Source organism: Maylandia zebra, linkage group LG23, assembly GCF_041146795.1.
Source record: "Maylandia zebra isolate NMK-2024a linkage group LG23, Mzebra_GT3a, whole genome shotgun sequence".
Classification (NCBI taxonomy): Eukaryota; Metazoa; Chordata; class Actinopteri; order Cichliformes; family Cichlidae; genus Maylandia; species Maylandia zebra.
This window is the reverse complement of record NC_135188.1, coordinates 20626179-20748958: the sequence shown is the minus strand read 5'-3', so window position 1 is coordinate 20748958 and position 122780 is coordinate 20626179. Positions and strand designations below refer to the sequence as shown.

The 122780-nt window shown below is 40.7% G+C and overlaps 7 protein-coding genes across 14 annotated transcripts; 4 read left to right on the top strand and 3 right to left on the bottom strand.

The window, feature by feature from the left end:
* Positions 1-20783: 20783 nt before the first annotated feature.
* On the top strand, positions 20784-29586 carry bco1l (beta-carotene oxygenase 1, like). Its single transcript, XM_004565611.4, has 11 exons — positions 20784-20909; positions 22010-22138; positions 22237-22366; positions 22994-23141; positions 23339-23486; positions 23921-24141; positions 26644-26910; positions 26990-27095; positions 27167-27261; positions 28501-28612; positions 28722-29586. The coding sequence occupies exons 1-11, from the start codon at positions 20846-20848 to the stop codon at positions 28880-28882; spliced, it is 1581 nt and encodes a 526-aa protein (XP_004565668.2). The 5' UTR covers positions 20784-20845; the 3' UTR covers positions 28883-29586.
* A 2378-nt stretch (positions 29587-31964) lies between these two features.
* eif5b (eukaryotic translation initiation factor 5B) lies at positions 31965-46430 on the bottom strand. 2 transcript variants are annotated; one of them, XM_012923087.5, is made up of 27 exons: positions 46275-46430; positions 44353-44460; positions 44204-44267; positions 43941-44108; positions 43344-43851; positions 43134-43270; positions 42972-43049; positions 42717-42867; positions 42506-42601; positions 42329-42415; positions 42176-42235; positions 41877-41915; positions 39121-39404; positions 38928-39035; positions 38724-38834; positions 38579-38646; positions 38360-38501; positions 38128-38259; positions 37426-37608; positions 37179-37340; positions 34908-35039; positions 34678-34809; positions 34498-34574; positions 34068-34232; positions 33451-33589; positions 33206-33367; positions 31965-32700 (listed from the first exon to the last, which is right to left on the bottom strand). In XM_012923087.5, the coding sequence occupies exons 1-27, from the start codon at positions 46307-46309 to the stop codon at positions 32593-32595; spliced, it is 3636 nt and encodes a 1211-aa protein (XP_012778541.2). In that variant the 5' UTR covers positions 46310-46430; the 3' UTR covers positions 31965-32592. The 2 variants fall into 2 exon arrangements, with proteins under 2 accessions (XP_012778541.2, XP_004565667.2); XM_004565610.5 differs by lacking the exon at positions 41877-41915.
* A 1368-nt stretch (positions 46431-47798) lies between these two features.
* Positions 47799-72199, bottom strand: lipt1 (lipoyltransferase 1). 5 transcript variants are annotated; one of them, XM_076880735.1, is made up of 5 exons: positions 72077-72199; positions 62593-62698; positions 49244-49778; positions 48466-48687; positions 47799-48384 (listed from the first exon to the last, which is right to left on the bottom strand). In XM_076880735.1, the coding sequence occupies exons 3-5, from the start codon at positions 49749-49751 to the stop codon at positions 47972-47974; spliced, it is 1143 nt and encodes a 380-aa protein (XP_076736850.1). In that variant the 5' UTR covers positions 49752-49778; positions 62593-62698; positions 72077-72199; the 3' UTR covers positions 47799-47971. The 5 variants fall into 5 exon arrangements, with proteins under 5 accessions (XP_076736850.1, XP_076736851.1, XP_004565666.3 ...); XM_076880736.1 differs by lacking the exon at positions 62593-62698 and having other exon boundaries at positions 72077-72183; XM_004565609.3 differs by lacking the exons at positions 62593-62698; positions 72077-72199 and adding an exon at positions 50351-50436.
* On the top strand, positions 51859-62568 carry LOC101484636 (uncharacterized). 2 transcript variants are annotated; one of them, XM_004565604.3, is made up of 14 exons: positions 51859-52020; positions 54733-54963; positions 55079-55495; positions 55580-56317; positions 56588-56625; positions 56720-56822; positions 57091-57439; positions 57639-57714; positions 57800-57939; positions 58031-58134; positions 58983-59040; positions 59133-59218; positions 59358-59471; positions 62136-62568. In XM_004565604.3, exons 2-14 carry the CDS (start codon positions 54838-54840, stop codon positions 62169-62171), a joined length of 2385 nt encoding a protein of 794 aa, XP_004565661.1. In that variant the 5' UTR covers positions 51859-52020; positions 54733-54837; the 3' UTR covers positions 62172-62568. The 2 variants fall into 2 exon arrangements, with proteins under 2 accessions (XP_004565661.1, XP_004565660.1); XM_004565603.3 differs by lacking the exon at positions 51859-52020 and having other exon boundaries at positions 54645-54963.
* lg23h1orf115 (linkage group 23 C1orf115 homolog) lies at positions 64287-71432 on the top strand. The gene is made up of 3 exons (XM_004565602.4): positions 64287-64303; positions 65750-66013; positions 70400-71432. Exons 2-3 carry the CDS (start codon positions 65801-65803, stop codon positions 70538-70540), a joined length of 354 nt encoding a protein of 117 aa, XP_004565659.1. The 5' UTR covers positions 64287-64303; positions 65750-65800; the 3' UTR covers positions 70541-71432.
* Positions 72200-72362: 163 nt separating the features above from the next.
* si:dkey-190l8.2 (solute carrier family 22 member 13) lies at positions 72363-86546 on the top strand. 2 transcript variants are annotated; one of them, XM_004565601.6, is made up of 10 exons: positions 72363-72659; positions 76712-76809; positions 77847-78001; positions 79302-79470; positions 79553-79655; positions 82504-82649; positions 84304-84515; positions 84892-85000; positions 85931-86182; positions 86411-86546. In XM_004565601.6, exons 1-10 carry the CDS (start codon positions 72363-72365, stop codon positions 86490-86492), a joined length of 1623 nt encoding a protein of 540 aa, XP_004565658.1. In that variant the 3' UTR covers positions 86493-86546. The 2 variants fall into 2 exon arrangements, with proteins under 2 accessions (XP_004565658.1, XP_012778548.1); XM_012923094.4 differs by having other exon boundaries at positions 72538-72659; positions 76716-76809.
* Positions 86547-88075: 1529 nt separating this feature from the next.
* Positions 88076-100395, bottom strand: sh3yl1 (SH3 and SYLF domain containing 1). The gene is made up of 11 exons (XM_012923099.5): positions 100170-100395; positions 96415-96525; positions 96154-96267; positions 94344-94408; positions 93993-94105; positions 92647-92775; positions 92398-92542; positions 91896-91977; positions 91724-91789; positions 90502-90534; positions 88076-89394 (listed from the first exon to the last, which is right to left on the bottom strand). Coding segments are annotated over exons 1-11 (1068 nt in total). The 5' UTR covers positions 100171-100395; the 3' UTR covers positions 88076-89185.
* Between the last annotated feature and the right edge of the window lie 22385 nt (positions 100396-122780).

Here is a 122780-nt window from a genome sequence, read left to right as displayed (position 1 = left end):
CCTGGAAGCAACATGAGCAGCTCGTGTATCGATGTTACCAAACAAAGGCGTCTAGGCAAGGCAAGGCAAGTTTATTTGTATAGCACAATTCAACAACAAGGTGGTTCAAAGTGGTTTACAGAGACATTGGAAACAAAAACAAATAAAAAGCATGATTTAAAATTGATTAAAACAAGCAAACAAACAAACTAAATAACAAACAAGCAAACAAACAAACATAACAGTATGTAAAAAAAAAAAAAAATCAAAACAGATAAAATCAGAACAGTAGATAAAATCAGTAGTTAAATGTAAGTTTTGAAATTTAAGCTTAAAGTGTGGATTTGGTGCTTTATTCAAATGCAGCTGAGAACAGGTGAGTCTTCAACCTGGATTTAAATAAACTGAGTGTTTCAGCTGATCTGAGGCTTTCTGGGAGTTTGTTCCAGATATAAGGAGCATAAAAGCTGAATGCAGCTTCTCCGTGTCTGGTTCTGACTCTAGGAACTGATAAAAGACCGGATCCAGATGACCTGAGGGATCTGGAAGGTTCATACTGGGTCAGGAGGTCACTGATGTATTTTGGTCCTAAACCATTCAGAGCTTTATAGACCAGCATCAGAACTTTAAAGTCTATCCTCTGACGGACAGGCAGCCAGTGTAAAGACCTCAGAGCTGGACTGATGTGGTCCACTTTTTTGATCTTAGTGAGGACTCGAGCAGCAGAGTTCTGAATGAGCTGTAGTTGTCTGACTGATTTTTTTTTTTAGGTAGACCTGTAAAGATGCTGTTACAGTAATCAAGCCTACTAAAGATGAATGCATGGACTAGTTTTTCCAGGTCCTGTTGAGACATCAGATCTTTTATCCTCGAAATATTTTTGAGGTGATAGTAAGCTGACTTTGTTATTGTCTTAATGTGTTTTTCTAAGTTTAGGTCTGCATCCATCACTACACCCAAATTTCTCGCCTGGTTTGTGGTTTTTAGATGTATAGATTGAAGTTCTCTGGTGACCTGTAATCGTTTTTCTTTGGCGCCAAAGACTATTACCTCAGTTTTGTTTTTGTTTAGCTGGAGAAAATTGTGGCACAACCAGTCATTGATTTCCTCAATGCATTTACCAAGAGCCTGTACAGGGCCTTGGTCTCCTGGTGACATTGTGATATATATTTGTGTGTCATCTGCATAGCTATGATAGTTTATTTTGTTGTTCTTTATAATCTGTGCCAGTGGGAGCATGTAGATGTTAAACAGAGGGGGTCCCAAGATGGAACCTTGGGGAACTCCACATGTGATACTTGTCTGCTCGGATGTGAAGTTACCTATTGATACAAAGTATTTCCTGTTTTCTAAGTATGTTTTGAACCAGTTTAGTACAGTTCCTGAAAGACCTGCCCAGTTCTCCAGTCGTTTGAGTAATATGTTGTGGTCAACTGTATCAAATGCTGCACTGAGATCCAGTAAAACTAAGACTGACATTTTTCCACTGTCTGTATTCAGACATATGTCATTGAACACTTTGGTCAGAGCAGTTTCAGTGCTGTGGTTCTGTCTACAACCTGACTGGAAGGCATCGTAGCAGTTATTCTGTTTTAAGAAGTAATTGAGCTGTTGAGAAACTGCTTTTTCAATGATCTTACCTGTAGTTGTTCATTTGTGTCTTGTCAAGATTGTCCTTGTTCAGTATAGGTTTTATTACAGCAGTTTTTAGTGATTCTGGAAACACACTTGACATTAAAGAAAAGTTGACGATCTGTAACAGGTCTGACTCCAAAGTCTTTGAGACCTTTTTGAAAAAACTTGTTGGCAGGACATCTAAACAGCAGGAGGAGGAGTTCAGTTGACCTAAGATGTCATCCAGGTCTTTGCTGTTAATAGGGTGAAACTGTTTTATGGTGTTTAAACTGTTTTTCGGTGGACACAGTACATATCCTGGATCTGCTGTTGATGTACCAATTGCTTGTCTAATCTTTTGGATTTTTTCTGTGAAGAATTTGGCAAAGTCATTGCAGGCCATGGTTGAATGAAGTTCAGCTGGCACTGGCACAGGAGGGTTTGTTAGCCTGTCAACTGTAGAAAATAAGACCCGAGCATTATGGCTGTTTTTAGTGATGATGTCAGAGAAGTAGGACCTCCTTGCACTCCTCAGTTGTAAATTATAATTGTGAAGTTTCTCTTTATAGATGTCATAGTGAACCTGGAGGTTTGTTTTTCTCCATCTGCGCTCAGCTTTCCTACACTCTCTTTTTTCATTTTAAACTAGTGTGGAGTTTCTCCATGGAGACTTTTTCCTTCCAGAGATAACCTTCACCTTAATGGGGGCAATAGTATCCATTACATTTAACATTTTTGCATTAAAGCTATTGACGAGCTCATTGACTGAACCTTTGGACAGGTCAGGTGTTAATGGGAAGACCTGGTTAAAGATCTCACTACTGTCTTCAGTTATACACCGTTTTGTGATCACTGCTGTTGATATATTTGTGTGGGCTGAGATTTTACTTTCAAAGAAAACACAGTAATGATCAGACAGGCCCACATCAGACACAGTAACCTTTGAAATGCTCAGGCCTTTGGAGATCAGTAGGTCAAGAGTGTGTCCTCTATTATGTATGGCCTCTGTTACATGCTGAGTCAGCCCAAAGTTGCCCAGAGTGTTACTCAGGTCTTTAGTCCCTTTGTCCTGAGGGTTGTCCACATGGATGTTAAAATCCCCAACAATAATTACACAGTCGAAATCAACACAGATCACAGACAGCAGTTCACTGAGGTCATTAAAAAAGTCTGTGCAGTATTTGGGAGGCCTGTAAACATTAAGAAACAACTTTGGATGGGGCCTTCAGCTGTAAAGCCACATATTCAAAAGACTGAAAACTTCCAGGGGATAGCTGCTTACATTGAAATGATTCATTAAATAGGACAGCAACCCCTCCTCCTCTCCTGCTCACCCTGGCCTCACTGATAAAACTGTAGTTAGGAGGGGTCGTCTCGATGAGAACAGCTCCACTGTTACTTTGGTCCAACCAAGTTTCAGTTAAAAACATAAACTCAAGGCTGTGCTCAGTGATTAAATCATTAATTAAAAATGTTTTCCCAGCTAAAGATCTAACGTTTAATAAAGCCAACTTAAGTGTTTTAGAGGCATTACTTGTCCCCTCGTGTTTGGGAGCAGTCTGTGGCACACAAGGTATGTTTACTATATTTAAAGATCTTTTAGAGTGCAGCTCTCTGTGTTTTGACCAGGCCACATGTCTCCTTCTGTCACCTAAAAGTACAGAAATTTTAAAACCTTCTAGTAAACAGGGTCCCAGCTTCTCCTGGGAAAAGTCACCACTGCCATAATCCTCGCAGCCCGGACCCTCCACACATCACACATCACACATCAGACTTCGGAGACAGAGCATGAAGGTGGTAAGGAGGAACTAAGGGGGGCGAGGCTGAGCAATGTGACTTCGATTGCCCTGTTGAGGGTGGGGCTTGTGTTGTCTTCGTATAGCTTTGAATAATTACACAGTATCCACTTGTGTTTTGCGAGCGTCTGCTCCAAACATTTTTATTATCTCATTCACAAATCAGTCTTCTTTTATAGAGGCATTCATGAGCCCTCTCAAATACAGCGCCCCCTACTGGCAAAACCCCATTAGCACATGAACACCCACACATCACCACATCCCCTTTTCTCTGACAACATAGGTCCCACGAATCAACATATACACATAATTGTTTTACATCAATATATTTTTTTTTCAATACCATCAGAATATAAGATAAAAACAAATCCAGTCGTAGCTTTACAGATTAAGCCTAACTGGTCTTTTGACCTTACGCTCTGACCTCCTCAATACAGGTTCTGAAACAACTGCACTTTTCTCCACATGCTCATGTCCATCCAGTGGTTTTAAACCAGACACTATCTCTGCATGTGACACATCAACATTTTCATCTTCCTCACCATATTGTTCCTCCTGAAATGTCTCTTTAGTCTTCAGCAAGTTACGACGGTTCCTTCTGAACACATGACCTTCTTCAGTTCTTACGTCATATGATCTCGGACCTGCTTCCTGAAGAACAATGGCTTTCCTGCTCCATGCATTCTGATCTTGGATTCTCACTACATCATCCTTTGCAAGCAATCCAAGTGCTCTTGTTCCCTTGTCATATTGCAGTTTTTGCTTCCATTTCAGATGCTCCTGCTTTTTTATAATTTCTTCACTCTGCTTGCTTTCTGCATAGCAGGGCAAAGTTGTGTGTAGCTTACGATTCATCAGCAATTCTGCAGGGGATAAACCACAGTCAAGAGGAGCAGTCCTGTAGCTCAGCATAGCTAAATAAGGATCTGATCGACTGTCTGTAGCCTTCTTCAGAAGCTGCTTGATGATATGCACTCCTTTTTCAGCCTTGCCATTTGCCTGTGGATGTTGAGGACTTGATGTGACATGTTTAAAGCCGTATTCTCTTGCGAAATTCTGCCATTCTTTGCAATTATAGCAAGGACCATTGTCACTAATGACAGTTTCAGGTATTCCGTGCCTGGAAAAGATAGACTTCACATGTGTGATCACATTATTAGCAGTTGTACTTGTAAGCAGAGCAATCTCAGGAAAGTTAGAGTAATAATCTATCACCAACAGATAGTCTTTCCCATTAAAATGAAATAAATCTGTTCCGACTTTCATCCAAGGCGCTGTAGGAAGTTCAGGAATCATCATGGGTTCTCTTGCCTGTCCGCTCTGAAACTTGTTACATGTTTCACACTTTCCGACCATGGTCTCAATGTCTTTATTAATGCCAGGCCAGTACACAGTGTCTCTAGCTCTCCTTTTACACTTTTCTATTCCCAGATGTCCCTCATGTATTCTTTGAAGTATCAGCTGTCTCAGACTATGTGGTATCACAATCCTATTGCCTCTCAACAGCAGTCCATCTACCACATTGAGCTCCGATCTAACATGATAATACTTTGAACAAGACCCTTTGGGCCAGTCTCCTTGGATATTTTCCATCACCGTTTGCAGCTCCCTGTCTGCAGCTGTCTCCTCGCATATTTGTTTTATCTTTGCGTCAGACACTGGCAGAGACTCCACTATCATATTAACATGATCGTCTACTTCTTTCTCAGTGGAGCTTGCGTGACACACCTCTGATGCTCGCGACAGTGCATCCGCTAAAGCTAAATGCTTTCCTGGTGTGTATATCAAGTCAAAGCTGTACCTTTGCAGTTTCATCATGAGACGTTGAATCCTCGGCGACATCTCGTTCAGATGTTTCTTAATGATTGACACCAAAGGACGATGATCTGTCTCAACTGTAAAGGTAGGAAGACCATAAACATAACAGTGAAAAATATCAAGTCCATATGCCAGTCCGAGACATTCTTTCTCAATCTGAGCATATCTGGTTTCAGACTTAGTCATGGATCTAGAAGCATAAGCAACTGGTTTCCAACTCCCCTCTTCAGCTTGAAGTAAAACAGCTCCAAGCCCATCCTTTGGGCATCTGTTGAGATTTTCAGACTCTTAGTTGGATCATAATATGCAAGCACTGGGCGCGTTGTCAGTGTGGTTTTTAAATCATTCCATTCTTGTTCATGCCTCGCTGACCATTTAAATTCTATGGAATCACGAAGTAACTCCCTTAGTGCTGATGTTCTCACTGACAAGTTAGGTATGAATTTTCCTACAAAGTTTATCATTCCCATCACTCTGAGCACACCTCTCTTATCTGTCGGGCGTGGCATTGTTGCGATGGCTTTCACTTTTCTTTCATCTGGCTCAATACCTCCAGCAGAGAATTTGTCTCCCAGAAATGTTATTTCCTTCACACCAAAATGACACTTGTCACGATTTAACTTTAATCCATTCTCCCTCATCCGCTGCAGCACCTTCACCAGTCTTTCATTATGTTCCTGTAGGGTGGAGCCCCATATAACCACATCATCAACATAACAGCGAACACCTTGTAAACCCTCTAACATGTTGTCCATGGCACGATGAAAAATCTCAGATGCTGAGATTATGCCAAATGGCATTCTGAGGAATCTATACCTGCCAAAAGGTGTATTGAAAGTACAGTATTTTGAACTTTTCTCATCCAGCTTTATTTGCCAAAAACCCTGTGCTGCATCTAGCTTTGAAAAGTATTTGGCGCCTGCCATTTCACTTGCAACCTCTTCACGCTTTGGTATCTGGTAGTGCTCACGTTTTATGGCTTGATTTAAATCGCCAGGGTCCATGCATATTCTCAAATCATTGTTTTTATTCCTTTTATCCACACACACCATTGAGTTTACCCACGCAGTCGGTTCTTCCACTTTTGTAATGACCTGCAACTGTAACATCCTGTTAAGTTCTTTCTTTAAACGGTCCTTCAGTGGAGCTGGGACTCTACGTGGTGCATGGATCACTGGCTTTGCATCCTCTTTCAGCTGGATACTGTAATTGCATGGTAGACATCCCAAACCTTTGAAGATATCCTCATAATGCTGTACAATGGAGTCAACTGCTCCTCGCTGTCCACTTTCTGTTTCTGGACAGCTGATGTGATACACTCTTTCTACTAGGTTCAATCTTTTGGATGTCACGCCACCCAGCAGTGATTCACGACCTTCTGGAACAACATTAAACAATACATCATAATCTTTATGTTTTATTGTCACTTTAAGCCTGCATTGACCACTGCTCTCAATATACTTTCCATTGTAGTCTTTTAGAGGTACTCTTTTCTTTATTATTTTGGGCTTTGGTTTCATGGCATGGATCTCTGTCATGCTGATTAGGTTCGCCTGCGCACCTGTATCAATCCTTAGTGCCACCAAAGCTCCTTGTATTGGGAGTGAAACAATCCATGTGTCTTCATAATCTGAGCATCGCTCACTGCCCTCTGCTTCATTATGCTCACTTTTTACATCCTCAAGTGACACTATGCCCACAAAGAAAGTCTCGCTTAAGTCAGTCTCTTCAACTACATGCACTGATTTGGGTTTGGCTTTCGACAGACAATGTTTGGCAAAATGATTTTTTCCATCGCATTTCAAACATCTTTTGCCATAAGCTGGACACTGTCTAGGTTCATGTCTGCTACCACATCGCTTACAGGAGTACACTGTATCCTCTTTGCTGGGCTTCTGTGACATATTCGTCCTCATTTTCTTCTTAACCACAGCTATTCTTGCACTATCATGTACTGCAGCGACGCTCGTCTCATTAAATGTCTTTGCATGCTGCAGGGCTAACTCACTTGCATGACACAGTCTTTCTGCTTCATCCAGAGTTAACTTGGAATCTCTGAGCAGCCGTTCTCTAGTCAGTTTATCATGGATCCCATACACAATTTGATCACGAACCATAGAATCTTTCAGCTCTCCAAAATCACATGACTGTGCCTTCAGCTTCAAATCAGTCACAAAGCAATCAAAAGTCTCTTCTGGTTGCTGCATCCGAGATCGGAAAACATACCTTTCATATACTGTGTTCTTCTGTGGTGAACAGTGGGCATCAAACTTTTCAATCACTCTGTCATACTTATTCCTGTCACCAACTTCCTCAAACTCAAACGTGTTGAAGACTTCAATGGCTTGAGGACCAGCTACCGTGAGCAGCAATGCAATTTTCCTGGCATCGGGTTAGAGTCCAGTCCCATGGCAGCCATGTACAGCTCAAACTGCTGCTTAAAACACCGCCAGTTGCTGTCCACATTCCCCACCAGTTTCAGTCCTTCCGGAGGCTTCAAACTTTCCATCTCAAACAGAACTTTGAGCTACTATCGCTTCCGCTCTCCCACTTTTACTCCTGGTACCATGTGTTGTCTTCGTATAGCTTTGAATAATTACACAGTATCCACTTGTGTTTTGCGAGCGTCTGCTCCAAACATTTTTATTATCTCATTCACAAATCAGTCTTCTTTTATAGAGGCATTCATGAGCCCTCTCAAATACAGCGCCCCCTACTGGCAAAACCCCATTAGCACATGAACACCCACACATCACCACAGGGCTCGATGGCGAACCTTTGGCCGCTCTGGTGGGGGGTTTATGGGGGACAAAAAGGGATTGGGCCGGGGGGTAGATCTGAGCCCAGCATTGAGTCTGGATAGCAGCTGTGAGACGAGCTGATATCCAGTTCTCTTCCATCTCCAGATATCTGTTGGTGCTCCAGACATTTTCATTCCGGTAAGTTCTAAATATGTTCATATCACTCTTTATAGCCTATTAGTTTTATTTTCTATGCGCTCTGAGGTCATAGCAAATTAGAACAAACATCCTACTGAGTAATTTTGCAGAACTACCTTCTATTTATAGAGTTGCTAATTATTTGGCATTATTGCAGTAAACCAGCCTATGAAATGGATGAAACATCGTGACTGGGTTCCAGCGCTACACAAGGGACCTGCTTCAAACATACCACCATGCCAATCAGATTACTTCTTCCATGTGAGGGTGAAGAGGTGACCCTCCTGGATAAGATGGTGAAGGTTTGCTGCGTTTGGTGAACAGTGTGATAATAAAACCAGGGAAAAATGAAACCTGCTCCTGTTAAATATTCTTAAGTCTTGTGCTGTTAAAATTGCTGTATTTTTTCAAAAGATACAGTAAATAAAGTAATGTTAGTAGTGGGTGAACACTGTCATGATTTTATGTAAACATTTTGTCATTTGTAAACTATAAATGATATGGATTCTACACTGTAACTGATGTGATGTTCTATAAGGTGGTTTTAATAAAAAATAAATTTAAAAAAAAGAGGCAAAAATTAGTTTGTTTCTTTATTCAACTTTTGAACAGTGGGACTCAGTCAGTACATATTCAGTAAATGCAAATTATTTACACAGCAGTGCACTACAGGCATAAATCTAGACCCCTAGATAAAACATTATGGGTCATTCCCACGACCCACAGCTTTACTGTGTTCCAGCAAAGTATCCAATAGCAGTGACAACTCCTCCACAGTAGCAGGTGGGAGTTTTCTGTTTTGAGGACGGCTCCTTTTCCCTGTCACTACAGATGGTCTGTTTATGTTTTGATTGAGAGCCTTTTTTTGGGCAGCTGAAGAGGAGAAGTCTATCTTATGGCCAACCTCTGGCTGTATCTTGGTCAACACCGTTTGTTTGCTTTTATCCAGTTTATTTTCTCATCCTTTGTCTTCTGAATGAACTCGGGACACTTACTAATGTGGTGTTCAGGTGAGCGGCAATATGCACATGTTGCCTTAGTTATGATCGGTTGTGCTGCCTGCACAGGATCATCAGTGTGATGGACCGAGTTGAAAAACAGGAGGAGCCCAGGAATTATTAGAAAAATATAATTTCCATTTATTTAACCCCCAAAAATTATATTTACAAGACAAATAAATGTTGAGCTCATAAAAGAGGTCAAAGAAACAAAACTGAACTCAGGCAACGACTGCAACCTTAACAAACCAAATGACTGCCCAAACGTACATAATTGACCTAAACATGAAATGACATACAAGGGTATATATAATGGCTGATCAGACCATTGTGACACATGAGGGGTAACAAACAAAACACAATCATAAATCACAAACGATGCAGTACAATCTAGTTTGTTAATAAACTAAACACTAAAGAAGAAAATCAAAAACCCCATTAAACCCTAAACTCAAATATTTAATTAAATACAAATACTTTGTTTTTAAAGTAAAGAAAACACACATTCCCCCCCTTCAGCAGGAAGTGGTGGTGTGGTCCAATTATCTTCCCTTGTATTTAATGGTTTCAAACCCTGGCTACCATCTTTTGTCCAGCAACTCCCAGTGATGATGGCAGGTAAGAAAATAAAAAGACAAAGGTTAGTCAGAAAGCAAAGAAATGAAGTAGTATGAATACATAAGTAAACTTAATGTGCGCGCTTACAAATAGAACAAATGTATCCAAACCAATCAATAAAGTTATTGGAAACTAAAATGTATTACTATGTTCAAAATGAAGAATGAAAATACAAAAGTTACCGACTTTAGAGTGTGGCCATGGGTTTGGCCATCACACACCCCCCCACTTCTGGATCTTCCATCAGGCAGCGAGAGAGGTAATCAGCAATGGTGTTGTCTTTACCAGGGATATAGTGAATCTTAAACCGGTATGGCTGCATAGCCAGATACCACCTGGTGATTCTCCCATTAGTGTCTTTCATTCTCTCCAGCCACTGCAGGGCTTTGTGGTCAGTTTGAAGGATGAATTCTCTTCCCAGCAAATAATACTTGAAAGAGTCAAGTGCCCATTTAATGGCCAAGGCTTCCTTCTCAACCGTTGCGTAGCGGCTCTCCCTTGGTAGCAGCTTACGGCTGATGTAGGCGACAGGATGTCGATCCTCTGGTGGTCCCTGCAGAAGCACTGCTCCCAAACCTCTTTCAGAAGCATCAGTCTGCAATGTAAAGTCTTTTGTGAAATCTGGTGAGTGCAGAACGGGGTCCTTACTCAGGGACTGGCGAAGGTCTTTGAAAGCTGCAACGGCTTCAGCTGTCCACCGAATCTTATTGGGACATCTTGAGCCAATCCTGTCCGTCAGTGGGGCTGCTCTAGCTGAGAAGTTGGGAATGAATCTGTTGTAGAACGCAGCCATGCCGAGGAAGGATCGCAGCTGTTTCCTGGTTTGTGGAAGAGGACATGATGCAATTGCATTAATTTTGTCAACCTGTGGTTTAATTGTCCCACCTCCAACAGTAAACCCGAGGTACTGGACTTCAGTCCTAGCAAGAGCACACTTTGCTGGATTGATGCAAGCCCTGCGGAACACAGCCGATCCAGCACGATTCTTAGGTGATCCACATGCTCTTCCCAAGTTCCACTGAAAACAACAACATCATCAAGGTACGCACAAGTGAATGCTGAGAGCCCACAGAGTACCTTATCCATTAGCCTTTGAAATGTTGCTGGGGCCCCATGCAGACCAAATGGTAAGACTGTGAACTCGAACAATCCCCACGGAGTACGGAATGCTGTCAACTCTTGAGACCGTTTAGTGAGAGGTACTTGCCAGTATCCCTTGGAGAGATCAATGGTCGTTAGATATTTTGCCTTCCCCAAACGCTCAATGAGATCGTCAATGCGTGGCATCGGGTAAGAGTCAAATTTTGATATGGAATTGAGATACCTGAAGTCGATGCAAAAACGTATCGAGCTATCCTTTTTCGGAGCCAACACAACAGGGTTGCACCACTCACTTGTTGAAGGTTGGATGATTCCCAGAGACAGCATGAGGTCCACCTCCTCCTTTAACTCCACCAGGAAGCGTTCCGGTATCCTGTAACTCATACGCTTCACAGCTGCATCAGGTTTTAAAACAATGTCATGCTCCACCAGACTCGTGCGACCTGGGTACTTTTGAAATATGTCTGAATTAATCAGAGGTGTTACCTGAGACTGTTGCTCACTGGTGAGATGGCTCAGGTCCAGGACAGAGACTGTTACTGAAGGCAAGTAGTCATTAACTTCTTCCTCCTCATCCACGCTGTGAATAAGCAAACCCTCTGTTTTATTCTCAGTGCGTGGAATCCATTCCTTAAGAAGGTTAACATGGAGCACTCTATTCCCTCGCTGAAGACCTGGTGTAGAAACTTTGTAGGTAGTAGGTCCAAGTTTCTTCTGTACTTCAAAGGGTCCCTGCCACTTTGCCAGCAACTTGCTGTCAGAAGTTGGCAACATTACCAAAACCTTCTGGCCAGGGACAAAACTCCTGTGGCGAGCTTTTTTATCAAACAAAGTCTTTTGTTGCCTCTGAGCAGCTTCCATATGACTCTGAGCCAGTTCACTCATCTGCTGAAGCTTTTCTCTCATATGAATGACATATGAAATAACATTGACCGATTCCTCTTTACCTTGCTCTCCCTCCCATGAGTCCTTTAGCAGGGTCAATGGGCCTCTCACCTCATGGCCATAAAGAAGCTCAAACGGGGAGAAGCCAGTGGAGGCTTGAGGAACTTCCCTGTAGGCAAAAAGGAGGTATGGCAGCCACTGGTCCCAATCAGACCCTGTATCATTGACAAACTTTCGGAGCATTTGTTTGAGAGTTTGGTTGAAGCGCTCCGTCAGTCCATCTGTCTGTGGGTGATAAGGGGTTGTCCGCATACTCCTGATACCTAACAGCTTATAGACCTCTTTCAACAGTGTGGACATAAAATTAGTGCCCTGGTCAGTTAAAATCTCCTGTGGGAATCCAACCCTTGAGAACAGTTGAATCAATGAGGAAGCTACAGTTTTTGCTTTAACAGTTTTTAATGGAAAGACTTCAGGATACCTCGTAGCATAGTCTGTAATGACTAGCATAAAGCGATTTCCAGATTTACTTTTTTCTACAGGACCAACTACGTCCATGCCAAGACGCTGAAATGGTATACCAATGATTGGGAGAGGTTGGAGTGGTGCTTTGGTGGGGACTCTAATTGAAGTCTTCTGACATTGAGGACAACTCCTGCAAAACATAGCAACATCTGAGCGTAAACCAGGCCAGAAAAAGTATCGCTTGATGCGAGCGGTGGTCTTATGCTTCCCCAGGTGGCCAGCCCAGGGAATGGAGTGCCCCAAAGTAAGCACTGTTTCACGGGCTACTTTAGGGACCACTAACTGTTTAACCTGGCCGTGCTGGTGGTATAAAATGCCATCTTGCAGAATGTACAGCTCTTTATTTGTGTCAGATTCAACAGAGTCCTTTTCCTTAGCCCTCAGCAACATGGCAGACAAAGTTGGATCAGCCTGCTGCATTTGTCTGATGTTCGTAGGTACTGAAAAACCTAAAGGCATATCTGGAGCAGCCTGAACTGATGTCTTTCCAACAGTGTGTTGAAATTTTTCACGTCTTCTTTGACTGCGTGGCTTCCGAGACTTCCCGGGATCTGTCTCTAGTTCAGCCTCAAAGAAGGGTAAAGCACTGAGGGTTGCATAATGCTCGTCCTGATTTTTAGTTTGAGCCCTTGTTATAACAACATTGCACTCACGTACTTCCCTCAACAGATCATAGATGACTGGCAGATCCTCCCCAAGAACTACAGGATAGGGCAGCTTATCAGCTACACCAACCTTTAACAGATAGGGTGTCCCCTGCACTACAATAAACAGATCAGCAGTAGGGTATGGTCTTTCATCACCATGTATACAGCAAACTGATATGGTTTCAGAGGGGCATGTGTAATCGTTTGACACATATTTCCTGTGTACCAGAGTCTGTGTGCTGCCAGTATCTATTAAAGCATTAATTTCTTGTCCATTAATCTTAACTGTGGTGATTTTATTTGACTGCTTTCTCTCAGATTTAATATCCACATTCTGATGAGGCACGAAACACATCTGAGATAATTTTCTTTGATTATTAGGACACATGGGCTTAGTGTGACCTTCCTGTCCACAAAGGTAGCACACTGGTGGCCTTTTACCTGGCTTCGAGCTATTCAGGGGCTGCTTTTCCCTTGTAAAGGGCTTACCCACACCCGTCGCTGACCTCTGAGGATGCTGAGGGGGTTGCGACCGACGTGAATCTCTGGCAGCCTTCCATGCACTGTTGCTCCATGGCTGACTCTTACTTCGGGCAGCTACAAACACATCAGCCAGGGTGGCGGCCTCTGCAGCAGACTTTGGATTATGCTCCTTAATCCAGACCTGAAGCTCAGGACACAGCATTCTTAAAAACTGCTCCAAGATGATAATTTCACCAACTTCTTTTACAGTTCTGTTTTTCGGCTGAATCCATTTTTCATAAAGTTCTTTCAGTCTCGCATACAGTTCCTTGGGACTCTCATCAAAAACTTCAAGACAGCGAAATCTTTGCCTGTATGTTTCTGGGTTTATATCGTATTTTTGCAAAATGGCAGCTTTTACCTTCTCATATTGCAGTGAATCGTCCACATCCATATTAACATAGGCACTTCGAGCCTTACCAGTGAGAAGAGGAATGAGGTGAAAAATCCAGTCTGACTCTGGCCAACGACAAGCAGCTGCAATTCTCTCAAAAGTGGTCAGAAAATGTTCAACATCATCTTCAACAGCTAGTTTCTCCAGTTTAGGATGATGAATATGCACAGACTGACCTGTTAATATGGAGGCTGAGCCAGAACCCTCATGCTGAGATGTTGCTTGTGTCTGATAATCAGCTGGAGTTTCAACAGACTCTGGATCAGTTGATGTGGGCTCTGGAAGTGGGGTGGTTCTGGCCTGCACTTCCATTTGCAAAAGCCGAAACTGGTGTTGCAAACTCTTAAAACGCTGTTCTTGCAGTATAGCATCCTCTCTCTGCTTTTTATCTCGAACTTCCTGTTGTCCCATGAAAGCCTGAAGAATCCCAGCAATATCAAGGAGAGTTGGCTCCCTGGTATCCTCTCCTTCAGTGTCTCCAGCCACAACTGAAATTCCTTCTTCCATCTCCTTCTCCCTCTCTGGCTGCTGCAAGGCCTCTCTGGCCTCCATTTTATTTCCTCTCTTTGGGCGCACAGCATTCTGCATGGCTCAAAAAGTTTGTCAGGGGAGGAAAAAGGGCAGAAAAATGCAAAAAAAAATCCTGTCTCCTCGACTGAAGGATCCCACTTCTGACACCACATGTGATGGACCGAGTTGAAAAACAGGAGGAGCCCAGGAATTATTAGAAAAATATAATTTCCATTTATTTAACCCCCAAAAATTATATTTACAAGACAAATAAATGTTGAGCTCATAAAAGAGGTCAAAGAAACAAAACTGAACTCAGGCAACGACTGCAAACTTAACAAACCAAATGACTGCCCAAACGTACATAATTGACCTAAACATGAAATGACATACAAGGGTATATATAATGGCTGATCAGACCATTGTGACACATGAGGGGTAACAAACAAAACACAATCATAAATCACAAACGATGCAGTACAATCTAGTTTGTTAATAAACTAAACACTAAAGAAGAAAATCAAAAACCCCATTAAACCCTAAACTCAAATATTTAATTAAATACAAATACTTTGTTTTTAAAGTAAAGAAAACACACATTCCCCCCCTTCAGCAGGAAGTGGTGGTGTGGTCCAATTATCTTCCCTTGTATTTAATGGTTTCAAACCCTGGCTACCATCTTTTGTCCAGCAACTCCCAGTGATGATGGCAGGTAAGAAAATAAAAAGACAAAGGTTAGTCAGAAAGCAAAGAAATGAAGTAGTATGAATACATAAGTAAACTTAATGTGCGCGCTTACAAATAGAACAAATGTATCCAAACCAATCAATAAAGTTATTGGAAACTAAAATGTATTACTATGTTCAAAATGAAGAATGAAAATACAAAAGTTACCGACTTTAGAGTGTGGCCATGGGTTTGGCCATCACAATCAGATGTATTTGCCCCATGTAATATTGTTGTAAGTGGAGAGGTGTACTTACGGGCAGGTCGTGGCTGGTTGAAGGATGAAACAGGACTGGCCTTCCTTGGTTGACACTTGGATTCCATTTGCAACCAGGATGAGAACAAAGGTAAGGTATACGTCATTTCTCCCTGTTCCCTGTAAACATGCCGTTTGAAGCGACTGAAATGCTCTGCAGGCAACTTCGCTAACAAGCGATCGACATGGGAGCCACAATCTAGTTCTGCACGTCCTTGTTCTCCCATAGTGCTAAGCAACCCAACTAAAGCCTGTACACGAAGAGCAAAATTATCAAGACTCTGACCATCACCTGCTCTGATAGGAGGCAGTTCCAGTATATTCTTTAGCTTTTTCAATGCCAGCTGTCTTGGTTGCCCATAACGCTCATCAAGGGCTTTGATGGCTTGAGTGTATGGGTCAGGAGTGTAGGAAAAGGCAAGAGCTAATCGTTTAGCTTGGTCTACTTTGAGGTGATCAAGAAGGACATGATATTTGAAGTGCTCTGTCTCATGAGGATCAAGAAGGTTTGTAAGGGCCATCCGTAACATCCTGTATTGCATTTCGTCTTCTCTACTAAGGTCTGGAAACGAAGGACCTTCAAGCTTATATACATGTGTTCTCGTGCTAGAGGAGTGACCTGAGCTAGCAGTACCGGGTATCAAAGGTTTCTGTTCATATGAGGCATTGGATGTAGCTGGTTGCTGCTCTAGAGGAGGGCAATGCTTGTGGTCAGATATGCGGATGAGAGGTTGAACAGGGTCTTCAGCTAAAGGAGCAGCAGGTTGAACACATGAGATCTGGTGGGGATCCTGCCGTGATAAGGCCAGGAAATCAAAGGGAGTCTCATCTTCTGTAGCAAGGACTGGTCTAGGCAAACCAGTTGAAGGGATAGCAGCATCTAGTATTGTTGAATTAGGTAAAGGAGGGCTGGCAGCTGTAACTATGCCAGACTGACGGCTAATCTGCGGGGGCTGGAAGGGTGATTGACAGGTTGCTGTATCAATCACTGGGAGCTGCTCATGTTGTTGATGTGTTTGAGGACTGGCTCGTAAACTGCATACAGAAGATTTGATTCCATCAGATGAGACTGTGCGAATTGAAGATCTGGAGCTACGAGAATGGGAAGGAGATGATTGAACCATAAATTGCCTAATCTCCCTCATTGTCGTCAGGAGTTCCTTCATGACCTCATCTTGGTTGGTGGGTAAAGGAACAGGGGATGTCTCTGGTTGTCTTTCTGACTCTCCGACAGGATCCTGCGGCCCATGTGTGTCTTTGTCACTATGCTGGCATTCGGTTTGGCTCTCTGTCTCACATGTAGCTCTTCTATCTCCAGGATACTGAACGTCATACTGCTGCAGGTAGGCAGGAGGTCGACTATCACGACTGGATCTTCTCAAACCTTCAGTCAATGGCTGCTTTGAATCCATGACGCTAACACTGCTCCAGCTCGGAGGACCATGTTTTGAAGGAAGGAAGATTCAGGGCTTAAGCAATCAGCATCATGGGCTCATCCGGTTAGAATAAGAAAAAGCAGCCATCTAATTCAGAATTATTCTCAGGGTTCTCCTTTTATTCTCAAATAAATAAGGCAAAGAATGAAGGAAACAAAGACACACATGGACTGCCACAGCTCAGCTGCCGCCCCGTGTGGAAGTGAAGAAAGAGTGAGCCAAAAGTGAATGCAGTCCTTATATAATGTGTGACATATAATGTGTGACAGGTGAGTGCAATCGAGGACAAGCACCACACCCAATCAAAGGTGAGAGAACTAAACAAGGTGCATCTGGTGAAGTGAGTGGGTGTGCTGGGATGTGCCAAAGGGTGGGTCTCTACAACAACTAAATAATTATTAACAATTGTTAGGCTGCTGGTGTAAATTGATTCATTAGTGTTTGTTTGACAAAGAATCTGAATTGACACGTCTCACTTTTTATATGGCACGAATCAATGTGTTATTTTATCATGTGGCAATATGTCCTAGTGCAGTCAGAGGGGAAGAGCCAGGGCCAAAGGTGAGGCACATCAAGCACATAGTAATAATTTTAATCTGAGGATAAAACGCATGTACTGATGCTGGAAGAAGCTTCAGTGCTCTCAGAAGACTAAAAACATGGGTAAGGTCAACAGTGACTCAAATGAGACTAAACAATGCCGCTGTATGTCCACCAGGAGACACTGGACAGTATAGATGTAAAACCAATATGCCAGCAGTTTATCTCAGTTAGTGAGAGGAGCAGGCATGTGTTTGGCTCCTTCACATAGCGGACATTGAGTTGACACCAATAGTCCGTGTCTGTTGCTGTAACAGTAGTTCATGTTTAGAATAAAAAATCCCAGCTCACTGAGTTGATAGGAGCAATAGTGCCTAAAATGTTGCATAATTTTGCTGAGAGATCTTTTACTTTGTGGTAATCTTAGATGAGTAGTTTTATGGACAAAAACCACCAGGTCATTCAGTGTTCCCTTAGTGCTAATGTATAAGAGATGTTGGTGTACTGTAACTGAACTAATGTTGTTAATTTCTTAAGTCATATTCTTTTATTGTCATGACTCTATTTTTATTTTTGTATGATACCTGATTTATATGGAATATGGCTGAAGTAAACTAAAGTCTAAAATACTTAAGCAATTTAACATTATACAATTCACATATAAAACTATGAATTGTAATTTTTTTTTTAAATTAATTAAAAAAAAAAAAAGAATTGTAATTTTAAATGGTTTAAAAGCATGTAGAATAGCATATGTAGGCAAGTATATTTCTCCTTTTTTTTATTATCAAGAAGCAAAGACAAAAAAAAAAGGGGGGGGGAAACAGGGCAGGGTTCGGTGGTTGAATCATCCGTCCCCACCAATGCCAAAACCAAATCTACGCCCTTGCCCGCAAGTAATTTTATAAATAGAATAGAATATGGCCGCGCTTCAACTTTTGCTGGAGTGTATTGCACTTCTTAGTTTTAACACCAGGGGGAGCTTGTGTTGATCAAGGCAGGTGCTCCACCAAAAAGGACAATCACAGAAGAAATTTACCCCCAAGTTACTAAACATAGCAGAACCAAAGAAGCGAAAGGTAGAAAGTGAATGCAGAAAATTTCAGACACGGTGGGAGAGTGAATATTTCTTCAAAGAATTCAAGGGGACGTGTGTCTGTTTGATCTGAAACTGTGGCAGTTATGAAAGAGTATAATGTACGAGCTCATTATGAAACCAAACATCAGGCCTATGCATCCGACACTGGAGAGAGCAGAAATTAAAGCAAAGGGTAGCTCTCCTGCAGGGTCAGCAACAGTATCTTTTTCGTGCTCAAATTGTCCAGGAAAAGGCTACAATAGCCAGCTATGAGGTCGCCCAACTCATGGCAAGACATGGCAAGCCTTTTTCAGATGGAGACCTCATAAAACACGGCCTCGTTAAAGTCACCGAAATAATGTGCGCGGAAAAAGTGCAGGACTTGAACAACGTCAGCGTGTCCACTCACACACCAATGTCTGACTTTCTTATGCATAAGAAAGTCAGACATTGGTGTGTGAGTGAGAAGTTACTCTCTATTTACATTGTAAGTAATTATAAATATTATTTTTAATTTCTTGTTCTGATGCAAAGGCTGAATAACTAACAACAAATAATAAATTAAAAAAGCAGGACCAAAGTATCAGCATCTGCTTTGGCAGAAAATGGATGGTGGCCTATCTCAGACTTTCTCCAGCCACCCTCTGAGAGATGTAATCTCTACAGTATGTCTTTGGTCTTACCTGTGGTCTACTCCCAGTTGGACATGCTAAAATAAAAATCACATAAGAGGTATCTTGGTCTCTTTACCACAACAGACTGGTACAGTAACCAGTCTGTCAATATCTCACTGCGCTCTCCTCTCACTCATGAACAGACCTGAGATACTTCTCACTCACAACTTGAAGAGACACTGCACTCTTTTCCAGTTGAAAACAATGAATTCAGAGTTGGAGGTGCTGATTCGTAACTCAACAACTTTACAGTCAGCTGCTACCATCCCAGTACATCGACCCAGTGGAAGTCGTTGTTTGTTGAAGACAGCAGACCTACATCCTCCACAAAACGCAAAGATAAGAATCTGAAAATGTGACACCCTCCATACCTTGACTGTTCACTGTCTACCAGGAACAAATAGGCCTTATAGCAAGCGATGGAGATGAAGCTTTCATTGCAGTTGTACAGAGACCAAAGCTTACAACAGCAAGCCAGATACCCAATGGTCCTGCAGGAACCCCTGAATCTGAGGTTCAACTAACCGATGACTTGCCATCAATTTCAGCCAAATTGTTTATTCAAATCTAGGTATTGGTCCACAGCTGATGCATCTGTGAAAGTAGGGTCTATATGCAAAACATTTCTACATTACATCACTGTAATGATGTTTATATACCAAAAGATGAGGTTCTGATTTTGAATGAATATTTTAATCTGCAAAGTAGCTATTTAACAGATGTAAAGGAGAAAAAAAAGGTAAATAAAGAATCTAAGTAGATTGGATTAAATCGTGTCATTCATTATATAACAATCAAATGCTGAGTCAAAGCTTCTAATAGGTGTTAGACTATGATGTATTATTCTAGGTTGAGTAATTTCTAGGACACAGTGCCAGGACACACTCTGACCTGGAGAAATATCCCGATAAGAGCATTTGTAAAGTTGTAAACTGATTTAGATTACATCTGTTACTTTACATTACACGCAGGTGGAGGTGATAAACAGGATGTGTTGGACTTTTTATAGTGTACAAAGTCAAAATGTGTTTCAGCTGGATTATGATGATTAGTGCTGCAATGATTTAATTAGCACCCAATGCTGTAATCAACTGTAAACAATTATTGTTTCTAAACCAAAAAGATCCAAATGTTTGCTGTTAGTCAAAGTCATGCCTCTTAGTAAACTGTAAAAGTGAAATATATATTTCTAGCTATAAAGCTAGACATAACTATTGAACAACACAGCAATTTACAGTTCATATTTAGATAATGAGAATTCTTATCACTGGCTTACAGATTATCAATCAGACCTGAGCTTAAAGATTCATCCAGCTACAATGCAAAAGAAAAATTGGCAATAAGACAGTTTAGAGATGCAGTGATAGTATAAAACATTCAAATAAGTTTGGATTTTTAAATTAAAAAAAATATGTTGTTTCAATTGAATTTTGTGTAAAAACAAAAAAGTGACAGAGCCTATAGATCAAATTAAATAAAAATGTAAAATATAGTTAAAAATTATGTTTTAGTTCTTTTGATTTGTCTGATTTGATGAATGTAATGTAGCTGTGGACAACATAAGCCCAGTTATTAACATCTAAATGGTGCTTGAAGTAAGCCAACAGGCAGACTTTTATTATGAAAAGCCCAGTAAAGTCCATTCCAGCTTACTTACATAATCAGCTGCACTTATGTTTCCTGAAGCCTGCAAGTATCACGTAGTCAGCTGCTGTCTGTGTTTTCAATCAGAGGTGGGACTCAATCGGAGCAGTGCACTCTGGGAGGCTTGTAGCTCAGGAAGAAAAGCATGCAGTCAATTATTTCAAGAAATGGATGTGAAACTCCAGAGCCAGTGAAAACCGAAGTGAAAGGTGAGTTTGAACCATTAAAGAGTTTGTAAAATGTTGAGTCTGTTGGTTTAAAGAGTCATTAATAAATTCAGCTTGCTCTTTTGGAAGGTTTCCACCTGAACAAACAAAAAGAAAACACACAGCTCAAAAGGTTAGAATAGGCTTAAATAGACTGTCTGCTGACATTACCAACATATTCTATTGCAGCAAGTAGAATGTGACACCGATAAATGCATAGCAAACAGGGAGCAGTGCCAAACTCTGAAGACTTGAACCTCCACTTGTTGCAAGTGTAGGTTTAAGTCTCTGTAGAATAAAGTATTTTCTAGCATCTGCCTCCAGAGTTATAATGTTCATTTGTTGTTATGTTTTGTTTATGTTAAATTAGAAACTTTGCAGCTTTTATTGGTCATATAGAGGAAATCCTGAGTAGATGTTTGTTGTATGTGCTTTGCATGTGTCAGACTGAATGGATGACTCAAGTCATAAGCTCTGTATTTATTATTATTATTATTATTATTATTATTATTATTATTATTATTATTATTATTATTATTTACCTGTTGTGTGGCACTGGAGTTGCTGACCATTTAATGATTATAATCATGGAGTAGTTTATTAGTAGTTACATTTCATTATCCTCCAAAATTACCTCACAGTGAAAATTCTTCAATACAAATGTTCCTTTATATCAATACCTTAACCAGAACCATTTTCCCATTTTATATATAAGAATCATGACTGTGGTATCTTTAAAACATGGATTTATGGAGATATTTAAAGGACACATGGGGCTTTAATTTTGCATAAATTAACTTCTGGTGGATCTGACTTTGCTTCAGTTATCACTGAAATTAGGATTGTGGCCCTCTATCACTTATTTTTACTGAGCTCTTCAGGTTAACAGTTCTTTCTTAGCCTAACGTCCATTAAAATTTCAAGTTAGGAGTTTACAACCTTTTGATCACTTCACAGTAATCCAAACCCCAAATGTGTAGTAAGATAAAAAAGTTCCACAACTCCACAATGGACCTTTTGGTTAGATTGCTGTCACAAAGCTTCTGTGTTAAGAATGGATTTAAAGCCCATTAACAGTGGTGTTTGTAACCTTTGACCTGCAGGATCTGTCCCTTCCTGGCTGCAGGGCACCCTGCTGAGGAACGGGCCTGGGCTTTTCTCTGTAGGTAACTCTGAGTACAACCACTGGTTTGACGGCTTGTCGCTCATCCACAGCTTCACCTTCAGCAATGGTCAGACTTTGATAAACCTTCAGCATCATTTAACTGTTGACTGTCAGTTGTCCATGTAACTGCTGAATATGTTCAATGTTCTGATATTGCTATTTCAGGTGAGGTGACTTACAGAAGTAAGTTTCTGAAGAGCGACACCTATAAGAGGAACATCAAGGCAAACAAGATTGTTGTCTCTGAGTTTGGCACCATGATCTACCCTGATCCTTGCAAAAACATCTTCTCCAGGTAAAGCCCATCCAGATCATGATCTTACAGAATATATAATACTCAGATTTCAGATCTTTCTAGTTTCAGTCCAGAACAGACTTAAAAAGCTCAAGTTCAGCCCATTCAGCTTTTGTCCACTCTAGCTTTCTATGTTTAGTAGACATAAGAGATTTTAAATCTGGAACCGAATAGTGTAGTACATCTAAAGTCTCTGCTTCAATTTATCATGGATGGATATCACAGTTCTGTGTTAGTTTACCTAGCATACAACAAGAGCTAAATGGACTGATGGACGGATGGATGAAAATAGAAATCTGAATCAAACCTTACAAGTCTTGTGTTATTGGTCCATTTGGGGTTTGATGATTTCAGATATGTACAGACCACTTTAAGTAAACTGGGACAGACTAACCAAGACACTTGAGGTTTTTCTGATGTTTATTTTTTTTAATCAGAATATCTGCTTCAATTCATCAGTTCATGAAAGTGCAAAATGCAATTCTCTGGGTTAGTAAGAGGTTTACTTGCATAACCATTACCTAAAGACGTTTGGTTGATTGGATATTTGTTTTCTTAGGAATGTATACCAATACTGAATTATTTCAGCTGTGTGCCCCAAAAAACCCTTCCACGCTCTCTCACCAGGGCATTCACACACCTCCAGAATGTCATTTCTGACTTTACTGACAACAACTTGATCAACATAATTCGTTATGGTCAGGACTACTACGCTTCCTCCGAGGTCAACTACATAAATCAGATTGACCCTAACACCCTGGAAACTATCGGCAGGGTAAGTTAGTCTGCACATTCTGCCTGGGAACATTTTAAAAAGGTTCAGGTTTTCGTTAAATGGTCCACTGTTGAATACCCAAAGGTAAAGAGTAACTATATGAGTTTCGTTTAGCACCACAGTTGGATATAATGGCAACAAGCATCTCTGTGAAAGATTTGTCCTTCCTCAAATGTACTGCCCTGTATTAATTTCAGAAAAACTACAGGAACCACATTGCCTTGAACCTAGCAACGGCTCATCCACACTACGATGAGGAGGGCAATACGTACAATATGGGGACTGCTATTATTGGTTTTGGCCAGCCAAAATATATGATCTTCAAAGTCCCAGCTGATGCCTCAGGTGTCTGCAGTAATTCATTCTGTCCTGTTTATTTCTGTTCCTAAACTTTAAATCCTCAAGATAAATTATTTAGCAGTAATTAGATATCATTCTGAGAATATAGTAAACCTACGCACAGCAGTAAAGTTACTTATTTGCCATTGTGTGCTCCATGAGCCACGTATTCATTTGATTACAACTTAGGTTTAATTGATTTATGACACCACAATCAGACCTCTCAAAGAAGACAGTTGATATGAACTGTTACACTATCATTTACAAAGTGTGTGTCACAGTAGCTCACTTTATTTTCATTTGCTTCATTTACTTTCATTTACTTCATTAATGATTTTTAAATTATTGGTTCTCCCTTTTTAAAATCAAGAAATGAAGACAAGTGAACAGAGTAACAAGCAATTAAAGTGAAGCTTACAACACTGTGTTGACTGTTTCAGATAAAAATCACAAAAAGTCAGCGCTGAGGAAAGTGCAGCAGATCTGTTCAGTCCCTTTTCGCTCCTCACTTTTTCCAAGCTACTTCCACAGCTTTGGCATGACTGAGAACTACATTGTGTTTGTGGAGCAACCTTTCAAACTGGATATTGTCAAACTTGCCACTGCCTACTTCAGGGGGGTCAACTGGGGAGGCTGCCTCAAATTTGATCAAGATGATATAGTAAGTCTTCCACATTTTTATCAACTCCTAATAGTGAAATTATATATAAGTTGTCATTTAAGCTATTAAGAAAAAATCTACTCAGAGAAAAACAATGTTCCCTCTAATTTTTCATGTGTCTAAACGAACACACTAACTCCCTGAGCGGTCCCTTGGACCACTGTGAGCAACAGCAGACGTGTGCACTGTGGTCACACATGGTTTATTAAAATAATTACGGTACGATCTTGTCACTGAAGTGGACGCGCAACGGGACATCATAGCGTGGCTCAAGCATGTTCATCATAGTTTAAACCCCTTGTTTTGCACAAGGGAATATGACCTCCCGTCTGCAGCTAAACACCCCAGTAGCTTTTGTAATAGCTTTAGCCTGGTCGGATTGGGCAGCAAAGGGCTGCTTAAATGCCGCAAACTCCTCTGCTCCTCCACCTGGACCGCTAGCACTGATCATAACTATGGCTTGACAGACTGACCACCCACACCATACACATACTTTTTTTCCTTCTTTTTCGAATCTTCATATCACGTGCGTGTCGAACCGTGGAGTGGGATCGGTTCGGATTATGGATCAACCGTGATCCGTTACACCACTAGTTAGAAATAACTTGAACTCCAATTTTGAAAATACAACTTTCTTTTCTTTATAAAGCTCTGACTTGTATTATAAGTATGAGTCTGTGGTCTGGGAGAGAGTCCTGTAACTCTGTCTGCAAAATACAGTGTATAATGACCAATGTTGGGCAATTAATTATATAGTTGTTTTCAAAAAAGTAACTGAGTTTTGCAAACAACAAAGGTTTTTGCAGCTGTTTACCTAAAAATGCAGCCAAGGCGGTTTTTTAAATAAACATTTCAAACTATTTACAGAACAATCAGCTGTTCTGCATCAAATTTGATGCCACACAAATTATTTGTGCCACTCCAAAAATAATTTCTGTCCACTATGAGCTAAAGGAGAAAAACAGCCTGATACCTGCAGGCCTGACAACAGGAGATGTATCACTCCTGTATCACCTGTAACATTCAGCAGTCGCCTCATTGTTCTGACACACACAACAAAAACTACACTACACACTAACTACACAAGATTTGCGCTAAACGTCACAAATATCTCACATATCAAAACACCGCCGTCACTCCTAAAACTTCCCCCTTCCTAAACAATAAATGCCATGTTGCCATATTATTTTTTTGATTGGTGACATGGTACATTTTTCCACCAACAGGAAAGGGTGGGGTTTTTTTGGTTTTGTTTTTGTTCACAGGCGGAGAGTGCTTTCGAGCGTTTTACTTATAAAACGCTGTTTTTACTGTTTCTTCCCACAGTAAATATAAACAACGACAGTATTCAGGAAGAAAACCAAACATTGCATATACTTTTATCATAACTCTGATTTTACGTGGCCTATCAACACGATTTAAAAACTGGTGTAAAGTCCACACTTTCTCCGTCAATTGTTCCGTCTGTCCTGCTCACATCTCCAATTGTTGTACATGTTGTCATTAACGTGGCTTCACTCCACATCAGCCACGCCGCTTTGCTCGCTAAAACACCGGTGTCGCACATAAGGACGCTGTCATAGCCTGTCAACAACGTTGATTAGCTGCATATGAATGTAAATCGCATTATTGGCTGGACTATGGGATAAGGTGGCATTGTTGTAATCCCATACGGGAGCAGCCAGTCACTCACTGACTAACACTGCAAAACAGAATTGTTAAAGTCTTAATTTTAATTTCAATTCAGGTAGATATTTTTTTTTTGGTGCGCAATGCAGATTTTCTGTGCGCAGAGACCGTGTCAGCAGTGCGCAATTGCGAATGCGCGCAGCTTAGAGGAACATTGGAGAAAAACTACACCGACAGTATATACTGATTATTTGTGGGATTCCACCTGGCTCTCTCCTTGGCCCTTCACATTTGTAGTTTAAGGTGCAATGTTGGTTCTCTGTGCCACTGTGGGCACCAGAACAAATTGAAAAACATGAAATGTTACATACCATCACTCTGTTAAAGCATGCTGCCTCCTTAAAACCAAGCAGAAACGTCTGGGCTGAAAAATGAAGCCAGTGGTGAAGTACCAAAAATTGCAGATCTTCTTTTTGCAGATCTATTCTAGCCTGAACAAATGCCAGGAAACCAACCAAATAATTGCATGCACTGCCATCAAAAATAGAACAGGCAACAGTGTACTACAAAAGTACGCTGCACAAAAGCACCACTAACATAGTATAAAATTATTTATACAAATTTAAATCATCTTAAGATATGAAATAACACAGAATAGAAGCGATACTGCAAATACCGAGTTTGTCATTTTCTATTTTGCTGGATTTACTTATTATGTAAAACTAGACTCTGATTTAAATTTTCCACAACAAGAAATTGCTCATTGCTGATTTGAAGTCTCCCAAGAAACCAAAAAACAATGGATTAGTACATTTCTGGTTATAACAGGTATTTGAGGTTTTCCGTAATACTGTTACCTGTTTTCTTTTCCAGACTTTTTTTCATATCATCAATAGAAAAACAGGAAAGGAAATCTCCACATGTTTTCATGCCGATGCCCTGGTGGTTTTTCACCACATCAACGCCTATGAGGATGACGGCCATGTGGTGTTTGACCTGATCAGCTACAAGGACAGCAACCTGTACAACATGTTCTACCTGGAGAACATCAAAAAAGAGACTAGCAACTTCATCCAGAGCCATAAGAGCTTCTCCCCACCATCCTGCCAAAGATTTGTTATTCCGCTCAACATCAACAAGGTATAGTTAGTATTTAGTGAAGATTCACTCACACTTACATTCTATTTCATCAATAAATAACAATGTACCTGTTCTTCAGGAGTCTCCCAGGGGATCTAATCTGGTGACTCTGACTGACACAACGGCTCAGGCAATTTTGCAGGAGGACGGATCAATCTATTGTCAGCCAGACACCCTTTTTATAGGTTAGTCATCCACAAAGTGACTGTCATTAAACGCTGTCTGATCCACCTAACGAGTCTGATTCCTCTTGAAGGTTTGGAGCTGCCTGGGATCAACTACAAATTCAACGCTAAAAAGTACAGATATTTCTATGGGTCCAGGCTAGAGTGGTCTCCTCATCCCAACAAGGTGAAGCAACATTATTGATTATCGATTTATTAAATCAATTACATTGCTTTTGGGGTGAACAATTATACATACATGAACCACATTTCCATGTAGTTAACATTGGACACCAAATGTGATTTTTTTCCTAAACATTTATCCTTCTATCTTCTGCTTCTTATTGGGGCCTGGGTCATAAGGGTAGGAGTCTAAGCAGTTGAGCTCTCGCTCTACTGGCCACTACCTTCATCCTTCCTAGGGGGAATATCAAGCTTTTTCCACACCAGCTGAGAGAAATATTCTCTCCAGCACGACCTGGTTCTGCCTGCTGGTCTATTCCAAGTTGGGCATGCACCTAGAAGCTTTTTTGCCCAGGATGCATGACTAAACCACCTCAATTAGTTCCTTTTAATGTGGGCATCCAAGCTCCCCACTCTTTCTGGAGGTGAGCTCAGTTGTCACTTGGAGGAAGCTCATTTCAAATAATCAAGCTTTTAAATTGTCAAAATGCATCCATAAAGCATCTGAAAATGAAATTTCATGGTAATAATGAAGCAGCTAGTCTAAGACATGAACCCCAAAGTCCTGAGTTTGACCAGTTTTACGCCTGAAAAAATAATGGTCTGGATTTTGTTTTTAAGTAGGATTCCCTTAAGATCAACTTGCGTAAAATGCAAAGCCAGAGACAAAGCATTAACCAGCTCCTTCTTCCAGCCTTAAATGACCTATATGCAAGCAGGACAAGACAAGCAAAACATTTTAATAAGCATTCAAATGAATTAAAGCAAGGTCCCTCCAATTTAAATGTACCCAATTTCATTGATTAATTATGGTCCAGGCCTCCATTTCAACATCGGAAACAGGGGGATGGGGGTGGGGGCAGCTTTGGGTAAAGTTTTGTAAGTTTTGTAGGAAAATTGAATTGAATATCAGTCAGTAACACAAATTCTGTTTCTTTACATGAAAACGACAATAGGTATCTTCAAGTGCTAGAAACAACTACGACGCTGGCTGTATTTTATGCACTATAACTTCCACAGATGCACATATGAGGATGAACAATCTTAATCTTAATCTTAGACTAATCAAACTAAATCATTCAGTCAGCATTTTCAAACAAATAAAGTGAAAACGTCAGTTACTGTTGGCCTAGTATGGTGCTGAATACTCAAATCTGTGAGGACAGTGAATGCCTGAACCAAAATTAGGATGATCTATTCTAAGGTTGTTGAGGTCTGCTACTTTAACACTATGACCCAACAGATCGCCAAGTTTGACATTGTTGAAAGGAAACACGTTGAATGGGTGCAGAAAGACTGCTATCCTTCAGAGCCAGTGTTCGTCGCATCTCCCGGAGCTGTGGAGGAAGATGATGGTGAGAGCTACGCTGTCAAGCACACAAACTTATATATTTAGAAACCACAATAATGGTTGATGTGCATAGAGCAAAATGTGTATTTCCATTGTATCTTTTCCTTATCCAGGAGTCATCCTGTCATCCATTGTTTCTGCGGATCCCAGCATTTCTCCTTTCATGCTCGTGCTCGATGCCAAAACGTTTAAGGAGATCGCCCGAGCCTCCATCCCCACCACTGTCCACATGGACCTCCACGGACTTTTCATTCCCGCTGCTGATTCATCATAGAATTGAATCTTTTAAGTAAAGTAGACAATGAAGTCAAACTTATTTTTAAAAAACCTTTTAAGCAATGTCCAGTGTTAACAGTGGACACAAAAAATCTACTGTTACTCGCTTTACCTTTGCTAATCTTAAAGCACTTTAAAAGACAGGTTTAGGGGAATGTATAGCATTAAAAATGCAAATGAAGTGAGATCAGCAATGTTTGAAAATCTCATTATAGCTGCACAAAGTTTCCACCTCAGTCACGTGTAGAAACTTTTATGGTAAGTTAACATTTTTTTTTATTTCCAGAGATTTTATTTTGTAACATAAAAATGTTGAGAAATTAAGCATAAAACACAATTACTTTAATACATAAAAGCTCTAACTACTCAACTTTTAGACTGAGATATGTCTTCTCATGCAAACAACAAACTTACTGTTTGCTGCCCTAATTTAAAACCTAATGACCCGAGGGGTCTCAAGAGAAAATGGCTACTGTGTGTTATGTTGTTATGATGTCCCAAATGAACCAACACGAGATACTCGTCAGACCCCAAATATTGCCCTGTGGTTGGGTGCCCCCACCAATCAGTCAAGTTTTCCTCCATGTTTCCTTTTGAGGTGTTATTTCCTATTCTTCGTCGAAATCAAGAGTCTAAGGATGGAGGCTTTTGTTGGCTGTACAGATTTGTATTTTGTGATACAGAGCTATATAAATAAACTAATCTGACTTAAATGTAAGTTATTTTGTCTTTTTTTCCTTCTGCTGTGTTTCCATATTATTTATGCATGACCATATTTTGATATTTGCCAATACAGTTGATCATGATTGAACAGTAAGTTATAGTCACAACAGCACCTGATGCTTCATTTATTGATAATGTGGTGAACTGTTCATCCATGATGCAAATCTCCCGTTCCAACACATCCCAAAGATGCTCTGATGGTTGTAGAGGCCATTTAAGTAGAATGAAGTCCTTGTCGTGTTCAAGAAACCAGTTTGAGATGATTTGAGCTTTGTGCTATCATGCTGGAAGAAGCCATACAGGGATGGTCAGCAAAAAATATTCACGTAGGCTGTGGTGTTTAGAAAAAGTGCCAAGGAAATAACCCCATGCCATTATACCACCACCAGTCTGAACCTTTGATATAAGGAAGGACGGATCCATGCTTCCATATTGCTCAAATTCTAACCCTGCCATCTGAATCTCACAGCAGCGTGTCTCATCAGAGCAGGCAACAGTTTTTCCAGTTTTCCCGGTCTGGATGGGCCTGGGCCCCCTTTCCCTGGCGGGTCGCGGAGTATGGGGGTGCCTACTGGGGTCAGGGAAGGAAGGGAGGGGAGCTGGCCCCAGGGAGGGGTCACTTGCCCCTCCCTTCCTTCCCTCCCCATCTCCAGCTGCCTCCCTCTTCCCGCTCCACCACAACCACCCACACATGCAGGACCTTGGAGTAGGGGTATGTCACCAGGGTGCAGAGGAGGCTACCCCCCCCCCCCCCCCCCCCCGTCCCCTTCTGGCTGCCTCTGCCTCAATTTTATCCCACAACTTAGACATTCACATTACTCACACTCTCATTACACATACATATAGGATCTTGGGGGTGGGCACGATACACGGAGTCCAAATTACCATCAGGGTGTACACCTCACCCCTGGCGTCGTTGCCCACCTCTCAATTTTAAATACACGTAGACATTGAGGGCTAGCAGGAGGGACCATGCGCTTACCTGCTGCTCTCTGGCAGGTAGCTCCATGCCCTCCTGGGTTTTAAATGCACCTTAGAACACACATGCATCAACATTACAATGAGCGGGTGGAGGGAGGTTTGGAGTCTTCTCTCACCCCCATTCTCTGCGACCTGCTGGAGCGGGGGGGCTAGGAGGAGGAGTTGGCCGTCCGACTGCGGTCTGGAGTGTGGGGCCTTCCTGCTGCTGCGGAGCATGAGGGTGGGAATGGATGTTTGTGTCTGTGTGTGCCTATTATAAATAGATTGTAAACATTAATTTTGATTCTTTCATTAGCACACTTACTTGTTTAAGAGTACAACATTAGAAGTGTTTTAATTGAACAGGACGAGCCCTGATTTAGACATGGTGGCCTGCCCTGTTACAAGCATTCATGCTTCCATTGGTTCATTATGTGTTAATTCTTTTGGTCATCTCTGGGTGTTTTATATGCGGTGGCAGCTGAAACAAATAAAATGCAGGGACTTTTTTCCCCTCCTGGGTGCTTTGTCTTTGTTATGGTCAGTTTTTCCTTCAGAGGTAGATATTTTTATTTTCATTCCCTCACCTTCATTTCAAGTTTCAGCAATTGCTCTCCAGGAATTTGACAGTTTTGAATCCTTATTTTGATGCTATAATTGTTACTCTATATGCTGGAGAATGATTGATCCTCTCACTGATCAATTCAAAAACTGCAGTAAAAAAAAAAAAAAAAAGGAAATGCAAAGAAGACAGACGGCACTGAACAGGTGTATAGTTACATTTTCAGGAAGGTGCACATCAGGTTATACCATGAGGTTTCAGAGGGGTTCCCAGTTATGACATCGCTACAATGTACATTTCCTGCTGAAGCATAAACCCTCAGTAACTCACTGGAAATGTGACTGCTTGGCTAGCAGCACAAGATTGTAAATGTTTTCAACCATTCAATCCTCTGACCACTTGTGAGGCTAATAAGTCACCATCTACAGTGAAAACAATCACACATAAAACACAAAACAGTGCAACAATAATTTCAATACCTGATAAAGATCAGCTGCTTTTAGTTAGCTAGCACTGAGTTAGTTCCGACACCACTGGTACTAATTAAGCGTCCACTCCAAGATAAAGACCACTGAAGTAGGATGTACACCAGCCTTCATGCAACTTTTTAACCATTAGTTAGAATATACGATCAGAAAAGTCCCACGTATCAAACTTGTACACTTATATTAAGAATGTTCTGCAAACAATACAGCATCATTTTGAAAGGAAAACAACAGTATTTTTAATTCTAATAATTATTTTTAATTACTTTATTTTGGCATCAGCAGACTTCCATATAGACAGATTTGTATCTTTAGTGTTTGTGGCACACATGAACCGAAAACTCTGCATGTTTCGTCAGAATCATGGGAATTTATTACATCAGCAGTTGCAGCAAAAACAGTTTAAAATCTGTCATTCACCCCACCATCCCACGCCACCCTGGCCTCCCAACATGGCCGCCGAGCAGGACAGCAAAGAGAAAGTCAACTCTTCAATGTCTGTAAAGTCGGCGCCGTCCTCACTGATGCTGAAAGAAGAAACAGAAAAACTGTTTCCCTTTTGAGGCCTGGCGCTGCACAGCACAATCCCACAATGCACCTGTTCAGGTGGCACATCAGCCTCATTAAGCTCGTGAGCCTCAGTCTGGGTAAGAAGGGGCGGAGCCTGGGATACGAAGCAGCAGCCACATATCAGAGCAGACAACAAGAAGGAAAAAAAACCAAAAACGTTGATGCTGAAGAACAGGCACGTTGGAATACTGTGTGTGTGTGTGCGTGTGTGTGTGTATTATGTCTAAACTATCACTGTTTACAACAGTGGAAAAAACTGTTCGTTTCTCACAGAAAAACACTGTCACGTCTTTTATCTGCTTTTTTTTCTCTTTTCAATTTTTTCTCTTTGTTCCTCCGTTGGTCGCTGCCGCTGCCTTGTCGTCTAATGGAGGAAGAGCGAGTGTGTGTCTTTGTAGTTCAGGTCCCTCAGATGATCTCAAAGGTCTTCTTCAGCTCCATGATCAACTGCCAATCAGATTTCTGCATCTCGTCTCTGAACCAGTTCTTCAGAGCGTCGATGGACGCCCGTGTGATCTGAAACAAAAACAAAGAGGTTGTTAAAATAACCAGAAACAGCCTTTCATTCTTTGCTCTAAAAGCTCTGAGCCCACATTTAAGTTTGCCTGCTGCTACAACCATTTTTTGACAGTAAAACCAAACAGAAATTAAAGTGAACACAACGTAAAACTAGTTTAAACACAGTTGAAAAACAGCACCAGGTTTTATTTCACTGTCTGGACGTCTCTGCTTTTGTTGTACAGAAAACAGAAAGACTACATGAAATTCTTGGCCTGACTAACTCGAAAGACACGAAGATATTCTTACCCTTCCTCTCCTTCTTTCCCCTTATTTAGCCTCTATTTAGGCTCGTTATTTCTTCCTTGCTTTTCTGTCTCCTCTTCCTAACACTGCTACCTGGACACTGACTGAAATCGACCTTTTAGCGGCGGAGTGAACAGCAGTGTTCACGGTAATTGTGATTTTTATGAAGCCTCTCGTCTAACGTTCTTCTGTTCCTCCTTTAAGGGCGTGTCCTCACCTTGCTGACGATGATGTCTGTGGCTTCAAAATGGCGCCCGTACATCTTTGGCGACTCTCCTGGGATTGGCTCAATCTTGATGCAGATCTCCTGGCCCTTCTTCGCACTGTCAACGGGCTTGTGATTTATCTCGATGCTGGTGACCACACCGATGTCCACAAACTGACATGTGAACACAAAGGGTTAGTTTACAGTTCATTTTATAATTCACACAAACATCCACAGAGACTGTAAGCGGGTCTTACCGCTTTGCTGGGGACGCAGAGGGGCGTTCCCTGTTTCAGGACTCCAGCCTCCACTGTGACCCCCATCACGATGGGATCTCGGGAGTTAAAGATGAACTGAGGAAGAACTCGCAGCTTCACTGGGAACACGGCAACATGCCTGATGACACAGATAAAAAACACATTAACCTTCGAACAACCCATAAGTTAAATTAATCGATCACAGTCACATTGTTACTGAAGCCTAATTATCACACTGATCTGCTCCATTTTCAGCGGCACGCTGGAAGAATGTGAAAATAAATCAAGAGCATCATCTGCATATAAACTGACTTTTACAACCAATAATAACAAATAGAATCATCTACAAATGTATTATAGATCATTAAAAACACATAACAAAACACAGGGTTAGTTAAACAGAAGTTATTCTGTGAAAGGACACCATCATATATTTGCATATATACAAAAAAGGCTTATTAGCTGCAATGGACAAATAAAAGCCTTTTGGACTCCATCAACTATTTAATTAGAGTTTTTCACTATGTTATAGTATGTTGCTTGTTATTCCAGTCAATAAAAAGTCAAAAACACCCAAAGAAATCTGAACAATTAACACAAACGTGAGCTTTTCTTACCTAAACTCGTCCTGTTTGGCCTTCTTGTAGTCTTCTCTGTACTTGGTGAAAGCATCAAATAGGTGGTAGATGATTTCAGCAGAGAAGATGCGAACTCCCAGACTGTCAGCCATCTCCTGACTCTCCCGCTCCACCTTCACATCGAAGGCCAGGATCACAGCGTACCTGCCAACACCAACCCCCCAAAACTCTGTCACATCTACAGGTTCTACACCAGTGCTCCACCAGTACTAATTTCAACAGAGATACAAGGACGTCTGTGAAATGTATTCAGATTTTTTTTTTTTGGATCATAAAATATTTTAATAGTTGTCCCAAATATTTTTAAATTAAAATTAGCCAGATATTTGTGGGTGCAGATTCTACAGTGTTTCTGCACTAACTAACTTGTGTTCATTTTGGCTGAGTGTGTGTTTATACTGTGACGTACTGCGGGTCGTGCTCCAACATGGTTGACGCCTTCATCACATCCTTCTTATGAACTGGGCCAATGTTAATGCCAGCGTACTGCAGGGACACACACACAGAGTTCAAAGGTCAAGGACTGTTAGTTTCTACTTCCTGTAGATTTTCAAAATAAGAGCTCTCAGCTGTACTGTCAGGTACTTACAGGGACTTTGGATGTCCGCAGGAACTCGAGCAGAGCCTCCAGCGATCCCAGCGTCGATGCCTGGACGTAAACACCTTTCTCCTCCAGTTTGATGGAGCTCAGAGTCTGCTTAAGCTCTCGCACCAGTTCATCCTGAAAACCAGCACGTGTAAGCAAACCGGGAGTCTTACAGGACCAGTTCAGTCCTAGTCTTGGAGTTTAACTTGGACTAAAGGGAAAAGCACTGTTACCCTTAGGACGGGGATCTCGTCATCCTTGTGAGCCACCAGCAGGGGGAGCCCGGCCAACGTCTTCTCCAAGTCTTTCCCCAGAATCTTCACTCCCTGAGCCGTCGACACTTCCTTGTGCTTCTCGTACTGGTTCTGCACACGACAACCAATCAACACGTCAACCACATTTATGAAGTCCAAAAAGCAGAGACTATGGCCATGAAAAGGCATCTTTTCTTCTCAGTTTTGTCCTCCCGTCCACACGGCGTTTTCAAATATTTTGAAAATGCTCTCCAAAGCGGAACATTTGAAAACGCCGTTTTGGCGTCGCAGTGTGGACAGCGAACCCGGAGCCTTTTCGAAAATGATGACACATTTTAGTCATGTGACCAATTACGCTAAGATAGCGGAGGGCATTATACAGCAGTTGTTTTGTTTGCTCTGAATCTTGACAGCCCTATTAAAGATTAATATCAGTCTGTACATGCTCCAGATGGCTTTTCTTCAAATTCTTTAACTCTCACTCGCTTTTGCAACTTTGTACTTTTGTGTTACTCGCAGCAACAACTCCACCTCATTGTTAGTCCATTTAAAAAACTCAACATTCTGCTGCAACGTTTCAAAGAACCGGAAAGTAAAGAAACGGCAGACAGAAATGAGGCAGGTCGAATCTTCTTGCGCTTCACGCATGCGCAGTACAGGAACGTAAGCGTGTTCGGGCGTTTCAATGTGGACGCACAACTCTGTGAAAACAACTGAAAACGCTTTTTCAGATAAAAACGCCGTTTTCAAATCTATCCGGGCTGGTGTGGACGTAGCCTATGAGTAGAAGTGAATTCATGTCTAATGATAAAGTGCACTTCTCCATCATTCACCACCACTAAAGCTTGATCTTGTTTCTTCACACATAGTCCCTCATGCTGAGTTTGGTAAACCTGAGTGCTTAAAAACATTAATAAGAACAATGAAGTGTAAAAACAATTAAAACCAGGATGGTTTTTTGGATTGCAGAACATACTTGACTTGTCTTTTTTTTTTTTTTAGACAAATGTCAAAAACACATGTTTATGCTGAAAAACAATGCATATGTACAAGAAGTTAGAGCTCCATAATGAAATCCTCGAGCTTCGGCCGCTCTTGTTTTTCTTTCTTCTCTTTCATTTTTTGTTTAAATAAATAATTAAAAGTGATTAAAACTCTCAATGTGAGAGAATAAACAAAGCTCTGCTGGAAATTTACAGCACAGTCTTATTTCTGACAGGAAAAGGCCGCAGGCTGACTTAGATGAACAAGCCTTCAATGAGAGGGATTTGATGCACTTGGAAAAACAACAACAGTGTGTATAGTTGGTCTTCCGCAGTAAAGGCAAAGACTGTGTGACCTAATCTGACATATGACGTGTGTGTATGCAGTCATTAAAAACCATTTCATAACAAAAGTGTGCATTTTGCATGAGTTAATGTGACCCCATTAGTAAAACTCACCATATAACTCACTTTAAAAGCATCATTTTAGAAAATTCAAAGTAAAGTCTTCTCATTCCTCAATCTTTTAGATTTAGAGGAAAATATAACAACTATTATTGTGGGCAATTTTATTTAGGATTAGTCTGTACAGGATAACGTTTTTAAATCAGCGTTAAGTTTTTGTTTTTAGTTTTAAAGAAAAATCTTTTACGAACACCAAACAATTTTTTGTGCGTTTAGTTTTATATCAAATATGAAAAATAATCACACAAAGACTGAACAAATGCGGAGAAACAAATGTATAATGTGCCAGCAGGGGGAGCCCCATCATCATATATCAAAGGAATCCACATTCTATTCATGGTTTGTACTGGTCAATGAAAACAAAGAAATAAAAATAAAAAGTCCTAAATCTGAGGAATAAATCAAATAAGGACAAAGCAGGCCCTTCATAAAAATGACCCAGTCGAACCACACATCTTTTCTAAAGCCGACATTTTTCCCCAGTTTTTATTTATTTATTTATTTTTTAAACGTTGACTGTGTTACTTAAATTCCTTTTTTAATGCTTTTAATATAAAGCGCTTTGTCTGGGAAAGTGTCACACAAATCGTTATCTGCTAAATAATTAACTACAGTCACCTCCCTCATATACACGTGAGGGAAGCTGCATGAAACAGATACAAGCAGCTCTTTTTGTTGAACTGACTGCTTTAAACACCATGAGTAATTTAACTCAAAGCCATTATAGTAAAAAATCTTCCCGCTACATCTGAGCCAGATACATGTTTAAAAGCTGCTCTAACAAAATTTTAGACATGTTTACCTTCACTCGGAGTTCCTTCAGTGGAGGTGGCAGCAACAACCCCCTGATCTGCGTGACGATGGGCCCTTCCACCCCTGGTACGATGATGGTCTCTCCTTCCCGCAGACGACCGTTAATCAGGATGACATCTATCGTTGTTCCCATACCGGGCAGCGCTTTTACCTAAACACACAAAGATCACATGAAGTTAGTGTCTGGACGGTGGAGGAATGGAAAAAGTAGAGACAACAGATAAAACTGAACTCACCTCCATGACCTGAGCTCGCAGCTCGTCACAGTGCGCTAACCGCCGGGCCAACATTGTTTGGGTGAGCTCGACCAATAGGGCGATGAGGTTCCCCATACCATCACCACTGTGGGCTGACGTAGGAACCAACGATACAAATGTACGGGGGTCCTTATTCTCATAAAACAAGGCGGCGTTAAGACCCTGAGGACAAACAGCACACAGAAAACAAAGTTCAGGGAAACTGAGCTTGATGTCGTCTTTGGTGTTCCTCAAGCCTCAATGCTGGATGCTCTAAACTACAAAATGTTATTTCAGACTGTGAAAAAGATTACTATATAATGCAGCTTCTAAACTTTTTAGGGAGACTATAATATAATAAAACTTGCTGAGAAGCTTATTTTGTTGAATAAAAACAGTAAAAATCTTTTGTTTTACCCATTTGAATAACATTTTGATTATATTTAATTATAAGTAGGATAATATTCTAAGTAGTGAGTATATATTACATACAGTATATACATAAATACAAAATAGATACTAAGTACATTATGTATTTTCTTGTCTAACTCACGCTCTTTAATGAAACATTAGAAAAACTTGCTATTGGACTGTTATCATCTGAAATTGAATGGAAGTAAATGGCACAATGACCATAATGAATAAGTATTTCTCATTGTTGTGCTGTGATTGGCTGATAAATGATGATGTAATGCTCAACACCTGTTGTGCGAACTCCACAATGATGGCCTTGGCTCTTTCGTCAAACTCGTCTTTTGTGTTCTTCTTCTGCTTCTTTAGTGTAGCCACGACATCGGTTTCTGGACTCTTCTTCCAGTCGTAGAGGCGGTCGATCTGGTAACGGCAATAAAAAAAAAAATTTAAAAAAATCAATCTCAGAAAATTTGCAAGAGAAGAAGAAAAAGGTGAGGCTGATGTCGAGGAGCTGGCAGACCTTGTTGAGGGCAACGATGAAGGGGCACTTCTTCTCCTTCAGCAGGTTGATGGACTCCAGCGTCTGAGGCTCCAAGCCGTGCATGATGTCCACCACCAGGATGGCGATGTCGCACAGTGAACTGCCTCTGTTCCTCAGGTTACTGCAGAGAGAGAGGTCAGTTAGTGACAGACAGAATCAGGTGAGTGAGACAGGCAAGTCAGGAGAGACGGGCGTTACCTAAAGGACTCGTGTCCAGGTGTGTCGATGATCAGCATGCCAGGGATTTTGATGCTTTCTTTGTTGAACTGCACAAACATCACAGGGGTTAATACACAGTAACCATAAACACAGTTTATTCATCGTTCAGAGTGAGATGGCATACGTTTTTAGCCATCTTTGTCTGCTCCTCGATGGTCTCCTTCGGGACGTTTGTGGCGCCGATCTGCTGAGTGATTCCTCCGGCCTCGCCATCCTGAACGTGGGTGTGTCGGAGCTGCACGCAAACAACAAAACAAACAACAATAAGTAAACGTTGTAACGTCAGTAACAGTTGGTAAAAATTCTGTAAGCAGAGAGTAAACGTCACCTTGTCCAGGATCTTGGTCTTGCCGGTGTCGACGTGTCCGAGCACACACACCACTGGTGCCCTCAGCGTTTCCAAGTCGATGTTCTTCATGTTCTCCGCTCGGCGTTTCTAAGGAGACAAACAGAACCTGTCAGTCAGAGATGGGTATAGAGAGAGATCCTGTCACTCCCCCTGATTTTGCAGTGTCTCTCACCTCTATCCTCCTCTTGGCGCGGTCGTACAGTCGCTCCTCTTTCGTCCTGCCATCATCGTCCTCGCTCTCGCTGCTTTCATCCTCGCTCGGCGCCCTCCTCTTACCCTGGCTTGCGACCGTTGGCTTCTCCACTTCAGCTTCTTCCTCACTGTCCTCATCGTCTTCATCTTCCTCCTCGTCATCATCATCCTCATCCTCTTCTTCCTCCTCCTCTTCATCCTCACTAGCAGCAGGCTGAGGAGCAGCAATGTCCTCCTTCACCTCAATGTGGACTTTTTTCAGCTCTGAAAGGTGACAGATGGAAGTTTTAATTCTACTGCTATAACATTTAATGCTTCAGTTCGGTTTTGTCTTAAATTTAACATGTTTGTCTAAAATGAATGTTGTCATAGTGAAACAGACCGAGCTCTACCATCACGTGACTAGTCAATGCCAGCAAACGCCCCCCCCCCCCCAAAAAAAACAACAACACAGGCCTTGCCCATACAGTGGGGCAAAAAAGTATTTAGTCAGCCACCGATTGTGCAAGTTCCCCCACCTAAAATGATGACAGAGGTCAGTAATTTGCACCAGAGGTACACTTCAACTGTGAGAGACAGAATGTGAAAAAAAAATCCATGAATTCACATGGTAGGATTTGTAAAGAATTTATTCGTAAATCAGGGTGGAAAATAAGTATTTGGTCAATAACAAAAATACAACTCAATACTTTGTAACATAACCTTTGTTGGCAATAACAGAGGTCAAACGTTTACTATAGGTCTTTACCAGGTTTGCACACACAGTAGCTGGTATTTTGGCCCATTCCTCCATGCAGATCTTCTCGAGAGCAGTGATGTTTTGGGGCTGTCGCCGAGCAACACGGACTTTCAACTCCCGCCACAGATTTTCTATGGGGTTGAGGTCTGGAGACTGGCTAGGCCACTCCAGGACTTTCAAATGCTTCTTACGGAGCCACTCCTTTGTTGCCCGGGCGGTGTGTTTTGGATCATTGTCATGTTGGAAGACCCAGCCTCGTTTCATCTTCAAAGTTCTCACTGATGGAAGGAGGTTTTGGCTCAAAATCTCACGATACATGGCCCCATTCATTCTGTCCTTAACACGGATCAGTCGTCCTGTCCCCTTGGCAGAAAAACAGCCCCATAGCATGATGTTTCCACCCCCATGCTTCACAGTAGGTATGGTGTTCTTGGGATGCAACTCAGTATTCTTCTTCCTCCAAACACGACGAGTTGAGTTTATACCAAAAAGTTCTACTTTGGTTTCATCTGACCACATGACATTCTCCCAATCCTCTGCTGTATCATCCATGTGCTCTCTGGCAAACTTCAGACGGGCCTGGACATGCACTGGCTTCAGCAGCGGAACACGTCTGGCACTGCAGGATTTGATTCCCTGCCGTTGTAGTGTGTTACTGATGGTGACCTTTGTTACTTTGGTCCCAGCTCTCTGCAGGTCATTCACCAGGTCCCCCCGTGTGGTTCTGGGATCTTTGCTCACCGTTCTCATGATCATTTTGACCCCACGGGATGAGATCTTGCGTGGAGCCCCAGATCGAGGGAGATTATCAGTGGTCTTGTATGTCTTCCATTTTCTGATGATTGCTCCCACAGTTGATTTTTTTCACACCAAGCTGCTTGCCTATTGTAGATTCACTCTTCCCAGTCTGGTGCAGGTCTACAATACTTTTCCTGGTGTCCTTCGAAAGCTCTTTGGTCTTGGCCATGGCGGAGTTTGGAGTCTGACTGTTTGAGGCTGTGGACAGGTGTCTTTTATACAGATGATGAGTTCAAACAGGTGCCATTCATACAGGTAACGAGTGGGGGACAGAAAAGCTTCTTACAGAAGACGTTACAGGTCTGTGAGAGCCAGAGATTTTCCTTGTTTGAGGTGACCAAATACTTATTTTCCACCCTAATTTACGAATAAATTCTTTACAAATCCTACCATGTGGATTCATGGATTTTTTTTTCACATTCTGTCTCTCACAGTTGAAGTGAAACTCTGGTGCAAATTACTGACCTCTGTCATCATTTTAAGTGGGGGAACTTGCACAATCGGTGGCTGACTAAATACTTTTTTGCCCCACTGTATGTTTTTAATATTGAAAGTCTTAAGTCCAACAAGCCTAGTGCATAAAAATAAAAGAACTCTCAGTCTAGTCAGTACCTAAAAACAAACAAAAAAATAAAGAAGGCTAGTCTGTGCCAATGAAAGTACATCCTTAGTTTAATCAGTACCAAACAACAGTACTTGCCTCGGTTAGTTGGTAATGAGCAGAAAGAACTTGTCTAAGTCTGGTCAGTACCAAACAGAAACACCTCAATCAGTAAGTGCTGATAAAAGTATACACGATTCTCTCCAAGTCTATTCAATACCAAAACACCTCAGGCTTAGTCTAGCCATAAGTAGGAAAAAACACACAATTAGTCTAGCCTTTCCAAAAAAACCCAAAAAAACAACACACACACACACAAAAAGGGGGGATACTAAGTCTCTACCAAAAGAGCCTGTTTTAGTACGACCATTTTTGCTACTGAAAAACATCACACATGCCTAACCCATACTATAAAACAGCTTGCACATGCTTTGTGATACCAAAAGGGCACACCTAACACACACCAAGCTTAGACCTACTTTGATGTTTAAGAAACACATATGTGACATGCCTAGTTGGTACTAAAACAAGCACAAATCTAAGCCATGCCTTTCGGGTACTAAAACAAGCATTTGCCTGCACAGCACAGTTTCAGTACCTGCTTCTCGTCGTGTCCTGCTGAGCCCCATTTTCCTTTCTTTTTATTCATGAAATAAAAGCAACATATAAAGAATTTAGTTCCCTCAAAGCCAACAGTCACACATGCTACAGCTGCTTTTTGGACTTCAGTATATCCTGCCACGGACATTTTAACTCAAAAGGCTGGGAATCGAACCACCGACCCTCTGACTGGAGGTGAAACTGTCTTTTTTTCCCTGCAGTGTTTTTCTCCCCTTCTTTATTAGATGTGAAAACAGAGGAAAGAATCTAATCATTTCAGGTGACCAAGGCTCTCACCTTTCTCCTCGTCACTGGCAATGGCCTCCCAGTTATCCACAGCAGCTTCTGGCTTCACCTCTAAACACAGAGACAGAACAGAAACAAGTTAACTTCTGTTCAGCGCAATAAAACACCACCCTGATACCTCCACTTCACACCTGCAGCTCTTACCTGGTTCTGCAGGCGGTGCCTCAGCCTCTGTTTCCATTGCAACTGGCTCTGGAGTCTCTGAAGTCGGCGAGGTCACTTCTGATGTTTCTGGGAAGGGGAATGACAAAATTATTTTTATTATATGACCAGCAGGAGGACTGTAGCGTCTCTCGGCTGGTGCGAGCAGCAGCGCTGTACCTTCAGGAGTCTGGGTGGCGGGCTTCTTCCTCCTCTTGTCTCCATAAACAGGTTTCTTCTTTTGCACCTCTTTGTCTCTGGATGGCACATCAACACCTGCACACACAGAATCATATTAGCTTTACAGAGCTGACTGTACTGGAATGACTGCATTATACTTCTGTAACCCTCCTTAGCGCCCCTCCCAGTCTGTCCTGCTCATAGCACCCACCCTGAGCCTGCAGCAACATGAGCGTGGCCTCAGCACGAGCTCGAGCTTCCTTCTGGGCCTTCGTCAGCAGCTTCCCCTCCTTCTTCAGGCGCTCCTTCCTCTCCTTCTCCTTCTGCTTCTTCTTCTCCTTGCGCTCCTGCTCCAGGCGCTCCTACAAGGGCAGCAAAACCGATGCCACAGCGATTCGCGATGAGACGACAGGAAAGACAAAAGTGAAGAAGAACAAGAAGGAGGTGGTGGAGCTTTGTGTTTTACCTTTTCCTGCCTCTCCTTCTCCAGCTCCTCCAGCCTCCTCTGCCGCTCCTCCTCCTCTTTCTTGGCTCGCTCCTCCTCCTGCAAAAACAGTTTAATCATTTTCAGATATCAAGCACCCATCCCATCATGATCTCCATGACTACGTCTCCCACAATGCCCCACCTCCTTCATCTTGGCCAGGGCCTCCTGCATGGCCTTCACTGTGGCCTTGCTAGGTCCCTTCTTCTTCTTGTCTTCATCCTTGTCTTTCTCTTTCTTCTTCTTCTTGTCTTTCTTCTTTTTGTCGCCCTCCGGCTCCTCTGCAGAAGGAGAAGAAACCCGTCACACTGAATGGCATCACACGATTTCTTGTTTTTCCTGATAATAACTTACCCTCTGCTGCTGGCTCTGCCCCTTCCTGTTCTTCCAACACTGCTGCAGGAGGCGCATTTTGTGGAGGCGCGGACTCAGTCTTCTTCTCTGGCTCTTTCTTTGGCTCCACGCTGCCCTCCTTCTCCTTCTGCTTCTTCTGCTTCATCCTCTCCTCCTCTTTCTTTTTCCTCTCCCTCTCCTTCTTCTCTGCTTTCTTCTGTGCAGCCGTCTTGATTTTGAAGGTACCATCGTCCTCCTGCTGCTGCTCCTCCTCGTCTTCGCTCTCGGCCTTCAAAGGCTTCCCTTTCTTCTTCTTCTTGTCTCTCCTGGAGGTGAACTCCTCATCGTCTTCGGAGTCATCCTTTCCAACGCTGCCTCCTTCTTCTCCTTTCCTCATACCTTTGTCCTGGTCCTCCTCCTCGTCGGACACTGAAGGTTTTTTGCCTCCTTTCTTTCCTCCTTTGGTCTTCAGGCGAGACTGTGAGCTGCTGTCATCGTCAGATTCTGAAGCAGGAGTAGGAGGTGGGGCCTGGAGGAGCAAAGAATAGAAATTTAGACACTTTCTAAAGAGTCTGTGCTCTTATTTCTATGATATGACGTTTATGTTCATTATTTCACCTTCTTCTTCTCCTTTTGTTCTCCATTCCTTTCTCCATCAACATGACCTTCAGCATCATCACCCTCCTCATCCTCGGGGCTGGCTCCGCCCTTCTTTCCTTTTCTGGTCTTCTTCTTCTCCGGTTTAGGGGGCTCGAAACTCTCTACTTCTTCTGTGATGTCTGTTTTCTGCACAGAGAGAGATTCTTTGTATCAGAACAAATCTTCAATCTCTCTGACTGAAAAAGCATTTTTTAGCTGAAGTGCCCCTCGGATGCGTTTACCTTCCCCTTTCCTCCTGTGCTCTCGAGCGATAACTCCTCGAGCTCCTTCATGATGTCATCCTCACTGGAAGAGGAGGAAAGAACTGTTTTAGGAAATTTCAAAGCAGTAAGCTTGATTAAAATAAAAACGATCAGGAAGAATGTCTCACTCAAAGTCATCTTTCTTCCCTGCTTTCTTCTTCTTCTTTCCCTTTGGCTCTTTGGAAGCTCCGGCTCCTTCGATCTCCGCCGCCAGAGCGTCGATGTCATCTTTGGCACTGAGCACAGATTTGAAAAACGGTCAGAGCACGAGAGTGACACCCGACTAAAACCTGGTCAGACACTGAGAACACGGGCTGCGAGAGGAGACCGAGTTAGACTGTGTTTCTCTTTGTGTCAGAAGAATGTGAATGTGAAGAGCTGCTGACTCCTCATTTCCTTTCATTTCCCATCAGCCCTCTGAGGCACAGCGAGCACAGAGCGACAGCAGTGCTGTAACCACGGATTGCGTTCCCTCAAGTCACTGTAGATCAAATATCATCTGGCTTCAGACTCACAAAGGAAGACATCTAATCTGCTCTGTGAAACTGAAGATGAAGTATGGCAACAGCAAACCGCTGATTTATCAATTACATCTGAGATTTTCTGGCATTTTAGATCAAACTTTCAAAGTTTAAATTCATCTACAAAGTGAGCTGGAGGCACATTTGGATTACTGAGTAGGCCTCAAAAAGCTGCACACAGACTGTTAATATGTTGTGAGGGAAAACCTTAGAAGAGAGTTCATAAAGAGACAAAGTGTGCAGAAAAAGATGCACAGATGCACAAAAAGGTAAAACAAAAATTACAAAGGAACCAAACGTTAAATGCAAAGTTTAAAATAAAGAAAAAAAAAACCTCCTCAAGAATGAAGAAAAATGGAAAAAGTTATGACGAGAAACTTCAAGGAAAAACTAGAAAAAATGAAGTATAAAAAAATAATGGTAACGTGCACAAATAGCGAGTAAAGAGTCATAAACAAAGACGAAACACAAACAAATAAAACGAAACAAACAAACATAAAACCTGCAAAGGTGTAAGGAGAAGTTCAAAAACACAGACAGACAGTAAAAATCAGCAGACAAGAAACTACAAATGAATTTAATATAAGTTTTTGCTAGAAGCGGCATTACTACCTCAATACGCTTTAACACAGAAAACAATAATATTAAAACCCAACATCTGGCAGGAGTTTCATGCTCCATCTGTGACGTCAGTGTTTGCATCATCACTCCCGTTATATCTATATTTGAGTTAAATGTTTATTTCAGCTAATTAGTGTGTTTCCCTCCCTGAGCCGTTTAATCTGATCAGAGCGTTTCTCGTGCAACGGTGTCCATGGAGGGTTAAAACTAGTTTGAAGCCTCTCGACTATTATTAGTGCATTATTAGTATTGATTATAAATGAAAGATTAGGTGATCGGGTTCATCAGCGTACCAAAACCCGATCAAACTTTCCTTTCACAAGCAGGTGATCGCTCCCAGACTGTGGCGTGTCTGTACCTGCCTGCTCTGTTTATATTTACTATAATCACGTTTTAGAGTTTACTCGTCAATAAAGGAGCAACAGCAGCACATCTGTGCTGTACCTGGGGATAGCCGTGACCGCAGCGGCTCAGGTGATTCAGCCAGGCTTGCGTCATCGAGCAGGTCTTTGCTCACAGGTGATGTGTCTCCGTTACAGCAACTGCAGGCCGCCTCTTAGAGCAGCCGGCTCTGAGGCGGCTAACGCGGACACATGTGGCTCCCGTGAGCCCCGCAGCTGGCGGCGGGAGGCCCACCCAGGCCTAGGGTAACCCGGATTCGCCCGTGTCAGCCCGCCTGCTGTTCTGTAATTCTCCTTAAGCCACATTCAGGCTGTTTAAAGCTTCGCTGCCTCACTCCCTCACAGACTCGTGGTTAGCATCCGCTAGCATGGCTAGCCATTAAGCTAACAGTGTAAGCAGCGGGAAAACGGGCCAGTCTGGGGGTGTTCACGGGCCGGGAGAGCCCCGATGGGGCTCGGTGTCAGTGCGGACCAGTGATGTTTATCGGTAGCCGGTGCGCTCCCTACCTGTCCTCTCCGGATTTCTTCTGTTTCTTCCCCATCTTGAAGCTTCAGGTCTCCGCTTACTTTGCTCTGTGTTGGCCGACGCACACGACGACTCACAGCGGGCAAAGATCTCCTATTGTCCGCGAGGAGGGGCCACTCCGCTCCTCCACCTCTAATGCCATACATCCTAGGGTGACCAACCGTCCTCTTTTTGCACTTGTTGACTTGTAAAAGCTTATATGACATTTTTTATTTCACCTTTTATTAACCGCACAGAGAAGGCATCGTTTAAATATGTTAAAGTTTTCTTTAAGCAAACAGTAAGTTCTCCATGTCTGGGCCAAGTGTCCTCTTTTTTGGAAATCAAAATATGGTCACCCTAGTGACACATTTCCACAAGAGTTTGGGTTTATTTTCCACAGTTGATGATTTAATTAACTTTTACTATCAAAGTTGGAAAATGTCAAAACGTCTAAATACTTAAAGTGGCGAATAAAAGTGATGTATAAATGCCATTCCTCTCCATACAACAAAGATTTAATTACGCTATTATCAGTTTCTATTGCTTATCTTATTATTTTATTTAATACCTGCTTCTCTCCTAAATAATGATATCACGTGACCGTCTGTTCACGGAGAAATTGTCAGAGTGACACCTCCTGTTATATTCCCCTCCAGTGATTGGTCAGCACGCGTGGCTGAATCGGTACTTTTGCGCATGCGTTGTACGCCTTCGGTCTGACGACTTACAATAAAACTGTATTATTGATGATGCATTCGTTTCCTTCAGCCACATGCTTTTCATCATTATTAACTTTGTCCCACAGACTTTTATTTTGAAAGTCTGATCATATTTTTGTGCTTGAATTGATATTGGTTCAAATACATGTAATGATATGGTGTTTTAGGCTGATTTTTACCCGACAGTATACACATCAACTTGCATTTAAATATTTATTTAAGAAAATGAATATATACGATAACAGTGCTGGCACATTTATCGGGAGAGTTAGGTGTTATTTTACAGTACATGCTTAATAAAATAATAATAATAAAATAATTAAAGTTAACGGAGAAGGTTACAGTAAATTCATTTTTACCTGTATGTTTTGATTTGTGTGCTTAAAAACTGTTTGATTTATTGTTTTTGTGAATTTCCTAAAACAATTGTGTTTTCGTCTAAATATTTAGATGTTAAATACTAAAGTTATGTTAAAGTTAAATGTTTAGGCCTCTTTTAGATCTTGTTTTGCTGTATGAAAACCTTTTCAAATGTAGTTTTATGCATTTATAAAGAAAAAAGCATTAGCTGATGAGAAAAATGAAGGCGATAATAACATATGAGTTTTTGTATTTTTGTTGTAGTTGTTTTTGTATTTTACCAAATAAAATATAGAAAATAATAACCTGTGTGAATTTTCATGAACAGTTTTCACAGCTGTGACTAAATTACAGCAGCTCCTTTCAAGCATTTCAAATGAAGTGAAAAAGCAGCTCTGTTCACTCAAGAGGGTAAAAAAATGAAAACTCAGATGTCCGTAAATGTCTGTTCCAGGAAAACCTCTCAGCTGTGACGATCATTTCCTTTATTAATTGATTAGTTTTTTGGCTCAGATGATCTGCCCATCAGACATACAGACATCTCCTCCATTTCTAAGGTTTTAACCGGCTGTAATGTGGCCTGCAGCCTCTCACTTGTGTTTCATATTTGCCTCGTCTCAGCCCATCACAGTGAGCATGGCATCACACAGGCGGTGCAGTCGTGTGTGCGTTGCCCCGCTCTCTGAGCGTAGCAGTGCGCTGAAGGCAGCGGCGGCTCGATGTGGACAGAACCTCTCTCCAATCAGCACACTGCTTAGCTCGCTGCTTAGCTGCACGGGGACCCACTCCACAGGGACGTCCAAGTGGCAGCTCTCGATTTGCCCGTTCTTCACCTCCATTTGCAAGCGAGCAGAGCAGCGAGCGGGCGGCTGCTCATTCGTCAGCTCCAGCTGCGTCTCCATGGTGAACTTAGGCGTCTTCCCAAATGTCCAGTCCCAGCTCCGCAGCTCCATCTCCATCTCACCGACACCAGGAAACATGGACTCGTTAGTTGGGTCTATGACGGTCAACGCAGAGTGCAGGCCAAACTCTGAAACAAGACAAAAATAAATAAAGCAGAAACGTTTGAATACAGACAGAGCGTATCCTTTGGGGTGCAGGAAGACCGTACCTGTGTTATACTGCTGCACCAGAGCACCCAGGAGCTTCTCCCATTGCAGGGAGGGGGCATGGTCTAGGAGGTTGGCAACAGGCGAGGGGACGCTGGGAGTGGCATTGCTTTGGATGCCGGGGCAGGAAGGGCGGAGCACAGAGGAGAGGGCGGAGCGATCGGCAGAGTGAAGCAGTGTGCAGTGATGGTACGACGACTTCCTGCTCAGTCTGGATGCGGTGCCTGAAAGTAAACAAAATAACAAATAAAAAAAAATAAAAATCAGAAACATGAATGTAAACATCAAAGCTACACAAAAATAAACAGAGAATAGGCAACAAACATGAACAGTAACAAACACAGTAACAATTCTGGATTCTGAATTTGCTATGAAAGAGGAAGAGCTAGCAGCATGTGACCAATCAGAAACATGGAAACATCTACTTTTAGTTTTTATTAATCCAGCTGCAGAGTCGGTGTGTTTAATAGTCTGAGAGCAGATAAAGAAAAATATATTAAAACAACATTTAAAAACAGATATAAAAAAATATGAAGGAATAAATAATCTTTATTTATTGCTCATCAGGCAAACATGAAGACTTTAGACCCTCCAGCTCTCTACACTGTAATAACCACCACCATTGGGTGCTGCCAATGAAGTGTTGATTACAGTAGACCAGGGGTTTCAAAATCATTTATCATTAATTAGTCTGTATGTCTTTTATTTCTACTGTAATTAATTAATCTTCTTCCCTTTTTTGCTTTCTTGTGCTTTGATTCACTCCCTCTAGCCTCGTACCTGAGATCTTGTATCGTCCGTTTAGTAAGATGTCAAACCTGTCGGTGGCCTGGACGTCCAGTCCGGGCCGGAGGCGCCTCAGTGTGTCTGTGACCACCTTCAGGTTCCTCTGCCGATCGTACGCCTTCTTGGAAGTGAAAAAGGTCAGGTTGAGGTTGCCCAGGTCATGGAAGACCGTCCCACCGCCGCTCCGCCTGCGAGCCAGAGGGATGCCCGCTCTCCTCATGACCGGCAGGTTGCACTCGGTCCAAGGGTTCTGGTGGCGCCCGATGACAACGGCGGGCCGATTCCTCCATAGCAGCAAGATGCCACGCCCCTGCAGTTCTACGTTGGCGTCAATCCAGTCCTCCAGAGCCAGATTCTGGTACACATCGGTGGAGTGAGACTGGAGGACCAATCCTGCACTGTCAGAGTCTGTGAAGAAGCTGGAGCTGGATCTGGAGCAGGCTCGCTGGTTTAAAAGAGAAAACGTCCTTTTGATCTGTGACATCATTGTGCTTTCTGACATCACTTCATGTCAGGAGGTCAGGAACATCTAAAATGTCAAAATAAAAGCAACAGGAAATGAATTTGTCTTTTTGTGTGTGCACTTTTTCCATCATAGATATTATTGTCAACGTTTCAGGTGGAAGGACAAAAAATAAAAAAACTGATGGAAAACTCACTTAGCTTAAAATAGCTATCATCTGTAACATTTCACTAATATCTCAATATTTTTTATATTTTACTCAGAAAAGGAATATGAAATATATTTCTGGTAATTGATTAACTGTTTGAACCTTGTCATTTGGCAGAAATGGAGCTCTTAAACCTTTTTCTTTAATAACTTTGAGACATTTCCTTTTAAATTTGGAAACAAAGTTATTTTAATGACAAAAACCATAAAGGACCAGAAGCAGCAACATAAACAGACACTTTGTATCATTGTTTTTTAAACTGCACCACGTTCACGACGTACAACGTAACGTCTGACGACACAGACCCCTGCTTCTCCGAACGTCCTGTAGCTGTTAGCTTACCACTAACTCCTCGCGCTGTTTTTAAAACGCGAGCTGCAGCTGTAAGTCATTTCACGTGCACAAACAGCCACTCACAGACCGTGCTTACCGGGATTGAAAGCGGATGCTGGTCTCCGCAGACCCGGACCGGAGATGAGCTCCTGGTACGGACACGAACTGCAACCAACTTCCGCTTCGAACTTTCAAAGTAAAACTACGCAAAGCCTTACACAGATTTTTATACACCTTATTTTATTGTCACAGTATATATTTGGTTTTATCCTTAAACAACAAGAACAACGAAATAAACAACAAACAATATGAATAATCATAACAAAAACTAATTAAAAATACATAATTGATATATAATAATAGTAAATAAATAACTGAATAAATAAATATATAACTTAAAACAATAATTACAAATTTAAATATCTGTGACAACGAGGAAAAAAACACAATCACAAAATAATTCATTTAACTGGTTATGAATTTGCATGTCCTCCATAATTTAATATTAGGGAAGTTCCTGGCAACTAATTTCTTAGTCGACTAAATGAGAACAAAACGCAGAGTAAAACTAAGGAACACTCAGATATTAAGCAAAATTAGGTCTAACAGGTTTAGACATGAATTGAACACAAATTCCACTTATGTCTGTTTAACATTTTATTAAGAGAAAATACTAACTTGAATGTAACTAATGCATTTATGAAATGAAAGTTTTGATCTGACTGACTTTTATCACGTAACAAAAAACTAAGACAAAGGACTTCGCATCCTACTGCGAAAAAAAAAAGCCTTGCCACAAACTGTCAAAAGGGTAGCAAGGAAACTAATATAGTTACGAAATCTAAATCTAATTTCTTTTAAAAAAAAAACTTTTATAAATGTGTTTATACGTGATGTTCTATCACTTAAAAATTGCTGACAGAAAGAAGCTGAATAACTGCTTTTATTTTGGAAATACAAAGCGTTCAGATTTATGTATTTCCGCCTTTCCTGAGACTTGACTTGAACTCAGTCCTTCACTGAGAAAGCGGCCGTGCTGCACTGCAACATAGCTGACAACAGTTCCACCGAAAGTTTAGTATTCTGTTTATTTATTATCTTCATTTTCCCGAATTAAAATGTACTTTATGTGCTTTAACTCTAATTAACACAGACGTAGATAGTAGAATACAGACAACTGAGGTCTTGTTTTATAACACAGAACTATATATACGTGTATATATATTTTTTTAAATGCCATTATTAACAAAAATTGCATATGCAAAAATATAAATATAAATGTTCTGAGTGCTTGATTATTCTCAAAGTAAACTTCAGATTAGAATAATCTGTGCAGTTTTACTGTCTTTCTTTAATCTGGACTCAGACGTTTCAGGAAGCACCAACATGGTCAACAAAGCCGCCAAAAAACAAAGTGTTTCGAACATCTGCAGCAACATCTGCTGAGATTATAAAATTATTTTACCCACTTTGTTGTAATAGAATAAAGTTGTTAACCACATCGATTCAGTCAGCATTAAGATTGAAAAATCTTCATTTATTCACATATTTTGCGCTCTTTAAGATTCTCATTTGATAGTTTTTGTGTCTTACATTTCCTTCTTTGAACGCGTTGGTCTCCTCGGGCCTCTAAACTCGTAATCATGAGGAAGAAGCGCAGAGTATGAAGAATCGACCAAAGAGAGGAAGAGAGTGTGACCACATCCTGACACACACATACACACACACACGGTCAGAGTCAGTCAGTCTGAGTGGATGATGTTTCAGGTGAGCGCTCATTTTTGCATTTCAAACAAAATGTTTGCTGTCATTCTTCTTGATTTTTACTTTCAGTTTGTTCGTTTGTAATATTTACTGTTGTGCATCTGTCACATTAACCTTTTCAGCATAGACGTTTTCGCTCTAAATGATGCATAGGTTTACAGTTAAGGTGGAAACTCTCTGTCTCTATATAAAAATGTACATGTTTTAAAAGGCTTCATTATCTTTTCTGAAAAAAAAAACATTAAAAAAAAACCTAAAATCCAGATGTGAAAACAGAAGAAAAAGAATGAAATACAATGTTGGTGTTGACCTTCATGTAAAACTTGGAGGTGTCACTTTAAGAAAGGATGAATTTTAATCATCTCTGGGTGTGAATTCTTAGAAGTGTTATCACACATTCACACTTAGTCATATAGGCACCGTGTGGTCTACTTAGTAATGACAGGTCTACTTTGAGTTTAGTTGAATCTTCCATTGCACAGTATAGGTCAGCAGAGCCTTTCTACGCACACTAACAGTGCTTAAACACAGTTATTTCTGACTGCTAACTTTCTTTTCGTACAGGGTTTCAGCCATTGAAGAGGCAGCATTTCTTAACAAGAGCTATATTTGTTAAAATTAGGAAGCTATAGTGTGACCTGATGACGGCAACAGCTAAAATGCTCAACACGTGCCCTATACCATAACAACAAAGAAGTTAGAAATAAGGATTTTCACTTGAAACATGCAATTCTAATTGGACCATAATTTCCAAAGTAAGCTTAAAGTTTGATTATACTGAAAAGAAGACTTGATGGAGTGGACTTGAAAGTAAGACTGACATATAAACTCATTGGAAAAGTGTTCACTAAGCTCAGAGACCAAGTGAGCTGTAGACAAATTTTTCATACACGTCTATAAAATCAGGCTTGTGCTGGAAAACAAAGTTGTCACATTTTTTTCTGAGGTCCTCAGAATATCACCCAGAAAAAATTATTAGATCCAGTCTGGGAGAGATGAATGAGTTCATGGAGTATCTAAATGGGTGTACATACCCACCAAGCACTGGACCTCTACTGATGATGTTTTCAGGGCCAAATTTAGGTAGCATTTGTGCAGCCCAAAAGTAATTGGAAATTGGGCTGTGTTTAGTACATCTGATTTGAACCAAATTTCACTCAAGGTGGTCATATTATGTGGGCATTTTCAGGTTGTTGTAAAGACTCTTAGAAAATGATGTCTTGCAGCTACAAGGGCTTTGAATCTGTTGATGAACTGGGGACTTTCTTGTTGGAATTTGTGGAGGTGTTGCAATGTTAAAAGATTTGTCTGCTTGCGTTGGTTAGTGGTGTAAAGTAACACAAATAAGCCACAGTCTACAAGTTGCAAAGGTGAAGGCACAACAAATCTCAACCCCTACATGGATACTTGTGGTGGGCACTTAGCCAATGATTCAACTAGCCATGTTTTCTGCTCTGCTAAAGTAAAAAACTATCCTGATGGGTCCTATAGAGTTCAACCACTTTAATCTTGCAAGGTCTTAGCATTGCTTATCCAAACTAATAGAGAAACAAACAAACAAACAAATAGAGAACTAATGTTGTGTTCTAACATCAAAGGTACAAAACAAGTTTAAGTCATCATCCAAAGACAACAACATCTTGTGTGAAACTCCTCACAATCTTGGCGCTCAAGAAAAACAATTAAAATGAGTTTAGGCTTCAGCAAATGCAAGCTAAGTTGACCACTGGCAAGTTCAAAAGCTCTAACCTTACCAACTGGTTTGAATATCCCGGATGAGACCCCATATACCAGAAACTGGCTCTAGGTATATGGCAAAGAGTGCTTTACTTAAAATAGAATTTATCAGAAATAAACTTCCTTCCTTCCATGTCAGCCAGTTATCAGGAACTGTAAGCCAGGACCACCTGCAATACAGTAGGACTGCATTGGACTGTGTGGAAAGGCTTTATTACTAAGAAGAAGATGGATGGAAGGGCAGACCTTTCTCTTTTCTTGATATCTTTTTAGTGTAAAGAGGAAATGCCTTCTCACGTTTAAAAGTTGTTGAGTTGTTGCTCCTGATGTTTTTGCTTTGTGGGATGGAATCATACATTCAAGGCTATATTAGGGCTCCAAAAACACATCAATCTTTGTCTAAATTTGAACTAAACTAAACACTGCCCAGTTTTCAGTGACTGTTTTACAGTTAAATAAAGGCTAACCAGATGTTGCCCCACATCTGGTTTTTAGTATGTCTGTGTGCCTACACAAACTCTCATTAATCATTCATTATCACTTCAACTTAATGTTATTTGACTTCAAAATTTATTTCAATGACAGAAACATTTCATTCTGACCAAAAACTTTTGAACATTAGTATAGCTGCATTTCAAACTCAGCAGACAACCCCTATCAAGACAGATTCAGATCTACTGTAACAGTAAAGGTTTTCAATTGATATTGTGACTAATAAACAACAATCTAGATGTAAAAAAAGCAAAAGAAATGAATTAAATCTTTTTTTTAACCTCTATTATATATTCTCAAAATAAGACCACACACACTCACAGAAAAATAGACATCAAAAGAGTTTGCTAATAGAGTTTTTTGAGATTTTCCACAAAACAGTAAGCAAATTTTCCTCTTCCTTATCTTTTCTAAGAACACATCTGCATTCATTCTCTGCACAGAACCCAGAGTGTCACTAACCAGGCTTCAATTGCATCACTGCAGATTCTCATGAAGATGCCATCCAGATAAAGCACCATCTACTGACCACAATCATGCACAGAAACACACACACATTCAGGTCAAACAAGTGTGCATGCGCATGACATCATGTCTGACTGTTGGACATATTCTTCATCATCTACCCCTCCTATCACCTACCACCCCTCCCAGACCCCACCTTCCCTCTCCTCCCCCCACTCATTCAGGAACCATGGAAATCCTCCACACGCCAAGGTCATCATTTTTATTTTTTCTTTCCTTATTTAGATAATAATTATTACTGTTAAAAAAATCATCTTACTAACTTCTACTCATCAATTTACTCATTTATTGATTTCCTCATCTTCAGGTTACGTCCCCTCACCTCTTCCCCCAGCAGCAGGGATCCTCTTCCCCTTTCTTCCATCAGCCTCAGATAAACTCCCCTCAGACTCCATCCCCTCACCTCCCTCCTCCCCAGCTGACCTCCCCTCAGTTTGCTTATCCTCCTGTCACCTCTCCCCACCTTATACCCCATGCTCAGGTGACATCCCCTCATCCTGAACAACAGCCACTGATAACCTCCCCTCACCTCCTCTCCCCAACTCAGCACGCCCTTTATCCTGAACTGCAGCCACAGATATCCTCCCCTCACCTCTTCTCCTCATCTCAGCACAACTTCTTCTGCCAGAATCCCGATCCAGACTTGGATCATTCAAACTGGGCCAAATGCGAATCCAACTCTGAACTTTCCTGCCTTCTTAATGGCAACAGTTTCTCCTACCAGGTAAGAAAACAAAAACGGAACTATTTTCTCTCATCCTGAACACAGATTGATCAATAACCTCTCTCTATTTCTGATCTAAAACAGAACCAAACCTCAGCTCATCTGGATTTTCAGAACCAGAACCAGTTCAGTTCTGGTTTACCTCAACATGAAGATTCCTTGGAGAACACACATAGATCTTACGATGCTCAAACGCTTCTTTTCAGTGGTGTGTGCACACATAGTGACACGTCTAATCCAGGTGAGGACAGCTGGAGGCACCTGGAGCCAACCGTTTCCCAACTTCAGTGTGCCGCATTGGACTCCATATCTGCAGGAGCCCATCAAGCTGATCCATCTCCCCACAGGCTCTCTGTGGGAGGGTGGAGTGCCACAGAGCTCAACCCGGCTGAAGACTTCTCCAGCACCCAGTTTTTCCAGGATGGCTACCTGAATGCTCCGCAGCCTTTCTGTAGCCCCACAACTCCTGGTCCAAGTCCTCATTACCCCCAAACCCCAGCAGTCTCCAGCCCCAGTCCTCAAATGCACCCCAGGACGGAGAGAACAGGTTTTCACACCCAGATAAACAGTGATCAGACCTCTGATCCAAGTCAGTACCACCAGCGCCTCCTCTCAAGCCAAACAGAGCAGATGCAGAACCTGACAGGCCTACTTCACACTGCTGGCACGTCTGAGACCAGCTTGTCCACACCAAGACGGGGCCAGCATGTCAGGAATGCTGCCCAGTCTATGAGCCTCTCTACTGGGCTGAACTGGACAGAGGAGTGTGGAGGAGGGAAAGGAGGGAAAGGAGGAGATGATAGTCATGCAGACTGGAACTGGGTATGTTGTTATACTAATTTAATTTATATTAAAGATTATAGTAAATATGGAAGTATGTACAGTAAATATCAATTTGCTGAAGACAGTAGGTAAATAAATCTCTGTAACTAATATGGGTAAAACAGTCAAGTAACAGACACCAACTATATAAAAAAATATAAAGTTAATTTTAAAAAAGTAGGTGTTTAAAAGTAGAAACAATCAAGAAATAAATAATAATGTCACCATACCTTTATTCTGTTGTTTTATTTTTCTTCTGTTAATTTTTAGATGCAAAAAGAGCATACCGCTGAGAGTCTTGACACCAGGTAACCCCAATCCCTATCAATAATAAGCATGTTTATAGTTTTAAATCTTTATTTATACATTTTAATGTCAATGATTCCAATATGTGTGTCACAGGCTGCTGTGTATGGTGTGTAAGCGTGACTTCAGGAGCCTGCCAGCATTAAATGGTCACATGCGTTCACACAGTGGATTCAGATCATCTACATGCTTGAAAAAGGTCCTCAGTAACATCTAAAAAAATAAATGAAACAAATCAAATCTATAAATCATATATAGAAAAGATACCAACAAGTTAACCAAGTCATAATTCTGAAATCTAATTATTTATTTTATCGGGACAAGAGAGTCAGGTCCCCACACTGCCATCTATACATTGTCATCTAGGCTGCCCCTAGTGGGCTCTTCATGCAAAACAATACAAAGTAAGTCTTTAATATTTATGGATGGATGGATTATTTATTAATTTCTTTGTTACATTTGTTTAGGACTCTGCCCCATCGGTTCAGCGCCCATTCACCATGGTGCTGCCTGTATCTGTCCCAGTGAAATCACGAAGTGTGTCAAAGGCAAGTAGGGGTGGTCAGACAAGAAGCAGCCGCCTCCCTCCAGCTACTGGAAGCACTGCACTCTTCCGCAGCCTGATGCGCCCGCAAGATGAGGAAGATGCTGCCAAAGGCATTAAAGATGGTGAAAAAAGAGTTGCTTCTGCACCTAACAAAGGCACCCGTCACTACACCCCTCCACCCATGCTGTGTCCTCAGAGGGCGGGGCCAGGGTTGTACTGCTCCCTTACCACCAGGAGGCAGCAGAGAGTGCAGACTGTTCAGCTCCACAGTAAGTCATAAAATCGCATTGACGAGCACCTGAAATCTATAACCATCTAATTTTAGCCCATTTTAGCCTCCAAACACTCAACAGTTACGATAAAAACAAAAGCATCGCGCTCATCCTGAGTCGATGAAAAAACAAACAATGAGCAGTATGATTGGATGATTGTCATGACACAATGCTAAAGTTAGCATCTGACTGGCAGATGGAGCCAGGGACCTTGGTGCCAAAGAGACTGCCTTTCTTCCTCCTGGAACACTAACATCAGGAATCGTTAAGCCGTACGTAATGTTTGCTTCTTACCAAAAGATCTTTGTTATTGTTCTATCTACTGATCGTCTGGTAATCTGGTACTGTCTATCACAGGCAGATCAATTTAGGGCGGGGCTTCCAAGCTGAGATCCCACCGCTTCAAGACCAAAAATATGCCCACTCTGACTCCCACAATGCACTGCTACAGTGGACTCCATGGGATGATCTAGAGCGTCCCGTCAATCAGCACAGAGGTACACAAACACATAGAATGCACAGAAATCTTGCTGTTGTTTTTAGATGATCTTGGAACTAATCTTAGAAATGGAACCACTTTTCAAACAGTGGAAACTCTGCTTATGATGGCTCGATCCAGCGTGGTCCCAGGGGGTGGAGCCAGCGCAGAGTACACTCTCCAAGTCTTATCAGAGTGCAAAGGAGACTTTCTGGTAAAATCTCTTTGACTATTTGGTTCTTCAGTGTGGGCTACATAAAAATGTGTTATTATTGTTTAGAATATTAACATGAAAAATACAACATTCTGAATAGATTACAGAATGGGCCTTTTTTTCTACAGCACCAGGTGAACCAAAATGCTCAGATACACAACAAAAGCCTAAAAGCTTCAAAAAACATCACAATGAAGGTGAAAATAAAACATGCTCAGGAAGAACAAGAAACAACATAATTGGAAACCCTGCAAAGAAACAAGAAGACCACAAAGAAACAAAAAATACACAAAAATGTCAACAAAGTCATAGAAATAATCACAAAATACAACAAGACACCAGAGTCTAGATTCTACCACAAAGACACAAACATGATCGCATATACATAATTAAAACCACACCACGAGACAGAAAACAACCACAAGATACATAAAGCTCCTACAAAATGACAAAAAAAATCCCCACAAAGAGACAAAAACATCAGAGAGCCACAAAAAGCAGTTACTAAGACAAAAAAGTGACAACAAAGACATATAATCCAACTGCAAAGAGGCAAGAAACAAGAGACAAAAAAAACAGACAAAATCCACCACAAGGACACCAAAAAGAGGCAAAAACAACCTTAAAGACACAAACAGCTACTGTAAAACAAAACAAAACAAAACAAACACACAAAAAAAGACCCAAATAGACTCAAATAACACCAAAAAGACAAAATCCACAAACCAAAAAACTATTTAAAAAAAGTATATCTGAAAAAGCAAAAATATTAATGGGACTATAAAAATCTACTTAATCTTACCATGTCAGGCATGACTAAAATGACATCACTTTATTATGTCTTTCAGCTGACGGTAGAGAAGCTGCTTTCGACTCCTGAACCCAACAACCACCGTCACCACACAGGTCAGCTGTTGTTCCATCTAACCACAGACTCAGAAATTCACAGATATAAAAAACACAGCACATTTTAATTAATATCCCTATTTATACTGTAGGTGTGAGCTGGAGTGCAGCAGAGAAAAGGTCACTGGTGAAATCTCTGCAGCTCCATCAGAAAGACTTCAGTAGCATCCAGAAAACTGTGAGTTCCTGCCAACTAGTGTTAATGTCTTTCTGCAGTGCCACCAGTGGGTGAACCAAAAGTGACAAATTTTGTAAATTACAATTGCTGTTTGTCTGTAACAAGTAATGATGTATCTCCATGATGTTTGTATCCTCAGGTTCAAACAAAGTCCCTCTCTGAGTGTGTTGAGTTTTATTATCTCTGGAAGAAGAAGCTGAGTCTGAGCACCAAGACATCAACTAGCCTGACAGTCTCTTTGCCCAACACAAATGTAAGGAACAAAAAGTCTTTTTTTTTTAATGATTTAAATCAGAAGGGTTATCATAGCTGTAGTGGCCCTTTTAGTATATCTGAGTTACTGAAATGGACTGCTGTGACCCAGAAGTCTTTTCATTCCCCTAAACTTTATGGACAAACCAATGACTGTCTGCCACTGGTTTGTAAAGTCCAATTTTTAAATTCCAACTTTAACATATTGTGAACCCTTTGATCCCATTAAGGAAAGTGAAGTCATACGTTATTAGCTTATGCTAGCAAGACACATACGCAGATATCCGCTAAGTGTTAAAATCTATTTGAATGTTACTTTACTCATCACAACTGGGACACTTCTGGATGGTCTCTTAGTAAAATAAACTGCAAAGCAAGACATATTATTGGTTAGATAAGTACATTAACAAGTCTGATCATCTTAAGCTATTGCTATATGCTGATAATGTGATTCTTTATATTCCAGAATTACACAAATCAGTTCAAACAGAAGAACCAGTTCAGTTGTTGGCATAATAAGATATGAGGGTGGATGAATGGGTTGATTAAAACATTGGGCTTTAACATTGATGACTGCAGTTTGTTTGACCCGTTTTTCAGAATTAACAATTCAGCTTTTAAACCTTACTTCTCTAAATCAAACAGTAATGTAGCAGGACGTCTACCCTCATTCAAGTACTTATTTTATACCAATTTATCTTTTGTGTCTTTGGGAATTGACTCAGGACTTACTGGTATTTAGCCTGATTAGGGATTTGTGATGTTTTCATGGGACTAGAATTAGGACTAATTTAGACTTTTAAGCTGGACTTTATTGGAGTTAGCTATGCTGTCTTTTAATTGCTCTAAAGTTCTCTCTGTTTGTGTGTGGGGTTTTTTTATAATCAAGTATGGAAAAGAGTCCTTTTGTAAAGATTTGGGCTTTCAAAGTTTACTTAAATCTTTAACCAGGCCCTTTCTGTAATCTTAGTGATCAGTCAGTAAAATGTCAGGTGCAGTTCCTGTAGAGTCAGTCGCCTCAGAGTTTCAGGTCAGTGAACAGATATGAAACTAAAGGCTGTGCGAATAAAAACCACAGAAACCAAATTCCTGTTATCACTCCACACACACACTGCAGCACAAAACACACACAAAAACACACACCGGACAGCCACTTCCTGTCAAGAGCCGTCACGTTTGTGAACACACTGTGACATGACATTTCAAATAGCCACTATGTGAGTGTGGTCAGAGCTCAGCAAGTTTCCATTGGTGTCATTTAGAGTTTTATCATCGGCTTCGTGTTTTAGATTTCCATCAGTTTGATTCATTTCAGCTTCCTGTAGGTACACTGTGGTTTTAGTCTGTTTCATGAATCTGTAAATGTGTCTTTACTTTGTTCCATGTTACTCAGGAGGCTGATCTTTTGAACACACACAGTGACATCTTGTTCAGAATCTAAGTCTACAGGCAGCACCTGAGCTGTGTGAAGTTTCTACAGGATGTTTTTGGAGATGAAAGACTGCACACTTTACAGCTACAGATATTTGAAGTTGGCAGGCCACTAGTCAGAGTCATGATAGATAATTAATATGCCCCATACAGCCTTCTACTAGGTCTGCCTCATTGTAGCTTGATTATTTACCATGATGATTTATAAATATCAGCTGGTTATTGAATATAAAAATATATGTTTGTAAAGGGGATTTCCTACAACTACAAATATAATTCTAATTTAAAAAGTGGTGAGACTGGCGTGGGGCAATTGGTCATGTGATATGGAGTTACGATCTGACTGGGGGTCTTTTTCTTATCATAATGCCAATCTAATGAGTGCTCTAGTGGAATCTATGCAGTCCTATGAAAAACTATCTACACCTGAAGATTCAGTACCTCTAAGAGCCATCTTTAGCTGCAGCAATTCGCAGTAATCATTTTCTGTATAACTTTAACAATTTCTTACATCATTATCAAGAAACACAATCATGACTGCAGCTTTTTACAATGGTGCTTCATGCAGTTATCGAAGCTTGTGGGCATTTGTTTACGCACGGCTCTCTTAAGGTCCCACCACAACATTTAAATCAGATTCAGATCTAGACTTCGACTCAGACCATTGCGACATCTTGAATCTTTTCTTTTTCAGCCATTCTGTTGTAGATTTGAAGCTGTGCTTGGGATCACTGCCCTGCTGCATGACCCAATTTCAGCCAAGCATCAGCTGTGAATGACCTGGTTCTGTGGATGCAAAACAAGTCCAGTTCATCATGTCAAATCACTATTGTCAAATGTCTCCACTTTGCTCTTGCATGTCCAAAAGACATTTCTCCAGGAGTCTTGTGGTTTATTTAGTTGCAACTTTGATAACCTAAGCTCTGCTACCATGTTCTTTTTAGAGAAAAGACACCTTCTCCTGGCAACCCTTCCAAACAAGCCAAACTTGTTCAGCCTTTTTCTAATTAAACTATCATGAACTTAAACATTTAACATGCTAACCGAGGCCTGTAGAATCTGAAATGTAGCTCTTGGGTGTTTTGCACTTTGTCTGAGCATTACATGGTCTCACCTTGCAGTGAATTTGCTGGGACATCAACTCCTTGGAAGACTGTTGCATTGTGTTAACACACTCATTTTGGTGATAACAAGTATCACCTTCTTTTCTAACTTCCTCTTTTTATTTATGCAGGGTCAAAGGTCGTCAAGATCTCAGGCTGCTTCATGAACTGTTGGACCATCGCCCTCTGGAGCTACACACTACTTACCAACACAAGGCTTGAACCAAAACAGCTAAACTGTGTCTGGCTTACTTGTTCACAAAATCACAAGGCATGCTCCTAATTTGATAAAAACCATCTCTAAATCACTAAATGAGCTGAAAAGGAAAACTCCACCAGGACAACCTTTCACCTTGGGTGTTCTGGTGGACACAACAACAGTCGCCTTGAGGTGTATAAATTAAATTGAATTGAATTGAAATCGAATTGAAAGCTTTACAATCCGTTCTGCAAACTGTAGCTTTTCTTTTTTCTGTTATGTCCTTTGACTGTACAATATGGTATTTTAAATGTAAATGTGTTTGTGTGTGTGTTTTAAATTACTGTCAGTTAATAAACCCACAAACTAAGAAAAGCCAAGAGTCTTACTTGAGAGCACCTCCAGACTTAAGCTCAGGCATGTTGGGATATTGTTTTTCTTCCTTAATCCTGTCAGTCTTCTGCCTCTGGGCCTCTGATGCTCAGTAGAGCTCCACTTATTACCACACCAGGGAACAACAAAGAGACAAAGCAGAAAAGTAAACACATGGGGCCGCAGGCTTTCTGTGTGAGTACAGCTCTTCACATCAATGTCCTCTTTTTCAACATCAGAGGAACATGCTAAAAATAAGTGGATGATAATAAGCCTGAGTAACAAGGTGTCAGACACATTGGTGAGGTTTTACCCTCACTATTGTGTCAGAGGTTATCCCAAAAGCTGTTTTCACACATTCACTGCAGACCTGAGATTTTTCTACACAAGACTAGACAAAGGTGCATGTATGAATGCAAACGTAGCATCAAAACCAACAGTTAGGTTAGGTTAGGGTTAGTCAGAGTTATATGCAAGTCAGCCCAAAATCAAATACTGAGTCAAGGCTAAAAAGTTCCTTGTTGAAACCTACAAGTCCCAGGTGAAGATATAAATCAAGACATGTCAAGAGCAACAAGTCAGGTCAAAAGAATAAAACCAAAAAATCGTACTTGACCTGTGACCAGCAATAAATTCCATGTAGACTGGTCTTCCACACCATAGTGGGACAACCCATTCTTTATGTAGCAGGTTTAATATATAATAATATATAAGACCAAAATATTTACAAGCTGTTACCACAAAGTTGTGTGAAATGGCATGTCATGCCAAAGCATTGTGTGACAGGTCACATGACAACAACCAGTGACAGTAATATCCAATCAGAACCATGTCTTACACAGGTCAATAAATCTGAGTAATACACACTGTGTTGTCATAAATGTGAAAATTAGTGCCTAGAAAGACAAAAAGAAAACTTACAAGAACAAGTAAATAAAGGATGATATCTCTACAAACCTGGAAACATATAGAAGGAAAGATATGCATGATGTTTAATCCAAGATGTAACAAACAATAATTATATGCAGTTGATTAGAAAAATATCAAACTTCCATTCATTCATTCTCTTCCGCTTATCCTTATCAGGGTCACTGAGGACCTAAGTCTAGCTACCACAGAGCAAGAGGCCTGGACAGGTCGCTGATGCAGGGCTAACAGAGAGAGAGAGAGAAAGAACCATTCACACTCACGTTCTCACCTTTATCAGACTTACTCACCTAATTAACCACAATATGTCACATTCAGTATACACTATGCAAGAAATAGGTCAGTCATGAAACACAACATACAGTGTAAGCAGACCAAGCAGAAAAGAATATACAGGTGTAATCATAAAAAAAAGGATTTTATTATTCTGCAGAAAGGACAAAATCATTACAAAAATTCAGAATGACAAAAATGAGCTATTTTAGGAACCAAGTGGACCCATAGAAGAGGACAACTTAAGAACTTCTACTTAAAAACCACTTTACAAACCATAACTCTGCAAACTGACCTGCCTAACTGAGAGACAGCTCCAGTTATATAGCAATTGAATGAACTATTGTATACACCAAAGGTGAAAACTACAGAGATAATAGCTAACCATAATACAAGAATGACCCTATTCCCCCCCTGCGTGGTCACAACAGATGGTTAAGTCCATTCAATTGGCCTCTGCATTTAAACTAGCTCCACCCTCAGCCTCCTCTTTTACTCAAAAAAAGGAAGGACTGGAGCGGCAGCCAGGTAACTCAAAAAGAACAGAAAAGAATCCATATAGCGTGTACCAATGGTACCATAACAAACAATACAAAACAAATTCTGTGCCATCATTTGGACTACAGCTTATTGCTGGCATGGATTAGAAACTAACTCAAAATTTTGAATTGGTTAACTTATAATAACTGAAGCTTTACAGCCCGAAGTAAAATTAAGACAGTAAAAGTTAACATGAATATTACCCGAGTATTTCAGTTGTGCAGTTGTGCAGCCATCGCACAATGTTACTGACATTGTGCGATGGCTGCGATATTTGACAATATACATCATGTTATATGCCATCAGGTCAGTCTATCATCGAGACTAAAGCAGGAAATATCCAAGCTAAAGTTTGTATAGGGACTCAGTCATCGTAGTCTAAGGCGCTTGGAAAGAAAAGCGTCTGGACTTCTTTAAGTTTTCTTGAAGATGTTTCACCTCTCATCCGAGAAGCTTCTTCAGTTCTAAGCTCAACCGGTGGAGAGTCCCAGATCTCAATACATAAATGATAGTGTTGGACTAGGTTTCACTATGGGTTCACCTGAAACCTTGGCTGATTGTGACCAGAACCTGCTTTCACACCTTGGCTCATGTGTTTAGGTAGAGGATCTATAGGGGGTCCATGACCCTCTTGTGGACACTCCCATAGGGCTTAAAATCTGGGACTCTCCACCAATTGCACTTAGAACTGAAGAAGCTTCTTGGATGAGAGGTGAAACGTCTTCAAGAAACGTAAAGAAGTCCAGACGCTTTCCTTTCCAAGCTCTTTAGATCCAAGCTAAAGGTTTTCAGAGTGCACAGTGATGTCCATGTATCTAGGAGGGCTTGTTCTTCATGAATGTTTGAGTACATCTGCCTTTTTTTCCCTTTAAGACTTCAATTCCATAAAAGTTGTTTTGTCTGAGATTACTATAAAGCACTTTCTTCTACTCAATTTGAGCACTTAGTTTATCTCCTTTTGAGATAAAGTGGAAATGTTTTGTGTTTTTCAAACTAACGACTGAAGTCCGCTCAGCTGTTTGAGCTTTCTTCCTTTTCCTTCCTCTTATTTATTTACTTAATTGCTTAAAATAAAACTCACAAAAGTCAGTGTTTCCAGTGTGTCTGTGAAGGTTCTCAGTCATCCAGGTCATCGTAGTCAAAGGAGAGGAGTGTTTCCAGTATTTTCCCATTTAGAAATCTGCCTCTCAGCCATGTTACACTTTCATCTGTTTTTCTTGTTCTGTTTTTTTTTTTTGTTGACCTAAAACAAACAGCAGATAAGCAAACAGGGAGGAACCGCTGCTGTGCACAAAACTTCAGATAACTTCAGCCTCAAAACTGAGGAACCTCCACATTCTTCTTCTAATCCTGATTTTATGTCAAAGCTCAGAGTTTCCTGTCTGCGCTGAGCTTGGGGCCACTAATAAAGTTTGACTCCTCCTTGCTCCAAAGGTCTCCCTGCCCGAAAGCAGGAGAAGAAAGTCAGACGACAGAGAGGAAGGGATGGGAGCACAGGAGAGGGAGGAGGAAGACGCTTCTTCAGTGGGGAGAAAGTTGCAGAAAACCAGCAAGGAGGTTTATTTCAGCGTCCTGCCAGATAAATATGAACCTCTGATTGAGGATGATGAAGAGAGAGAGGAGACTGCAGAGGAGAAGAAGAGGAAGAAAGAGGCGAGGAAAAAGAAAAGGAAAAATACATGCAAGAAGTACAGAAAGGTAAGAAGTCATGACCTTTGACCTGTGTATGAAAGATCCCTCTACACAGCAGTGGCATGTTGATGAAATCATGGCTTAGAACAGACTGTTAAAGACTAATAAGTACAATCAAGTTCAATTACATTCAGAAAATACATATAGTTCATATAGTTTACATAGAAATAAAAACATGATGCATTATGATGTAAATAAACGATCTAACTTAATAAAATACAGAACTAAAAAACAGCTCACCAGATATAGGTAGTTAAATGAGTTATATGAAACCTTTACCAGTTTTGTAACCTATATTTAAAATTAAAAACATGTATTACTGTAATTGAAATTTCATTAAATCACTTCTATCAAACAAAACAAAAAAGAAAAGGAAAAAAAACAAATATGTATCTTTAAATAAATATATAAATAAGGAAATGAACAAAAATATTATTCAATACCAGATTAAAAGAGAATTAAAATTGTATTATATTAAATGCCAAGTTTAAAAATGACTGCTATATTATGCTGTCATGGGAATGAATTTCAGACAGTGGTGGCAGAGTGGTTTTGTCGAAATTGATGGAATTATGAACTCTTGAGCTAGTATTAGTATCAGACTTTGATCCACCATGCAGTACCATCTGGAAAGCATGTGATTGGCAATAGCTTTTTTTTTCAACATGACCATGATCCCAAACACACTGGCAATGCAGTAACAGCATACCTGGATAGATAAATGGTAAATGGTAAATGGCCTGTATTTGTATAGCGCTTTTACTAGTCCTGCCTAGGGATCCCAAAGCGCTTTACACACCCAGTCATCCACCCATTCACACACACACATTCACACACTGGTGGAGGCAAGCTACAGTTGTAGCCACAGCTGCCCTGGGGCAGACTGACAGAAGCGAGGCTGCCATATTGCGCCATCGGCCCTTCTGGCCAACACCAGTAGGCGGTGGGTGAAGTGTCTTGCCCAAGGACACAACGACCGAGACCGAGATAAACACACTAACAGTGTTTGGCCTCCCCAGTATTGACTTTGAAGCTCATTAGAATTGTACAAACTCCATTTCTGCTTCTTATACTGTTTCCATGAGCACTTACATGTTTCAATGAATTACGGCACCTATTTTCAATTTTCCTAGTAAAATATAAAAAAAATGAAGGGTGGCTCAAAACATTTACTCACTACTGTGTACAATATAAATAAAGTACATAAGAATACGCAAAATAAATTGAATTTAAAATGAATAAATGAATTAAAGTAAGCCTGGTACAAATAAAAATAAAGAAAATTAAAGATTAACATTTAAGATTTATAAGATATATAAGAGTTTATATAAAACATGACATCATACAAAGTAGCTTAGGCAGTAACCACACATGGAGTTGTTTGCCTGCAGTGCAAAGGTGTTTAGTCTCAGCTCTCTGCAGTTAATTATTGACTTTTCAGCGTCACTACACAGTTCTGGCCTTTGGCCCCCAAAATAATGTGCTGTGATGATTGTATCCCTCTGAGAACAGACAAACATGGAAGTCGTAAAACAGAACTTTTACTATCACAAACACCTTCATTCAGCCTCAGAATGAAGAGTTGAAATGATAAATAACACTATTGAGTCCACACTGAAGCAGAGGACCACAAGCAGTCATTAGATTCATTATTTTCACATCCTCTTTATTTATTTAAAAAGAGTCTAAAACTCTCCAAAATTTACTAAAACCATCTAAAGAAGTTGAAGTTGGGCCAGGCTGTACTTTCATTATTACCACTTTGTACTCATGACATTACAGTCAGTGAGCATATCCTGGTAAATCCTCCTTTCAAATTCTTTGAATGACCAAAATTGACAAAATAGGACCTGAAAGGATTGACCTAGTTCATTATCTCAGCAGGAAAGTGTTTACGATATAGAGGTCAGAGCCGAGGGGCATATGAATTTCTTAAGGACCAAAAGACTCAAAGACAGACTCAAAAATAGTTTCTTCCCAAAAGCCATAATCACCCTGAACTCCCACACGCACTGACAACACAGTACCACCCCCATCCCAAGGACTTCCCTCTATAAACAGACTACACAACTACCATAACCACTGTGCAATACTTAATTTTACACGCAATAACCTACACTGTAAATACACAACACTATTTGTTTACTTATTTATCTTTTTTATTTTGTTTTCCCAGATTTGTATATTTATACATTTTATTTATGTTTTTTCTTTTCTAAATACTGTTCATATGTATATAGAGCTGCAGAAACTGTGCATCTCACCACCTTTATTCTCCCACATGTTTGCACTGTGTAGGAGATGCTCTGTATCTCATTGTACATCTGTAGAGTGACAATAAAGGCATTCTATTCTATATCTTTTTGCAACTACAGTGGTTACCCCCTAGTGGCTACCATGCAGAATGCAGGTTTAGGGCACTTCCGCTTTATTACCAAACTCAGAGGTTATCTGTGTTTTACACTGGCTTTGAGTAAGGCTAAAAAGACATTTTTCACCAATATTAAAGAATGTTACTGTTAATGTCTGGAAACATCTCACAAGTTAAACGTTGCCTCCTGGTGATAAAAGAACTAGTTCAAGCATTTATTACTTCTCGGCTAGACAGCTGTAATTCGTTATTATCAGGATGTCCCAAAACCTCAGAGAAGTTATCAACAGATCCAAAATGCTGCACTGAGACTACTGTTCAAGATCCTGCTCCTCACATACAAGGTCTTCAATAATCACCATCTTCTCTTAATGACCTCATAGCGTGGTATCACCAAAATAGAGCACTTTGCTCTCAGACTGCAGGCTTATTGTTCTTTGTAGAGCATTTAAAAGTAGAGCCTTCAGCTTTCCGGCCCCTCTTCTGTGGAACCATCTTTAAGTTTGGATTTGGGAGACAAACACTATCTCTACTTTTATAATTTAGATTAAAACGTTACTTTTTGCTAAAGCATATAGTTAGGGCTGTGTCAGGTGAGCCCTTAGTTAAGCTGCAATGAGCAGTGTAATTAAAGCTTCTTACTATTAAAAAGTTTTTCCTTCCCACTGTTGCCACATGCTTGCTCATAGGGGGTCATCTGATTGTTGGGCTTTTCTCTGTATTATTTTAGGGTTTACCTTACAATATGAATTGCCTTCAGGCAAGAATGGTTGTGATTTGGCGCTATGTGAATAAAATTGAATTGAACTGAACTGAAAGTTTGTTATATTTTGCAGACAGTAAAGCAGAAAGTTGACGTCCCAGCAAAACCACAAAATTTCAATTTCGATAAATTTATAAATGTATATATCTCAAATATTGTGGAAAATGTTTTACCCTCTGAACCTTAACATTTTCACAAACTAGGGACAAATTTTTCATTGTAATATAAAGTAATGGACATCTATGGGAAGAGAACTACCAGTGTTAAGCAGAGAAATAACTTGAAAATATCTCATCAGCTGAAATGAAGTTCTTCTTTTATAAATCTGTAGGTCTGTGGTTTGTTAGTCAAACAATAATAGACAACAACTCAGTATGATGATGGTTTACGGAGCTGAGGTTGTTTGGTAATAACTGAAGAGTTGATACTAAAACTGGAACAGAGTAGCTTTCTGTTCTTATGCTCCACACCCTTCCCTTTCTTAACCCCATTTGTTCATTGTCCTTTCTCACCAGACGCTAACCTTTTTTGCCTGTTCTGTTCTTCTCTATCAATAGCAGAGATAAAGGGGATTTTTGCCCCTGTCTTAAATCTATAAACCTTGCAACTTAACCTGGTATCCACCTCCTTGAAATGTAACGACATGTTGCATCAAATTGTCTCGCTCAGTATCTTTCTCTCCTTCTAAACATTTCCAGCCACTACTTCTGTTATGTCATCATGTAGCTGGTCAGTCCTGCAGTAAAATCCATATTCCAAATATATAAACTCTATTCTAATCTACAGGTCACAAAGCCACCGCCTTTAGTATTTACCCAACACAACAAATGAGCCTTTGTTGTGCTGGGTAAATATGAAATAAATAGCTGCTTTGTTTACATATTTGGTTCAGCACTACTAATTTTGCTTCAGTAGGCAACACATTTAAAAAAAAAAAAGGTGCAACTTTTACCCTCATAGTGGTCTTTGCACATGGTTGCTGATGAACAATATGCATCTGCATTAGCATAACGAGTACAACAAAACAGGAAATGACCATAAACTAGTATTACTCATTATACAACTTCAACAACGGCAAGCTGTGGCTAAAAAAAAAAAAAAAAAAAACTGCCCAAGCTGACAAAGACCAATGCTAGAGACAGTTCCTGTATATTACAAGATAGTTTTTAATCTAGTTGTAATTGACCTTAATACCCGTGGTGGGTACAGAAAAAACAAAATTAAAGCACTAATGTTCTTCTTCTCTGGTCTGTTGCAGAATGTGGGGAAAGCACTACGCTTCAGCTGGCGCTGCCTGGTAACTGGTCTGCAGAGCATGGCGTCCGTGTACTCCACACCTCTCTCAGCTGTGGCCACCGTGGTAACAAATGTTCACCAAGCCAGTGGCAGCAAGACATGATGGGACTCGGAGGGACCAGGAGTGTAGCCCCTTATTCCTTGTGTTCAAGCTGACTTTGAATTCATCACCTCTGTTGTGCCTGTTTTGTTTTTATTCTATTTCTGAGATATAAACTGTATATTTACTCGATTTATGAAAACCATTGATACCTGTCACATTTATGGCCTTAGTTTTCAAATTTGAATCGAACCCTGCTGTTGTGTTAAATTAAACAATAGTCTTTCATGTTTCAAAATTCACCTCAAGCAGACCCTTCAGAACACTTTGGGATTATTTACAGTGTTAAGAAGCTTTCTGTTCCGTGTGGGCTTTGGTAACCACTGGCAACCAAACAACTAGCAATGTCTGTGTACAAATCTCAACGATAACAAAGGAAGCTCCACCTTGTGGTGCTTCTCCACAACTGCACTTTAGAAACTCATTGACAGAGATAAATTTTCGAGGTTCTGGAGCACTAAACGGATATATTCTTCCAGTCAACCAACCATATTTGGATGAAGTAAAGATGCTCTAACAGGACGCTGACACACTCCTCTCCTTTCTGCTCTTTTATGTTTTTATCAAGGTTAGGAGAGTTAGTAAATGCTGTTAAAATAATCAGAATGAACAAAAAAAAAAACTAACTAATTTGTCTTTCATGATGTTTGTTTACATAATCAAAGGTCAGGTACTTTTTGTGCATTTCACAAGTGCTTATTGAAAAATAAATGTAAATATGACAAAAGTGTGAGAACATTTGTTTTTAAGTGGGCGTATTTGTTGATAAGTTATCTGTAATACAACGCAGGAGGTGTAGCACACGCTTTTCCATAGCTGTGGACGATGCAGGGAATAAAAAAGCTTCTACAGCAGCTACACAAAAGAGAGTAGAGCTTTCACATCATCATATATGACAGAGTAAAAACGAAAAAATGTATTTTTCCCCCCCACGCATTGCTGCTTGCGTGTTTCTACATGGACACCCCTTAAAGCTTGTATAATTAAACTTTGGTGCTTTTAGGCACTAGAGTTGTAAAAGGCTATTTTAGGTAACTGCATCCCTCTCAAAACATGAGCTGATATCGATTAGATTTTCTCAGCCATGTTTCGGGTGTAGGATGCCACATTAGCTCTTTAAATGGGCCTCTAGATGCTTAAACACCATTGCTGGCAAGCTGCATTTGACCTGTGGTCAGCTAGTCAAATACTGATAATATTAACTATCAGCAGCCTGGTATGACATCTATGATGCCTATCCAACATGCCTCACCTGTGGACTCTCAGGGTGTCGGACATTAACTGAAGAGTTAATACTAAAACTGGAACGGAGCAGTCTTATGCTCCACAGTAAGTGTTACATCATCTTTCCCTTTTTATTTAAACTCCATCTTTCATCATCCTTTTTTCTATTTAAACATCACCCCTTGTCTTGGTTCTTTTTTTCTCCAGCATCCATATCCTCCTTTACTTTTACAAAACCCCTCATTTCCTTCTTCAGTAATTTTCTCCACTGTCTGCAGAGCTTAATTTATTTTCTTTCATTGCCTCTGGCTGTACCTTCTCTTTTCCAGTACAGGTGGTCCTGGTGCCGGACCGCACATGACCTCCGGGTGTCGCTGTACCGCTGTACTGAAAATAGTCCCCGCTGTCGGGCCTTATGGAGAAAAGAAGGCGTAATAAAGTTGGCCCTGAATATAAGCCGCCTCCTGCTTGACAGGTCAACCACTTTCTTGTGACAGCAGCAGCTGTTCAGACCTGACCGGCACGCGCTGCTCAGAGGTCTGCTGGAACAACATGTGGAGCTCCTGAAGAGTTCAAAGTTGTGAGTTTTGAAGTTTCCAGCATGGTAAAGGTCAGGATGAATCAGCTTGTGGGAGACCAGACAGGCCCGCTCATGTCCCCGCTGCAGCTCTCCGTCTACTGGCGCCTCGCTCTAATCTTCTTCTTCACGGCTTTCCTCTTTTTTCTGGACATTTTCACCACCGCTGTGGTCGCTGAGACATGTCGCCATGGCAATGATACTGGCACGTTTGCTTCGTGGCTTGAAAAGTTGGCACCGAACAAGGAGGAAAACCAATCAGCGCTCAGCAAGGTTTTAAAGGACGACGCCGATTGGAGGACAGAGAGCGGGATCCGAGACGTGAGTGAAGATTATTTTCATTGAGAGGTCTGAAGTTGTAACACAGTCATGAATACTGTGATGGTGCAACACCTGGGGATATTTTTAAGTGCGTGTTTCTTATTCCCTTTACTGTTATAGTTATCTCATGGTTTAAAGTGTAGGCCTAAATATAGTTTCAGACACATTAGAAATGAACTGTAATGAAATGAAAAACGTGCAATTAATAAACTTTAGATTTTCTAGTTATATAACTTTCAGTTTTTGACACCACTGAAAGGCCAGCTTGGGGCCTCTTTCACCAAACATTGTTTCAACATTAAATGATCGGTTTAAAGTCTCAGCCAACATGCTAACTGGACAGTAATCTGCATTACATAACAGCAACTCTAGAGATTAACATGGTGTTAATGATCAACTTGAAGCTGTTAATGAACCATTTCTGAGGGTAAAGTAAAAAAAGCTAATTTTCTGTAAATCGTCTGTCATTAATCGTAACTGAATTTAGCCATGCTTAGCATAAGCACGTGTTGTAATCTTTTTAACTCGTTATAGACATTTGTAGTCATGTCTGGACCTCTATCTAGGAAATCCAAGAAAGGTTTCAGTATTTTTCAAGCACAGAATCAAAAATTTGCTAGTTCCGTCTTCCAAATGCACCTGTTCAACTGCTTATTAAAGCAAATTTCTGATCAACCAGTGGCAGCAACTCAATGCATTTACGCATGTAGACATGGTCCAGACAACTTGCTGGGCCAGCACCAAACTATGCATCACAATCGAAAAGAAAGGGTGATTTAAGTGAATTTGAATGTGGTTGTTGTGTTGTGCTCTTCTGGGATTTTCCCCCTCAACCATTTCTAGGCTTTACAGAGAATGGTCTGAAAAACACTGCAGTTTTCTAGGTGAAGAGGAAGATCTTGGAATGTACAGCATGTAGGTGCATTCCTGAATATGTTAGAAGTCACAAATTCTGAGTTTGCAATTGGAATTTTTTTTATGAAATGCCCCTTTAACTTGCATTTCCCACTCGGAAATCCAAAGCAGACCAACATACCACGGATTACTAACCCGGCTGAATAGGGCTGTGCGATATGACCAAAATCTCATATCCTGATAAGGCATTTATCGTCCTGATAACGATATAAATCACAAAAATTTAACATTCTCTGTAAATTCTGTGAATCTCGGGCAGCTCGACGTGCGTGAAGTGTTTCCAGCTGGGCGTCGTGTACCTAGAGTCCAGTGTTTTAACCGATGCATGAAACTATACATTTTAGACATAAGTTTTAACAGGGTGCCGCCGGTGCATCGAGCCGCCTGGGGGGCTCTTCAACTGGTGGGGGGGATGGTCACATCTTGCAGGAGCTTTCTTCTCTCAGGAACTCTCTCTGCAGGAGGGGGAGATACAGGAGAGGTGGAGGAAGATCTCAGCCTGGGCGTTTACCGTCTTATGTAGTCTGGAAGATGTGTGGTTGGTGGGGTGGGTGCAGTTTTCTCTGTGGTGGGGTTGGGTGGACTGTCCAGGGCTCTGTGGAGCCGGGGGGCGCTACTGCACTGGGCCCCGGTCTGATGGGCCTGGGCCCCCCTTCCCTGGCGGGTCGCGGAGGGTGGGAGTGCCTACTGGGGTCAGCGGGGGAGCTGGCCCCAGGGAGGGGTTACCTGCCCCTCCCTTCCTTCCCTCCCCATCTCCAGCTGCCTCCCTCTTCCCGCTCCTCCACAACCACCCACACATGCAGGGCCTTGGAGTGGGGGTATGTCACCAGGGTGCAGAGGAGGCTACCCCCCCCCCCCCCCCCCCCCCCCCCCTGTCCCCTTCTGGCTGCCTCTGCCTCAATTTTATCCCACAACTTAGACATTCACATTATTCACACTCTCATTACACATACATATAGGATCTTGGGGGTGGGCACAATCACGGAGTCCAAATCACCATCAGGGTGTATACCTCACCCCTGACGTCGTTGCCCACCTCTCAATTTTAAATACACTTAGTCATTGAGGGTTAGCAGGAGGGACTATGCGCTTACCTGCTGCTCCTTGGCAGGTAGCTCCATGCCCTCCTGGGTTTTAATTGCACCTTAGAACACATATGCATCAACACTACAATGAGCGGGTGGAGGGAGGTTTGGAGTCTTCTCCCACCCCCATTCTCTGCGGCCTGCTGGAGCGGGAGGGCTAGTAGGAGGAGTTGGCCGTCCGACTGCGGTCTGGGGTGTGGGGCCTCCCTGCTGCTGCGGAGTCGGGGTGGTCTGCCTCTCCCCACCGCAGGGAAAAGGGTAACACCACCTGGGTCTGGGTGCAATTCCCCCCTCCAGGGGCAAGGGTACCTAGACCCGGTTTGTAGAGTACGCTTGGGGAGTGTGATTGTGCGTACAGCGTCTCTTTATGTCTGTCTCCACGTTGGTTGAGTGTGGAGTGAGTGCATATGAGAGCATGAGGGTGGGAATGGATGTTTGTGTCTGTGTGTGCCTGTATGTCTGTGTCTATATGTCAGGTTGGGTATCAGACGCCACCTCTCTGGGGACACCTCAGGCCCTCCAAGGTTTGGAGGCCTATCTCCACCCACCACCACTTCCCCTGCCGGTGGCGGACTCCCTCAGGTGTCGGTGTGTTGGTGGTTCTTTGTGTCTGGGGGTGGGCGTCCGGGTACACACCGGCTCACTCCTTGGCGGCCGCTTGTCGGGGCCTGGGGCCTGGGGCTCGCTCGGGCCCCTTTGGAGGTGGGGTGCCCCCGGCCTCTCGGCCTAGGGCTCGGTCACTCAGGCGCAGCTGGGGGCCGGCGGAGCTCACGGGCGCGTCACTGCAACTCCCCCTGACTTCTGCTCCGCGGCTGCTGGGCGAGCCCTCATCTGGGACTCTCCTCAGCTCTTACTGGGACAGTGGCGCGGCTGCCCCTCTGTTGGTCTTCCATGGTCTCTTGTGTTCTGGGGGCCTCTGGATGTCTGGAGTTTTGATCTCCTCCATACCCGCTTCACACCCTGGAGGACGGGGCTGTGGCCCCCCCACACTCCCTAGCAGATCATTACATGGAGAAACCTTTGGAATGCAAGCATGCTGATCCACACAGGTATGCACACATGGGTATTCACAGACGCGGACTAAAGCTTTCTTGGCTGCTGCCTCAAAGCACACTGTGCGCTGTCTATCTTGCGTGCTGCACAATATCGTTTATTATTTAGTAAATATTGATATCTATGACTAGCTAGTTTATTGTGATGGTGCTTTGTTTTCTCTATTATTATGTTGCTCTTTGTTGTTTGCTGTCTCCTCTGTTTGTTTTTGTTTGTTTGTTTGTTTGTTTTTTTCTCCATACAGGTGACCCAGGAGTTTTTGTTTTTTTTTTCTCTCTCTTCCCCCCCCTTCTCACCGTCTCTTCTCCCCTTTGGTTTTCTTTCTTTCTCTCCCCCTCTCTCTCTCATTCATTCCCCCTGTCCTATTTATTAAAAAAAAAAAAAAAAAAAAAAAAAAAAAAAAAAATGACAAAGGATGAACTGAAGCTCTGCCATCACGTAATGTCGCATACTGCTGTTTCTGATGTCATTTAGAAAAGAAAAAAAAAAAAAAAAAAAAAAAGACATAAGTTTTAACGGCTGCCGTTTTCTTTGTGAGTATTATTACACAGCGTGCTGCGGGGAAAAGCCTGTTCTAACGTTTGAGTCTAAGGTTTATTTTTTAGCACCTGACGGCTCTTTTTTGCTTTTCATCAGTAAATATTCTGCATCTTCCACGTGATTCAGTTTATTTTGAAAAGTCTCAACAGGATAAAAGGATTTTTGATTCAGTTCTTATTCAACTAGTAAAACACATCCAAACACATCCAAACTGATTATGGCCAAGTTAATAAACCCCCACAGCTACACATACACGTCATGTCTCTCATTGTAAACAGAAAAGTTAATCTTTGTGAAACTTGTTTCATTGCATCTTATATTTTGGTTCTCTGAGTGTATTCTGGACTTGAACATCTATATTTGCCTGTGTGTGTGTGTGTGTGTGTGTGTGTGTGTGTGTGTGTGTGTGTGTGTGTGTGTGTGTGTGTGTGTGTGTGTGTGTGTGTGTGTGTGTGTCAGTCAGTGTGTGGTTGGACAGACTGGTTGTCTTATGGTCAGATGCTCTTCATGACTGGTCTGCTGCTGGGATCTCTGTTTGGAGGAGCCATATCTGACCGGTACAACACAACACTTGACAGTCTGTAATACACTACTGGTCAAAAGTTTGGACCTTATATTTTAGATTCCTCAAAGTAGCTACCGTTTGCTTTATTGACAGCGCTGCAAACCCTTGGCTTTCTGTCAATAAGCTTCATGATGTAGTCACACTTCACAGGTGTGCCTTGTCAGGGTTCATTTGTGGAATTTATTGCCTTCTTAATGAGGTTGGTACCATCAGTGTTGTGTAGAAGTCAGGTTGGTACACAACTGGCAGCCTAATTTGACAACTGTTAGCATTCATATTATGGTAAGAACCAATCAGCTAAGTAAAGCGAAACAACAGTCTATCATCACTTACTAAAGGTCAGTGGGTCCAAAAATTTGCTAAAACTTTAAATGTGCTTTGCAAAAGCCATCAAGCGCTACAATGAAACTGGCTTACATGAGGACCGCCCCAAGAAAGCTGCTGAGGTTAAATTCATCCAAGTCACCAGCCTCAGAAATCACAAGTTAACAGCACCTGTGTAAGGGCTATTTGACCAAGAAGAGAGTGATGGAGTGCTACACCAGTTGGCATGGCCTCCACAGTCACTTGATCTAAACCCAATAGAGATGGTATGGGATGAGGTGGACCGCAGAATGAAGGCAAAAGGGCCAACAAATGCTCAGCATCTCTGGGAACTCCTTCAAGACTGTTGGAAAACCATTTCAGGTGACTAACTCATGAAGTTCATCAAGAGAATGCCAAGAGTGTGCAAAGCGGTAATCAAAGCAAAGGTTGGCTATTTTGAAGAATCTAAACTATAAAACATGTTTTGAGTTATTTCACACGTCTTTGTTCACTACATAATTCCATACGTGTTTATTCATAGTTTGACGCCTTCAGTGAGAATCTACAATGTAAATAGTCATGAAAATAAAGAAAAAACATAAAAAATTAGAAGGTGTGTCCAAACTTTTGACTTGTAGTGTATATGTCAAGTTTAAGTTAAAATAAACATTAGTCATCACTCATCTTCAAACAAGAAAAATCTCGCTGATGGTTTCTGTGCAGGTACGGAAAGCGTCCAGTACTGCTGATTTCCATGTGCGTGCACGCCGTGTGTGGCCTCGTTCCTGCTGTCTTTCCTCAACCACTCCTCTTCCTTATTCTTCGCTGCCTGACTGGAATCTGCTGCTGCTGCATCAACATCTGCGCCTTCAGTTTAGGTAACACAGGAAACCTAAAAGCATGATTAAAATGTCGTATCACAGATCTACTTTCATCCCGTTATATTGAGCTGTGGTCTTCATTGGACATTTTCTGACCATTAATAAGTTAATTAAAGAAAGTCAGTTAAATCTATGAGTATCCAACTTCAAAATGTTTTTAGAAGTGTCTCACAAAGTATGTTGGGGAGCCTGCAGTGTTTTGTGCGAGCTGGAAGGTGGTTCGTTATCAGACAGCCCTCAGTGGGCTTTGGGTCACTGGCTGGATGGTGACTTTAATTGGACCGTGGTGGGACATACTTACATAAGGCTGATAAAAAGCACGTGTTACAGATAAAGCCATCTTGACCAGGTTGAGGCCTAATGAAGCAGGATTGCTTCCAGCAGCTTCCTAACCTTTGACCCCTACAGTGTTATGTGCAGACTGGAGGAAGCAGTCTATTCCTTCAGCTTTGATTTAATTTAGCAGCTAGCCTTTACATAGTAAGTCATGGACCCAAAGTGTAGGAAGACTCAGGGTCTTATAATTTAGCTAATTCAATATTTATTGTATTTATTGTATTATATTTCTATCCATTGCGTCAGCATTTATTGTCAGTTCTGACCTCCCAGCCCATTGTTCCTTCAGTGGGCTGGTTTCAGTCATTATGCAAATGTACTGTTTATAAGTTTGGGGAAACCTGCAGTCAGCTGAGACTGAAGAAGTCACTTGGATGAGTGACGAAACGTTTCTCCCACAAAATGCTACGTCCAGATGAACAGAATCAACTTTTGGAGGGGTACCTTTAACACCTTTTCTTTTTGAAATGATCACATTTTGTAAGTGGTGTTGTGGGTCAAAGAAACAAATACACACAGACAGAGATTTGGTTTATTATTCATTGTTTATTATTATTATCAGTTAATTTTATCTAACTCTAATTACCTTAGCTAACTAAGGTAAGTCATTATGTTTAAAGATGACTCTATGGAGACTTTTTATTATAGATTTATTATCTTTTTCCTTATGCATGTTATCTGACAGTGCTGTGTGCTAAAGATGAGTTTTAAATTATGAGATAAATGTATGTATATTTAAGTTGGCCAATCAGAAGGAAGTGGGCATTTAGGGACTGGAGCTAAAACAGTTGGGCTTCAGCAAGGTTCAGTATAACATAAAGAAGGGTAGTTTTTAAATAATAAATCAGGTAAAGCTACTCTAATAAATCTTAGAAGCTTTGGAGAGCAAGTTCACATTGAAGATAGCACTGAAACCTGCAGAATTTAAATTGTAGACTGTTTTAAACTGTTTGCGTTGCAGCAGTGGAGTGGACTCCCCCTGATTCTCGGCTGTGGCCGCCGGCTTTCCTGCCATTCTGCTTCAGCCTGGGGACAATGGGTGGAGCTCCTTTGGCCTGGCTCAACCCTACCTGGACACGTCTGCACCTGTCACTGGCTCTGCCTCAGATCATTTGTCTGCCACTCTACCTGTAGGCCAACACACCTGTTCACCTGTGGTAGCCTCATTTAGACCGTTAATAAAGGAAGCAATAACAGTTTTTCTCCTTCAAGTTCAATCCCAGAGTCTCCCCGATGGCTGTTGTTAAAGAAGAGGACAGATATCCTGGACCGTTACCGGAGCAACAGCCCTGCAGATAACCAGCGCTTGGACCTGGTAAACAAACATTTGCCTCATTTCAAATCATAAATGTCTTGTGTTAACAAGTAGGATTATTCCTTATTATAACCCAGCTCCTCTTTGTGTTAGTTTGATAATGTTTAACTGCAAGATATAAAGAAACAGATGGTCTTCTAAAATAAGTTGGAAAATGGTCAACAATAGATGGAAAGGTTATGTAATGAGAAAGGTGCATTAAAACTTCTGCCGTCACTCTTTACGATGCTCTTAAAAGAACATCTCAAGGAAACTAACTCTATCAGAGGTAAACTGGAGAGGGGTCGACCACTGTTTATGAATTCTGTCATCTGTGGTCTGTAAAAAGGCTGTAGAGCTTTGGTGTCTATGACGTCTTGTAGCACTAATGTGCAGGAACACTGCTTAAAACCATTGTTTGATGGATTGAGGCTGACCTGACAACCACCCTCTGGTCTGACCAGAATCTGAGATTCTCTTTGGAAATTATGGTCTTCTGGGACCATACTGCTTATTATCAGCACACAGTTTAAATCACTGATGATAGGGGAGTGAGTGGGTGGGTGGGTGGGGGTGTTAGTATCACATGACAGCTGTCTGAATGACAGCCTGAACATGCTGTCATTCAGACATGCCTATTTGAGCAAAGGCCTTGCTTTCTTCAGGAAGACAAAACCACATCGTACTCATACTCCAGCAGCGAAGAGTCCAGATGTTAAACTAGCTGAACCCTGAAAACATTTGAAGAATTTTTCTACTGAAAACTACAAAAAACAACAGGCTCCAAACTCATGCAGGGGGGAAAAAATTGCAGCTGCTTTTCGGCACAGCTATTACATAACAGGGGATTCAGTGTGGTGAAAAACATTCCCTGTATCAGCATTTTTGAATGTGTTGGCATCAGAAACACAGACTAACAAATCGATTGTTCTCATGGGAGTTTTTTCTTTCAAACATTAGGTCAAAAAACAAACAAACAGTTTTGAATCAACAGCTGGATCATTTGTAAGTGCTTCCAAGCTGATAGCCACCGAATCAGTGATTTTTGTCCAGTAACTTAAAATTCAAAAATTTACAGCTGGTTCAGTCTGGATCAGGTGGGATATATATATATATTAGGGGTGCAACGATACACAAAATTCACGGTTCGGTTCGGTTCGATACTTTGGTGTCACGGTTCGATATTTTTTCGATACAAAAAAATGTTCAAGCATTTTTAATTTGTCATTTATTAAAATTATAAATATATATTTTAACTCAAAAGTACAGTTTTTAAATTTAACCCTAACCCTTGTGCATGTTTTTTATTTTGACAGCGAATGCACACCTGCGGACCACTTATGTGCAGCCCTGGTTATTTAGCTCGTCATATTGCAGCCACAGAAATTATTTTGTCCATGAAACCATAAAGCTGCACTTTCTTTTTGCCTTATAGTCTGATTTGTCATAACTTCTCCGTTTTGTGGTAAGCTTTTCTTTGGCTGTCACTTCTTCACCCTGACCTGTCTTATTTGGCTCAGCAGAACTGAAATATAAATCCTGCTGCTTTTACAGACACACTCACATAAGCTCAGCGATTCTCTGCGCGATCAACCTCTCACATGTTTAAGCTGCGGGAGATTTCACTTGTCATGTTTCCATAGTAAGCTAACGATTAATAAGACGATGTCAGAGGAATTGGTGCACAAATTATCATCACTCACAGATCAGTGCTGTCGCTCTCTATACACAGTTCGCACGATTGCAAAGTGAAAGCAAAAAAACAAGCGCAAATTCAAACGCGACTTCAATATGTCACATATTGACAGTGGCTCACCGATGCCAATGACATAATTACCCAGCTACATTTCTGAAAGAATGCAAAAGCATTGACATATATTTTTCCTACAATAGCCCGACGGGCAGGGAAGAGATAGAATTTTGGTAGCCCGTCTGAAAAAAATCGCTAGCTCCGGGACGTCGGGCTAGCGATATTGCAAGCCCTGTATCTGATTGAGGAATCACTCATCTTTGGAAAAGAGAGTTTATTACAGAGAAATGGCTCTTTCCAAAATAAAAGCTATACTATTCGCTTCTTCTGGGCTATATTCTCAGCAGCATAAGGAGAATCATGTGCTAACAGCTGTCTAAATGACTCGGCTAAAGTTAGTAGCATGCTTGCTTTTTTTTGTCTGCTTCCACTTGTCTTTGCACTAGGATGATGTCGGCGTAAATGTGCAGTCATATTCGTTGTGTTCCCACTAGTGCTTTCAGGTTAATCTCGTTGAAATGACCTTAACGCCACAACACGGCAAATCTCCGTTAACGAGCTACCGCCGATCGCCCCGTGCATGGGGCTAGACGGCCAACACGTTAACGAGCTAACTGCGCTAACATACTAGTTCACACCAATGTAATTGAGCATTGCCTGGCACATCCAACATACTGTTTTACTTTAGTCCATGACTCGCTTACCTTCAGGGTCATACGTCACATGAAAACCAAAATAATTCCAAACGCCAGATCTGAATGAGAGTGGGGGAGGTCCATGTTAAAAGGAGAGCTTAACTTCTGTCTCGCTAGCTTGCCCTGCGCTCTTCCTTCTGACGATGCTGTCTGTGTTGAGCGCTCAGTGGATCTGCACTGGACAGTGCAGCCTAGGCGGAGTAGTCGAACACAGATTCACTGAGCGCTCAACACAGACAGCATCGTCAGAAGGAAAATTGATAAAATAAATTACAAATGTTGTATTGTTCGATACATATGCGTACCGAACCGAAAGCACTGTATCGAACGGTTCAATATCGATACGAATATCGTTGCACCCCTAATATATATGTGTGTATATGAATAAACATATATAAAATAATCCAGCTGTGTTTGTGTGCAGCTGTTGGACTCCGCCTGGTCAGACTTGCAGAAAGCCACCGAAGCTCAGAGAGAAGACCCTGTGACTGGAGATCATGCCTCCAGTGACATAATCCACTTGAAGCACCCAACTGTCCTGATGCGATTGTTTGTCATGAGCTGTGTGAGGTACCTACTGCACACGCTCCATATGGGACACAGCCCTTTATAACAAAGATAAATAAACATATGAATATTTTCACATCAAATTATTAGATTTAAAGTCACAATATTTGGATAATTATATCTCATATTAAATATATGAGATAAAATTATTAACTATTTGTAATATAGTTGTATAATAGAAGGCAATTAACCAATTAACGTGGTACGACAAAATGCCCGTGTAACGAAATCCGTTTGCGAAATGTGTTTCGCTGTTCCACGTGAAAGACGTATTGTTGTTGCAGTGCGCTATTTCGTGCGCTATTTCGTGTGCTTTTTGTTTGCAATTAGCATTTTGTTCATTCATAATGGGGCCGGCATGAGGCATAAATATGAGTGAGTTTAAAAAAATGTTAAAAAAAATATCATTGCACAGTGTACATACTGTACGTACATTAATTAACGTAAATGTAAGTTTTAGTTTTTAGTGTTTAGAATTAAATTCCATACCGTTATTTACATGTACACGTACGTATGTGTGCATGCAAACGTATGCTTTCTTCAGCCTCCACCAAGAACTTTGTCTTCAGCCAGCATCGCCTCACTCAAAAGGCAAAGGAAAAAGGTGCTTCGACTTACGAAAATTTTGACTTACAAAAGAAACGAATTAATTTCGTAAGTCGGGGTTCCACTGTATATATATGTGTGTGTGTGGATGGGTGGATGGATGGATGGATGGATGGATGGATGGATGGATGGATGGATGGATAGATAGATAGATAGATAGATAGATAGATAGATAGATAGATAGATAGATAGATAGATAGATAGATAGATAGATAGATAGATGAATCTTTTAGTATTGCATGCAGAATAATTTGTAAAACTGGAATAAGGGAGTTTAAGGAACGAGAATAGACTGTTCTCAATAAGTCTGAGCCTCCTCTTGTTTGTGGCCAAAGGTAACAGGGTTATATAATACATAAACAACCGGTGTGAAGTAACAGCATTTCGTCATCAGGGAGCTTTGGTTTGTGTGAGTTATAACACCAGGCACACAGGAACCTTAAGCTGATATCATTAAAAGTCCTACACTTGAGTGAGTGTTTGATGGATAAAAGGCTGCTGAGGGTAAATTTGTATTTACTAATTTCTATTTATACGGAAAACTGTGAAACAAAATGGAGGAAGTGTAATACTCTGTGTGCAGTACAACCAAACTGTGGTTAAGTTTGAGCAACAAAAAAACCCCTTCAATATGCTGAGTTAAACTTTTACAGGTTTATGTCAAACAAACCTTAATCAGAAACGTTGTCACAGTTTTGTTTTAAAATTCATCATTGTTTAAAGTGTTCACTTACAAGTCCAGAGGAAACCTTGATAGATAGATAAATTAATTAATTAATTAATTAATTAATAAGTTGAAAGTGAAATAAAAAAAGAATAAAATTCACAAAACAAAATACTGGTAAAATAAATACAATAAAATAAATAAATAAGGTGAAATAAATAAAATAAATGCAAATCCATCAAACAAAATAAAGGAAAATAAAATAAAAGGAAAATAAATAATAATAAAAATGCAAAAATTAAAATTCACAAAACAAAATATTGGTAAATTAAAAACATAATAAAATAAATGAATAAATACATAAATAAATGTCCTGTCATCCTCCAGTGCGGCATCAGCTTTGACATACTATGGAATTTGTTTGAACATCGGCTCATTCGGTGTTGGCGTTTACTCCGCCCAGTTCTTTTCCGGGCTATCAGAAGCTCCCTGCTTGCTTGTCCCATTGGTTCGTCTGGGACGCCGGCCAATGAGCATGCTCGCTCTGTTCCTCAGTGGAGCTGCCTGCTTCGTGTCGTTACTCCTGTCCAGGTACAATGGTGAGTCCTCCGCATTTTCAGTATTTTAGGTTAGTTCATAATCACTTTTAAGAGACATTAAATATTAAATTAAATTAAACTAAAATGAACACAACATTAAATAAAAACATTAGAAAAGCATCTGTTCTTAGGATTCTATTCTTGAATGCCACAATAGGAGACTGTGTTAAAAGCTCTTGATGACAGTTGCTCTTTGTCCCAGGCAGTCGATTTATTTAATCTATTTAATCAATATTTTTAGTGGGAGAAAATACTGGTATTTAATATTGGTAGAAAAAACATAACATTAGTGGGAGTAGGTGGAATCATTCTATATGCAGTTTGCAGCCTCCAATCAAATCTGACCACCATCTCTGAGACTGGTACTCTGATGCAGGTACGCCGATGCTGGTTATGAGTCTGGCTCTGTTGGGGAAACTCTGCGTCCTGGCTGCCATCTTTATCTCCACTCTGTACAGCATTGAACTGTTCCCCACTGTGGTCAGGTAGAAAACAACACAACACTCTTTAATGCAGGTTTTCCACAAGCAGACATTCCTCTAATGTTCACTTGAGCCTGGCTTCAAACTTAAAATGTCCAGATTTACTGCAAAATAAACATGTTTATAACCTGTTTAATTTACCTCTTTCTAACAGCCTTATGGGGGTGGAGGTACATGTCTTATAACGCTTGTATTAAAAATTTGCTGTTTTTTAAAAATAGGGGCGTGGCCTCTTTGACTGACAAGTAGGTAAAGACACAGACAGCTGTAACTGCTAGCTGTCTGCTAAACTTCACTTAAGCTAAGCAGTCTCTGGACTGGACCCCTGGACCAAGGATGGATCAAGGATGGTAACCGGTTCTGCTGTTACAAAGTGTTTGTGTTATGAGCCACGGCAGATGTTGTCCTTACCAAAGCGAAAATATCAGTCAGATTATAGTTTTCTGTTTTTTGGCAATTTGGTTACTAAATAGTTGTGAACTGAAATCTACCCATCATCTTTTTCACGTACACAGACGAGCAGTTTCTGGAAACGAAACATCAGTTTAACAACATGTATCTTCTGTATGAAACTTCTCTTTTGTTGCATGGTGAACCAAGGGCACCATAAACCCCGTCCAGTTGTACACATTAGTTAGCCTATAGAGGTATGATTTAACTTGAAAGCAAAAGTTGTAAGGTTGGTTTACTCTCATTAAGCATCTATTTCCACAGCATCTGCTTCTTACTTCCAATACTTAGTTGAGCGATTTGTTTATGTATGATCTTCTAGCTGATATTGAAGTCTTGCAAATTTAATTGGTCCTATTGGTTTTTGAGCTACTTTTCATCTGAGATTAGATGTTGAGATGTCGGGGCAATTAAACAGCATAGCAGAAATCTTCTCTAGCCATTGTTCAATAAGAGTATATATTTTTTTGTTTTTAAATCCAGGCAACGCTGTTTATCACTGGTCAACCTGTCTTTCCGGCTCGGTTGCCTGGTCAACACCCTCGTCCCCGCAAACCCTGACGGAGCAATCTCCTTGGCTGCTATGGTTATCTACAGCAGTGGACCAATCATATGCTGTGGACTGTGCCTGCTGCTGCCGGAAACCAGTGGTGTCCCACTTCCTGACTCTGTGGCGGACTGCAACAGGCAGCTACAGCCCCACCAACCTGCCATGGATGCGCTCTGGAGGACAGAGTGAGTTTTGGTCGTTTTGGTGGCAATAACTTTCTTTAACGTTCTTATTTTTTTAAGTAGTTTACAAAAACCAGTAATAATGGCTGTAAAACCCAGAGATGTACATTTGTTTTTCAGAAAAACAGCTACATTTGTAAAATACAAAGAAATATAAAGAAATAAAATATATGACATCACATGTGAGTTGCCTGGCTCGTTCACAGCATCTCCTGCTGTGTGATTTTTCAGGACACTGGTGAGCAGCCAAACCAGCAAAGTGGAAACGTTCCCTGTGGAGAAAGACAGCACAATTTCAGCACTGCTGATATGAATGCAGCCGGCAGCTTTCAGTTACTGCTTTGATATTAATTAGACCAAAAACAAACATGAGTTCATGTTAGAGAAACTTCATACCTTGAAAACACCAGCCGGCAGGTTGAAATTATTCCCTCTTAGAGGATGCTGGAGGATTTCCAAGACTTGAAAGGCAGTGTGTTTTATTCTTATGCTGTTTTTTTTTTCCTATTTGTTACCACTTTGCGTTTTTATTATTGTGAAAATAAATTGAACCAAATGCTGATTTCCTTTTATGTTTGTTAATCAGCAGTTTTGGGTTCATTCATTGTTTTATGAGTGTAAAAAGACATTTTAAGTTAGAGTTTTGAAATAAGTATGCTTGAGCCAGTGCTGTGCATAATCATAATCTCTATTTAATGAGAATCGTTTAGATTTGGTTTTTACAGGGATTTCTCTGACTCTTTTAACAATGTTACAAACTGTAAATGACAACATCCAGAAAAACTCATCCATCTCTTTATTTCATTCTTATCCTGTTTTTGTACTCAATTAAGGGGAAAAAAGGACATATTTGAAAAATGGTCATATTTAGTGGTTTCCTTGTTCTCTTTTTGTTAGCTTTATGTAGCGTTTCCAGTCTTTTTTTTTGCCACTATCCCAGTTTTACATGTTGTCTGATTTTGAGTTTGATACTTACAATATATTTATGGCCAAAGACCACAAATATATGCTTGTATACACAAAAAGACAATACTTAGTTCCACACTACCAAGTGTACAAATGCAGGTTTGAGCTTCCACTAATGGATTCTGCTGCATCCCATTGGGCCATTGAGTACCATAGATGTGCTGAGTACACAAACTGTAGTAACTAGTTGTTGTTACAAGTATATTCTCTATGTTATCCACTATTCCAGGAGATGCCACTATTTTCCCATGTTTCATTTGTTGGTCCTGTCCCAGACACGTGAATGTCACATGCTTTGTAGGAACACATTTTGGTTTGCTTGGAGTTTTCTCAAAGAAACAAAGAGAGACAGAAGCAGGGTGTTATGAAGTGGAAACAATAAACAGCTGAAATGTGAAGCTGCCAATAAAGTTTAAAATAAAAAATAAAAAAAGCTGTTTCATGTTAAAGGAGCCACAAGGGTAACAAGTAGGTTTAGAGTATCTTCATCATCTCTAGTATCAGTTTCTCTTAGATTTAAAACTAAAAACAGACAAAAACAACAAAAATGTTGATTTCAGATGTAATTAAATGTTTTTAACAACTGCAGGTATGTTACAGTATTGTGCCTTTGTTGTGGGTGTTAATCTTTAAATGTGTTTTTTTTAAATAAATTTGTGCAAATATAATATAATTGACCATAACAGGAGCAGACACTATGACACTATGTATTATTATACACAGTAACAAAATCATAATAGTAAAAATTATTGTATTACTGTAAACAAGTTTGTGATAAAAAAAATAAATATTGTTTTTACTTTGATGTCATTGACAATGACTTTAAATAAATGTGACTATTTGTGATGATGTGAGGGATTTCAGTAATGTAATGTTTTTCTGTGAGATTAAGCAGGAAATATTCAAATGTCAGCCCAGTTAGCTTTTTAAAAAAAATTTCTGTTGTTCTCTCTGCATAAAAACAAGCGCATATTTTAGAACACATAAGGTTTATTAACATTTGCAAAGGATCCAAACAGTACATTGTACTGCAGCTATGAAAAAGCCCCCCCCCCCAAAAAGAATACCCACCCACACCACAATTATTAATCTGAAGACATTGTTAAGATTAAAACATTAGCAGATCCCTAAACTCATACTTTAAATGTCATTTTAAAAAAGTGCAAAGTGAAGAAAAACAAAATATTTAAACTGATATGCATATATTAAACTCCTTAAAAATTCCTTCATCCACCTTGTAACCCGCTCCATTTAACATTATTACAACATCATGCATAACCATATTTACATGCAGAAAAAAAAAAGAACAAGGGTGCAGCAAAGTCAGTATAACCATCTCCACGATAATTGTAACACATTGACTTAAAGAGCTAAAGAAAGTGCCTAACAGTTGGTGTTGAAATTTACAGCCCCTTAAAGTTCCCTGATCACAGCAGCTGACAGTTAAATTTCAACTTTTTGTTCAATTTTTAGACTTTACAGCAGTTTTGGTGGTGCCACTGATCTTAAAATATCAAGACTTTAAACTATAAAAGAAACTAAACTAAACTAAAAGAAAAACAAACAAACAAACAAATGCTTCTGTTGGCAGCCAGCCTTTAGGCAACCAGCCTAAAGTTCCCAATCAATTTCAAACTAAATGTAAATAATAATAATTATGATGATGAAACTAATAATCACAATAATAATGGAATAGTTGATTTCATTTAATCCAAGTGGTTGTCTTTTTGTGATTCAAATTTGTACCAAGAAACAACCAAACAGTGGTACTTCAATATTAAATGTGAAACATTTGAAATGGTTAAAAATGCCAGTTAAAATATTTTTGTGAAATATGTCAAAATGTATTTTGTCTGACAAATGTTTCAAAATTTCCAATATTACATTTACTATGTGAAAAACCGAAGGATTATTAATTCATTTACAAGTATATTCATGCAGTGGAGTGTTTACGCCTAACAGAACAACCACGTTCCAAACTCATTTTACCCAATATTGGTTCTTTCAGATGTTTTTCTGTCAGACACCCAGAGAGTAGTATCAATATGTAACAAAGTTTGCAGGAAAGATCCCAACCCGACCATCTTCCAGTTGCCCCTCCCACCAATCATACTGGGAGTCTGTCTTCGTGATGACAGTGATACGGTCGCCTGGAACAAAGCTGAGGTCACCTGGCTGCTCCCCTGCAAAGGGATGTGTCGCTGTGACAACCATCAGCCCAGTGGCTCCACCCTCTGATGATCCCCAAGCTACAATTAACAAAAACAAAGAAAGTAAAACAGAAACAAAACAAACATTTGACAAAAGCAGATTTAATTTACTGCAAATTCACTGTTTAACATAGGTCTGATATATTTATGTTGTACAATTCAGAATATTAATATTTATTTACAATAACACATAGAAAACAGATGTTGAAACTGAGACATTTTACTATTTCATGAAAAAAAGCTACTTTTGAATTAGTTACGAAAGAAATAGTAAGGGTTACTAAAAAAAAAAAAAAAAAAAACAGCTGGAGGCACATTTTTCATCTAATTAGATCATGAGAAAATCTCATTCTCTAAATTACATAAAAACATCAAAAGCTTAAGAGAATCTGGGAAAAAATTAAGGGATAAGGCTGAAAATCAATATTGGATGCCTATGATCTTCAGACCCTCAGGTGGCAGTGCTGTCATGGAAATCACTGCAAGGACTAAGGAACACTCACTGTGCCATCCACAAATCTGAACATAATCCATGTCTTGTCTAGACCAAAGTTAAATTAAAGGGGATCGAGGCAGAGTAGAAAACTGTTTTGTGGTCAGACGAATCCAAATTTGAAATTCTTGAAATTCTAGTATATGGGCACTACAACCTGGGAACTTAAGAGAACTTTGATAAACAGGCTCCTTATCACTATTTAGTCCAAGAGGTATGGGGGTACATGAGTGCCTTTGGAACCGGCAACTTGCACATGTGGAAAGGCACCATCAGTGCTGAAGGTATCTAAAAGTTTTAAAGCAACATATTTTTACACATTTTATCTAGACAATGCTAAACCTTGGGGGAAAAAAAGACTCAGCACTACTGAGCAGCTAGAATCTTCTACCAGGCAATACATTGCCACAATTCCTAGTTTTATGGACTACTGTTAAATGAAGAGGTGCTGCCATCAAATATAAAATGTGCTTATGTTTTTTTTTTTTCAGTTTAAACATTTGATGTGTTTTTTATGCTTTATTGTGAATAAAATATGGGTTTATGAAATTTGCAGATCATTTCATTTGACTTTTATTTAAATTTTGCACAGCACCTCAACTTTCTTGTTAACTAGACTAATTTTTTGTGTGAGATGTGTCAAATATTCATACCGTTCATCTGAGAGTTTCTGGAGGCAAACTTACCTGAAAGAGAAACAAAACATCAATTTGAGTCACGGCTAATGAATCTGGAGAAAATTAATCTACAGCTGTGAAAACATTAATAAAAATAAGTTCTCAAACAAGAAATATGAAAGACTAATGCTCTTTTTCCATCTTCCTCCATTAAAATTTATTCATTAGTGTTTAAATAAAGAGCTTATTTAAAATAAATAGCGCTGCAGTTTAAGTTGCAGATATGTGCTGTGAACACTAGAGAGAGCTGCAGCCCCAAAGTTGATAACAATATATTAATGTGTTTATCACTGCACAAGCAATCATACTGACTTACATTAATTTGCTGAAGACTCACTGACCTTAAACCACGTCTTCACCATAAAATTAATCATTTACCTTGGAGGACTCTTTTATCAACACAAAGGGGTCAGGTCCCCGCAACGTACCTGTTTGAACAGGTGTGTGTCGCCGAAGTATGCACACGCACATACGTACATACACAAAACACTAGGATTATTAATGGGTTTTGGTACTGGCTGCATCAAGGTCGTGGGTTAATAACAGACTTGAATACACGGTGTGCCATGTGACCACATGAAGATACAAAACAAGGTAAATACAAATGGGAGACAAAATGACTGAAAACGATGCTAAACAACCACATGGAGAGTTGACAAACTGAAAGAAAAGGGATACAAAATGAGCACGAACAACTTTTGTTCTTTTTGTTTTGCATCAGTTTAACCATTTCTCGAGCAAAAAAACCCCAGGATGTTGTTAAGCCGTCCATTACAACCACAATGCCGTGCTAAACAATTATGAAGGGACACAAACTGACCACAGAAACACAATACGGCCACAAAAGGCATGGAAATCTGCCTGAAATGGGACGCAAAATGGTTTAAAACAAAATGACAACAAAAAGGATAAAAAAAAAGAAAAAGAAAAATGACAAATTCTGACTATAATAAGATGCAAGCAAAAACCCAAAGAAAAGAAAAATATGTTTGTACTAATTGGTTGATTTGAATTCTCCAGACCCAAAACCAGTTACTAACATGGGCAACAAAACCAAGTCAGAGGCCTCTGAGTTTGAAAGTGAGCTCAAGGAGTCACAGCGGTCCTCACAAAATGACAATGAAAGAAAAAAAAAAAAAAAAAAAAAAAAAAGAATAGCTGGTAAGGAGTAAATAATGAAAGTTAATGTAAAACTCACTTGAGGTTTCAGATTTATAGACAGAGACACTTGGGTAGAGAGTGTTTTTAGTCCTTACTCCAGCTCCTGTACTCAGACACATAGATGCAAAAACACACAGACACACACCCCATTACAGACAATTTCGTCCATAAATTAATAGCACCTGAACAGTTGTATTTCTGAGCTTTACCGGCACTGGCTGCTGACACCTCGGAGTAGCTTGGTGGCTTTGACTGGATCGGAGCTGGTGGTCTGGCTGGGCGAACGGATGACTGGAGACAAACACAAATGTACACTTTATGTACTGCATATTAGATAAAGGCAAAAAATAAATAAATTTAAAAAAAAAAAATCACATGACATTCAGTATAACAGTCACTGAGCTACACTTAATTTGTGTCTCCATTGTTTGTTTGTTAGGCAAATGCATAAACCAATACACTATTGAACTACTATGTAAAAAATAAAGCACAGTAATTGTCAGGGTATTTTAGATGGATGCTAAACTGAATACTGCCTCTATTCCAACAGCATGGCTTTGTATTAGAAAAATCTGTGTGCTGAACTGAGCTGCCTGCACTCACCTACCCTTTAGTGAGCACACTGGAAACTATTTAGGGCATCATTTGAAACCATCCTCACTTCACACATAGCTGCCTTTCCTTTTTGAGTTAAGCTTTTGGTTTGCGTACCCTAGTTTGCAAGTTCTTGCTTGTCCAGTCGGTGGTGTAGGCCTCAGTGTAGACATCTAGGATGTGGTAGAGGTCATAGCACTCTGACGGCGGTTCCACATCACCATTCAAAATGGCAGATGCGCGGATGTCTTGGGAGTAGAATCTGCAACAACACTACTGGATTAAAGACAAGCACTTGTTTGGAAAAGAGAGAACTAGTTAAACTTCTGACATGCAGCAGATTGATTCGTGTTTTTTCCCCCATACTTGCGGTTGGTTTCTTTGCGTTCAATGAGGCAGGATCCCTCCAGAGAAATACCTGCAAACAAACCTCTGGACCTGCAGTAGGTGTACACAGCTGCAGTACTCCGCAGAGCCACATCAGCCTCCACGTTCCTAACAAGCAGAATTTATTCTATTGATCAAACTGGCAAAGGTGAAGTTTAAATGGTCAAGTAAAATTTCAGAATTTGAAAACATTAACACCTAATGACCGGTTAATTAGCACTAGTGATATGTTTCACAGAACATGATCCTGGGTCCTATGCTCTTTTTAATTTTAAAAACATTTTTTCTGCACAAAAATAAATAAATAAATGTTTTTCCAAGCACAGATTTGTTTTACTGGATAAAAAAAAACAAAAACAAACAAGAAATAAATAAAAACAAAAACCAAACAAACCAAGCTGCAAGTTGGTTCATAACTACCCCCCCCCCCCAAAAAAAACAACCAAAAAAACAAAAAACACAATCAAATAGCAAAATAAAAAAAAACTGCAAAACTTGCTTCAATGACCAATAAATCTGTGTTCCAGCTTTTGTGAGTGAAGCTATAGCTTTTTATTGGCTGTTATGACTATTTAGCAGTTTGTACCTCTGTAATGTAGCTTGCTAGTACAGTTAGCTGGCGCTAGTTGATACCTTAGCTTTTCAATCTCTCATCCAAAGATGGCCACTTCTGGCTACAAAACCCCAGCATAGTATAGGGGAATGAATTTTTTTTTATATATATATATATATATATATATATATATATATATATATAAAAATCACAGTCCTTGGTTTCTCCAAGGACCTGCAGTCTTCTTTAGGTTTATTTCCTGCTGTGTCTGTAAAACTATAGCTGGTTGCGGGTTATTCAATCACTGTGTATGTGACTAATTTCATAGTACCATATACACTCACACATAAACTAACTGTAACAACTGACCATCTTCTTCAAACTAATTCAGCTCTGGCTACCATTTGTTGTCTGTCTGTAACATTTATTGAGAATGAACCGACTGACATGTAACTCGCCACGCCCACAAACACCTGCCAATACATGAGCACCAAAACCGGTTAACCCACCCTGAAACCACCTTATTCTAAAATTAACCTCAACATCTTAATTGGCCTCTAAAGTAAATCACGGGTGATTTTTTTCCCCACCTCAGACAGTTTGGCTATCTGCTTCAGGCCTCAAAACACAAACTGTCATTAAATGTCTCATAAATCTCTAAGCAGAATAGGACAATCAAACCTAAGCTGTAATTTACATAAACAGAAAGCATTCAAGGCAATTAAAAGACAGACAGACAGATTGTGTTAGGAGAGGTGGGGAGTAGACTCACCTTCCAACAGGTCCCACGGCGACAGTGGCGTTCCCGCCAAGCGTCAAGTTCCCACCCTTTGTGAAGGCTTCGACGGCCCTCCGGTAATTCAGGATGATCACCAAGTCTGACACCTGAGGGGGGACCAGAAAATTAGCTTTTACTTCTGCTTTCCAAAAAGGGATGTGGTGCATTAAAGGACAAATTGACATCTCAGTGATGCAAACCGCTGCATTCACAACCTTTAAAAACACTATTGATACATTTATGGCAATTATTGTGAACCCCTAAATTCAACACAAATACAAATGTTTCGTCTTGGAACGCAAATCAGAAATCAAATAAATAAAATTATAAGATTTGGGATTATACCTCCACCCCGATTTCGAAGCCTCCACCCAGACCAGCGATGCCAATAGCTGAAGGTGCTGACCAGCCTGCAGACACAAAAACACACAGAATAAAGCTCAAGCATGGATAATATTTATGGCTGAAGCCAGGATGGATTATTCACACTGCTGGTGCCAGTGTTTTCAGATGTGGTGAACTGCTCCTTTAATGTGAAAATCCAGAAAACCAACAAAAGAGCCTGAAGAAGAAGAGCAGGGGTGGTGGCACCACTCAGTAAGGCCCGTGTGACCCTCGGTGGGTTCTGGCACCACGGCAAACTCAAACATCCGCCACCGCCGGCCTAGTTCACTGACATCAAACGCTTGATGTGTCAGATGACTACAGCACACTCCCAACACTGCAGGGAGGCCTGGTTTTTAACCGCAGGAGCCCAAAATGTCACAAGACAAAACAAAACAACAAAAGGATTATTGAGAGACTCAGGAAGCTCAAAAACAGCAAAAACTGAACCAAATAAGAAGAAAAAACAGGACAACAGGCAAACAGCAGCAAATCACAAGAATTGCTTCGTAGACTGCGGCTAAATCCATGATTAAAAAACAGCTATTATTTCCTCCTCCAACATGACACCTCTGCTGTTGAACTCTCTTTACCTTACTAATAAAGAGTACAGACTTTCTAGAACACATAAAAAAAAAATGTGTACTCATCTTATACTTTGTGACAATCAAATAACAGAGGAATAATAATTCAGTCACTCAGATCAATCATGCAGATAAATTCCAGAAGCAACATGTTTCTACAAACATACAAAGACTTTACTTGGAAGGGTAATAAAAGTATACTACTGTCAAAATGCCATCTACAATTGATTACAATCTTTTTTTTTTGAAGTTCAGTTGCTTTGTACAACTGTTACATCACACAGACACATGCTAAGAGATAAGAGCATATAAATTCCAAGAATTCCACTACAGTTTTAGCACAGAGTTCTTGGACTGTCCTCGTAGTACTGCACAGCAAGTAATTTTCCTCAGATATTTGGATTCGAAATGCCCCCAAAAGGTGCCAACAGTACAAACATAGACCAGGGTTTAATTGGACTCCAATTAGCTAACATGAAGCCTAGCAGACAGCTAGTAGCTACAGCCACTGTGCCACTATCAATCTTTCAAAGAACATAATGGCATAAAATGTGAACTTTAAGCCTTTATACAATTTAAACTGGTGATTTTATAATTCACAGCACTAAAATTGTATAAAGGGGGGAATTAGCTATAAAAACCAAATCTACTTTTTGAAGCAAGCTGTAAAAATGTTAAATTCTGTTGTAAAATGTCTTCAATTTCTCCAGACTTTTGGTGCTTATATCCTTCAGACAAATACAAGCTTGCAAAACCATATTTATTTTGTGTAGAAAAACAAACTGTTATATCCACAAGTAAAAACAAACAATAGAGGACTCAGAATCGTGCTTTGCGGAACACCATGCTAGTACTGCTGATGCCTCAATCGCATTTAATTTTTTTTTCTGGAATAGCTTAATTTCTCAGGACTGGAGTTTGATGCTTGTGAGTGAATCATTTTATTTGTCAATGAGGCTGAAGTGCTGGTTGGAAGGAGCAAAACAATTGTGGCTTGATCGAGCACGGCTTTGTTCTATCTGACAGATGAAAAAAAGAAAGACAACATAAGTCTCCACATATTTTGGCATCTGGTGACTTACCTGAGCAGCCTTCTTAATTAAAGTTTATATTTTTTGAAACACACCGACAGTTGCCTGTGCAAAATTCCAAACCTTTACAGAGCATGGAAGGAGTGGTGATCTTACGTTTGTCAGGAAGCCTGGCGATTACTACTCCGCTGCCTCCTCTGGCTGTGATCATGAAGCCTGCCTTGATGACAGAGATGATGGCCAGACCCTCAGCCTTAGCTATTACGTGAGCTACAACAAAAATATGGTAGAGTACACACTTTTAGCTACACTACAGTAAAATACTTCACATTTTAAAATATATTAGAAAACCCAAGTATTTAAAGAGCACTGGACTAGCCCTCAGTATATAAAGCTGACAATATGACAGGTTGTTACCGGGGATGAGTTTGTCTGGCCCATTTCTGCTGGAGATCTCGGTGAAGTCTCTCAGGATCTTGGCAGCTTTCTTGGCCTCAGACTTCAGGTTGGATGGGATTGGGTTACTCACTGCAAACACCCAAATTACATGGCTCATTAAAGGCATCAGCAGCTCATTCAAAGCTGCCCCCTTCCACCCTACCTTCCTCAACAGCTTGAAAAGTTATCATCCTGGCAACAAACCGAAGAGTAACATTCATCAATGAGCTCACTGTTCACTTTAATTGATCTTATCTTATCTCCATCTGCAGCAAACAAACTTCCCATTACGCTTTCACTGTGAGGCTCAAAAGCTCATTTATGCTGATAACTGGCACGTTATTTTAAGGGACATGTTTACTTATTAGAAAAAAAAAAAAATCATTTTGCTCACGGCTGAAACGAGCTGAAGAGGAACATTCAGTCCAGAACAAGAAGAAATAAGGACAGATATGAGCTTTTCTGTGACATAAAAGGAATTCCCTTTTTACGCAGCTTCCTGGCCAATAACTAATCCATTAGTGTAATGTCAGCAACACTTATGTGCATATCCAAATAAATTTCCATTAAGGAGGACTACCCAATTAATGCACTGAATATTTTTTTGCCCCTACTTTCTATATTTGGATTTATTTACCTTAAAATAGAAAACAGACAAAACTTCTGTAACTGCAGTGGTAAAAGCAAATTTTGTTTTTTAGAAACTTTTGCCAATACAAACAAATTTTTTAGAACATAAATATTTGTGTAGTTAAACCCTCTAATTTTTACATTTGTGTGTAACATTTATAAAATGTGATTTTCACAATATCAAAATTAAGTCTATTATTTAAATATATAAATTTTAAACTACTAAATTTGTTCACAGACAAAAAAAAAGAGAACATATCTGAAATATAAAGAGATTTAAATAAAAACAATATTAATAATTTTTTCTAGTATTTAAAGAGATTTAAAACAAGTCTTAAAACTTATTACTCTTAAAACATTAAAGTCTAAAATATATTAAGTATGAAATAAAATATAATTAAAATATTAAATACATTAATAAAAAGTCAAAAATGTTTTAATTATCTCAGAGAAAATAAATATAACAAAATATCTGAAAATAGAATCTTTCTCATATATAGTATAACACACACACACACACACACCTCTAATGATTTATCATAATATTAATTGATGGATGTCTAAACCTGTAGATGATAACACATATGACACATAAGTCTGCAGGTGCAGGACCTTTTCATTCTTTTCCAGAAAGAATTAAATGAATCATTCACACACATATATCATTATGATCGTGTTTTATTCTCTACCAAGTCATGGGGATTCTTTGAACTCTTATTTGAAAACAGCAGCTCAGTGTTCACATTTAAAAAATATATTTTTAAAAGTTAATACCAGAAAATGAATTTGTATTTCTGCTTTTGAAAACAGTAAGAGATTAATTTTCTTCCCATTTTCTCTGTATTTGATTTTTAAGATTAGATGACTCTTCTTCAGGTCACATGTCATAAGACTTTCCAGGAAATCTCTGCAGTGAGAGTCAGAGAGCTGTGACCAGTCTGCCGACATGCTAAAATGCACTCCTGCTGCAGCAGCAAATTCCTGACACATGACACAGCCTGAACAGCACATCCAAACGTGCCGCTGACCAACAACACGCCAACATGGCCAAGTGCTCCTGCAGCATCGCCTAGACTCCATCACAGCCTGCAGCACTGATGGAGAAAACACTGACTCCGAGAAACCGCCCAATCCTCCATTCTGAACGTGAATCCAGTGGCTTCAGTTAGACTCCACAGGGCTAGCACTGAGGTGGTGTTAGTTATAGCCATCTTTCAGACAGAATCTACCTGTGTATGGAAGTTCTATTGCTCTTTTTAGACAATTCTAGTCAATCATGCAAGTTTAATTAGTGTCTAAGGAGGTTGAAACATTCCTTTATGTTCTAGTTGTTGGTCAGAAGTTCTGGTAATTAGACTGTGATCATCTACATAGAAGTTTGACTCATCTTTGGAGCGGTTATACAGGATTTTAATTGTTTTTTTGGTTGGCTATGGGTGTTCCTTATGCCTGCAACAATGTTCCTTTGGACTTTAAGATGGTACAGTTTGTTAAAGAGATGTCTAAATAGGTCACTAGGGAGGGTTCCAAAGTCACTGCATGTCAACTGATGATCTGTGATTTCCCTGTGATTTGCTCATAAAAACGTTGAAGGGGTAATTTCAAGTCTTTTCAAGCCTTTCAATTGAGCTATTTTTTAAATAGCTATATCTAGAGAACTATTTAACCTATGTCATTCAAATTTTTAATCAAAATATTTATTACTATGACCTCAGGAATATGGCATTTTGAAAATGTAGCTGAAGTCCAACATAAAATTCTGAGACCTTGGATTAGTATATGGCTTACAGGAAGCTTAAATTCCACCATGTGTGTCATGAACTAGATCGTGTTATATATAAATTTATCATATTTTAATAGGTTCTGCATTACTTTTGATATACTTGACAAAAAAAAAATAGCAAAACAACAGCTTTGTAATTAAGTTTAGTTTTGGTGTTATTTATAATGGTCATTGCAACATTTATCCACAAACCTATCTAGTGAGATAGGTTTGTGGATTAGCTTGATTAATACAATGAGAGAGGCTACAGTTACCACAAGTGGGCGTAGGTATACAAGGAGCATGACATCACAACTGCTCACAACAACAAGGTAAATAGCTTAATGTGAACACGATGGTTTGATGTAGGATAGTAAAACACAGTTATGATGGTCAAGCTGGGAATGTTTCTTGGTTTGGTCAGTTCTCTGGCTGTTCTTGATGATGGAGTTCCTCTTAGTAGTTTCTAGTGGTTTATGGTTTTGATCCATGCTATAGTCATCAGACAGGATTAACTTGTCTTGGTTAGTTAGTCATTAATAAGAACAGTCAGATTTTTGGCAGAAGTCCTTTAGGTTTTAGTTATTTAGGAGCTGGGTTGTCTTTAAAGAGGTTTTAGATGTAAATGAGGAGCTTTTGCTAGAAATTAGCACAGATTTCTTGCTTCTGTTACCTCCACAACGAAGTGCTGATTATTTTTCATAAGATTCTGGTCACATATGACTAGGTCCAATGGCAATAAACTAGTATAATTAATCTTATTAATTTCAGACGTAACATAAACCCAGCAGCACAGAGAAGCAGTCACTCACAGCTGATTAACAGCTAACGATAGCCCATTAACACTAATTAGATGTCACAGATTCTCCACAACATGAGCAACCCTACCCAACCCAATCTAACCCTATGGCCAAGGCCAAAATAGGCAGCATGTAAGTTTAATTATATATATATATATATATATATATATATATATGGAAAAATATCTTAAAAAAAACAAAAACCCAAACAAACTGTCAGATGTCTTGTAAAGTTTTTTTTTTTTGTGTACACATATTTTAATAAACAAATATTTATTCCCTTAACCCACATATCCCTCTGCCCGTGACCCTCTGGGGGGTCCTACTCTTCAGTTTGGGAGCCAGAAAAAATAAAACTGCCGTTTATAAGGGAGTAAACATTAAACTATAAGAACGTTTCCTGGTAAAACTGGTCTTCTTTTACTAAACCTAACCCTGTAGGTGTCCAGGTAGAGCAGACAGGTAGAACAGACCGGAAACAGCAGGCACACACATAAAACAACTCCTTGTGTACTTAAATTACTTTTTTATCTTTAACTTACTTTTTTTTCCCTTGTTTCTTCTCTGTCAGTTTGACTGACGACAGGTAAGCAGTACAAGCCACTTCACTTCCGCTTCACCTGACGCTTCTCACAGCCGGAAACTGCGCGCGCAAAAACTACGTAAAGGAGAAGCTCTAAGCGGAGGCACGTGGTTAGGTGAGGGCAGTTGGAACTGTGTCGGTTTGCTGTGTGAAGGCTGGTGCTCTCTATCAACTAGGCGCGCTCTCGCGTGTCTGCAAGGTAGCTCGACCGGGCGGCTTTTCCCCTGATTTCAGACTCTCAGGTGCGCGGTTAATGTGGAGGCTTTTAATTTGGTACTCAGATGTTTTTTGTTTCTCAGGTATATTGATATCTGACAGTAAAAATACTGCATCCAGATAATGAGTTTTACCTCTGGTAGTTGCACATTGAATTGATTGATTGTATATATTATTACAATATCTAAAAAAAAGTCTATATATATAAATATACTGAAGATATTAAAAAATATGTTATTTTTATCAATAATAAACAATAAAAATGTAATAAAAGTGTCCATTGATATATAAAGCATCCATCCATCCATTCGCTTCCGCTTATCCTCTGGAGCCTATCCCAGCTGTCATAGGGCGAGAGGCAGGGTACGCCCTGGGCAGGTCGCCAGTCTGTCGCAGGGCTAACACACAGGGACAGACAACCATTCGCACTCACATTCACTCTCGCATTCACACCTATGGACAATTTAGATTTTAAGACTTTTTTTAAAAGTATTTAAATAAAAAAAAGTATTTACTATTTAGTAAGTAAACTATCTCGACAATAACAGAGCTACTATTAGACCAATATAAAACAGAAAAATTATAAATAGAATTATTAAAATATCAGATATTCATATATACTGAATGAAGAATTTTTTGTATTTTGTTAGCAAAATGGAAAATAGGTGCAGGGTTTTATTGAGACATGTGCAGGAAAAAAATAATGCCATTTTTAGCCACTCTATTAATCATATTCACAAGAGCTCACAGCAGATAGCTCCACATGCTTTTTTGTGGAATGTTTACAGGAAATGCTCTACCTCACACAACCCCAAAGGAATTTGTGTATTTTTTTGCTTGTTAGGCAAATGTGTAAACCACTACACTATGGAGCGGCTACTTAAACGTGTTCAAACATACATGGAAGTAGTCATGCATGCCTCTCCTCTTTGCCTTTTCTTTCTGTAGTTTCTCTCTTTCTTTCTCTCTCACTCTCACGTGGAATTGTGGCCGGTGTTTCCTTGCTGATGGGTGGATGATATGGCATGTTTCTGGCTAAGAGTTTTTTGTGGAAAAACACAAAATTATGTCTGTTAAGCTGTGTTATCATTGCTGTTTTTTTTAATTGAAGAAATTATGTGCGTTTGTGGTAATCTGCAGTAACAAAGTGCCTAAAGATATATTTAAAATTGTAGGCGTCTTTAGGCATCTGTAAATCAACACTGGTTGATATCTTTAGTTGTGCCTGTTTTGCCTGAATGTCTTGTTGGTCACTGTTAACTGGTTCAACAAACAAACAAACAAACAAACAAACAAACAAACAAACAAACAAACACACAAACACACAAACACACAGAAACAAATATTCCTCTGAAAGTGGTCAGGTACAAGGACTGGACTGAAAACAAGTGGAAAATCTGCCAATGTCCAAAGAAATATTTTAAAAGATCTTCAGAAAGTGTGGAGAACGACTGCTGAAGATCACTTTGAAAAACTATAAGAGTGCCTGGTTCATTGGAAGCAAAAGATAAAGAAAGAAGCAGTGGCTCAAGACTTTTGCCAAGTAGTCGCCTTGAGGTGACTGCTGTTGTGATTTGGCACTATATAAATAAAACTGAATTGAACTGAATTGAATAATATCCACCACTGATACTACTTGTAGTCTCGAACTGATTATAGTGGATGATTTGCTTCTGACTCTTAAGGCATTTTTACACTTAGCTGAATTTTTAAATTATATTATTATGTTTTTTAAATTTTTAAATAATGACATTTGAATGGGAAAAGTTTAAATTCTACAAATGTAGAAAACAAGATAAAGGTTTCCAGAGGCAGTGACTTCCTGACTGGAGATAAATATGCTTTTCTGGCATCTTTAGCTGGACTTAATGTTAGCTGCCAGCATCGCTGTGGCTGATATAACAAATCACACAGTTATATCACTCAGTAGTAGTAATGTTGTGTAACCTGTAAGTTCACGACTCCATCTACTGCTGAGAAAATGCAGCGCGTAAATATTTAGAGAAGGGAGCTTATTGAATTTAGACATAGCTGATCTTGAACCACCCAGTTTACCAAAAACTTGTTTTTGGACAGTTTCATACCTTATTTACCTGTATTTACCTGTATACCTTACCATACCTGTATTTTCATACATTTTAATGCATATTTTGTAGGAATCATTTAGACTTTTTAAACTATTTTATTGTAATATTTGCATTTTGTTTTTTTAGTATTTCCTAATACTTTATTCTGACATTTGATATGTTGCAATGATTCCATTAATATATTTCTTCTTCTTCTTTTTATTTTTTTATATTTATTTTTATTTTACATTTGCTGATGTTTAATTCTGACATTTTAGTTTAAAAAAATGTAATATCAGTTTTGGACACTAATATTTTGCTAATATTTTCTGGTATTTGTGAACAAACTCAAAACAGGTTTTGATAAAGTATTAATGAGGGTTTTTTTTTCATTTGTGCATAATTTTATGATGGTTTAAGATGCTTGATGATTGAAAATGTTACCAATAATTCACTAAATTAAATATTCATTAACATTTATCAATAATTTCCAATCAGGCCTGACCTGTAAAACTGGCATATTTACATTAATTAATGAACATTGTCCCTTTCAAATAAATGTAAACATGAACAAAATCATATATTCTAAAGTTTGCTTTAATCTAGCATTTTACTTAAAAAAATGTAAATTAAACATTCATCAATCTTCCTCTCTTTATCCAATTAAGTGTTGCAAAGAGACTGGATCCTATCCCAGCTACCACAGGCAGGAGACAGAGTATACCCTGGACAGGATGCCAGTCTGTGAGTGTGAATGGAAAGACAACCATTCACACCTATGGGCCACGACCAAATTAACCTAACCCACTAACTACACTTGGACTGTGGACAGAAGCCGGAGTACCTGGACATTAGATTTGGATGGAGGACGTTCTTGATGTGAAACAACAGTGACAAGCACTGGGCCACTGTACTGCCCCATAAAATTAAACAGAATGATCAATGAAATGCATAAAAAGATTTAAATAGCGAAACAAATCATTAATGCCCTTCCTTATCCATGTTTTCCTTTTTCTCAGCCTTGATCTCTCATTTCCTCTCATCCCACCATCTTTATCTTTTTCCACAATCGCTTCTCTTTAAATAGCCTGCTGGATAAACATCTGTCTGACTGCAGCCATTTGTCTTCCTAATGTGTTTCCACTCAGTGTGTATGCGTGAGGCCACCCAGTCTCTACAAGACAATTCAGGGCTCCCACTCCTCCAATCCTCTACAGGCCTCCTCAAAATCCTCAAAAATCATTTTTCAAGTCCTGCAGTCATGATCTGTCTTCTTTAAGACTTTCAGTTACTCTTCACGTCCACATAATTCAGTCTTTAAGTTCTCTTAGACATCTGCAGATCACCCTCACCCCCAACCTCCAGGTTCAGATCTCTTTCCAAATCATCCACAAATCATTCTCCCAGGCCTTCAATTCAAGGAATCCAAAATCCTTGTAAGTTCTTGAATCTATCTGATGTTATCCTATGGTAAAATGAGTCTTTAATCCTTAGTGGTCTTAAAAGTCAATAAAGCCTTCTCCAAGTTTCCCAGTTCTCAGTGATTGCTAGTTCTGGACCATTTTCCCACTCTTTCAGTTGTTTGTTCTCTATTCAGCCTCTTTTCTATTAGTCCCCCCAAAAGTCTCTTTCAAAGTTGTCTTTTACCCTTTGTGTCATTTCCAGTTTCCAAGCACTCCAATACCCAAGTAACGTAATGCCTTTTTTATATCTCCATTCCAGTCATCTTAATCTTGTTAATTTACTATGAGTACACCTCTAAAGTCACAGATGAATTTTTGAGTTCTTCCCTGGGTCTTTTAGCCTTTTCAAGTCATCTTCTAGTCTTTGAGTTCTTCAGATGTTCCTTTCAGGCCTCTTCTCCCCATAAAAGGTTGAATTTACTTTAAAGTTGTTTTTCTCTAGTCCAACGTAATGCATAAACTTCAGAGTCCTCAGTTTCCACAGATATCCTCTAAGTTGCCAAATCCTCTAGTCTTCTAGTCCCTTCTAAGTCCTATTGTCCATTAATGGTCATCCTCCCAGTTCTGCACTCCCCTAATAGGAATCTTGTATTAAGCCTTGACATTTGTCTTGTCCTTACCAAGTCCTCTCACAAGTACTACAGTTTCATACCATCTCTTCTAGATTTAACATAGTCTATGCGGAAGTCGATTCAATTTTCTAAGCTTCTAAAATCCATCTTAAGTTCTAGAAATAGACAGAAATGTGTTGAACATTTCACCCAAAAACACCCTCAGTGGGCAAATCAGGACACAACTGCTTTTACATCTGTGACAATTAGTGACAGACTGTTAACGAACCTTCCTCACACGCACAGAAACCACAATGTTACCTAGTCATGCTGACCACGCCCCCGGGCTGTCAGTCAAACATCCCCTCCCAGGAATGTAAGATGCACAGTGTGTGTGTGTGTGCGCACACTCAAGTCTACAAACGCAACAACTACAAGAATGTGTTTATTTAAAGTATGTGAGTGTGTGTGTGCGTGTTTGTGTGTTGGGATGCAGACAGTAGCAGTGCAGTTCTGGCAGACGTTAAGGAGTAATCCATCACAGATTAGTCATTACCTGCTTCAGTTGTTAGTCACCTCATTTCACCGCTCCTGCTGTATAGCCTCTGTTGTTTTTACAACTATTTCAAATAACTACCCCAAAACAGCAACCATTTTATGTTTAACTGTTTATTCTAATACGTTTTTAAAGTGCTGTTTAGATTTTCACCACATACAATGGAGTTTTTTCAGTTTTTTACAGGTTAGATTAATCTTTAAAAGTTAAATTATACAATTTCTTCACTGATCCACACACATTGTAAAAATAGAAACAGGCTTTGGTACGTTCTGTGCATGTAATAACAGTAAAATACTGAAATTTAAATGAAACATAAACTTCTCAATTAAAACTTTAGAAATCTTTTTTTTTTGACAGGAACTGCCTCAGGTATTCTTGAGACTGATCCTTCAAGATTCCCCATCTTCTCGGAACTTGATTGTTGTTTAAATCTCACCAGTGTTGCTGTGTTCAGTTCAGGCCTGGGCTTTACGAGTTTTCTATTAGAGAGTTAAATTTCTTTGCTGCATGGATGATTTGGATCATTGTGTTGGTTAAATATAAACAAAGCATGACAAAGCGTGTAATAAACACACTGGTCCACTGTGTCCATTCCATGCTTTGCCTCTTCAAAATGTGAAATGTACACACATGCAGAAGTTGCAGTAACAGCAGAGATATTTTATTTTAAGCAAATATTAACAGATTTACATGTAAATACACATTAGCCGCCTAGCCTAATAATTTCTGACGATTAAGGACCCTGGAATATTTTTGCTCACTGCTTTAAATATATTATCTCCTCCTGCTGGTAAGACAATTTCTCCATGCAGTAAAGCAATTTCTGCATGCATGTCCATTTCGCTTTTTGGAGAGGCAAAACACAAAGTGGACACGGTGGACCAACATGTCTATTACACTTTTTACTGTGATACTGGGTTGGAGCATCCAACCCGGCCGATTTATTTTAAAACTCATATTTCATATTTTGTCTGGATATTTCAGTCTTTAACTCATGATGAAGTTTTCTATTGCTGGTTTAGAAGATTGTTAACTAACTTTCCAACTCTTCCAGCAACAAATCTAATAAAATCCTTTTACATTATTTGTTCTTTCAAATTTCATCTACAGTCAACCTTCAGTCAAAAATAGACAACTGGGACAAGTGTAAGATCGATGACATAATATAAATAGGAAATCCACTGGATGGCAATTTGGTGCAAGGAGAGGCCTGTGTGCAATCATGTGGACTGTGGCAAGTCAGAATTTATTATGCTGATATCATGTGAAAGCAAACCAGTTTTCTTCCCAAACCTCTTGTGAACTCTGCAACACAGAGACACAGTCATCCGCAGATCAGCTGCCTCCATCTGAACAGATGGGAGCTGGTAAAAAGTATCAAAGAGAGAAATGAAGAGAGCTCCACTCTCAAACCTTGGAATAGACCTTCCTAGGGAGGCTGAGGAGTGATCCCTAGGAAGGAGTAATCCCTCTGTAACTACAGCTCACCATCCAGCTCTCCTTCTTCAAAACAGGAATCACCATTCAAATCTGCCAAGACTAATCTTTGTGTTGGTGCTGCCTTAAACTTCCTCACGATGTTGCAAAGGAATATTAATCAAAACAGAGCTGCAACATCTGACTAACCGGAACTGTGGGTGACTATCTGCCTTAATGATGTCACTCCTAGTGATAGGCAAGTCATCTTCCTCATCCCCAGACTCTGCTTCATTTATGGAAGCCATGTCATTGAGGAGGTCCCCAAAGAATTCCTTCCACAGCCCAAATATATCCTCAGTTGAAGTGAGTAGCACCCCTGGCCCAGGCACTTATCCTTGGGCTTATCTTCATTGCTGTTTGTCTGGCCCCTCACCCAAGACCAATTTGCCTTGCGACACCCTACAAGAGGAAAAAGCCCACGACAACACAGTTCCTGGGATTTTTGGGAAACATAAACCTTGACAATGCAAAAACGCAGCATTTCAGAGAGGGATCCTTTAAACTTTGATGTTAATGTTTTTCGCCTTGTGAGACTCTACCAGAGGAAAGAGCCCATGACAACATAGCTCCTGGGGTATAAACAAAAAACCTGTAAACAAAAAATGTTCACATCAAATATTAATGAATAATAATGACCACGTGCTTTAATGTCTTTTTAATTTCATATTCTCTCTCCAAAATTTCACAAGTACCTTGGAGCTAAACCAAACAGTTAATCAACTTTTTACGCTTTTCTGTTTCATCATTTAAGTTTTTTTTTTTTTTTTAGAAGAACAAGCTTCTAAACAGTTAATATCACCCTGTTTTCTTTGACGCTAAATAGGGGATTTACGGGGATTTTTTTGACTCGTTGGTCTGGCAAAACAAGATAATTAAATATGTTGATTTGGGTTTCACTGAATAATGGTGGCTATTTTCAACATGAGAAGAAATTCATTACACATTGGAAAAGTTTGGCTTTAAGGCATTGTGCCAGACAGGTTTTATAAAAGAGGCTAAACATTGTAAAAAGGTTTAAAATTTAAACCCAAAGTAGTTTCTTGTTTATTAAAAAGTAAAAACTGAAACAAAATACCTATTTTGGTAGATAACCTTCACATTCCATGTCTTGATAGGATGTTTCTAATTTTTCAGATATTGTGCTAATGCAAGAAAGCAGTCCCACATAGTTTTTTAATATCCACATTGAAAGACATATCCTGGTCAAAATTGACTTGAAGATTCCTCACAGCGTTGCTGGAGTCAAAGGTAATGCTATCTAGAAGAAGTATCTGGTTTGAAGCCATGTTTCTAAGATTTTTAGGGCTGAATAAAATAACTTCAGTTTTATTTGAATTTAGAAGAAGGAAATTAGAGGTCATCCAGGTCTTTATGTCTTTAGGACAGTCCTCAAGTAATTGATGTGTCTAGTAAGGCTTCATTGACTGATAAATTGAGGTATCATCTGCATGCCTTTGCTTGACACTGCCTAAGGGAACCATGTATAATAAGCCTATTCAAATGGCGGCCCGCGGGCCACATGCAGCCCAGAAGCAACTGCGAGTGGCCCTGCCTGTGGTCCTGGCAGAAACACAGAGAAAACGCAAAAAAGTAATTGATTAATTTTTTTTTAAATTCAAAATTCCTACAGCGTAGTGTAGACTGTGAATGCAACACTCCTAGTAGCCTAGCAATATTTAACCCACAATGCACCGTGATGTAAACATATTAAACTATTGTAAAGTGTAGAAGTAAATTTAAATCTAATTTGATATACAAAGAGGTGTTTACAAGGGTTATAGATCTAGTTATGTAGCTATTTGGTGGTTACGTGTTTTGATATTTACATGTTTACACATTTGAATGTTTACACATGCATGTTCAAAGCAGTAATATGTATGTGTTATTTCTACCTAGTTGTTTTCCCTGCACTGAGCTGAGTATAAGAGTAAGGAGGCTGCTAAAAAATGTTATCCATCTCCATCTTGCTGTTCCTAATCATTCAGAGAGATTCCAAACCATCTAGTGAACCCTCACGTTACACCAGACCTTCCCAAAGTTTGGGGCCCGCCGAGCCATTGCAGGGGGGGCATGGTATGAAAAGGGGGAAAAAAAACCAACACGCTTGGACACTGCTAGCACAGGGCGCCCACACAAACGCAAAGCAGGAGATGAAGCATCGCTGAATATGTTTCCAAACCAACTTCATTCCAAGCCAAAGACTAGAAAATATGGTGAAACATATCTTCCATTTGGTTTCACCTGCACAAGTGCCAGGTAGGTCTTCCCTGCAGAATTTGTTTTTCCTTCGTGGGGAGCACGCGTTGGGCTCTCCAAATCACGGACAAACAGTATCCCACATTCTTGATTTTTAGTTCACAAACACTTCTTGTATTGACTAACTCCTCCTGACATTTTGGAGATGTTAGCTCTTTATACAGTAAAGTTACAGTGGGATACAAATAACATCAGGCTGATCCTGCCACAATTTGTTCCCTGGGTTCAAATCCCGGACAAACAGTATCCCACAGTTGTTTATGTTCTTGAACCCATTTTGCACAGAGAGGCATTTTTTGAAAAATGTATTGATAGCAATGTTGAATATTATTACACAGGAAAAAAACAACTACACACCGTGACGCCTCTGCCGTTCTAAATGGAGGGACAGTAACTGCGTGTCTGTATGTAAGCGTGTAAAACCTGCAGATGGTAAGATTAACAGTAAACAATAACGTGGCGCAAAGCGTGACGTCAAAAAAGGCACATACCTTTGACGTTGCGTGACAAACTCTGTATTCCTCGTCCACACGTAAACGCAAAAAATGGGTTTTAAAAAAAATCTCTGTTTTCGGTGATTTGAAATGCCGTTTACGTGAAAGGCCCAAATGCATAGAAACAGCTGCGTTTTCAAAAACCCGTGTAGGTGTGGACGTAGCGTAAAAGAGTTAGTAGTGTATTTTATTACTACCTGTAATTTATTGCAGTTTACTTGTATTTGCTTAATTGTTTACTAAATGTTTGAGGTGTGAAATAAACCGCAATGGAGCAAAATATGGGTGTGTGTGGTTGGAGGATGTGTGCACAAACACATTTTTCTTGTAAAACAAAGGGGAGCCTAGCAAAAAAAGTTGGGGAACCACTGCGTTACACTATCTTCGTAATGTATGATGCGACAACAGCATGTCTTTCTCAGTCCAAAAGCGTAAAATTGATAATAAAAACCGTCGGTTTAACCCTGCCTGTACTGACAAATACTTTTTTCCGCCAAATCCAAATGCCAAACCTATGTGTTTAATTTGCAGTGAGTGTGTTGCGGTACTTATGAAGGCACCACAATGACAAACACCAGACTTCCTGCTCAAACTTTCCAGAGAAATCTCAGGAGAGGGCTGCAAAAGTACAGTTTAATTGCGAGTTTAGTAATCTCACAACCGGAGTTGTACTACCATGATGAGGGTCCTGAACAGCCCAAGAGAGAGCTGCAGCTTCCTTTCTTGTTTGCTGGATCTTGGCGAAGAAGAAAAGGCCTTTCACAGTGTGGCGGAGGTGTGGTCCCGGGCGCGGCTGCAGGGGAGGAGTGGTGCGGTGAGCTCAACGGGGCGGTGCTGGAGACGCAGGTGAGAACAGCTGATGGCGTTTTGGACTGATGATGGTTTCCTTCCCTTTTATAGTGAGACGTATAGTGAGACGGGAGAGGAGCGGGAGATCAGCTGAGACCGACAGCTGTTAGACTGTGGCCGGTCATAACACAGGACACTATAAATAAATGTGGCATCTGGAGACAAAGACCTGTGCGTGTGTGTCCCTGTGTGTAGTGCATTTCACACCAGTGATGCCCAAACCCAGCCGGCGTGGGGATGTCTGACCCACAGGCTGCGCCGCCCGCCCAGCCTTTGCAGTTCCTGGCGCAGATGCTGGCGAAGGTGGCGAAGATGAGCCAAGACCAGGCAGCGGCCCAGCGAGCTCACCTGGCTAAGCTGCAGGAGCAGGCGGACCGGCAGACCCAGGTTCTGTAGCGGCTGGTTGGGGCCGCTGCTCTGCCGAAGCCCCCCCCCCCCCGCTGTCGGTGGCGATGCGGGGGGGGGGGGGGGGGGGGGGGGGGCGGGGACGACCCCCAGGTTTTCATGGAGACTTTTCGTGCCACGGCGGAGGCCTGCCAGTGGCCGCAGGTGGAGTGGACTCCGCGTTTGCTTCCTCTGCTGTCGGGGGAGGCTCAGACGGCGGCCCTGAGTCTGCCGCCGACCTCGAGGGGCAGCTTCCAGGACGTGAGCCGGGCGGTGGTGGACAGGATGGGACTCACCCCTGAGGCTGGCCATGGAGGATCAGCCGTTTGCTTGGGCCTGGAAGCTGCACGACGCAGCGGTGCGGTGGCTGCAGCCGGGATCATCAGAGGGAGAGAAGCTGCTGGTGGACAAGGTGGTGCTGGAGCAGTTCGTGGAAGGGTTGCCTGCGGAGACGGCGAGATGAGTCCGGTGCCACCTTCCCGCGAGTCTGGAGGTCGCGGTAACGTTGGCGGAGGACCACCTTGCCGCTAGAGCGGGGAGCCCGGGGACGGCGGCCAGAGACCGAGCAAACAAGCCCCAGTGCCGGCACCGAGGCGCCGGGTACCTGCGCCAGGGCAGGCAGAGCGGGCGCCGGCGCTGAGCCCCACTAATCCGTTTGCTTCGTTTGTGCCTTCCCAGGGATCAGAAATGAGTGGTGCCGCCCCTGAGCCACGGAGAGCAGCACAGACGCCGGGGCAGGAGTGCTGGAAGTGCAGGCAACCGGGACACCTGAGGAGAGACTGTCCTCTGATGGAAGTGGGGCAGGTGTTCTGCGTCGCCGGTGCCCCAGCACCCTCTCCCGGTCCAGGAGGGACGTACAGCATTCCGGTAAGGACTCGAGGGGGTATACGCCATGCTTTGGTGGACACGGGCTGTACGCAGACCCTCGTGCGCCAAAGCTTGGTTCGCCCCGGGGCATTGCTGGAGGCAGAATGGGTGGAGGTGAAGTGTGTTCATGGTGATGTTCACAGGTATCCCATAGTGCCGCTGTTATTAAAGTATAAGGGCAAAACGCATAGAGTAACGGCTGCGGTTAGCCCGCGCCTGTCGCATCCCCTAATTCTGGGCACGAATTGGCAGGGGTTTCATCACCTGTTAGGGCAGTATGCGGGGATGCAATCACGACCGTTAGTAGCGTGTAGTGTCTGGGATACGAAAAAACTCTGGAGCGAATAACGGCCCGATTTTATTGGCTGGGCATCCGAGCGGATGTGCGCCGCTGGTGCGCGTCCTGCCCGGACTGCCAACTTGTTAATCAGCCGGCCATATCAAAAGTGCCTTTGCGCCCGCTCCCACTCAGAGAGGTCCCGTTTGAGCGCATTTGTATGGACCTCATCGGGCCGTTTCATCGGAGTGCACGCGGCTACCGCTTTGTATTAGTCCTGGTGGATTATGCAACGCGGGACCCAGAAGCAGTCCCGCTGCGCAACATCTCTGCAAAGAGTGTGGCGCAGGCACTGTTTCAGGTCATCTCCTGAGTCGGAATCCCGAAAGAGATACTGACTGACCAGGGCACGTCGTTCATGTGTCGCACACTGCGGGAACTGTACGAATTACTGGGCATTAAATCTATTCGGACCAGCGTCTACCACCCTCAGACGGATGGGCTGGTGGAGCGGCTGAATAAGACTTTAAAGTCCATGATTCGTAAGTTCATTACAGAAGATGAACGCAATTGGGATCGCTAGCTAGACCCTCTGTTATTTGCAGTGCTGGAGGTGCCCCAGGCCTCCACGGGATTTTCTCCCTTTGAACTGCTGTTCGGCAGGAAGCCGCGTGGGGTGCTCAACCTGATTAAAGAAAGCTGGGAGGAAGGTCCGAGCCCCGCCAAGAATGAGATTCAGTACGTGTTGGACCTGAGAGCAAAACTCCACACTTTGGGGAGGTTGTCACGGGAGAATTTGCTCCAGGCTCAGAAGCGTCAGCAACGCCTGTATGACAGAGGGGCTAGACTGAGGCAATTTTCACCGGGAGAAAAAGTGCTTGTATTACTCCCTTCTTCTAGCTCAAAGTTGCTCGCCAAGTGGCAAGGACCGTTTGTGGTCACACGGCGAGTTGGGGGCGTTGACTATGAGGTCGCTCGGTCGGACAGGGGAGGGGCCACGCAGATTTATCACCTCAATCTCCTTAAAGGGTAGAGAGAGGCTGAAACCGCTTCTCTGGTGAGCCTGGTTAAGGAGAGAGATGAGTTGGGGCCGGAGGTACCAAATTCCATCATCCCCGCCTCCCTCCCTTGTGATGACCATCTCACACAGGCCCAGAGAGCGGACGTTGTCGCGTTACAACAGTGTTTTGCTGATGTGTTCTCCCCCCTGCCCGGCCGAACGTCTCTCATTGAGCATCATTTTGAAACGCAGCCTGGCGTGACGGTGCGTTCACGGCCCTACAGGCTTCCTGAGCATAAACGGCAAACCGTACAGAGGGAATTGGCTGAAATGCTGAAAATGGGAGTGATAGAAGAGTTGCACAGTGCCTGGTGTAGCCCCATCGTTCTTGTGGTGAAGAAGGATGGGTATATACGGTTCTGTGTCAACTATCGCAAGGTGAATGAAGTGTCACGCTTTGATGCTTATCCCATGCCCCGGGTTGACGAGCTCCTGGATCGGTTGGGCACGGCCCATTTTATCACGACACTGGATTTAACCAAGGGCTACTGGCAGATTCCCTTGTCTGCCGAGTCCAAGGAGAAAACGGCCTTCTCCACTCCGTACGGTTTGTACCAATTCGTTACGCTTCCGTTCGGCTTGTTCGGAGCCCCTGCCACCTTTCAGCGCCTCATGGACCGGGTGCTGCATCCGCACGCTGCGTATGCTGCTGCCTATCTGGATGACGTGATCATCCACAGCGACACCTGGGCGGAGCATGTGCAGCGGGTGGCCGTGGTTCTGGAGTCCCTGAGGAGGGCGTGGCTCACGGCCAACCCGAAGAAGTGTGCGGTTGGACGGAGGGAGGTGCAGTATCTGGGGTACCACTTGGGGGGCGGGCAGGTGCGTCCACAGGTGGAGAAGACGGCAGCTATCGCATCTTGCTCGCGCCCCAAGACTAAAAAGGAGGTGAGACGGTTTCTGGGGCTGGCAGGTTACTACTGCCGTTTCGTGCCGGGGTTTGCGCAGCTGACCAGCCCCTTGACCGATCTCACCCGAAAGGGTGCTCCAGATCTGGTTCAGTGGACGGGGCCGTGCCAGGCGGCGTTTGTGCAGGTGAAAAAGTCTCTCTGTGGGAAGCCGCTGCTTCACACTCCTAACTTTTCCCTCCCTTTTGTTCTGCAGACTGACGCCTCGAACAGAGGGCTGGGGGCCGTTTTGTCCCGTTCTTTACATCAGCCGGAAGCTGGCAGAGCGTGAAAGACGGTACAGCATTGTGGAGAAGGAGTGCTTGGCTATCTGGTGGGCGGTCGACTCCCTCTGCTATTACCTCCACGCCCCGCTGCAGTGGCTCCACCGCATGAAGGATGCCAACGCCCGGTTCGGCCGGACGGCTTCCCGGCCTCAGTCGGGTGGTGGGGGTGTGTGGCGGAGGTGTGGTCCCGGGCGCGGCTGCAGGGGAGGAGTGGTGCGGTGCTGGAGACGCAGGTGAGAACAGCTGATGGCGTTTTGGACTGATGATGGTTTCCTTCCCTTTTATAGTGAGACGGGAGAGGAGCGGGAGATCAGCTGAGACCGACAGCTGTCAGACTGTGGCCGGTCATAACAAAGGACGCTATAAATAAATGTGGCATCTGGAGACAAAGACCTGTGCGTGTGTGTCCCTGTGTGTAGTGCATTTCACACACAGATTGTGAAACAGTGAAATACTGCATGCTGGTCATGGTGGATGCAGTGATAAGTGACGAAAAAATTTAAGTAAGAGTGACATCTGCTATTAATAACGTACCCCTGTCAGACAGTTTCAAATATTCGTAGAGTTGAAGTTCTGGCTTTAGACGAGTTTGAAATGCTGTTAGATGATCTGAAGAAAACTGATGTAATGTCTATAGCAGAAGATGGGTTCACAGACAGAACTGATAATGCACATTTGTGCATATATGTCCGTTTTTTGGATGGCAAATTGCTCGGCTTATTACCGTTAGGGGGACACACAGCTGGCGAAATAATGTTTTAGAAGATTTCAGCTTTTTTGAGGAAATGGTCTGGAAATGAAGTGTGTCTGTATACTTGTATACTCCATCCATGGCAGAAAAAGTGAGTGGCCAGCAAAATATTTATTTTAATTTGAAAGGGAATTATCAAAATGTTTTTTGTTATTATTTGAAATGTGCAAAAACAAAAAAAAGGTTTGGTTATAGCTCCCTTTTTTTAAATGGACCTTTTGATGTGCATTTGTGAGAGGTCACCAGATTTACAGGGGGAAAAAGAATAAAAAAAATACTTGTTTTTCAATACAGTTGTGTGAGTTTGAAATTGATCATGATCTGGCCCAGATAAATTCCTCGGTTTGAAAATCTGGTCCAACTAAATTTTTAGTTGAGTAGCCATGATGTATAATATAATGCAAAATTGGTCCTAGGACAGAACCCTGTAGAACTCCATAAATAAACGTTGTATGTGAAGAGGAATCTCCATTTACATGAAGAAACTGGAGTTTCTTAGGTATACAGTATATGAATCAAACCATTACAGGGCAAAGCTTTTAATTTCTATGGCATACTCTAATCATTTTTAACTTTCACTAATGCTCTGTTCTATGATGAGTTCTGAAACCTGACTGAAATTCTGCAAATGAAATACTTCTCTGCAGACGGTCAGTTAGCTATTTTACAACTACTCTTTAACCCTTTAAGACCTACCATAGAACCAAGGCCGCCAGAGCTTTATATTTTTACATGCTCTAGAGCCATTTTTGGGAGTATTTCAAGTTGCTATACATCAATACAACTGTTATAGCCCATATTTTATGTATACATTAAGTCCATAGTAACTACATAAATTGCAAAAAAGTGCAATAAACTACAAAAAATCTTTTTTTTGTTTGTTTGTTTTTTTTTTTTTACATATATTTCTACTTGGACAAATTTAAGAGGTTTATCCCTCAAAACTTTAAATACAAAAAAGTTGCAAAAAATAGTTTACAACAGGAAATTTATTTTGAGTGTCTTTATAGTTTTATTTTTGAGATACATCAATTTTTATATACTGCAGGAAAAACGAAAAACAACCCTATGATGCAAATTTGCAAAGAAAACAGCATGTGCATCAAAATAAACTATTTCCAGCAGTGCAATTCGAGTTCTAAGCATCCCAGAAACTATTCAGGAAAGCATAAAGTCAAACATGACTTATAAAAACACCAGTATACACTTTTAAGGCCTACAAGTAAAAAACTACATTTTCCGCGAAAATGACGTCACTTCCGGTTTCGGGCAGGTAATGGCGGACATGCGATCGTGCTGATGTCTGTTTCAATGTAGGAAGTGTTATGAACAGCTGATCGGATCGGCAAAGCGTGTTTCTGGAATATTATGTTTTTGTTCCTGCAAGCACTTTTTATACAGTTTTTGCAAAATTATATGTGGAAGGAAACCGTGACCTAGGACAAGCTGATGGCATAAAATGTAAGTACAACTCCTCCGGTTTCATATGCAAAAAAAATAATTGCGCTAGCTTACGCGGTTCCGGTTCTACAGGGATTTAAAAATATTTACGCAAAACGGAGCGTGCTGCTCTGACCGGCTTTAAAGGGTTAAATAATTCTTGAGGTTTTGCTTCCAACGACTCCTGGGTTTCACTAGATGACTTGGGTTTTGAAATACAACCATGCTTCTGTGACCCATAAAGCTAACCTAGTTAGCAAGTAGTTTCTACCCATTTGGGAGCCTCAACTTCCAATTTGTCTAACCCCTGCAAAATCTCTTATTTACAGATGCTTGACTTTAAACGCACGTGTTCACTGAAAGAATTTGGAGAGGTTTTTTTCTTAGTATTATCTTAGTGCTTTTTTGGTTTTAGGAAATAAAGTTGAATTTGGGCCCAGAAATGGTTAATAATATCAGATTTAATAAGCAGACATATCAGTGAAGTATTTCTCACTAAATAACATTTGCATTGTATTTACAGTCATTAAAAACATAACTGTCACAAGCTTAGTAACTGTTTATTTGATCAAAACTCACATGCAAACAAATTGAAACAGAGTCAGCTTGGAAACAGAAGTCCATATGGTCTCTGAAGTCTTGGTATGTAACAGATTTGATTGTTGACCTTCGTACAAGCCTCAGTTAAGCAAAGCAAATGGAAAAACAGCTCAGTTCAAGCTCAGAACAAGATAATGGAAATGGTTGCCAAAACTGCAGTAGAGCTGGTCGAACTACAACCACACACACACACATTTGACAGTTTGCCTAATTATTATAAAATTTCTTGAAGTAATATTTTGGGAACATCAAGCTAAAAGCAAACAGGCAGACAGACAGATCATTACCCTGTTAAAGGACTTGCGCCATTTCTATTATTACTCCAGCTGTGCGTTATTGAACAGTCAGGAGAAATTCCTGCAGCTGCAGACAGGTTTGTGTGAGTTTTTTTCTTTTTTGAACAGGATAAACAAAAGATTCAAATACCTGAAGTTTTAACAGTTTTTAAATATTCTATGGTTATTCAAAAGTTCAGTCACGCACGTGTTTATGAGTGGTTTGTTGGCACTAAAGTTGAAAATAAAGACGTGTGCGTGTTGTGTGAAAAGGTCAGAGACATTAGTCAGATTGGCTCAGAGACAAGAGAGGAAATATTCCCTTCAAACATGAAACCGTGCAGCAGCCAAAGTCAACAGTTCTGCTATGTTGTTCACCCTGTCAGAGACAAACGACTCCTCCAATGGCAAGTCACACATTCACATCCAAGCTCACCAAGAGCATGATTTACCTCTGATCTACTGAACAAGACGACAGGACAAAGGATCCTTAAAGCCACTGGCTATAAAACACCCTCAAAGAGATTAAAAAATGATAACGAATGATAAAAATTACTTTCAAATTTAAATAGAGTTGCAGTAAGTAACCACAAACTGATATATAATGAACATATAATGATAAAACTTATTGTACCTTCATAGGTACAATGGCTTTGTGACTGGGACGGTAACTTCTAAAGAACTGCTGTTATACACTTGACTCGGTACTTACTATATGTTGTTTACATTTGTTGTTTGTACCTTCTAGAGACCAATCTTGAAAAAGGATAGAAAGAAATACACTTAGTTGAGTCTTGGCTAACAAAATACTAAACTCAGCTTGCCCTAAGGCTTTACAGGGTTGATTAACAAAAACCAATGAACCACTTGCAATTTCCACACAAGCACCCACAAAACAACAACAAAACTAAAAGGAGTACTGTTGTCTACAATCATAGGAAGAGTAAGATGACAAAAATATCCTCAGCTCCAAATATAATTACATATTAATATAATGTGTCACTCAACATGCCTCTCCCATCAGAGCACTCATTAATTTCAGAGCACTACCAAAAGGAATTCCTTTGATGTCATTTTGATGAAACCCTGCAAAGAAATGACGCTTCTTCAGTGCGCAGTCCAGCACAAGCACGTCAGAATACTGTGCAAATCATTAAAAGCCCATTTTAATTGAAAATAATACAAAAGCAATATGTTGAATGTTTGGTTTTTGGAAAAAAAAAAAAAAAGGTTATTTTGAGTTTGATGCCAACAACACATTCCCAAAAAGACAAGAGTAGCTAAAAAACTGTATTATGGTATTATGGTTTGACCAATCAGAATCTGAGATTCTGTTTGGAAATGATGGTCACTGTATCTTCTGGGCTAAAGAATCTAGTTATCTAGTTTCTGGTTAACACACTGTTTAAACCCAGCATTGGTGGTGGTATAGGGTATTAGTATACATAGCACTGGTAACTTGAATATTGTAAAAGTACTACAGGGAGTGCAGAATTATTAGGCAAATGAGTATTTTGTCCACATCATCCTCTTCATGCATGTTGTCTTACTCCAAGCTGTATAGGCTCGAAAGCCTACTACCAATTAAGCATATTAGGTGATGTGCATCTCTGTAATGAGAAGGGGTGTGGTCTAATGACATCAACACCCTATATCAGGTGTGCATAATTATTAGGCAACGTCCTTTCCTTTGGCAAAATGGGTCAAAAGAAGGACTTGACAGGCTCAGAAAAGTCAAAAACAGTGAGATATCTTGCAGAGGGATGCAGCAGTCTCAAAATTGCAAAGCTTCTGAAGCGTGATCATCGAACAATCAAGCGTTTCATTCAAAATAGTCAACAGGGTCACAAGAAGCGTGTGCCCAAAAGCACAAGGTGTGCAATACTCAGAGACATGGCCAACGTAAGAAAGGCTGAAAGACGACCACCACTGAACAAGACACACAAGCTGAAACGTCAACACTGGGCCAAGAAATATCTCAAGACTGGTTTTTCTAAGGTTTTATGGACTGATGAAATGAGAGTGAGTCTTGATGGGCCAGATGGATGGGCCCGTGGCTGGATTGGTAAAGGGCAGAGAGCTCCAGTCCGACTCAGACGCCAGCAAGGTGGAGGTGGAGTACTGGTTTGGGCTGGTATCATCAAAGATGAGCTTGTGGGGCCTTTTCGGGTTGCGGATGGAGTCAAGCTCAACTCCCAGTCCTACTGCCAGTTTCTGGAAGACACCTTCAAGCAGTGGTACAGGAAAAAGTCTGTATCCTTCAAGAAAAACATGATTTTCATGCAGGACAATGCTCCATCACACGCGTCCAAGTATTCCACAGCGTGGCTGGCAAGAAAGGGTATAAAAGAAGAAAAACTAATGACATGGCCACCTTGTTCACCTGATCTGAACCCCATTGAGAACCTGTGGTCCATCATCAAATGTGAGATTTACAAGGAGGGAAAACAGTACACCTCTCTGAACAGTGTCTGGGAGGCTGTGGTTGCTGCTGCACGCAATGTTGATGGTGAACAGATCAAAACACTGACAGAATCCATGGATGGCAGGCTTTTGAGTGTCCTTGCAAAGAAAGGTGGCTATATTGGTCGCTGATTTGTTTTTGTTTTGTTTTTGAATGTCAGAAATGTATATTTGTGAATGTGGAGATGTTATATTGGTTTCACTGGTAAAAATAAATAATTGAAATGGGAATATATTGGTTTTTTGTTAAGTTGCCTAATAATTATGCACAGTAATAGTCACCTGCACACACAGATATCCCCCTAAAATAGCTAAAACTAAAAACAAACTAAAAACTACTTCCAAAAACATTCAGCTTTGATATTAATGAGTTTTTTGGGTTCATTGAGAACATGGTTGTTGTTCAATAATAAAATTATTCCTCAAAAATACAACTTGCCTAATAATTCTGCACCCCCTGTATTAATGGTGAACCACAGTTATGGGTTTAGGGGCAAAACATGCTGCCAACCAAGTAGGGATTGGAACCAGTTCTCTACAAGAAACAAGTTCCCAGTAGTTCAGTTCCTTAGAATTGTTAGCCTGCTTGCCTATCATTCCCACTTATCAGTTCTATGTGCAGTTGCTCTACAATCAGCTGATTTTAGTCTGTGCGCTGGAGGAGGAAAATATTTGCACAGTCTGCAGGGTGGATATGGACAATACCTTTATTTTTATTCTATAAAAGGATAAAAGTGTGATAGTAAAGTGTATACTGCATCCAAGACAGAAACATCTGCATTGTGATGCTACAACTTTGTATCAAGCATCTGCACAGACAGCATGCTAACACTAAGGCTACGTTCACACTGCAGGTCTTAATGCTCAATTCCGATTTTTTGATCAAATACGATTTTTTTGTCTGCTTGTTCACGCTACAAATAAAATGCGACAGCAAACGCGCTCTAGTGTGAACCCTCAAAGCGGCCCACATACGCAAAAGAAGACGTCACACACAACGCACTCTGTTTAGACCCAGAGCAAACAATATTGTTTGACTGATGGCCCTTAATATAAAGACTTCGGACTTTACGTTTCCCAATTTTTTGCTTTAAGTTATTTTGTTATTTACATAATAATGTATATAACCTAATAATTATCCTTATTGCTGTTTTAGAGAGGAGCGGTGCTTCAAAGGATAGTTGCAGATTTCTGTCAGAATCTGCAGATTATACAGTATAAAATCTCCAACGTTGTCTTCCCAACAGTTTCACTGACATCTACGCTGGATGGCCAGGAAGCGTTCACTATGTCTTCTCGGGCGCGTCTCTGGCACTGATAATTGGCGTCTGTCTTGTGTTAGTGATGTAAAAGACGGATTTAATGCGACATGACCGTTCAAACAGCAGTCGCTTTCTAAAACATCGGAAATGTATCGGATTCAGTACCACATACGAAAGTGAGTCAGATCGGATTTGAAAATATCGGATCTGAGCTGTTCACACTGTCATACCATGATCGGATATGGGTCGCATAGGGTCAAAAAAATCAGATTTGATGCGCTTTCACCTGCAGTGTGAACGTAGCCTAAGCCACCCAAGAACCCAAAGTGATGTTAAAGCTGAGTGAATGATGACCCCAGACAAGGAGTCATCTGTTTGTTGCCTGAACTTTAATAGGCAACAGATGTTTGACTGCAAACAGTTTTGACCTGTTCATGTTTCTAAAGGAGAATCACTGCAGTGGTCACTGATCACAAGTCTTTTTGTGGTGTTTTTTCATCTTTGCTTTGTGCTGTCTGCTTTATGTTTATACCTAAATACCTAGTGAAAAATCTTATGTGTGTCCTCATTAGGATAGGAATTTGTGTTGGTGTATAAGAAAATAGTCTGCAGATTTATATGGTTTATTGGCAATTATGAGACAAAGACATTTCAGGTCATTTTAAGGAGAAACACTGAAGTAATGTTACGAGTAGTGCAAAGAATTACTTTCTCTTTGGGAATAATTAAGTAACATACTGCTTTACTTTTAAGAAAAGTCTAATTTTGTAATACATTATAAACAGTTGACCACACAGCATTGAATTAATTTGTATGAATGTGATTTCTTTTATGTGCTGGTTAGCGATGGTGGTGACTCTTAAAGACACTGCAATAGAACCCCTAATAAGAGAATCGAGATGAACTGATAAGTGGTATCAATAATGGAATCCCAATTGCTAAATTCTTGTCCAGTCCCATCCTTAAATCCAAGCTATGTGTTTTTTTAGGGAAGGTCTTGCTTATTCAGTGAGACTACACCAAACACCATTCTGCAATGATCTAAACACTCATGATCTTGATTGCTTGCATTTTGGACATATCCAGATCTCACAACCCTAAGTTCAGGCTGGAATAAAGGTGAACTGGTAAATTGAAGAATCTCTCTTCACCACTGTATTGCTGCTGAAGCCACACCAATACTCCAATCCATCACATACTCAATCTTTCTACCATATGTGAATAAGAACCAAACATACTCGAACTCCCTTGTGAGGAACTCCCTCGCTTGGGGGAGCCCTCTCCTCCAACCCGAGGAAGCATTCCACCATTTTCCAGAACTCCCATAGTCTCAGACTTGGAGATGCTGACTCTGATCAGAGCTGGTACTAGGCAAAGGGCTCCAGTGCATGCTGGAGGTCTTGCTCTGATTAAAAACCAATAGAATCACATGATCTGTAAGAAGCAGGGATGCTATCCTGAGGTTTCCAAAATGGATTCTCTCCATATGTCAGCTATACTATCAAATCCTGTCCATGAATATGAAGCTTATGCATAATTTCAATAAAGATCTGTAATCACTCATCTGCCTGCTTTTCTTGGATGTTAGGCTGCTTTTCTGTTCTAACACTGACCTCTCCTTATTTAAATCACAAACAGGAGATGAGCGACAAGCATGGAGGAGTCCAGCATCCACTGAAAACATGCTTGACTTTGTGTGAAGGATGTGGAAACAGCTCTCTCTTTGGTTATACAGGGTGGTCCATTTATATGGATACACCGTAATAACATGGGAATGGTTGGTGATATTAAAGTCCTGTTTGTGGCACATTAGTATATGTGGGGGGCAAACTCCTCAAGATGAGTGGTGACCATGGTGGCCATTTAGAAGTCGGCCATCTTGGATACAACTTTTGTTTTTTCAATAGGAAGAGGGCCATGTGACACATCAAATTTATTGGGAATGTCACAAAAAGAACAATGGTGTGCTTGGTTTCAATGTAACTTTATTCTTTCATAAGTTATTTACAAGTTTCTGACCACTTATAAATTGGGTTCAATGTGCTGCCCATTGTGTTGGATTGTCAATGCAACCCTCTTCTCTC

Bases quoted from the DNA above. Each gene is read 5' to 3' on its own strand.
- bco1l (XM_004565611.4), top strand. From the start codon at position 20,846: ATGCAGTCAATTATTTCAAGAAATGGATGTGAAACTCCAGAGCCAGTG. The intron at 23,142-23,338 runs GTAAGTTAGTCT...TATTAATTTCAG, and splicing joins CCCTGGAAACTATCGGCAGG to AAAAACTACAGGAACCACAT. The intron at 27,262-28,500 runs GTGAAGCAACAT...ATGACCCAACAG, and splicing joins GGTCTCCTCATCCCAACAAG to ATCGCCAAGTTTGACATTGT.
- eif5b (XM_012923087.5), bottom strand. From the start codon at position 46,309: ATGGGGAAGAAACAGAAGAAATCCGGAGAGGACAG. The intron at 44,268-44,352 runs GTGAGACATTCT...CTCCTCTTCCAG, and splicing joins GGGAAGAAAGATGACTTTGA to TGAGGATGACATCATGAAGG. The intron at 42,602-42,716 runs GTGGGTGCTATG...CTGTGTGTGCAG, and splicing joins CATGTTGCTGCAGGCTCAGG to GTGTTGATGTGCCATCCAGA.
- lipt1 (XM_076880735.1), bottom strand. From the start codon at position 49,751: ATGTCAGAAAGCACAATGATGTCACAGATCAAAAGGACGTTTTCTCTT. The intron at 48,688-49,243 runs GTACGAGGCTAG...GTTTACTTTCAG, and splicing joins CGGACGATACAAGATCTCAG to GCACCGCATCCAGACTGAGC. The intron at 48,385-48,465 runs GTACGGTCTTCC...GTCTTGTTTCAG, and splicing joins GGTGCAGCAGTATAACACAG to AGTTTGGCCTGCACTCTGCG.
- LOC101484636 (XM_004565604.3), top strand. From the start codon at position 54,838: ATGTCTGACTGTTGGACATATTCTTCATCATCTACCCCTCCTATCACC. The intron at 55,496-55,579 runs GTAAGAAAACAA...GATCTAAAACAG, and splicing joins GCAACAGTTTCTCCTACCAG to AACCAAACCTCAGCTCATCT. The intron at 56,626-56,719 runs GTAACCCCAATC...TGTGTGTCACAG, and splicing joins GCTGAGAGTCTTGACACCAG to GCTGCTGTGTATGGTGTGTA.
- lg23h1orf115 (XM_004565602.4), top strand. From the start codon at position 65,801: ATGGGAGCACAGGAGAGGGAGGAGGAAGACGCTTCTTCAGTGGGGAGA. The intron at 66,014-70,399 runs GTAAGAAGTCAT...GGTCTGTTGCAG, and splicing joins CATGCAAGAAGTACAGAAAG to AATGTGGGGAAAGCACTACG.
- si:dkey-190l8.2 (XM_004565601.6), top strand. From the start codon at position 72,363: ATGGTAAAGGTCAGGATGAATCAGCTTGTGGGAGACCAGACAGGCCCG. The intron at 76,810-77,846 runs GTACAACACAAC...GTTTCTGTGCAG, and splicing joins GGAGGAGCCATATCTGACCG to GTACGGAAAGCGTCCAGTAC. The intron at 85,001-85,930 runs GTAGAAAACAAC...TTTTAAATCCAG, and splicing joins CTGTTCCCCACTGTGGTCAG to GCAACGCTGTTTATCACTGG.
- sh3yl1 (XM_012923099.5), bottom strand. The intron at 96,268-96,414 runs GTAACAACCTGT...TTTTTGTTGTAG, and splicing joins GCCAGACAAACTCATCCCCG to CTCACGTAATAGCTAAGGCT. The intron at 94,409-96,153 runs GTAAGATCACCA...TTGTGTCTGCAG, and splicing joins CGCCAGGCTTCCTGACAAAC to GCTGGTCAGCACCTTCAGCT.